The 144,179-nt window shown below is 44.3% G+C and overlaps 5 protein-coding genes and 1 pseudogene across 13 annotated transcripts in view; 2 read left to right on the top strand and 4 right to left on the bottom strand.

Moving 5' to 3' along the window:
* Positions 1-25,296: 25,296 nt before the first annotated feature.
* On the top strand, positions 25,297-26,080 carry LOC100286328 (embryonic protein DC-8). Its single transcript, NM_001159215.2, has one exon. The coding sequence runs from the start codon at positions 25,542-25,544 to the stop codon at positions 25,956-25,958; it is 417 nt and encodes a 138-aa protein (NP_001152687.2). The 5' UTR covers positions 25,297-25,541; the 3' UTR covers positions 25,959-26,080.
* A 3,228-nt stretch (positions 26,081-29,308) lies between these two features.
* On the bottom strand, positions 29,309-33,456 carry LOC103636690 (phosphatidylinositol/phosphatidylcholine transfer protein SFH6-like; annotated as a pseudogene).
* A 34,281-nt stretch (positions 33,457-67,737) lies between these two features.
* Positions 67,738-69,502, bottom strand: LOC100282893 (presenilin). Its single transcript, NM_001155799.2, has one exon. The coding sequence runs from the start codon at positions 69,451-69,453 to the stop codon at positions 68,014-68,016; it is 1,440 nt and encodes a 479-aa protein (NP_001149271.1). The 5' UTR covers positions 69,454-69,502; the 3' UTR covers positions 67,738-68,013.
* Positions 69,503-77,143: 7,641 nt separating this feature from the next.
* LOC103634655 (uncharacterized) lies at positions 77,144-78,115 on the bottom strand. Its single transcript, XM_020542498.1, has 4 exons — positions 77,942-78,115; positions 77,488-77,828; positions 77,338-77,409; positions 77,144-77,245 (listed from the first exon to the last, which is right to left on the bottom strand). Exons 2-4 carry the CDS (start codon positions 77,794-77,796, stop codon positions 77,144-77,146), a joined length of 483 nt encoding a protein of 160 aa, XP_020398087.1. The 5' UTR covers positions 77,797-77,828; positions 77,942-78,115.
* A 31,323-nt stretch (positions 78,116-109,438) lies between these two features.
* On the bottom strand, positions 109,439-114,119 carry LOC100284200 (histidine biosynthesis bifunctional protein hisIE). The gene is made up of 5 exons (NM_001157095.2): positions 113,848-114,119; positions 111,837-112,082; positions 111,651-111,746; positions 111,421-111,572; positions 109,439-109,909 (listed from the first exon to the last, which is right to left on the bottom strand). The coding sequence occupies exons 1-5, from the start codon at positions 114,049-114,051 to the stop codon at positions 109,708-109,710; spliced, it is 900 nt and encodes a 299-aa protein (NP_001150567.2). The 5' UTR covers positions 114,052-114,119; the 3' UTR covers positions 109,439-109,707.
* Positions 114,120-143,196: 29,077 nt separating this feature from the next.
* LOC100281612 (protein binding protein) overlaps positions 143,197-144,179 on the top strand; it is a 2,471-nt gene continuing 1,488 nt past the window's right edge. For 2 of the 9 annotated variants that reach the window (XM_020542106.1, XM_035961443.1), the window contains exons 1-2: positions 143,548-143,740; positions 144,136-144,179. The exon at positions 144,136-144,179 is cut by the window's right edge. The gene's annotated coding sequence lies outside the window, so the exon portion shown is untranslated. The other 7 variants (XM_035961442.1, XM_020542104.3, XM_020542105.3 and 4 more) reach the window with 7 other exon arrangements.

Raw genomic sequence — 144,179 nt, 5'->3', positions numbered from 1 at the left:
AGCCTTAGATTAGAGAATGAAAGTTTAATTGCTAAGGCTAAAGATTTTGATGTTTGCAATGCTACTATTTCCGACCTTAGAACTAAGAATGAAATGTTGCATGCTAAGGTTGTAGAACTTAAATCTTGCAAATCCTCTACATCTAATGTTGAGCATGTTTCTATTTGCACTAGATGTAGAGATATTGATGTTAATGCTATTCTTGATCATATGGCTTTAATTAAACAACAAAATGATCATATAGCAAAATTAGATGCTAAAATTGCCGAGCACAACCTAGAGAATGAGAAATTTAAATTTGCTCGTAGCATGCTTTATAATGGGAGACGCCCTGGCATTAAGGATGGCATTGGCTTCCAAAGGGGAGACAATGTCAAACTTAATGCTCCTCCAAAGAACTTATCTAACTTTGTTAAGGGCAAGGCTCCCATGCCTCAGGATAACGAGGGTTACATTTTGTACCCTGCCGGCTATCCTGAGAGCAAAATTAGAAAGATTCATTCTAGGAAGTCTCACTCTGGCCCTAATCATGCTTTTATGTATAAGGGTGAGACATCTAGCTCTAGGCAACCAACCCGTGCCAAGTTGCCTAGAAAGAAAACTCCTATTGCATCAAATGATGATGCCATTTCATTTAAAACGTTTGATGCATCTTATGTGCTTACTAGCAAATCCGGCAAGGTAGTTGCCAAATTTGTTGGGGGCAAACTCAAGGGTTCCAAGACTTGTGTTTGGGTACCCAAAGTTCTTGTATCTAATGCCAAAGGACCCAAAACAGTTTGGGTACCTAAAGTCAAGAACTAAATTTGTTTTGTAGGTTTATGCATCCGGAGGCTCAAGTTGGATACTCGACAGCGGGTGCACAAACCACATGACAGGGGAGAAAAGGATGTTCTCCTCATATGAGAAAAACCAAGATCCCCAACGAGCTATCACATTCGGGGATGGAAATCAAGGTTTGGTCAAAGGATTGGGTAAAATTGCTATATCTCCTGACCATTCTATTTCCAATGTTTTTCTTGTTGATTCCTTAGACTACAACTTGCTTTCTGTTTCTCAATTATGTCAAATGGGCTACAACTGTCTTTTTACTGATACAAGTGTCACTGTCTTTAGAAGAAGTGATGATTCAATAGCATTTAAGGGTGTGTTAGAGGGTCAGCTATACTTAGTGGATTTTGATAGAGCTGAACTCGACACATGCTTAATTGCTAAGACTAACATGGGTTGGCTCTGGCACCGCCGACTAGCCCATGTTGGGATGAAGAATCTTCATAAGCTTCTAAAGGGAGAGCACATTTTAGGATTAACAAATGTTCATTTTGAGAAAGACAGGATTTGTAGCGCATGCCAGGCGGGGAAGCAAGTTGGAGTCCATCATCCACACAAGAACATCATGACGACCGATAGGCCGCTTGAGCTACTCCATATGGATCTATTCGGCCCGATCGCTTACATAAGCATCGGCGGGAGTAAGTATTGTCTTGTAATAGTGGATGATTATTCTCGCTTCACTTGGGTATTCTTTTTACAGGAAAAATCTCAAACCCAAGAGACCTTAAAGGGATTCTTGAGACGGGCTCAAAATGAGTTCGCCTTAAGGATCAAGAAAATAAGAAGCGACAACGGGACGGAGTTCAAGAACTCTCAAATTGAAGGCTTCCTTGAGGAGGAGGGCATCAAGCATGAGTTCTCTTCTCCCTACACTCCACAACAAAATGGTGTAGTGGAGAGGAAGAATCGAACTCTATTGGACATGGCAAGAACCATGCTTGATGAATACAAGACACCGGACCGGTTTTGGGCCGAAGCGGTCAACACCGCCTGCTACGCCATCAACCGGTTATATCTTCACCGAATCCTCAAGAAGACATCATATGAACTCCTAACCGGTAAAAAGCCCAACATTTCATATTTTAGAGTTTTTGGTAGCAAATGCTTCATTCTTATTAAAAGAGGTAGAAAATCTAAATTTGCTCCTAAAACTGTAGAAGGCTTTTTACTTGGTTATGACTCAAACACAAGGGCATATAGGGTCTTTAACAAGTCCACTGGACTAGTTGAAGTCTCTTGTGACGTTGTGTTTGATGAAACTAACGGCTCTCAAGTAGAGCAAGTTGATCTTGATGAGATAGGTGAAGAACAGGCTCCATGCATCGCGCTAAGGAACATGTCCATCGGGGATGTGTGTCCTAAGGAATCCGAAGAGCCTCCAAGTACACAAGATCAACCATCCTCCTCCATGCAAGCATCTCCACCAACTCAAAATGAGGATGAGGCTCAAAATGATGAAGAGCAAAATCAAGAAGACGAGCCACCTCAAGATGATAGCAATGATCAAGGGGGAGATACAAATGATCAAGAAAAGGAGGATGAGGAAGAACCAAGACCGCCACACCCAAGAGTCCACCAAGCAATCCAACGAGATCACCCCGTCGACACCATCCTCGGCGACATTCATAAGGGGGTAACTACTCGATCTCGGGTTGCTCATTTTTGTGAACATTACTCTTTTGTTTCCTCTATTGAGCCACACAGGGTAGAGGAAGCTCTCCAAGATTCGGATTGGGTGGTGGCGATGCAAGAGGAGCTCAACAATTTCACGAGGAATGAGGTCTGGCATTTAGTTCCACGTCCTAACCAAAATGTTGTAGGAACCAAATGGGTCTTCCGCAACAAGCAAGATGAGCATGGTGTGGTGACAAGGAACAAAGCTCGACTCGTGGCCAAAGGGTATTCACAAGTCGAAGGTTTGGATTTTGGTGAAACCTATGCACCCGTAGCTAGGCTTGAGTCAATTCGCATATTATTAGCCTATGCTACTTACCATGGCTTTAAGCTCTATCAAATGGACGTGAAAAGTGCCTTCCTCAACGGACCAATCAAGGAAGAGGTCTATGTTGAGCAACCTCCCGGCTTTGAAGACAGTGAGTATCCTAACCATGTTTATAGGCTCTCTAAGGCGCTTTATGGGCTCAAGCAAGCCCCAAGAGCATGGTATGAATGCCTTAGAGATTTCCTTATTGCAAATGGCTTCAAAGTCGGCAAGGCCGATCCTACACTCTTTACTAAAACTCTTGAAAATGACTTGTTTGTATGCCAAATTTATGTTGATGATATTATATTTGGGTCTACTAACGAGTCTACATGTGAAGAGTTTAGTAGGATCATGACACAGAAATTCGAGATGTCGATGATGGGGGAGTTGAAGTATTTTCTGGGATTCCAAGTCAAGCAACTCCAAGAGGGCACCTTCATTTGCCAAACGAAGTACACTCAAGACATTCTAACCAAGTTTGGGATGAAGAATGCCAAACCCATCAAGACACCCATGGGAACTAATGGGCATCTCGACCTCGACACGGGAGGTAAGTCCGTGGATCAAAAGGTATACCGGTCGATGATTGGTTCATTGCTTTATTTATGTGCATCTCGACCGGACATTATGCTTTCCGTTTGCATGTGTGCAAGATTCCAATCCGACCCTAAGGAATCACACCTTACGGCCGTAAAACGAATCTTGAGATATTTGGCTTACACACCTAAGTTTGGGCTTTGGTACCCTCGGGGATCCACATTTGATTTGATTGGTTATTCGGATGCCGATTGGGCGGGGTGCAAAATTAATAGGAAGAGCACATCGGGGACTTGCCAGTTCTTGGGAAGATCCTTGGTGTCTTGGGCTTCAAAGAAGCAAAATTCGGTTGCTCTTTCCACCGCCGAAGCCGAGTACATTGCCGCAGGACATTGTTGCGCGCAATTGCTTTGGATGAGGCAAACCCTGCGGGACTACGGTTACAAATTAACCAAAGTCCCTTTGCTATGTGATAATGAGAGTGCAATCAAAATGGCCGACAATCCCGTCGAGCACAGCCGCACTAAACACATAGCCATTCGGTATCATTTTCTTAGGGATCACCAACAAAAGGGAGATATCGAGATTTCTTACATTAACACTAAAGATCAATTAGCCGATATCTTTACCAAGCCTCTTGATGAACAATCTTTTACCAGACTTAGGCATGAGCTCAATATTCTTGATTCTAGAAATTTCTTTTGCTAGCTTGCACACATAGCTCTTTTGAATACCTTTGATCATATCTCTTTTATATGCTATGACTAATGTGTTTTCAAGTTTATTTCAAACCAAGTCATAGGTATATTGAAAGGGAATTGGAGTCTTCGGCGAAGACAAAGGCTTCCACTCCGTAACTCATGCTTCGCCATCACTCCGAGCAACTCTCTATTCCTTGGGGAGAAATGAGCATCAAAGAAAAGGACTTCATCCTTGAGGAGAGAATAAAAGCTCAAAAGCAAAAGGACCGGATTTCGTCTTTGGTATAATCTTAACTCATTCATTTATGACCAAAGAGGAAGAACTTACTTCAAGGGCTCTAATGATTCCGTTTTTGGCGATTCATGCCAAAAAGGGGGAGAAATGAGCCCAAAGCAAAAGGACCGCACCACCACCAATTTCAAAAACTTAGTATTTTCAAAGAAGTATCTATCAATTGGTATCCTATTGTGTTCAAAGGGGGAGCAAGTAGCATTTCAAAATGATATATCAAAACCCTCTTGAACACTAAGAGGTGGATCTCTTTTAGGGGGAGTTTTGTTTAGTCAAAGGAAAAGCATTTGATTCAGGGGGAGAAAATTTCAAATCTTAAAAATGCTTTGCAAACTCTTATTCATTTACCTTTGACTATTTGCAAAAGATCTTTGAAATGGATTTACAAAAGGACTTGCAAAAACAAAACATGTGGTGCAAACGTGGTCCAAAATGCTAAATAGGAAAGAAACATTCCATGCATATCTTGTAAGTAGTTATATTGGCTTAATTCCAAGCAACCTTTACACTTACATTATGCAAACTAGTTCAATTATGCACTTCTATATTTGCTTTGGTTTGTGTTGGCATCAATCACCAAAAAGGGGGAGATTGAAAGGGAATTAGGCTTACACCTAGTTCCTAAATAATTTTGGTGGTTGAATTGCCCAACACAAATCTTTGGACTAACTTGTTTGCCCAAGTGTATAGATTATACAGGTGTAAAAGGTTCACACTCAGCCAATAAAAAGACCAAGTTTTGGATTCAATAAAGGAGCAAAGGGGCAACCGAAGGCACCCCTGGTCTGGCGCACCGGACTGTCCGGTGTGCCACCGGACAGTGCACAGTACCTGTCCGGTGCACCAGGGGACTCAGACTCAAACTCTTCACCTTCGGGAATTCCAGGGGCGACTCGGCTAAAATTCACCGGACTGTCCGGTGTACACCGGACAGTGTCCGGTGCGCCAAAGGAGGTCGGCCTCAGGAACTCGCCAGCTTCGGGAAAAGCCAACGGCTCGTCCGCTATAAATCACCGGACTGTCCGGTGTGCACCGGACTGTCCGGTGCAACTCCGGGACAACGGTCGTCTCCGCGCCAACGGCTCTCTGCCGCGCATTCAATGCGCCGTCTGCGCGCGCAGAAGTCAGAATCGCCCATGCTGGCACACCGGACATCAAACAGTACCTGTCCGGTGTGCACCGGACACCCAGGCGGGCCCACATGTCAGGAGCTCCAACGGCTAGAATCCAACGGCAGTGATGACGTGGCAGGGGGCACCGGACTGTCCGGTGTGCACCGGACTGTCCGGTGCGCCATCGCGCAGAAGCCTCCAGCCAACGGTCAAGTTTGGTGGTTGGGGCTATAAATACCCCAACCACCCCTCCATTCATAGCATCCAAGTTTTCTACTTCTCAACCACTTACAAGAGCTAGGCATTCAATTCTAGACACACCCAAAGAGATCAAATCCTCTCCAATTCCACACAAACCCTAAGTGACTAGTGAGAGTGATTTGCCGTGTTCATTTGAGCTCTTGCGCTTGGATCGCATTCTTTCTTTCTCTTTTGCTCTTGTGATCAACACTCAATTGTAACCGAGGCAAGAGGCACCGATTGTGTGGTGGCCCTTGCGGGGAAGTTTTGTTCCCGGTTGATTGAGAAGAAGGAAAGCTCACTCGGTCCGAGGGACCGTTTGAGAGAGAGAAGGGTTGAAAGAGACCCGGCCTTTGTGGCCTCCTCAACGGGGAGTAGGTTTGCAAGAACCGAACCTCGGTAAAACAAATCCGCGTGTCACTCTCCTTATTTGCTTGCGATTTGTTTTGCCCCCTCTCTCGCGGACTCGTTTATATTTCTAACGCTAACCCGGCTTGTAGTTGTGTTTATATTTGTAAATTTCAGTTTCGCCCTATTCACCCCCCCTCTAGGCGACTATCATGAAGCGTCATGCCGGCAACTTCGAGCCAGCGGAGACGGTTAAGGCCGTCCCACTCGACCCCAGTGGCGACGCCTCCAAGCAGATCCGGATCGGTTCCGGGCTCGACCCCAAATAGGAAGCAGTGCTCGTCGACTTTCTCCGCGCAAACGCCGACGTCTTTGCGTGGAGTCCCTCGGACATGCCCGGCATACCGAGGGATGTCACCGAGCACTCACTGGATATTCGGGCCGGAGCCCGACCCGTCAGGCAGCCTCTGCGCCGATTCGACGAGGAGAAGCGCAGAGTGATTGGCGAAGAGATCCACAAGCTAATGGCAGCAGGGTTCATCAAAGAGGTATTCCATCCCGAATGGCTTGCCAACCCTGTGCTTGTGAGGAAGAAAGGGGGGAAATGGCGGATGTGCGTAGACTACACTGGTCTCAACAAAGCATGTCCGAAGGTTCCCTACCCTCTGCCTCGCATCGATCAAATCGTGGATTCCACTGCTGGGTGCGAAACCCTGTCTTTCCTCGATGCCTACTCAGGGTATCACCAAATCCGGATGAAAGAGTCCGACCAGCTCGCGACTTCTTTCATCACGCCGTTCGGCATGTACTGCTATGTCACCATGCCGTTCGGTTTGAGGAATGCGGGCGCGACGTACCAGCGGTGCATGAACCATGTGTTCGGCGAACACATCGGTCGCACAGTCGAGGCCTACGTCGATGACATCGTAGTCAAGACAAGGAAGGCTTCCGACCTCCTCTCTGACCTTGAAGTGACATTCCGATGTCTCAAGGCGAAAGGAGTCAAGCTCAATCCCGAGAAGTGTGTCTTCGGGGTGCCCCGAGGCATGCTCATGGGGTTCATCGTCTCCGAGCGAGGCATCGAAGCCAACCCGGAGAAGATCGCAGCCATCACCAGCATGGGACCCATCAAGGACTTAAAAGGCGTAAAAAGGGTCATGGGATGCCTCGCGGCCCTGAGCCGCTTCATCTCACGCCTCGGCGAAAGAGGTCTGCCTCTGTACTGCCTCTTAAGGAAGGCCGAGTGTTTCGCTTGGACCCCTGAGGCCGAGGAAGCCCTCGGGAACCTGAAGGCGCTCCTTACGAAGGCGCCTGTCTTGGTGCCCCCAGCTGATGGAGAAGCCCTCTTGGTCTACGTCGCCGCGACCACTCAGGTGGTTAGCGCCGCGATTGTGGTCGAGAGGCAAGAGGAAGGGCATGCATTGCCCGTTCAGAGGCCAGTCTACTTCGTCAGCGAAGTACTGTCCGAGACCAAGATCCGCTACCCACAAGTTCAGAAGCTGTTGTATGCTGTGATCCTGACAAGGCGGAAGTTACGACACTACTTCGAGTCTCATCCGGTAACTGTGGTGTCATCCTTCCCCCTGGGGGAGATCATCCAGTGCCGAGAGGCCTCGGGCAGGATCGCAAAGTGGGCGGTGGAAATCATGGGCGAAACAATCTCGTTCGCCCCTCGGAAGGCCATCAAGTCCCAGGTGTTGGTGGACTTCGTGGCCGAATGGGTCGACACCCAGCTGCCGACGGCTCCGATCCAACCGGAGCTCTGGACCATGTTTTTCGACGGGTCGCTGATGAAGACGGGAGCCGGCGCGGGCCTGCTCTTCATCTCGCCCATCGGGAAGCACCTACGCTACGTGCTACGCCTCCATTTCCCGGCGTCCAACAATGTGGCCGAGTACGAAGCTCTGGTCAACGGGTTGCGGATCGCCATCGAGCTAGGGGTCAGACGCCTCGACGCCCGCGGTGACTCGCAGCTCGTTATCGACCAAGTCATGAAGAACTCCCACTGCCGCGACCCGAAGATGGAGGCCTACTGCGATGAGGTTCGGCGCCTGGAAGACAAGTTCTTCGGGCTCGAGCTCAACCACATCGCTCGGCGCTACAACGAGACTGCAGACGAGCTGGCTAAAATAGCCTCGGGGCGAACGACGGTCCCCCCGGACGTCTTCTCCCGGGATCTGCATCAACCCTCCGTCAAGATCGACGACGCTCCCGAGCCCGAGGCACCCTCGGCACAGCCCGAGGCACCCTCGGCACAGCCCGAGGCACCCTCGGCACAGCCTGAGGCACCCTCGGCTCAGCCCGAGGTACCCTCGGCCCCCGAGGGCGAGGCACTGGACGTCGAGGAAGGGCAGAGCGGGGCCACGCCTGATCGATATTGGCAGGCCCCGTACCTGCAATATCTCCGCCGAGGAGAGCTACCCCTTGACCAAGCCGAGGCTCGGCGGGTAGCGCGACGCGCCAAGTCATTCGTCTTGCTGGGCGATGAGGAGGAGCTCTACCACCGCAGCCCCTTGGGCGTCCTCCAGCGATGCATCTCCATCGCCGAAGGTCAGGAACTCCTGCAAGAAATACACTCGGGGGCTTGCGGCCATCATGCAGCACCCCGAGCCCTTGTCGGGAATGCTTTCCGGCAAGGCTTCTACTGGCCAACTGCGGTGGCGGACGCCACTAGAATTGTCCGCACCTGCGAAGGGTGCCAATTCTATGCGAAGCAGACCCGCCTGCCCGCTCAGGCTCTGCAGACGATACCCATCACCTGGCCCTTTGCTGTATGGGGGCTGGACCTCGTCGGTCCCTTGCAGAAGGCGCCCGGGGGCTACACGCACCTGCTGGTCGCCATCGACAAATTCTCCAAGTGGATCGAGGTCCGACCCCTGAACAGCATCAGGTCCGAGCAAGCGGTGGCATTCTTCACCAACATCATCCATCGCTTCGGGGTCCCAAACTCCATCATCACCGACAACGGTACCCAGTTCACCGGCAAAAAATTCCTGGATTTTTGCGAAGATCACCACATCCGGGTGGACTGGGCTGCCGTGGCTCATCCCATGACGAATGGGCAAGTAGAGCGTGCCAACGGCATGATTCTACAAGGGCTCAAGCCACGGATCTACAACGGCCTCAACAAGTTCGGCAAGCGATGGATGAAGGAACTCCCCTCGGTGGTCTGGAGCCTGAGGACAACGCCAAGCCGAGCCACGGGTTTCACGCCGTTCTTCCTGGTCTATGGGGCCGAGGCCATCTTGCCCACTGACCTGGAATACGGCTCCCCGAGGACGAGGGCCTACAACGATCAAAGCAACCAAGCTAGCCGAGAAGAATCGCTGGACCAGCTGGAGGAGGCTCGGGACAAGGCCTTACTACACTCGGCGCGGTACCAGCAGTCCCTGCGACGCTACCACGCCCGAGGGGTCCGGTCCCGAGACCTCCAGGTGGGCGATCTGGTGCTTCGGCTGCGGCAAGACGCCCGAGGGAGGCACAAACTCACGCCCCCCTGGGAGGGGCCATTCATCATCGCCAAAGTGCTGAAGCCCGGAACATACAAGCTGGCCAACAATCAAGGCGAGGTCTACGGCAACGCTTGGAACATCAAACAGCTACGTCGCTTCTACCCTTAAGATGTTTTCAAGTTGTTCATATACCTCGCACCCACGCAAAAGTTTAGTCATCAAGGAAGGGTCGGCCTCGCCTCGGCAAAGCCCGACCCTCCCTCGGGGGCTAAAAGGGGGGAGACCCCCTCTGCGTCGAATTTTTTCCTCGAAAAAAGATCTCTTTTTAGCAGAATTTCTTTCGTGCTTTTTGACTACTTCGAAAAGCGGATCCTGGAAACGACGGAGTACACGTAAGCAGCCAAGGCTGACCGAGCCGAGGGACTCCTACGCCTCCGGGATACGGATACCTCACTCATCACCTTCTGCGATAAGTAACTCGCGTTCGGATAAAGTGACTCCGTGGACCGGACAAGTCTTTACGTTCGGAAGCTCTTCTGCCGAAGCGGTCCTTCAAGCTTTCTCGACTAAATCGGAGATAGGGCCTCATGGACGGGTGAAAGTACGCGTAAGCGGCAAGGCCGACCGAGCCGAGGGACTCCTACGCCTCCGGGATACGGATACCTCACTCATCACCTTCCGCGAGAAGCAACTCTCGCCCGCACAAACATCCCTGTTACCGACAAAAAAGTCCAGATGCTCGGAATAAGAGGAAAAGAGACGCAGCTTTACAAGCGCGGCGAGGGTGTGTTTTCTGGCCTCAGCGGCCGCAGAAGGAGCACGCTACAAGACAATCTGATCCTGCAGGCTCGGGTCTTCACGCTGAAGGGGGCCGTAGCACCCTCGGCATCGACGACGTCTTCAGCAAGGTCCGACCCAGCCTCGGACGGCGGCGCGGTCTAGGGACTTCTCCGGGAATCCGGCCCGAGCAGGCGGCTCGGCCGGCTACCCCCGGGGCCTCGGCCAACCATCTTCCAAGGGCGCTAGCCCGACCCGAGGCCTCGGCTGATCGACTCCGGCGTCGGGTCCGCTGACGGACAACCCGGCTAGGCTCCAGCCAACCAGGTTCCCATTTTCGAGCCAACTCCGCCTCTGTTCGTACTGATATCGCTACCCCTGGCCTCGGCTCATCGAAGAGCGGCCGAGGGGTCTCTTTAACTAAGCTAGAGGAGCCTCAGACAACAAGGCCGATCGAGCCGAGGGATTCCTACGCCTCCGGGATACGGATACCTCACTCGTCACCTTGACACGGGGCGACTCATGCTTGGTGAAGCGGTACAGATAATCAACAGGCGAGACTTAGTGCTCGAAAATGAGGAAAAAACACGGCTCCGTGCCGAAATTACATACATCTTCAGGCCTCGACAGCCACAATGAACAAAAACACTGGCAATCGAAATGCCATTACAAACGAAACTCTGGTTCCCCCTCCGCAGGTACGAACAACCCCACTCCGAGGGGGAAGGCCTGCGGAGCAACGAAAGGCCGACGAACGGCGCGCCGTCACCTGCTCCAGTAGCGGCGACGACGACGACTTCTGCTCCGGGGGGCCGAACAGCGGCAACGCTGACCTCAGGGTGGATGCCGCTGCCAGGAGGCCCCCGCCCCTGCCAAAACTCGTGAGGCAAGGACGGGCAGAAGGTCGTAGAGTTGGAGGTCAGTCCGTGGCCGGCCCTGGCTATCTCGCCGGCAGAAGAACCTCTTCAAGCTGCCGTGGCGGAAGCCAGCACCGCGAGCGGCTCCGAAGCCACTCGCGCCCGAGAGCCAGGCACGCTGCAGCTGCCAGCGCCACGGACAACACCCGCTCCTCCCCCCATCACTGAGTGAAGGAGCGGGCCGCCGCCCGCGCAGGGGCCGACCCCAACTCGGCACTCTCCCCTCCCCAGCCTTGATGAAAATCCTTGAGGCTGAGGGAGGGGCAGAGGCCGCAGCCCGGCTCGCTTTCCCCCACCATCAAGCCGGAGGTCGCCATCCCGGGTGACCACCGGTGGAGGGGTGCGGCCGGGCTGCGTGATGAAAATCCTTGAAGCCGAACGATGGCTGAAAGGTACCAACTCCCACGGAGCTGCGTTCCTCCAACGAGGAGGCGGAAAGACGGTGGGTACCCCCCATCCGGGGACTTGGAAGACGGAAAGACACAACGCATGAGGGAGGAAGAAGACATGGTTGCCTTCTGAAAGGGGTCTCCCTCCTTTTAAAGGCAACTCTCCCTACGTGCGCCCCCAAACGCCACGGGCTGAGTCTTCTCCAACACGCTCCAAGGCCCTCCCCTGCGACTCGGGGGCTGGGTCCCGCATGTCATGCAGACCGGCTCAGAGCAGAAGAAGCCAAACCGCCGCGCGTGGTGCGCACAACCGCCCAGCGGTTACAAGCGACCCCCCACTTTTGCCCAGACCGACGGGCGAAGGGGCGGGCAGCCATGCAGGCGGCATGCAACCGCGCCAGGTGGACGTGCTTCTCCGACTTCTGACACGCCAGCTTGGAGGCCCAGGCCCACGCGTCACGCAACCAGCGCGCCAGTTGCTGCATGCAAGCAACCGCGCCACCACTTGTGCCACCGTCGCACCTCTTCGGTTGCGGAGCCTATGCCGCGACTCGAGGCGACCCAGCGCATGACCCAGCGGCGCCAGCCTGGCGCGACGGTCAATGCGGCCGAAAGTGGGCCGGCAGTAATGACGGTGGCAGGCGGATGGGAGCAGCAGTCACGTCGTCAGCCAGGCTCACGTCCCATCCAGGGACAGCAAGAGAGCCTCCTCCCACGGCGTGAAGACGGTGCGCCCGTGATCCGTTCCTCGAACGGCTCGCGCACACGCAACGGCCGCCCCGCCAACCACTCGCCCCGTCGCATTAACTTCGCGGCGGGACAGGCGGCGCCTCCGGCAGGAGAAGCACGCGACGCTTCGCCTTCGCCGTAATGACCGCGCCAAAAAAGGTACGCCACGTCGTTCGATTTCGTATCCTTTTCCTTTTTTCCTCTTTCTCCATCTCTTGCAACAGGGACCGGGAAAGGGGGATACCCCGAAAAGGATCCTTCCCTTTGAAGGAACCGGGCTCCGAGCCCCCCTACTGATCAGAGGTTCGAAGGCTGGCCCTCCGAAGGGTTCAACAGTCGCCTCAGATCGCATGGGCCCGACACCCACTACTGGTCAGGGGTTCGAAGGCCAGCCCCCCGAAGGGCTCCATGGCCGCCTCAGGCTACCCGGGCTCCGCGCCCATTACTGATCAGAGGTTCGAAGGCTGGCCCCCGAAGGGTTCACAGTCGCCTCAGACGCCGAGCGAGGGATGACCAGGGGTACGTTCGATACATAACCGAGGCTCGGGCTGCGCTCCCGAGGTACCCTAGGACATTTCCGAGACCAGCGGGAGCGATCTTGTAACGGAATCCCATCGGAGGGAGGCATCGAGCCCTCGGACCCCGTCGCCAGGGGACCGGGTCCGGCAGATCACCCGCAGGTACTTTTGGGCGTGCCTCTGGGCCCCTAGCCGACCCCCAACGAACGGGGCACGGACGTCCACTCGGATTACCCGCTTGCAGCTCACCGGAGACACCATGTTCGGTGCCCATCGAGGGTAACATGGCGCACTCCCCCCCTCCTCCTTGCGGAAAGGCGACGTAGGGGCGTATGCAAAAAGTCGAGTCTGTCCCTGATCGTCCCCTCGCCCTGTGCGGAGGCTCGGGGGCTGCTCTCGCAAACCCGGCTCCGGCCGAACCGTTGACAGCGTCAACATACCAGCCCGAGAACTTGGGCCCCGACCGTGCACCCGGGCTACGGCCAGTTCGCATGAGGGAACAACCAGACCAGCCGAAGCGTTACGCAAGGCATTAAGACCTCGAAGGAGTGAAACCACTCCTCCGAGGCCTCGGGGGCTACACCCGGCGGGTGCGCTCGCGCGCACCCACCGGAACAAAATGCAACCGAGAAAGGCTGGTCCCCTTGCAAAAAAGTGCGACGAAAGCCTCCAAGCGAGTGCTAACACTCCCTTCGAGGCTCGGGGGCTACTGTCGGGGACCATAATTAGGGGTACCCTCAAGACGCCTAATTCTCAGCTGGTAACCCCCATCAGCATAAAGCTGCAGAGGCCTGATGGGTGCGATTAAGTCAGGGATCAGTCCATACGAGTGACTCGATCACGCTTCTCCCGAGCCTAGCCTCGGACTCGGGCAGCCGACCTCGAGGGACTTCCGTCTCGCCCGAGGCCCCCCTTTTAACGGCGGACACATCTCCGGCTCGCCCGAGGCCTTGGCTTCGCTAAGAAGCAACCCTGACTAAATCGCCGCACCGACTGACCGAGTTGCAGGGGCGTTTAACGCAAAGGTGGCCTGACACCTCTATCCTGACGCGCGCCCCCCGGCAGAGCCGAAGTGACCGCCGTCACTCCGCTGCTCCACTGACCGGTCTGACAGAAGGACAGCGCCGCCTGCGCCACTCTGAGAGCACCTAGAGGGGGGGGGTGAATAGGTGATCCTGTAAAACTTGAAAACTTAAGCCACAAAAACTTGTTAAGTGTTAGCACAATAATTGCCAAGTGGCTTAGAGAGGAGTCTCAACAAAACACAATACCACAAGAGATCAAACACAGAGATGACACAGTGGTTTATCCCGTGGTTCGGCCAAGACCAACGCTTGCCTACTCCACGTTGTGGCGTCCCAACGGACGAGGGTTGCAATCAACCCCTCTCAAGCGGTCCAAAGACCCACTTGAATACCACGGTGTTTTGCTTGCTTTTTCTCAATCCCGTTTGCGAGGAATCTCCACAACTTGGAGCCTCTCGCCCTTACAATTGAAGTTCACAAAGAAACACAGAGCAAAGGTGGGAATGAGCACACACACAAGACTTCAAAAGATCAGAGCAACAACACGCACACAAGCAGCAACAAGAGCTCGCAACACAACTCAAGAGTTCACAACTCCACAAGAGCTCTATATGCTATCACAATGAAACGAATGCGTGAGATCGATGTCTTGGTGCTTAGGAATGTTGTAAGAATGCTTGGTGTACTCCTCCCTGCGCCTAGGGGTACCTTTTATAGCCCCAAGGCAGCTAGGAGCCGTTGAGAACAAATCTGGAAGGCCATCCTTGCCTTCTGTCGTCGGGCGCACCGGACAGTCCGGTGCACACCGGACACTGTCTGGTGCCCGATTTCTTTCCTTAAACAGCCCAGTCGACCGTTGCCGACCGTTGCAGATCTGGCGCACCGGACATGTCCGGTGCACACCGGACAGTCCGGTGCCCCTTCCCGACCGTTGGCCAGGCCACGTGTCCTGCGCAGATCGCGCGGCCGACCGTTGGCTCGGCCGACCGTTGGCTCACCGGACAGTCCGGTGCACACCGGACAATCCGGTGAATTATAGCCGTACGCCGTCGGTAATTTTCCGAGAGCGGCGACTTCACGCCGAGTCAGCCTGGCGCACCGGACACTGTCCGGTGCACCACCGGACAGTCCGGTGCCCCAGACCGAAACAGCCTATTGGCTGTACACAGCCAACTCTTCTCTTCTTCCTTCTTTCTGTTTCTAACACTTAGATAAGTATATTAGTACACAAAACCAATGTACTAAGGCTTAGAAACATACTTTTACTCGTGATTTGCACTTTGTTCATCCATGGGCATAGATTCACATTTAGGCACTTGTGTTTGCATCCAATCACCAAAATACTTAGAAATGGCCCAAGGGCACATTTCCCTTTCAATCTCCCCCTTTTTGGTGATTTATGCCAACACAACATAAAGCAACTAGAACAAGTGCAAAATCACTTCAAATAAAATAAATTTGAGTTTTATTCAAATTTTGGCATATATGGATCATCCTTTGCCACCACTTGGTTTGTTTTTGCAAATCGACCTCAAATCTCTATCTCTAAGTCAAGCACACATGTTGAAGCATAAAGAGAGTCATTCCAAAAGAGATTGATCGAAGATTTCAAAAACTCTCCCTTTTTCCCATAATCAACATTTCTCCCCACAAGAAACCAACTTTTGATAAAAGAGACAAGACAAAGAGTTTTGACAAACCAAAGAGCTCTATTCTACTAATTTCAAAATTTCTCAAGTGGTAGCTGATCCATCTATTGCTTTTGCCTTTATTTTCTCCCCCTTTGGCATCAAGCACCAAAACGGGATTAATCTTGGCCCTTTAACCCCATTGCCTCACCAAAATCTACAATTAAGATCAAATGGCAATAAGAGTTCATGAGATGGACTTGGAATAAGTTACCCTCTCATCGGAGTGCAGTGGAAGTCTTTCATGGTCCAAGTCCACCTTTTCCCTTTCAATTCTCCTTCGAGACTAAATCAAGCAAACTCAAGCATATGGTTAGTCTCAAAGGGTCAAGTTGTAACGCATCTCCCCCTAAACATGTGCATCACTTTGCAACGGACTTGTGAGGTCCAGGAAGTGTTTGTACAACTTGAGCACCATAATAAGCAACAAAATGCAGAATGAACATGATCAAAGGCATAAACACATGTATGCTACAATTCATTCCAAGTTCCGCGAATCTAAGACATTTAGCTCACTACGCAGCCTGCAAAAGGTCTTCTCATCTAGAGGCTTGGTAAAGATATCGGCTAGCTGGTTCTCGGTGCTAACATGAAACACTTCGATATCCCCCTTTTGCTGGTGGTCTCTCAAAAAGTGATGCCGGATGTCTATGTGCTTTGTGCGGCTGTGCTCAACAGGATTTTCCACCATGCGGATAGCACTCTCATTATCACATAGGAGTGGGACTTTGCTCAGATTGTAGCCAAAGTCCCTGAGGGTTTGCCTCATCCAAAGTAGTTGCGCGCAACACTGTCCTGCGGCAACATACTCGGCCTCAGCGGTGGATAGGGCAACGGAAGTTTGTTTCTTAGAGTTCCACGACACCAGGGACCTTCCTAAGAATTGGCACGTCCCCGATGTACTCTTCCTATCGACCTTACATCCAGCATAGTCGGAATATGAGTATCCAACTAAGTCAAAGGTAGACCCCTTTGGATACCAGAGCCCGAAGCAAGGCGTAGCAACTAAATATCTCAGAATTCGCTTCACCGCCACTAAGTGACACTCCTTAGGATCAGATTGAAATCTAGCACACATGCATACGCTAAGCATAATATCCGGTCTACTAGCACATAAGTAAAGTAATGACCCTATCATTGACCGGTATGCCTTTTGATCAACGGACTTACCTCCTTTGTTGAGGTCGGTGTGTCCGTCGGTCCCCATCGGAGTCTTTGCGGGCTTGGCGTCCTTCATCCCAAACCGCTTCAGCAGATCTTGCGTGTACTTCATTTGAGAGATGAAGGTGCCGTCCTTGAGTTGCTTCACTTGAAACCCAAGGAAGTAGTTCAACTCGCCCATCATCGACATCTCGAATTTCTGCGTCATCACCCTGCTAAACTCTTCACAAGACTTTTTATTAGTTGAACCAAATATTATGTCATCGACATAAATTTGGCACACAAACAAATCACCATCACATGTCTTTGTAAAAAGAGTTGGATCGGCTTTCCCAACCTTGAAAGCATTAATAATTAGAAAGTCTCTAAGGCATTCATACCATGCTCTTGGTGCTTGCTTAAGTCCATAGAGCGCCTTAGAGAGCTTACACACATGGTCGGGGTACCGGTCATCCTCGAAGCCAGGGGGTTGCTCCACGTACACCTCCTCCTTGATTGGCCCGTTTAGGAAAGCGCTCTTCACATCCATTTGGTACAACCTGAAAGAATGGTGAGCGGCATATGCTAGCAAGATACGAATTGATTCTAGCCTAGCTACTGGAGCAAAAGTCTCCTCGAAATCCAAACCTGCGACTTGGGCATAACCTTTTGCCACAAGTCGAGCCTTGTTTCTCGTCACCACCCCGTGCTCGTCCTGTTTGTTTCGGAACACCCACTTGGTTCCCACAACATTTTGCTTCGGACGAGGCACCAGTGTCCAAACTTCATTCCTCTTGAAGTTGTTGAGCTCCTCCTGCATGGCCAACACCCAGTCCGGATCTAGCAAGGCCTCCTCTACCCTGAAAGGCTCAATAGAAGAGACAAAGGAGTAATGCTCACAAAAATTAACTAATCGAGATCGAGTAGTTACTCCCTTGCTAATGTCACCCAGAATTTGGTCGACGGGATGATCCCTTTGAATCATCGCTCGAACTTGGGTTGGAGGTGCCGGTTCCGCTTCTTCCTCCATCACATGACCATCTTGTGCTCCCCCTTGATCACACGCCTCCGGTTGATGAACCTGTTCATCGTATTGAGTTGGGGGAAACACCATAGTTGAGGAAGAAGGTTGATCTCGTTCATCTTGTTCCTGTGGCCGCACTTCTCCTATCGCCATGGTTCGTATAGCGGCCGTTGGAACATCTTCTTCATCTACATCATCACAATCAAAAACTTGCTCTCTTGGAGAGCCATTAGTCTCATCAAATACAACATCGCTAGAGACTTCAACCAAACCTGATGATTTGTTGAAGACTCTATACGCCTTTGTATTTGAGTCATAACCTAACAAAAACCCTTCTACAGCTTTGGGAGCAAATTTAGAATTTCTACCCTTCTTCACTAGAATGTAGCACTTGCTCCCAAATACACGAAAGTAAGATACATTGGGTTTGTTACCGGTTAGTAGCTCATACGACGTCTTCTTGAGGAGGCGATGAAGGTAGACCCTGTTGATGGCGTGGCAAGCCGTGTTCACGGCTTCCGTCCAAAAGCACTCGGGGGTCTTGAACTCTCCTAGCATCGTCCTCGTCATATCGATGAGCGTCCTGTTCTTCCTCTCTACCACACCATTTTGCTATGGTGTGTAGGGAGCGGAGAACTCATGCTTGATCCCTTCCTCCTCAAGGAACTCCTCCACTTGAAGGTTCTTGAACTCGGACCCGTTGTCGCTCCTTATCTTCTTCACCTTGAGCTCAAACTCATTTTGAGCTCTCCTGAGGAAGCGCTTGAGGGTCCCTTGGGTTTCAGACTTATCCTGTAAAAAGAACACCCAAGTGAAGCGGGAAAAGTCATCAACAATAACTAAACCATACTTACTTCCTCCTATGCTTAGATAGGCGACGGGTCCGAAGAGGTCCATATGCAGCAGCTCCAGAGGTCTTGAAGTGGTCATCACATTCTTGCTGTGATGTGCTCCTCCCACTTGTTTACCTGCTTGACAAGCTGCACAAGGTCTATCTTTTTCGAATTGCACGTTAGTCAAACCTATCACGTGTTCTCCCTTTAGAAGCTTGTGAAGGTTCTTCATCCCCACATGTGCTAAGCGGCGATGCCACAGCCAGCCCATGCTAGTCTTAGCTATTAAGCATGCATCTAGACCGGCTTCTTCTTTTGCAAAATCAACTAAATAAAGTTTGCCGTCTAGTACACCCTTAAATGCTAGTGAACCATCAATTCTTCTAAAGACAGACACATCTACATTTGTAAATAGACAGTTATATCCCATATTGCATAATTGACTAACCGATAGCAAATTATATCCAAGAGACTCTACTAAAAACACATTAGAGATAGAGCGCTCATTAGAAATTGCAATTTTACCTAACCCTTTTACCTTGCCTTGATTCCCATCACCGAATATAATTGAATCTTGGGAATCCTTATTCTTGACGTAGGAGGTGAACATTTTCTTCTCCCCCGTCATATGGTTTGTGCATCCGCTGTCGATAATCCAGCTTGAACCCCCGGATGCATAAACCTGCAAGGCAAATTCAGGCTTGGGACTTAGGTACCCAACTCTTGTTGGGTCCTACAAGGTTAGTCACAATTGTCTTAGGGACCCAAATGCAAGTTTTATCTCCCTTGCATTTTGCCCCTAATTTCCTAGCAATTACCTTTCTATCCTTTCTACAAATTTCAAAGGAAGCATTCAAAGCATGATATATTGTAGAAGGCTCATTAACTTTCCTAGGAATATTAACAATATTTCTCCTAGGCATATTATGAACAACATCCCTTCTACCAACATTTCTATCGTGCACATATGAAGAACTAGAAGAAAACATAGCGTGAGAAAAATCATCGTATGCATTATAACTCCTATAAGCATTTCTAGTTTGTCTCCTATCATGATACAAAAAGGCATGGTTCTTTTTAGCACTAGTAGCCATAGGAGCCTTCCCTTTCTCCTTAGCGGGAATGGGAGCCTTATGGCTTGTTAAGTTCTTGGCTTCCCTCTTGAAGCCAAGTCCATCCTTAATTGAGGGGTGTCTACCAATCGTGTAGGCATCCCTTGCAAATTTTAGTTTATCAAATTCATTCTTGCTAGTCTTAAGTTGGGCATTAAGACTAGCCAATTCCTCAGTTAATTTAGAAATTGAAACTAAATGATCACTACAAGCATCAACATCGAAATCTTTACACCTAGTGCAAATCTCAACATGTTCTACACAAGAATTAGATTTACTAGCTACTTCTAGCTTAGCATTTAAGTCATCATTAACACTCTTTAAAGTAGCAATGGTTTCATGACAAGAAGATAGTTCACTAGAAAGCACTTCATTTCTTTTAACTTCTAAAGTATAAGATTTTTGTGCCTCTACAAATTTGTCATGCTCTTCATACAATAAATCCTCTTGTTTTTCTAAGAGTCTATCTTTTTCATTCAAGGCATCAATCAATTCATTAATTTTATCTACTTTAGTTCTATCCAATCCCTTGAACAAACTAGAGTAATCTATTTCATCATCACTAGACTCATCATCACTGGAAGAATCATAAGTGACATTGTTTTGATTACATACCTTTTTCTCCCTTGCCATAAGGCATGTGTGACGCTCGTTGGGGAAGAGGGATGACTTGTTGAAGGCAGTGGCGGCGAGTCCTTCATTGTCGGAGTCGGAGGAGGAGCAATCCGAATCCCACTCCTTTCCGATATGTGCTTCGCCCTTGGCCTTCTTGTAATGCTTCTTCTTTTCCCTCTTGCTCCCGTGTTCCTGGTCACTATCATTGTCGGGACAGTTAGCAATAAAATGACCAAGCTTACCGCATTTGAAGCATGATCGCTTTCCCTTGGTCTTAGTCTTGCTTGGCCGTCCATTGCGACCCTTTAGTGCCGTCTTGAATCTTTTGATGATGAGGGCCATCTCTTCATCATTAAGACCGGCTGCCTCAATTTGCGCCACCTTGCTGGGTAGCGCCTCCTTGCTCCTTGTTGCCTTGAGAGCAATGGGTTGAGGCTCATGGATTGGGCCATTCAACGCGTCGTCCACGTACCTCGCCTCCTTGATCATCATTCGCCCGCTTACAAATTTTCCAAGAATTTCTTCGGGCGACATCTTGATGTACCTAGGATTTTCACGAATATTGTTCACCAAGTGAGGATCAAGAACGGTAAATGACCTTAGCATTAGGCGGACGACGTCGTGGTCCGTCCATCGCGTGCTTCCGTAGCTCCTTATTTTGTTGATAAGGGTCTTGAGCCGGTTGTATGTTTGGGTTGGCTCCTCGCCCCTTATCATCGCAAACCTTCCAAGCTCGCCCTCCACCAACTCCATTTTAGTGAGCATGGTGATGTCGTTCCCCTCGTGAGAAATCTTGAGGGTGTCCCATATCTGCTTGGCATTGTCCAAGCCGCTCACCTTATTGTACTCGTCCCTGCACAAAGAGGCTAGCAACACAGTAGTAGCTTGTGCATTTTTATGAATCTGTTCATTAATAAACATAGGGCTATCCGAACTATCAAATTTCATTCCATTCTCTACAATCTCCCATATGCTTGGATGGAGAGAGAATAAATGACTACGCATTTTGTGACTCCAAAATCCGTAGTCCTCCCCATCAAAGTGTGGAGGTTTGCCAAGAGGAATGGAAAGCAAATGTGAATTCGAACTATGTGGAATACGAGAATAATCAAATGAAAAGTTCGAATTGACCGTCTTCCTGTAGTCGTTGTCGTCGTCCTTTTGGGAAGAAGAGGATTCGTCGCTGTCGTAGTAGACGATCTCCTTGATGCGCCTTGTCTTCTTCTTCTTCCCATCTTTGCGCTTGTGGCTTGAGCCCAAGTCGGTAGACTTGTCATTCTTCGGCTCGTTGAAGATAGACTCCTTCTCGTTGTTGTCGACCACCATCCCCTTTCCCTTAGGATCCATCTCTTCGGGCGATTAGTCCCTTCTTGAAGAGAACAGCTCCGATACCAATTGAGAGCACCTAGAGGGGGGGGGTGAATAGGTGATCCTGTAAAACTTGAAAACTTAAGCCACAAAAACTTGTTAAGTGTTAGCACAATAACTGCCAAGTGGCTTAGAGAGGAGTCTCAACAAAACACAATACCACAAGAGATCAAACACAGAGATGACAAAGTGGTTTATCCCGTGGTTCGGCCAAGACCAACGCTTGCCTACTCCACGTTGTGGCGTCCCAACGGACGAGGGTTGCAATCAACCCCTCTCAAGCGGTCCAAAGACCCACTTGAATACCACGGTATTTTGCTTGCTTTTTCTCAATCCCGTTTGCGAGGAATCTCCACAACTTGGAGCCTCTCGCCCTTACAATTGAAGTTCACAAAGAAACACAGAGCAAAGGTGGGAATGAGCACACACACAAGACTTCAAAAGATTAGAGCAACAACACGCACACAAGAAGCAACAAGAGCTCGCAACACAACTCAAGAGTTCACAACTCCACAAGAGCTCTATATGCTATCACAATGAAACGAATGCGTGAGATCGATGTCTTGGTGCTTAGGAATGTTGTAAGAATGCTTGGTGTACTCCTCCCTGCGCCTAGGGGTCCCTTTTATAGCCCCAAGACAGCTAGGAGCCGTTGAGAACAAATCTGGAAGGCCATCCTTGCCTTCTGTCGTCGGGCGCACCGGACAGTCCGGTGCACACCGGACACTGTCCGGTGCCCGATTTCTTTCCTTAAACAGCCCAGTCGACCGTTGCCGACCGTTGCAGATCTGGCGCACCGGACATGTCCGGTGCACACCGGACAGTCCGGTGCCCCTTCCCGACCGTTGGCCAGGCCACGTGTCCTGCGCAGATCACGCGGCCGACCGTTGGCTCGGCCGACCGTTGGCTCACCGGACAGTCCGGTGCACACCGGACAGTCCGGTGAATTATAGCCGTACGCCGTCGGCAATTTTCCGAGAGCGGCGACTTCACGCCGAGTCAGCCTGGCGCACCGGACACTGTCCGGTGCACCACCGGACAGTCCGGTGCCCCAGACCGAAACAGCCTATTGGCTGTACACAGCCAACTCTTCTCTTCTTCCTTCTTTCTGTTTCTAACACTTAGATAAGTATATTAGTACACAAAACCAATGTACTAAGGCTTAGAAACATACCTTTACTCGTGATTTGCACTTTGTTCATCCATGGGCATAGATTCACATTTAGGCACTTGTGTTTGCATCCAATCACCAAAATACTTAGAAATGGCCCAAGGGCACATTTCCCTTTCACACTCCGACTGCAGTGCCACTCAACAGAGTGAGTCTGACAGGCAGTCAGGCCTCGCCAGGGGCGCCATAGGGAACTCCGCTCCGCCCGACCCCAGGGCTCGGACTCGGGCTAAGACCCGGAAGACGGCGAACTCCGCTCCGCCCAACCCCAGGGCTCGGACTCGGGCTAAGACCCGGAAGACGGCGAACTCCGCTCCGCCCGACCCCAGGGCTCAGACTCGGGCTTGGCCCCGGAAGACGACGAACTCCGCCTCGCCCGGCCCCAGGGCTCGGACTCCGCCCTGGCCTCTGCCGAATGACTTCCGCCTCGCCCGACACAGGGGCTCGGGCTCGGCCTCGGCAACGGAAGACAGACTCGACCCCAGCTTCGGAGGAGCCCCCACGTCGCCCGGCCTCGGGCGCGGGCCCGCCACGTCAACAGGGAGCGCCATCATCACTCTACCCCGAGCCAACTCGGGCCGCAGAGAACAAGACCGGTGTCCCATCTGACCAGCTCCGCCAGATAGGCAATGATGGCGCCTCCCAAGCTCTATGACGGCGGTGGCTCTCAGCTCTCTTACGGAAGCAGGTGGACGTCAGCAAGGACTCGACCGCTCCGACAGCTGTCCTTCCGCCCAGCTCCGTTGCTCCTCCGACAGCCACGACATCACACTAGCAGGGTGCCAAGATCTCTCCGACTGCCACATTGGCATGTACTTAGGGCGCTAGCTCTCCCTCCGCTAGACACGTAGCACTCTGCTACACCCCCATTGTACACCTGGATCCTCTCCTTACGACTATAAAAGGAAGGACCAGGGCCTTCTTAGAAAAGGTTGGCCGCGCGGGACCGAGGACGGGACAGGCGCTCTCTTGGGGCCGCTCGCTTCCCTCACCCGCGTGGACGCTTGTAACCCCCCTACTGCAAGCGCACCCGACCTGGGCGCGGGACGAACACGAAGGCCGCGGGACTTCCACCTCTCTCACGCCCGTCTCCGGCCACCTCGCCTCTCCCCCCTTCGCGCTCGCCCACGCGCTCGACCCATCTGGGCTGGGGCACGCAGCACACTCACTCGTCGGCTTAGGGACCCCCCGGTCTCGAAACGTCGACACACACGAACGCTTGTAACCCCCTACTGCAAGCGCATCCGCCCTGGGCGCAGGACAACACGAGGCCGCAGTTTCCCCTTACTGTTTTCCCCCTTGTGTTCCGTCTCGCGCCGACCCAACTAGGCTGGGACACGCATCGATAATTTACTCGTTGGTCTAGGGACCCCCGGGGTCGAAACACTGGCAGAGAGAGAAGCGCTCCGCTCGCTAGGGGGCTCTGCAGGGGCAAGCGATGCACGCGTGGGGGGTCTCCTCTAGCCGCAGCCGGCATGCAAGGGGAGAGGGAGCTAGAGCGGTAACCTATGCAGATAATCTTAGATCCGCCACTATGTAGAAACCAATGAACATTCAGCCGAGCTCACGGTTTTTATTTTTGAAAAATCCTTCTGAGACATTTAGTTTTTTAGAAAGATATAAAATTATGTTTTTACCTTTTGTGCATAATTTCTTTAAGGTATATCCCTCCACCTTAATTTATAATTTGTTTACCTTTTTAAATCCTAACATGATCACTCGTTTACTAAAAAAGTTATTAAAAGTTAAAAATCATTGTGTTTTTGTTTATTATCAATATACTCTACATATAACTTAAAATATTTTATTTTCTCATTAAGTTTTTAAATAAGACGAGTGGTTAAATTAAAGTCAAAAAATTCAAACGAATTATATTTTGAAACAGAGTTAGTAGCTTATTACGGAAAGTTCTGATCGTAACCTTTGGCTTGGCTTAGGGCCCCTTTGGCAGGGCTCTGGCTTCTCCAAAAACGGTTTTGGCTCTCGCTCACGAGGTGAAGCCACTTCTTTAGATGAGCCAAAGCCATTTTAAAAAATCATTTGGTAAAACGGCTTATAGGTTGTTTTTCAGAAAGACCCTTGTATAGTTTACTTTTTATAGATACTTTTATACGTGGCTAGGGATTGAGGGCAGGACCAAAAAAAAATAATTTGGACTGGTGGGAGGGCTATTGTGCAAAAATGACGTGAGCTGAAGCCGGGTGAGCCACTTTTTTTGGCTCATGCCCTCTAGTTCATTTTGGAAAAGCACTTTACTGGTGAAGCCATTTGAAAAAAAGATGTTTGACACGACTTTTGCATGAGCTAGAGCCGAAGCTGAAAAATAAGCCCTACGCCTTAATCATGTCCGAACACCTAGGAGTGCCAGTCAAATTTTGGCTTTATCTGATCCAAATATCTCATATTTAAATTTGGCCATCGACAAATTTTTACTTGCCTTTTTTTTTCAGTGAACCAAATATACCCAAATAACGCATGCAGCATGTCTGCATTGTACGTGTCCTACAGTTTCACACGTGGAGCGCAGTGCGACGCGGGCGGGCGGCCGGCACCTGCCACCGCGATACCGTACCCTTTCTGGAGATTTCTCGCCGCCCTTTTTATCACCCACCTCGCGCCGCACTGTGTTCATCCACTGAGCACTCGCACAAGCAGGGACAAGGAAGTGCACCGGCGGCGTCGCCATCGATCGAGTAGATACTAGATAGTGTGTCAGGTTGCTGTCAGCTAGAGCCATGGCGTCCATGCAGAAGAGCCGCGAGCAGCGCGCCCAGGCCGCGGCGCAGAAGGCGGCCGACGAGCTCCACGCGTCGAGGCAGGACAGAGTCCCCGAGGAGGCGCCCGTCAGCCCCCGCGGCGGCGGCGGCATCCTGGGCAGCCTGCAGGAGGGGAAGGCGAACGCCAGGGGCGTGGCGGACGCCGCCATGGGCAAGGCCAGCGAGACGAAGGACGCGGCGGCGGACAAGGCGGGTGGCGTCAGGGACGCGGCGGCGGACAGGACGGGAAATAATAAGGCGGGGGCCGCCGAGTCGGAGGAGGACGTGATGCTAAGGGTGAAGGCGGCGGACCAGATGACGGGGCAGGCGTTCAACGACGTCGGTACGATGGGGGAGGAGGGCACCGGCGTTCCGCGGAGACGACGTTCTGGCTGATGGCCGCTGGATCGGAACTGGCCTGGCTGGCGCTGTGCTTCTCATGTAAAATTAGCATGCAACGACAAATGAATGTTACATAAGAAACTACAATAAATAAAAGGGTGTTTGGTTTGAGAATTCGGGTTGATCGGATCCAGATACAGGGAACGCCTAGGGGGTGGGGGTAATGGATGCGGTGATATGGATAGGATGATAATGAATCGTGATGTAAATATTTCTCCATAATTTCTTAAGACCTTAAGATAATTTTAGTTTAAAAATAAGTATAAGTAATTTTTTAAAATTTTAATTCGAAATTCTATTTCTTTATATTTTCTATTTTTTCATAATTTATACTTTTAGTTTAAAAATATATATAAAAAAGTTCTGATCCTATTCCAGTTTGATCCTTAAATTCTATACTCTAAAATTTAGAGTCATAGTCATCCAAAATTTAGAGTCATAGTCATCCTTAAAAACGCAACGAATCTTCAACCATTCTTCATATTTCTCTCTCTATCGATATTTTCTATTATATTTTACTGCCACTTAAACTATCAGTATTTTTTATTATATTTTACTGTCACTTAAAAGATACTTTTCTCCCCATATAGTACGTTTTTAACCGGTCATTCTATTGCACTTTCTCTTTAATATTTTTATTAGTTTTTAAAATTTAGAAATCATGTGTGTTATTTATACTACAATAATACATATTGTTATTAGGTTACAATAATTAAAAAAAGTTAATGTCAAAAGAAATGAAGTAACTAAAAAAATTAAAAAATAGATAAGATTATAACCTACCCTATATATAGGGGAAGTTTTTTCTCCCCTATATAAGGTGAACCGTGGTAGGGCTATTAAAGCAACTGCTCTCCTATAATACACGCTACGTAGGATGGGGGCGTTGTGGGGGTGCGGTTGGAGTTGACCTTAGTTAAATCCTCTCGTTCATAGGTTAACCTAGTACTGAGCCACCAAGGTACTTACCTGGCACGAATTCAACGGTGTGGTGGATAAGGCTCTAACCCCCACCTCTCTCAAGTCTATGGAGTTCTATTAAAGCCCCTCTCAAATCTCATTATGAATTTTATGGTTTTAATCATCTATTCGATGTTACACTATTTTAAACTATTATATATGTCTATTTTGAGTAATTTCTTAAGCTTATATTGATATAGCGGTTTAATTCGATTTTTTTTAAAAAAATTCTCGCTTTGTCCATTTTTAAATTTCCTCGCTCTGTCCCTGCTCCTGCGTATCTCGAACCACGAACCAGAAAAACATGTACAAATTTGGCCGGATCATCCAAAACAAAACAGAATTTGGCCGGACCATCCAAAACCGGTTCAGTCCATCCAAATACCACCGAAACTGGATACTCAAACTCGGTTTTAAATGGACCGCTTGGCATGATTTGTTACTCGAACCCCGACCTCTCAAAACCGGGTACTTGGCTGACTCATTCAAAAGCGACGTGGATGCTCAAACCAGACGTTCAAACTCGCTTTTGTGGTTTGGTCCATCCAAATACGACCGAGGTGGATGTTCAAACTCAGTTTTAAATGGACCCATTAAGTTTTAGTATCCGTTTTTCTAGTTTTAAGAGTTCTAAGAGCTAAATAACCTACCATGTCAAATTCAAGCACCGCGGATACATTTTAGAGTAGCTTGTAAGAGCATCTACAAAAGACTCATTAATTTTGACTCTCTATTTAACTCTTTATTTATCTTTCCATAAATATTAAACTCTATATATATAACATCTCATCCCAATATATAATATCTCGTTCCAACAGACTCTATAATATGCAAGTTAGCTTGGCTAGCAAGACTTGCTAGCTAAATTTAGCTAGTGAGGGAATTAATTTAGAGAGTATAATAGTCTAGCAAGTTAAATGGCTAGTCTATTGAAGAGCTATTATGCTATTAAATAACTAAAATTTAACTTGACAAATTATTTAGGCAGTCTCTTGAAGATGCTTTAAGGTAGTCCGTGCAAAGGGACTTATACTATCAACTATCATTACAAAGCTCGGAGCACAAAGACGTGAGGGCAAAAGGCCAATAAAAACGTACTCTCCTCCCAAAATATTAGACTTTTTAGCTCTTGATTTTTATGTTTATATTAAAATAAATGATGATAAATTTAGACATATATATAGAACAAATATATTAATCAATTAAAAATGTAAAACATATTTTATTTTGGAATGGATGGAGTATTAAACGGGTAAGGTAATATCTCAGACATTTCACAATCACCTTACGTGCCTGCATCAAGACAGCTTTAGAAACATACTTCAAGTTGCTGTCCAAGGGCCATCATAATCAACCGTACTAGTATCAACTCTGGAACAACAATAGATTATCATCTAATAGTCCACATACAAAGTAACACACATACTATATGACGTTGAATACAATTTGAGAAAACGATACAAGTAATAGCAAGGAAAAATATGAAATAACAACACGTAAGGAAAGAGTTAAACATCTTTAGTAATCTGGAAGTCTCCGTTCAGTAACCTCATTTCTTGCTCCACAATACACCCACATCAATAGCTACCACTCAGAATTTCTTTTCCTACTAGGTGTGTGCCCGTGCGTTGCAACGGGAGTACGCTGAGATGAACATCGACACATATCTGATCGAATCTTATATTTTCTTAGGGCTCTGGAGAAAGTTTGCTCGGAAGCCAAACATGTTAAATCCTGAGCATGTGTTACCTGTGTACCCATCAGCACACTGTTCCTCGCTTGTATGAGTCTTGTTAATTTACATACCTCGTGCATAGTCTCTCATGTCTCGGTAGCAGTATCAGATTTCTTCAACCATGGTCAAACCAACTGAAAGATTACAAAACAGTGGAAAACCAACTCATTATAAGTCGAGAATTTTTTGTTCTACACTTGTCTTTACATGAGCAACATATATATTATCTTATCATCAGTTGTTCGTACCACAGCATGCTATCCAGAGTTCCAGACATCAACTCAAATAGAAATTTCAAATCCAAGAACAACAACCAGTGTAATGAGATATCTGCTCTTGTAAAATTGACAATACAAACTGTTAAGGACAAATCTTCAAGACCTCCAGCTTTAATTCTCAAGAAATTAATAGAGAAAAATATATATTAAATTTACACCAGGACATCCATGAAAATCATGATCAAAACAAACTTACAATTTTGTACAGAGTTGCTACTTGTACAAAACATATCATGCCAAATTGAAATAGGAAGCAAACTGAAATTGCTACTTGTTGCTTAAACCGAAATGCCAAAACTGAAGCAAACCCAAGCTTTGAACAACACACATCTATGAACTTGGACTAAATTAATAAAATAGGATGTGCAATTTCACTGGCATGTCCAACTGAAAACATATCATGAGCAGCAAGCATATCATAGAAACACAGGAATCACAGATTGAATTATTAACCAGAGGCGTATATTGTCCACTGTATACACTTTACAAGTATATTTTTCACAATCTGATAAAACACCAAATAGAGAGGTTTATGATTTTTTTTTGTTTTCTTGAAAAAGCACAAATTAATCAGAAGAGGAGGCTGGCCCAAGCAGCAATAAACACAAAGAAAACTTCCTGTCTTCAAGATAAGCCATGGTGTAGCACCTAACAAAATTGTACATCCTCTAACGATTTTATGACACAATTCCAATGTAAATGAAAGATGTCAGAAGAACAAATTCATTTTTCTAATTCAATGTCTTCTGATAATTTACGTTTTGGTTAGAGGGGGACAAATGCTGACATAGAACAAGGAATGTATGGTAACTGTGACATCACACACGATCTTCAATGCCCTGACTCTTTATGAAATGTTAACAAGCAACCGTAGGTTCAGACTCATTTGACCAAAATGGTAGGAAAAGAATATAACATGCCTTCTATTGGCAGAATATTGGCTGAAATCAGCCATTGGTTTGTGGTGCTCCATTCCAGTAGCTCGTCGCACTCCATGGTAAGATTCAGGAGCCATATCCGGGTGGCTTTGATCATCATAGCTTAAGTATGTCACACGATATGTGCCCTTTACCTTCGGTAGAAATAAATACAACAAATCAATATACTACAAGGTGCCATGTGGACACAAGTAGGGCTGGAAAACAAGATCCCACTGTATTTACAAAGGGAAATGGATAAGCTTACTTCCTCATGAACTGGACAAATGATGCACCAAAATCATCAACATCAGATCCTGATTCAGCATTTGATGTATCACTTAACAAGCCTTGCCACTGAAAGAGGCAAATATAGTAGTAGTTTAGAACAAGAATCCAAAAGGGCAATCAGATTCCTACAATATAACTAATGAAGTTTATATAGTTTTACAATGTTACTTTCATCTGTTCCAACCGAAAGGAGGAGCTGTTTCTTTCTTCCCCCTCAGAAATAGGTTTGATTTCCCTCGCGCATCCAGCTTCCAAATTGTGGATCAACTACAAATGATATTATCTATCAGCACGTAGAGAAACATGGACAACATCCAGATGAACTATTTCTACGTAAACACAAAACGTTAAATGGCACCTTCAATATATAACGATCATTCCACGGCCCTTTGTTTGATCCTAGACAACCACCCTTGTCACTACATGTGCATGAACCGCCAAGGAATTCTGGCAGCTCACTGAGAAAAAACAAGCAATATTAAATGTTGGTATGCTGAAGCTAGGAAACAGCTAAAGGGAACAAGTTCAGGTGAACACAGCTATGAGTACCTCGAATCTATTACTTCAAGAAGCCTGCTCTGGTAGTTCGAACCAAGCACCTACACGGAAGAAAAAAAACTAATGATTGTGCTACCAAACAAGTGTCCACTAAAGGATGGTATACAATTTATGGGCCTTACATGAATCTTGGATGAAGTTTTTGGGTCAAGGAAGCCCTTCACGCTGTTCTAGATCCACTTAAATCCACTGCCAGCGTTCACAACAAACATTTGGTGGAGTGTCTGCATTCATCACATATTACTTAACTGGGTCAACAGAGAAAATACCATAACATATTACCCATTGAAAAGAATAATTACCTCGAGATAATAGTCGCTATCAATCTTCTGCATCCGGTGCACAAGTTCTCTTGCAGTCTTGGAGAAATTCTTAAACCCCTGAAGAAATCAATAACAATCAAACTGAAAAACTACAAACATGGAGCTAAATTAACCAAAGACTAAGTATGACATGCACATTACTTCAATAATGGCTATGAGCTTTAGTAGCATCTGATATAATTAAATATATTGTAATTACCTCTGCTTCATGGGCCGCCTAGCATTATAAACTGAAATCCATTGAGCCGCTGGGCTTAACCTTCTTTTTAGGTTGTTCATCTTCTTCTAGATCTGCAAGCAATCTTCCACGTTTCTGTCCAACCTATAGTACATAAACAAATAAAGATAAGCACAGAGAAATCTAACTATATATGAAGAGAGAGCATCCTTTTTTTGAATCTGAATTTAATTATAATACAGTCTAAAAGCATGCTGCTACAATGGATGGTACATTCTGTTTACTGTGGGTTTATTTTTTTTCTTCCGAGACAGCATCCATGTGATTGATCCTTTTTTTAATCTGAATTTAATTATATTACAATCTAAAAGCATGCTGCTACAATAGATGATGTGCTTGTGATTGATCCTTTTTGAAACTGAGTTTAATTATATTACAGCCTAAAATCATACTGCTACAGTGGATACTAAACAAATTCTAAGGAATACTCACAGTTCTAGGAATATGTTTCTATTTACCTTCAATATGTAAGATAAAGCCTAAAAACATGCTGCGGCAATGGGTCCTAAATAGCTAAGAAAAAAATTAAAGGCAATCCATGAGTTGTCCTTATATTCAGTTATTTATGCTTTGCCTCTAGCAACTCTAGCACACCATGATTTCAGGTTATGAAAACAACAAGTTGTAAATTTCAGGGTATAAATACATTGTTTGTTTCATCAAGTAGCAAAAAGGACAAGCCTACACGTGCATACTTGGGAAAACAAAGGCAACAATATTGCAAGCAAAACATCCCCGATTGATTTTATAGCTGAGTTAAACCTTGTATAAATGTCACTGGTATAAGGAATACAACCATGAAAACTATAGAACACATAAGTGTGACTATGTGCTGAATCCAGAGTTGCTTGTATGGTAACCAAAGATTAGACCAATATATGTCATCAGGCTAAGGAGCCAAAGTAGTAGTCAGCTGGAGGTATTTGCATGAAAAAAGTAACTGATTGAGCAGTAAAATTCTAACCTTTCATCACTACACATACCTGCAAGCAAAAAAATATGGATCAACTGCAACATTAAAGTAGCTATATGCAACAAGTTAGCTACTTGAAACCATTACTTTGAAAATGAGACTGCCAATATCAGCAAGCGAGCGATTTGTGTTTTACCTCGCGCGTGGAGCAATCCATTTCCATCAACCATGAGCAACTGCAGCAGGGCAGAATGGCAAAACCTTAGAAAGGGCATGGGTAAATACATAGAAGATGCTGGTGATTATGCAAGACATCTCATAAACTAAAATGATTCATAGTCAAGAAAAGCAATTGATTGAGCAGTAAAATTCTTCAAACGTGTAGCTCCAGTGGTCATTAAGTGTATTTACATGTTAAGAAATCAGAAATCAGATCCGAACACATAAAGCAGGGCAGAGAATGGGTGCAGGGGCGTACATGGTTGGTGCTCGTCGCTGGCGAAGGACCTCGGCCTGGGCACCTCCTGTCGTAGGGAGCGCGGCGGAATCAAGTGGTCTCGATGGAGATGGCCTATCAATCTTCTACATCATCCAGCTCCTCGAAAACAAAATCCTGAACGCATGGAGCAACAGAAGATTATTAGTATATACCAAACAGAGATTAGTATCTCCCAAGTTTTGCTTGCTGTCCAGAATTGGCTGGCAGTGACCACCTCGAGGATGGTGTCAGTTCCGAACTCCTTCATCCATTTCAGCATCTCCGACCACATCAGCATCGCCTTATCGGCTTCGAACTTCCTGGCCTTGAGGAACCTGAACCAAACCGTGAGTTTCAAGCACTGGCATAGTGGCATTAAATGAACCGCGTCCAAATGCAGCGCAAGCAAGGAAACAGAGGGGTGGGCTTTAATGTGACCTAAGCATCATGTGGTAGTCACCGTGCTTGTCGGGGAGGAGGTCGTGCGCGGCGAGGCGGTCCCGGAAGGAGGCGACAGTGCGCTCCTCCTCGGCGTCGCGGACGTCCTCGATGGAGATGGCCACCGGCGGGAAGCGGAAGTCGACGCAGCGCCTCCCTCGGCATAGTGGCGGGAAGCTGTAGCCGCCGCGGCGGGATTGCGGCGTGCGGGCGGTTCGCGACGGTCGCGGCGGCTACAGCGGCCGCGGTGAGATTGCGGCGTGCGGGCGGGATGGCGGCACGCGTGCGGGCTGTTGTTTGGCGGGGGTCGCGGCGTACGAGTCGCGGCGGGCGGATTGATCGGGCGGGCGTGGGGCTGGGCATTCGGGTTTTTTTGAAATTTCGGTTCGGTTTTTCGGTTTTAAAAAACTTCGGTTTTCTAAACATTAGAAACCAATCGGTTTTCTAGAAAATGAAAACCGAGAACTTCGGTTTCGGTTTTTTACTTCGGTTTTTCGGTAAAAACCGAATACCAAACTTATACTCAAAACAACACACACAACAAGTTTATATGATAGATTACACATAATTTTAAAAAGTAAAAATTATATAGGTACAGATATTTAGAGATACATCATACATCACATATAAATAAGTGAATAACAATTTACTTGCTTCACACATTTATTTCACATAATCGAAAAATCAAGTTTTAGAATTGATAAAGTTTGGTATTCGGTTTTTTTGGTATTTCGGTTTGGTATACGGTGAAAACCGATTACGATACCGAAAACCGAACCTCTGAGATAAAAAAACCGAAACCGAACCGAACTACCGAAAAAACCGAAATTTCGGTTCGGTACGATTCGGTTCGGTTTTCGGTTTATGGTAAAAAAGTGCCCACCCCTAGGCGGGCGGTTGTTTGGCGGGGCAGTCTACAGTATCATCTTAATAGTTAGTATAGATTATCTGCTGCCCACGCTCGCGTGCATCCCGGTTGTCCAACTATTGCGAGCAACTCTAGCTAGCTCTCGCTACTCCCTTCGCATCTACCGCCACCCACTCCCCTCATATGCGCGAGCCGCAACCGCCCCCTCCTCCCTCGCACGACTCCCTCGCTGCCCGACTCCCACACGGGTACTGACAAAACAAGCCATGCTTGCACGTGTCGCCGAGCACGCAGCGGGGGAGAGGGCGTGACCGCGGGCAGTCGATAGCACCCTGCGAGCCGACTTGGCATTTTTGCCAAGCAGTTGGCGTGCAAAAAAATAGTGGTGCGCTGCCAAGGCTGCTCGGCGCGAGGCGAAGGACAAGAGTGGGGTTCAGCGACGCTGTCATTGACATGGTGTTTCTCTTGGACATTATGTCGAACAGTTTGAGGGCATTGCGGAGAACAGCGAGGAGCGCTGACTATGGGCTGCAGAAAATGGTGGTGTTCGCCGCGGGGGACCTGTGTAGGCGGATGGTGAGGATGACGAGAGAAGTTGGCGCTATCTTTCCAGAACGATGACGAGGGAAGAGGGGGCGTTCGGACTTGACGCAGGCGAGCTGTAGCTGGGCCGTCGAAGGGAGCTGGCCATAGCACGTCGGCTAAGGGCGAGCTCCCTGGCATTGAGGTGGGAGCAGAGGCACGGCTCTCTGGTGACCTAGCCCAGCCCCGACTCGCTATGGCTGTGACGGCTTGAGGAGAGATGGCCGACCGTGTATGGAGGACGACGGGCACGGTTAGCACAGTCGCCGTCGGAGGGGGTGGCACATGGGGAAAGTGCCATGGATGGGGGACGGCGTCGGCGTCCACGGCCAACAGGGAAGGGCGTGACGCCTGCCATGGAGGGGGAGTCGTGAGAGCTTCGGCAGGGGGAGAAAGAGGGCCTGCTCGCCGGCCTAGGGAAGAAGGGTGCCGCCAAGCAGGGCCAGAGGGACGGCGATAGAGGGAGAACCGAGACGGAGGGTTGTCGCGTGGAGCGGAAGGCCAGGGAGTGGCGTGGGTGGACAGAGTCACGAACGAACGGTAGAGATTCACAGGGGCTAATAGACGATCCAGATCTATAGAAGGCAGAACGCAATTAGACAGGCTACCCTTGTAGCCTTAATAAGTAGTATAGATTAATTTTCAAGAACATCCTTACCAACCCACACTGCAGCAGCTTAAGTCTAACATTTTCCATAGATCAACTCTCCACTTAATAAAAGAGAGCATGCCATATCCAATCAATCTCCAAATCAACGGAAAAATACTTGGAATTAGATACAGTTACCAGGCAACTAAGCTGTTAGAGCATATGATTGACTAGTAGCTATAACCCAATTGTCTCGTAACAACATGTGGTTCTCTTGTATGGTCATATATTTCGTATCTACAAAGAAGATGTTGGGGACTTGTTCTCAAATGCTATGAATCAAGAACAAGGCAACATAAAATGTTAAATATCAAATCCCTTCGTCCTTCGGATCATTATTTCCCTTCGGATATAATGAATCTAGGATGAAGGTCATGAAGGACATACCTTCATGATCATGCTAAAAGATGGAGAACATTCATACAAAGTACATAAAGTAACATAACTTTTGTAAGCATTATTATTAATCTATTTTCATTTATATTACTTGTGTAAACAATAGTAAATTACAAATGTACCTTCGGCTTGAAGGAATGAAAATACAGGCGTGACACAAATGTGAATGCCAAGTCAGCGTGAACAGTACGGGAACACTGTTCACCTATTTATAGGCACGGGTCGCAGCCCATGTAAAATTACATTAATGCCCTTTACATTTATCAATAACTCTATAGTAATTCTTCGAGGTCTAATTTGGCTTTTTATCTTTAAGTCGGTTTCCCCTTTCCCGCCGTTATGCCGAAGCTCTTCTGTACATAGCTTCGTGATCGTCTTATCCTTCGTCGTGATCGCCGTCCCAGTCAAGCTTCGTCTTAACCATGCTCTTGTATACTCGCAATCTAACTTCGAAGGTACCTGTTCACATCTTTCTCTTGGAAAACATAGTCAAATTACGTTTTTGAGGACCTTCGGAAGCCGAAGGCCCCCAACAGTAGCCCCTCGCAATATTAATTTGCTGTAAAGATAAGTTTATATTGCGATATGGACGAAGGCTATGGGCCGAAGGTCCGAAAAACACCTTCCTTTTGCTAGAATAGCAACAGTCATTGACAAGCGGGACCCTCCAGTTTTCGACATACTGGGTGTATAAATAAGGGCTCACCACAAGTTATTTGTCACGCTTTCTTGTCATCTGTTTTACCTGCTTCAAATAGCTTTCTACCCACAAATATTTGACTGCCTCCCTAGTTTTAAGCTTCGGAGCCGAGAGGCAGGATTTCCGAAGGGATGTCTCAGGAAAAGAAAGTTGCTGCCGGAGTGAAGCTGAGCCTTTCCGAGGAGAAAAATCTGGGCTTTATTGAATCAATAGCAAAAACAAATACAGAGAAAATTACTAGGGAGATTTTGGAAGGCTTATCTGAAGATACTGGTGAAAGTGATAGTTATGATGCAGACAGCGGGGGTGAGGATTCCGAAGATCGACCATGGCGACCAAGCCATTCAGTCTTCGGAAAATCAACTATTGGGCGAAGTCACCTTGAAAACATGAGGGGAAGATATTTTCGAGATATGTCCATCGTTAGGGCAGATGACGGAGAGAGGACTGTGCCGACTCCCGAAGATAATGAAGTCGTGATCTTCCGAAGCTTTTTTAAAGCTGGGCTACGATTCCCTATAAGCAGGTTTGTGGTAGAAGTTCTGAAAATATATCAGGTTTACCTTCATCAACTTACCCCTGAAGCAATAATAAGAATGGGAGTCTTCGTCTGGGCTGTGAAGAGCCAGGTGAAAGTCGCCTAGAGGGGGGGTGAATAGGGCGAAACTGAAATTCTCAAAAATAATCACAACTACAAGCCGGGTTAGCGTTAGAAATATAATAGAGTCCGCGAGAGAGAGGGCGCAAAACAAATCGCAAGCGAATAATGAAGTGAGACACGCGGATTTGTTTTACCGAGGTTCGGTTCTCTCAAACCTACTCCCCGTTGAGGAGGCCACAAAGGCCGGGTCTCTTTCAACCCTTCCCTCTCTCAAACGGTCCCTCCGACCGAATGAGCTTCTCTTCTCAAATCAAAGCCGGGAACAAAACTTCCCCGCAAGGGCCACCACACAATTGGTGCCTCTTGCCTTGATTACAATTGAGTGTTGATCACAAGAACAAGTGAGAAAGAAAAGAAGCAATCCAAGCGCAAGAGCTCAAAAGAACACGACAAATCTCTCTCGCTAATCACTAAAGCCTTATGTGGAATTGGAGAGGATTTGATCTCTTTGGTGTGTCTAGAATTGAATGCCTAGCTCTTGTAAGTGGTTGAGAAGTGGAAAACTTGGATGCAATGAATGTGGGGGTGGTTGGGGTATTTATAGCCCCAACCACCAAACTTGACCGTTGGTGGAGGCTGACTGTTCGATGGCGCACCGGACAGTCCGGTGTACCAGCCATGTCACCAATGCCGTTGGATTCTGACCGTTGGAGCTTCTGACTTCTGGGCCCGCCTGGATGTCCGGTGCACACCGGACATGTACTGTTGGATGTCCGGTGCGCCAGTATGGGCGTGCCTGACATCTGCGCGCGCTGCGCGCGCATTTAATGCGACGCAGGTAGCCGTTGGCGCCGAAATAGCCGTTGCTCCGCTATTACACCGGACAGTCCGGTGTACACCGGACAGTCCGGTGAATTATAGCGGAGCGGCTGAAGTGAATTCCCGAGGCTGGCGAGTTCCTGGGGCGGCTCTCCCTTGGAGCACCGGACACTGTCCGGTGTACACCGGACAGTCCGGTGAATTATAGCGGAGTCGCCTCTGGAAATTCCCGAAGGTGGCGAGTTCGAGTTGGAGTCCTCTGGTGCACCGGACAGTCCGGTGCCCCCAGACCAGAGGTGCCTTCGGTTGCTGTTGGGAACTTGTTATCAAATGCTATGAATTAAGAACAAGGCAACATAAAATGTTAAATGCTAACGTCCTTCGTCCATGAAACATTATTCCCATGAGGATAATGAACCATGGACGAAGGTTGATGAGAACATAATTACGAAGGTTAAGTCTTCGTAATTAAATTCTAATAGATGATATAAGATAACATAAAATAAAGGGTATTAAAAGATAAATGAATCATAAACGAGTTAAATTATATTTTCTTAATATATTGAATTATTGAATACAATTATACCTCTGCCTTGGCAAAGATAGATTCCCGAAAGATGCGATTACAATTGCCAGAATCTGTGAACAGTAAAGGAATACTGTTCACTATTTATAGGCACAGGGCACAGCCTGTGAGGAATTACAATTATGCCCCTCATAAAAGTTTACAACATTGACTCAGACTTTTATGGACTAAAAGGTCATTCTATCTTCATGTCGGTTTGTAATACCGAAGCTTCATGAAGAGGAACCTTCGGCCATCTCATACAAACAGCTTCAGCCGAAAGCCGCTTCTTCCTAGAAGACCTTCGGCGACGAAGCATAGACCCAACAGTAGCCCCTTTCGCGGTGCTAGATCGTTTTTCGTAACGAGCTTGATCCGTGAAAAAAGTCTCTTAAGCTTCGGGGAGCCGAAGGTCCAAAAAACACCTTCCCTGAGCTCGTTGTCGAGAAACGATTCAGTTTCCCAGCGCGTAGTGGTCCCACCTTGCAGAGTTACTGTTTGTCCCTGCGGTCCACCGTGCAGCGAGTGCAAGCGGGTGTCCGCCTGGTGTAAAAATCCTGGCGCTTCGCCTTCTTACCTGCAGTACTATATAAACAGACGAGTAGGTGTGAAGTTACCACAGCATTCATTGCTATTTGCACTGTTCTGCTGCCAAAATTTTTAACCATCGCCGAAGCTTGACTCTCGGAATCGACGAAGCTCCAACTTGAAGCCTGCTTCATCAAAAGGAAAAACTTCGGGAGAAAAGAGTATTTAATTTCCACAAACTCAAATTTAAATGGCCAGAGTACGTTCTACCGCTAGGGTTGAGCATGAGGGGGGCGAAGGTGAAGGTTCGGAGACTGTTCCCATCTCCGAAGCGATGCAGAGATCCGGACTGGTAACTTCGGAAAAGATCCCCAGTGATGATGCGGAACAAGCAGAACAAGCAATTGCCGAAGCAGAAGAAGAAGATATTGAGGAAACTGATCCCGAAGATGATTATCGCATTGCCATGCCAAGCAAGCCCAGCCACTTGGACTTCGGAAAGTCTACTGTTTCGAAGGCTGATCTCTCCAAGATGGTAAAGTCGGGCTTTTTAATGAAAATCAGAAGAAGCTATTACGCTTCGGGGGAGAAGAGACTACCCCAAAGCCGGAGAAGGATGAAATTGTTATTTTCAAAAGCTTTCTAAAGGCTGGATTAAGATTCCCCCTACATGGGATTATTGCAGAGGTACTGAAGAGGTTCGGTATCTATTTTCACCAGCTGACTCCTAACGCTATCATTAGGCTTAGTGTTTATATCTGGGCACTCCGAAGCCAAGCAGTGGAGCCATTTGCGGACAGCTTTTGCCGAGTTCACGAACTGCACTATCAGACGAAGGCTAGAAAAGATGGATTGCATGACAATTTTGGTTGCTATAATTTCGCCTATCGGAAAACCACAAAGTTTCCTGTAATCAGCTACCGGAGCAAATGGGCAGCAGGCTGGAAGTCGGAGTGGTTCTATGTCAAGGTTGATGACGACAAGGAGAAGCTTGTGCAAAGTCCACTCGAACTAATCTTCGGAGAAACCCGACCTCGCTGCAACATGACACCCGAAGGTCCAACACAACAAGCAATGAATGAATTCAGAATTATTGCAGAGCATATCAGTACAAGGGACCTGGTTCAGGAGTTTTTGGCTTTCAAAGTTTTTCCCAGTTTGAAAGAATGGGAAATGCCGAAACTAAAGGGGGAGAAAAAAGAAGGTGAACTTGTACGTTTACCTTACTATTTCAAGTTTAAGAAATACTTTAAAACGCCTTGCCAAGAGTGGCTAGACACAATTGAAGTAATGTGCAACGAAATACTTGGCAATTATTCCAAAAAAGAAGATCAATTGATGACTGCGGCCTTCGGCACCCGTCCGAAGCGAAGACTGAACCGAGTGCTGGACGCCTTGGGTTTTGAATACCCTGACTATGAAAATCTGAACAAAGGTGCCGGAGGCCAGAAAAGGAAAAGGATAACCGAAGCCTCAAATGAGGATGAAAAAGAGACACCAAAGAAGAAAATTCCAAAGAAGAGGAAAACGTCTTCTCCGAAACGAAAAATATCCGACGAAGAAGAATCCCCCGCATCACCCTCTGCCACTGATGTGGATGCAATTTTGAAGGTAATGACTGAATCCCTGCCTGCGAAGCTAAGTCCATTGGGGCCTCAACTGACAAAGTTTTTTCAGAAGGAAAAGGAGCCCGAAAAAATGAAGAAAACGACTAAAGTAAAGATACAGAGGATCATCGGTGTGACAGAGGTAATTGACAAGACACCGCCAAGAGCTTCAGCTCAGAAGACACCAGCGGCTGAGGAAGGGACAGATATTGAAATCACACCTTCGGAGATCGCGGCTGCTGAAGCTGCCTCAGCTGAAGATTTGAACCTAGAGAGCACAATCGAACACATTGACAAAATACTGCTAGACATGGCTGCAGAAGAAGCTACCACCGGCGCCGAAGAGGCCGCGACCGCAGCGTCGGGGAAAGGGAAGGAAATTGCTGATGAAGCTTCAGAAAACGAAGCCTTCATGTTCCAGAATTTAGTTGGAGAAAAAATGTCAAAAGCTGAAATAGAAGAGCTTAGAGAGTATGCCAAATCCTGCGGATACAAACCTGGAGCACTCCTCTTCGGAGGCATTGATGATGAAAAATTAGATTGTATTCGAGATCAAACTGGAGCCGAAGTTATCGGTACTCTGTCAAAGAGTATCGGTTTTCCGAAGCTAGAAACAGACATCAGCCGCTACCGACGACAACATATCGTTGGTAGTTTATTTTATTCCAATTTCAAGGTGAACTACTCTTCCCTTAACTTTTATTGTTTCTAATAATGAAAACATGTCTGACGAAGGTTGTTTTCGTGCAGAGTATGCTGTTGAGCAAAGCCTTGAAAATGCAGCAAGATTTTGAAGACAAGAAGCACGAAGTTATAATTGAAAATTTGGAAAGCAGAATAAAGGAGCAATCAGATGCTATCGAAAAAAGAACTTTGAGCTCCAGGCAACCGAAGGTTTATTGGCGGAAGCCGAAGCAAAAATAACAGAACTGAACACGAGACTTCTCCGCCAATCTGAGCAGTTCGAACGAGAAAAGCAAGATCTTAATGCAAAACTTGAAGCCGAAGCTCAACAAAATTCAGATTTGAGAAAACTATTGACAAGCCTTCAAGAAAAATGTTTGGAATTTAGCAACAAATGCATTCAACGATTAAGAAAAATTTTCCACTCAATTGGAGCCAGCAGTGAGAAATTCACCCCCTCAACTGAAGATCTACCGAAGACCTTCGAACATATTGAGGGTGAGATTGACGAGCTCGACGAAGTCATAGCTGGGCACGGTGACTTCTGTGCCTGGGTAGCTTCTCGGGGCACTGCTGCAGCTTTCCTAAAAGCTGGTTGCGATCATGGAAAGATTGTCAATAGGCCAAATTTCACTTTATCACCATCAATCCTAGATGACATTCCTGATCTCGCCCGAAGTATCTCTAATAGATTTGTAAAAATGATATGGACAAAAGGTGGGCGAGAAAAGGCTGGAGATGAAGCTCGGAGTCATCTTGAACCAGTAAGAATTTATACCTTGTGCTTACCTCTTCCTTCAAGCTCGATTTTGACTTACAACAACCTTATTCATGTAGGATGACGAAGCCGAAGCCGATGATTAAAAAATGACGCCGAAGCTGAAGCTCCTTGGAGATTAAATAGTAGACTGTAGACAGTACTTGAGAAACTTTTAAGATAACTTTTGTAAATGTAACTAAAACTTGTCTTTAATGAATTCTGTTCATACCTTGTAATATATTCTTATCCTTCCATTGATGTATGAGAAGTGCTTTGATGTGGACGAAATTTTCTTTTTTGAGCCGAAGGCGAAAAAACACCTTCACTTCTTTTCGTACGCAGCGAAGCATAGAAAACAACATTTCCCTTCTTTCCGAAGCTCTCCTTTTTGTACACGAAGCTCTTTCTTTCCTTTTTTTTTCTTTTTGCCGAAGCAACCACTTATGCCATGATGATGATTATCCTACATATGCCTGGATGAATGTTTATGAATGCAAATGCTATGATGTAATGTGATGTGCAAATGAATGTCCAAACGCGTATCCGAAGCCATACTCATAGCCATTATTTCCTTAAAAACAATCACACCTCAGCTCTGCATTCCCTTAGGAACGACTTTGGAGCTTCTTCGCCTTTACTTTTGGCGGAATCAGCGTTGACTTTTCGCTGTAAGCTCTGCATTCCCTTAGGAACGACTTTGGAGCTTCTTCGCCTTTACTTTTGGCGGAATCAGCGTTGACTTTTCGCTGTAAGCTCTGCATTCCCTTAGGAACGACTTTGGAGCTTCTTCGCCTTTACTTTTGGCGGAATCAGCGTTGACTTTTCGCTGTAAGCTCTGCATTCCCTTAGGAACGACTTTGGAGCTTCTTCGCCTTTACTTTTTGGCACTCGATGGTGCGTTCTCAGCTTTTACATTTACAACCTTGGGGGATTTTGCTCTTATAGAACTAAAAAAGGAAATTACATGTGATGGCCCCATTAAAAACCTTTCTCCCCCTTCAGAAAGGAAAATGGTGCCATGAAAGAAAAATAAAAAATATGAAAAATTACATCGTGCTATACATAATATCGCCGAAGCTCATCCGCATTCCAAGATCTAGGAATGTCGTTGCCGTCCATATCCTTCAATCTGTATGAACCGGGTCTTGACGAAGATGCTACTAAGAAAGGTCCATCCCATTTCAACTGCAACTTGCCCACTGTTTCTGGGTTGGCCACTCTCCGAAGCACCAAGTGTCCTGGCTCAATATTTTTTAGCCGAACCTTTCTATCTCGCCATTTGATTGTTTCGGCTTGATATTTATTGATGTTCTCCACGGCTTGCAGCCTGATCCCTTCTAAAGCATCTTTTTCCACAGAATAAGCAGCTTCGGAACCTGATTCTGCCGAAGCTACTACTCTTATTGATCCGGTTTTAGCTTCCTCCGGAGTTATTGCTTCGTCACCGAATAATAACTTGAATGGAGTAAAGCCTGTAGACCTTGATGTTGTTGTATTGTGGCTCCACACCACTTTGGTTAACTGATCTGGCCACTTTCCCCTGGGTTGATTGAAGATTAACTTCATTATTCCTGTCATTATAATGCCATTGGCTCTTTCAACGAGTCCGTTTGACTCCGGATGCCTGACTGATGCAAAATGGATCTTCGTACCAATTTGATCACAGAAATCCCTGAAAGCTTCGGAGTCAAACTGTGTTCCATTATCCACAGTGATAGCCTTTGGTACCCCGAAACGACAAACAATATTCTGCCAGAAAAACTTTTGGACGGTGGCCGAAGTTATTGTGGCTAAAGGCTTTGCCTCAATCCACTTAGAAAAATATTCCACCACCACTACAACATATCTTAGGTTCCCTTGGGCCGGTGGTAACGGACCTAACAAGTCAAGGCCCCACCTTTGCAATGGCCAGATGGGTTGTATGAGCTGTGTTAAGGACGAAGGTTGTTTTTGATCTCTTGCACATTTCTGACAACCTTCGCACTTTTGAACTAATTCCGCCGCATCCGAAGCTGCCTTCGGCCAATAAAACCCCTGACGGAAAACTTTTCCAAGTAACGACCTAGATCCAATGTGAGATCCACACAGGCCTGCATGTATTTCTTTCATCAACTCTATGCCTTCGGTTCTAGATAAACACTTGAGCAGCGGAGCACAAACTCCATGCTTGTACAACTCCCCTTCTATTATGACATATGGACGAGCTCTTGCCTCTATCCTCCTGTTATAAGCTTCGTCATCTGAAAGGAATTTACCCTGTAGGTAAGAGATTATCTCAGTTCTCCAATCTTCGCTATAAACAGGAGATATATTGAGGACCGCTCTTTCAAGAAGTTCCACCGAAGGTGCTTTTATTGTTTCGAAGAACACATCCGAAGGTAAGGGCAGCCCCTGTGCTGCTGACTTAGCTAGCAAATCAGCATGCTCATTTTGTCCTCGAGGGATATTTTTGACAGAAAATCCTTCGAAGGAAACTTCAACTCTTCGAACCATATCCAGATATTTTTCAAGCTTCGGATCTTTAGCCTTGCAACTCTTGTCAATATGACCCGAAACAACCTGGGAATCAGTTTTAAGTATGGCCCTTCTGATTCCCATTGCTTTTAGCTTCCGAAGACCCAGAAGCAGGGCTTCGTACTCGACAATGTTCCTCCTGAGCCCCTGGCGTCCAGTCAGCAATGAAGTCTGCTAACGCCTGGGATTGAATCGAAGATCTATGGACATATTCAATACAAAATTCGTTGAGCTCTGCAGCCCATTTTCCAATCCTTCCAGTAGCTTCTCTATTTCTCATAATATCCTTCAACGGCTGTGAAGAAGGAACAACAATATTGTATGCTTGAAAGTAATGCCGAAGCTTCCTGGATGCCATCAAAACAGCATATAACACCTTCTCTAATTCTGTATAGTTTTTCTTTGATATACTAAGAACTTCAGATACAAAATACACTGGGACCTGCTTCTTGACTTGGCCATCAAGCTTCTCCTGGACAAGTGCTGCACTCACCGCTGAGTGCGAAGCTGCCACATATAATAACAAAGGAGCCCCTGGCGTTGGTGGAGTTAATGTTGTTAAATCTATCAGATATTGCTTCAACTCCTCGAAGGCTTTTTGTTGGCTTGGTCCCCATTGAAAGACTTCGGCTGATTTCAGCACTTCGAAGAATGGTAGATTCCTTTCTGCTGATCTGGATATAAATCTATTAAGAGATGCCAACCTCCCTGTTAATCTTTGGGCCCCCTTTTTTGTGGATGGTGGCTCCATTCGAAGTATAGCTTCAATTTTACTTGGATTAGCTTCGATTCCCTTTGTTGAAACCAAGCATCCAAGAAATTTCCCCTTCTTTACTCCGAAGACACATTTTTCTGGATTCAACTTTAAGCCAGCCTGTCTGAAACTGGCGAAGGTCTCCTGCAAATTAGCAATATGATTTTCCTGTTTCGTGCTTTTTACAATGATGTCATCAACATAAGTTAGCACATTTCTGCCTATCTGAGACTGGAGAACCTTCGCAGTCATTCTGCTGAAACTTCCTCCGGCGTTTTTGAGCCCCTCAGGCATCCGAAGATAGCAATATGTGCCACTTGGGGTTATGAAGCTAGTCTTCGGCTCATCTTCCTTCTTCATCCAGATTTGGTGATAGCCTGAGTAACAGTCTAGCAGACTCATGAGCTCTGAAGAAGCTGCTGCATCAACTAAAGAGTCTATCCTTGGCAATGGGAATTCGTCCTTTGGACAAGCCTTGTTGAGATCTGTAAAATCGATACACATTCGCCACTTGCCATTGGCCTTTTTTACCATGACAGTGTTAGCTAGCCATTCTGGGTACTTTACTTCTCTGATAACTCCTGCACTGAGGAGTCTTTTAACTTCGTTACGAGCACCTTCGGCCTTATCATCTGACATTTTCCGAAGCCTCTGCTTTCTGGGTCTGAAGGATGGATCAACATTGAGCGAGTGCTCAATAACATCCCTATTAACTCCGCAGAGATCATTGGCTGACCATGCAAAAACATCTTTGTTGTTGAACAAAAACCTTATCAAGGTTTTCTCTTGTTCTTCGGATAATTGAGAGCCCAACAGCACCTTCTGCTCTGCTATATCCTCACATAAGAGCATGGGCTTCGGCTGATCTGCTGAAGCTGCTTTCTCCCTTCTGAATTTGTATTGTTCACAAGCTTCAGCTCCATCTATGTTATGGATTGCTTTTGAGTCAGTCCAGTTTCCTTCGGCCCTTCTGGCAGCTTCCTGACTTCCATGAATAGCGATGGGTCCTTGATCCGAAGGTATCTTCATGCAGAGATAAGCAGGATGAAGAATTGCTTCGAAAGCATTGAGGGTGCCACGACCAATAATTGCATTGTAAGGGTATTCCATGTCAACAATGTCAAACACAACTTGCTCAGTTCTGGTGTTGTTGATGAACCCGAAGGTCACTGACATGGTGATCTTGCCCAGTGCTACAATCTGTCTTCCTCCGAAGCCACAGAGAGGATGTGTAGCATCATGAATCTTATCTTCTGACTCTTGCATTTGTCTGAAGGCCTTAGCAAATATGATATCAGCTGCACTACCTGTGTCAACCAAGACATTGTGGACCAGAAATCCTTTGATAACACAAGAAATAACCATGACATCGTTGTGTGGGTAATCCTTGAGCTGAAGGTCCTCTTGGGAGAAGGTAATAGGAATGTGAGACCATCTTGACTTGATGAAGGGTCCTTGCACCCTAACATGCTGTACCCTTCTCTGTGCTTCTTTCTTCTGTTTCTTGTTGGCTGGCTCTGAGGACGAACCACCTATAATCGGGAGCACCAGCTTTGGGTCCGAAGCAGCTCCAGCTTGATCATTGAACGAAGTCATCAGCTCAAAAAGTGGAAGTGAGTTCACCGGAGGTGGGCGCCAATGTTGGGGACTTGTTCTCAAATGCTATGAATTAAGAACAAGGCAACATAAAATGTTAAATGCTAACGTCCTTCGTCCATGAAACATTATTCCCATGAGGATAATGAACCATGGACGAAGGTTGATGAGAACATAATTACGAAGGTTAAGTCTTCGTAATTAAATTCTAATAGATGATATAAGATAACATAAAATAAAGGGTATTAAAAGATAAATGAATCATAAACGAGTTAAATTATATTTTCTTAATATATTGAATTATGGAATACAATTATACCTCTGCCTTGGCAAAGATAGATTCCCGAAAGATGCGATTACAATTGCCAGAATCCGTGAACAGTAAAGGAATACTGTTCACTATTTATAGGCACAGGGCACAGCCTGTGAGGAATTACAATTATGCCCCTCATAAAAGTTTACAACATTGACTCAGACTTTTATGGACTAAAAGGTCATTCTATCTTCATGTCGGTTTGTAATACCGAAGCTTCATGAAGAGGAACCTTCGGCCATCTCATACAAACAGCTTCAGCCGAAAGCCGCTTCTTCCTAGAAGACCTTCGGCGACGAAGCATAGACCCAACAGTTGCCTCTTTGCTCCTTTGTTGAATCCAAAACTTGATCTTTTTATTGGCTGAGTGTGAACCTTTTACACCTGTATAAACTATACACTTGGGCAAACTAGTTAGTTCAATTATTTGTGTTGGGCAATTCAACCACCAAAATTAATTAGGGACTAGGTGTAAGCCTAATTCCCTTTCAATCTCCCCCTTTTTGGTGATTGATGCCAACACAAACCAAAGCAAATATAGAAGTGCATAATTGAACTAGTTTGCATAATGTAAGTGCAAAGGTTGCTTGGAATTGAGCCAATACTTACAAGATATGCATGGATTGTTTCTTTCTTATTTAACATTTTGGACCACGCTTGCACCACATGTTTTGTTTTTGCAAACTCTTTTGTAAATCCTTTTCAAAGTTCTTTTGCAAATAGTCAAAGGCAAATGAATAAAATTTTGAGAAGCATTTTCAAGATTTGAAATTTTCTCCCCCTGTTTCAAATGCTTTTCCTTTGACTTAAACAAAACTCCCCCTAAATGAGATCCTCCTCTTAGTGTTCAAGAGGGTTTTGATATATCATTTTTTGAAAACTGCTTTCTCCCCCTTTAGAATACAATAGGATACCAAATGAAAATACTTTTTGAAAAACTAGGTTTTTGAATTTGGTGGTGGTGCGGTCCTTTTGCTTTGGGCTCATATTTTCTCCCCCTTTGGCATGAATCGCCAAAACCGGAATCATTAGAGCCTGACGAAGTACTTTTCTCCTCCTTTGGTCATAAAACAAATGAGTGAAGATTATACCAAAGTTGGAGAGATGCTTGGAGTGACGTCAAAGAATGAGTAGTAGAGTGGAGTGGAAGCCTTTGTCTTCGCCGAAGACTCCAATTCCCTTTCAATATACCTATGACTTGGTTTGAAATACACTTGAAAACACATTAGTCATAGCATATATAAAAGAGATATGATCAAAGGTATACTTGTGTGCTATGTGTGCAAATTAGCAAAAGAAATTCCTAGAATCAAGAATATTGAGCTCATGCCTAAGTCTGGTAAAAGATTGTTCATGAAGTGGCTTGGTAAAAATATCGGCTAATTGATCTTTAGTGTTAATATATGAAATCTCGATATCCCCCTTTTGTTGGTGATCCCTAAGAAAATGATACCGAATGGCTATGTGCTTAGTGCGGCTATGCTCGACGGGATTGTCGGCCATTTTGATCGCACTCTCATTATCACATAGCAAAGGGACTTTGGTTAATTTGTAACCGTAGTCCCGCAGGGTTTGCCTCATCCAAAGCAATTGCGCGCAACAATGACCTGCGGCAATGTACTCGGCTTCGGCGGTTGAGAGAGCGATCGAATTTTGCTTCTTTGAAGCCCATGACACCAAGGATCTTCCCAAGAACTGGCAAGTCCCCGATGTGCTCTTTCTATTAATCTTACACCCTGCCCAATCGGCATCCGAATAACCAATCAAATCAAATGTGGATCCCCGAGGGTACCAAAGGCTAAACTTAGGAGTATAAGCCAAATATCTCAAGATTCGTTTTACGGCCGTAAGGTGAGATTCCTTAGGGTCGGATTGGAACCTTGCACACATGCAAACGGAAAGCATAATGTCCGGTCGAGATGCACATAAATAGAGTAGTGACCCTATCATCGACCGGTATACCTTTTGATCGACGGATTTACCTCCCGTGTCGAGGTCGAGATGCCCATTAGTTCCCATGGGTGTCTTGATGGGCTTGGCATCCTTCATTCCAAACTTGGTTAGAATGTCTTGAGTATACTTCGTTTGACTAATGAAGGTGCCTTCTTGGAGTTGCTTGACTTGGAATCCTAGAAAATACTTCAACTCCCCCATCATAGACATCTCGAATTTTTGAGTCATGATCCTACTAAATTCTTCACATGTAGATTCGTTAGTAGACCCAAATATGATATCATCAACATAAATTTGGCATACAAACAAATCATTGTCAAGAGTTTTAGTGAATAAAGTAGGATCAGCCTTTCCGACTTTGAAGCCATTTGCAATAAGGAAATCTCTAAGGCATTCATACCATGCTCTTGGGGCTTGCTTGAGCCCATAAAGCGCCTTAGAGAGCCTATAGACATGGTTAGGGTACTCACTATCTTCAAAGCCGGGAGGTTGCTCAACATAGACCTCTTCCTTGATTGGTCCATTGAGGAAGGCACTTTTCACGTCCATTTGATAAAGCTTAAAGCCATGGTAAGTAGCATAGACCAATAATATACGAATTGACTCAAGCCTAGCTACGGGTGCATAGGTTTCACCGAAATCCAAACCTTCGACTTGTGAATACCCCTTGGCCACGAGTCGAGCTTTGTTCCTTGTCACCACACCATGCTCGTCTTGTTTGTTGTGGAAGACCCATTTGGTTCCTACAACATTTTGGTTAGGACGTGGAACTAAATGCCATACCTCATTCCTAGTGAAGTTGTTGAGCTCCTCTTGCATCGCCATCACCCAATCCGAATCTTGTAGTGCTTCCTCTACCCTGTGTGGCTCAATAGAGGAAACAAACGAGTAATGTTCACAAAAATGTGCAACACGAGATCTAGTAGTTACCCCCTTATGAATGTCGCCGAGGATGGTGTCGACGGGGTGATCTCGTTGTATTGCTTGGTGGACTCTTGGGTGTGGCGGCCTGAGTTGTTCATCCTCCTTGTCTTCATCATTTGCATCTCCCCTTTGATCATTGCCGTCATCTTGAGGTGGCTCATCTCTTTGATCTTTACCTTTATCAACTTGAGCCTCGTCCTCATTTTGGGTTGGTGGAGATGCTTGTGTTGAGGAGGATGGTTGATCTTGTGTATGTGGAGGCTCTTTGGATTCCTTAGGACACACATTCCCAATGGACATGTTCCTTAGCGCTATGCACGGAGCCTGTTCTTCACCTATCTCATCGAGATCAACTTGCTCTACTTGAGAGCCGTTAGTCTCATCAAACACAACGTCACAAGAAACTTCAACAAGTCCTGAGGACTTGTTAAAGACTCTATATGCCCTTGTGTTTGAGTCATATCCTAGTAAAAAGCCTTCTACGGTTTTAGGAGCAAATTTAGATTTTCTACCTTTCTTAACAAGAATGAAGCATTTGCTACCAAAAACTCTAAAATATGAAATATTGGGCTTTTTACCGGTTAGGAGTTCATAGGATGTCTTCTTGAGGATTCGGTGTAGATATAACCGGTTGATGGCGTAGCAGGCGGTGTTGACCGCCTCGGCCCAAAACCGATCCGGTGTCTTGTACTCATCAAGCATGGTTCTTGCCATGTCTAATAGAGTTCGATTCTTCCTCTCCACTACACCATTTTGTTGTGGAGTGTAGGGAGAAGAAAACTCATGCTTGATGCCTTCTTCCTCAAGAAAGTCTTCTATTTGTGAGTTCTTGAACTCCGTCCCATTGTCGCTTCGAATTTTCTTGATCCTTAAGTCGAACTCATTTTGAGCCCGTCTCAAGAACCCCTTTAAGGTCTCTTGGGTATGGGATTTTTCCTGCAAAAAGAACACCCAAGTGAAGCGAGAATAATCATCCACAATAACTAGACAGTACTTACTCCCGCCGATGCTTATGTAAGCGATCGGGCCGAATAGGTCCATGTGTAGGAGCTCCAGTGGCCTGTCACTAGTCATGATGTTCTTGTGTGGATGATGAGTGCCAATTTGCTTCCCGGCTTGGCATGCGCTACAAATCCTGTCTTTCTCAAAATAAACATTGGTTAGTCCTAAAATGTGTTCTCCCTTTAGAAGCTTATGAAGATTCTTCATTCCAACATGGGCTAGTCGGCGGTGCCAGAGCCAACCCAAGTTAGTCTTAGCAACCAAGCAAGTGTCGAGTTCAGCTCTATCAAAATCTACCAAGTATAGCTGACCCTCTAACACTCCCTTAAGTGCTATTGAATCATCACTTCTTCTAAAGACAGTAACACCTACATCAGTAAATAGACAGTTGTAGCCCATTTGACATAATTGGGATACGGAAAGCAAATTGTAATCTAAAGAATCTACAAGAAAAACATTGGAAATAGTATGGTCAGGTGATATAGCAATTTTACCCAATCCTTTGACCAAACCTTGATTTCCATCCCCGAATGTGATAGCTCGTTGGGGATCTTGATTTTTCTCATATGAGGAGAACATCTTCTTCTCCCCTGTCATGTGGTTTGTGCACCCGCTGTCGAGTATCCAACTTGAGCCCCCAGATGCATAAACCTACAAAACAATTTTAGTTCTTGACTTTAGGTACCCAAATGGTTTTGGGTCCTTTGGCATTAGAAACAAGAACTTTGGGTACCCAAACACAAGTCTTGGAGCCCTTGTGTTTGCCCCCAACAAACTTGGCAACTACTTTGCCGGATTTGTTAGTCAACACATAAGATGCATCAAAAGTTTTAAATGAAATGCTATGATCATTTGATGCAGTAGGAGTTTTCTTTCTAGGCAACTTGGCACGGGTTGGTTGCCTAGAGCTAGATGTCTCACCCTTATACATAAAAGCATGGTTAGGGCCAGAGTGAGACTTCCTAGAATGAGTTCTCCTAATTTTGCTCTCGGGATAACCGGCAGGGTACAAAATGTAACCTTCGTTATCCTGAGGCATGGGAGCCTTGCCCTTAACAAAGTTAGACAAGTTTTTAGGAGGGGCATTAAGTTTGACATTGTCTCCCCTTTGGAAGCCAATGCCATCCTTGATGCCAGGGCGTCTCCCATTATAGAGCATACTTCTAGCAAATTTAAATTTTTCATTTTCTAAGTTATGCTCGGCAATTTTAGCATCTAATAATGCTATATGATCATTTTGTTGTTTAATTAAAGCCATGTGATCATGAATAGCATTGATATCAACATCTCTACATCTAGTACAAATAGAAGTGTGCTCAACGGTAGATGTAGAGGGTTTGCAAGATTTAATTCTACAACCTTAGCATGCAACATATCATTCTTAGTTCTAAGGTCGGAAATAATAGTATTGCAAACATCAAAATCTTTAGCCTTAGCAATCAAATTTTTATTTTCTACTCTAAGGCTAGCAAGAGAATCATTCAATTCCTTAATCTTAGCAAGCCAATCATCATTATTATTTCTAAGATTGGGAATTGAAGCATCACAAACATGAGAATCAACCTTAGCAATTAATCTAGCATTTTCATTTCTAAGGTTGTCTATAGTCTCATGGCAAGTGCTTAGCTCACTAGACAATTTTTCACATTTTTCAACTTGTAGAGCATAAGCATTTTTTACTTTAACATGCCTTTTGTTTTCCTTAATAAGGAAGTCCTCTTGAGAGTCCAAGAGATCATCCTTCTCATGAATAGCACTAATCAATTCATTTAATTTTTCCTTTTGTTGCATGTTTAGGTCGGCAAAAAGGGTACGCAAATTATTTTCCTCATCACTAGCATTATCGTCACTAGAGGATTCATATTTAGTGGAGGATTTAGATTTAACCTTCTTCCTTTTGCCGTCCTTTGCCATGAGGCACTTGTGGCCGACGTTGGGGAAGAGGAGTCCCTTGGTGACGGCGATGTTGGCGGCGTCCTCGTCGGAGGAGGAGTCGGTGGAGCTCTCGTCGGAGTCCCACTCGCGGCACACGTGGGCATCGCCGCCCCTCTTCTTGTGGTACCTCTTCTTTTCTTTCCTCTTTCCCTTCTTGTCGTTATCCCTGTCACTGTCACTTAATAATGGACATTTAGCAATAAAGTGACCGGGCTTACCACACTTGTAGCAAACCTTCTTGGAACGGGATTTGTAATCCTTCCCCTTCCGTTGCTTGAGGATTTGGCGAAAGCTTTTGATGATTAAAGCCATCTCCTCATTGTCGAGCTTGGAGGCGTCAATTGGTTGTCTACTCGGTGTAGACTCCTCCTTCTTCTCCTCCGTCGCCTTAAATGCCACCGGTTGTGCTTCGGACGTGGAGGGTTCATCAAGCTCGTTGATCTTCTTGGAGCCCTTGATCATACATTCAAAGCTCACAAAATTCCCGATAACTTCCTCGGGGGTCATTTGAGTATATCTAGGATTACCACGAATTAATTGAACTTGAGTGGGGTTAAGGAAAATGAGTGATCTAAGAATAACCTTAACCACCTCGTGGTCATCCCACTTCTTGCTCCCGAGGTTGCGCACTTGGTTCACCAAAGTCTTGAGCCGGTTGTACATGTCTTGTGGCTCTTCCCCTTGGCGAAGTCGAAAGCGACCGAGCTCCCCCTCGATCGTTTCCCGCTTGGTGATCTTTGTTAGTTCATCACCCTCGTGCGCGGTCTTGAGGAGGTCCCAAATTTCCTTTGCATTCTTCAATCCTTGCACCCTGTTGTATTCCTCTCTATTTAGAGAGGCCAAGAGTATGGTTGCGGCTTGGGAGTTGAAGTGCTCGATTTGGGCCACCTCGTCCTCATCATAATCCTTATCCCCTACATATGGTACCTGTGCTCCAAACTCAACAACATTCCATATACTTTTGTGGAGTGAGGTTAGATGAAATTTCATTAAATCACTCCACCTAGCATAATCTTCACCGTCAAAGGTTGGCGGTTTGCCTAATGGAACGAAAAGTAATGGAGTATGTCTAGATGTACGAGGATAGTGTAAGGGGATCTTACTAAACTTCTTACGCTCGTGGCGTTTAGAAGTTACGGAGGGCGCATCGGAGCCGGAGGTCGATGTTGATGAAGTGTCGGTCTCGTAGTAGACCACTTTCCTCATCCTCTTGTGCTTGTCCCCACTCCGATGTGGCTTGTGAGAGGAAGATCTCTCCTTCTTCTCTTTGTGGTGAGAAGAAGATTTCTTCTCCTTCCCTTTGTTGGAGGAGCTCTTCTTATTCTCCTTCCTCTTGGTGCGGGACTCTTCCGATGAAGTGCTCCCGTGGCTTGTAGTGGGCTTTTCGCCGGTCTCCATTTCCCTCTTGGCGTGATCTCCCGACATCACTTCGAGCGGTTAGGCTCTAATAAAGTACCGGGCTCTGATACCAATTGAAAGTCGCCTAGAGGGGGGGTGAATAGGGCAAAACTAAAATTCTCAAAAATAATCACAACTACAAGCCGGGTTAGCGTTAGAAATATAATAGAGTCCGCGAGAGAGAGGGCGCAAAACAAATCGCAAGCGAATAATGAAGTGAGACACGCGGATTTGTTTTACCGAGGTTTGGTTCTCTAAAAACCTACTCCCCGTTGAGGAGGCCACAAAGGCCGGGTCTCTTTCAACCCTTCCCTCTCTCAAACGGTCCCTCCGACCGAATGAGCTTCTCTTCTCAAATCAAAGCCGGGAACAAAACTTCCCCGCAAGGGCCACCACACAATTGGTGCCTCTTGCCTTGATTACAATTGAGTGTTGATCACAAGAACAAGTGAGAAAGAAAAGAAGCAATCCAAGCGCAAGAGCTCAAAAGAACACGGCAAATCTCTCTCGCTAATCACTAAAGCCTTATGTGGAATTGGAGAGGATTTGATCTCTTTGGTGTGTCTAGAATTGAATGCCTAGCTCTTGTAAGTGGTTGAGAAGTGGAAAACTTGGATGCAATGAATGTGGGGGTGGTTGGGGTATTTATAGCCCCAACCACCAAACTTGACCGTTGGTGGAGGCTGACTGTTCGATGGCGCACCGGACAGTCCGGTGTACACCGGACATGTCCGGTGCCCCAGCCATGTCACAAATGCCGTTGGATTCTGACCGTTGGAGCTTCTGACTTCTGGGCCCGCCTGGATGTCCGGTGCACACCGGACATGTACTGTTGGATGTCCGGTGCGCCAGTATGGGCGTGCCTGACATCTGTGCGTGCTGCGCGCGCATTTAATGCGACGCAGGTAGCCGTTGGCGCCGAAATAGCCGTTGCTCCGCTATTACACCGGACAGTCCGGTGAATTATAGCGGAGCGGCTGAAGTGAATTCCCGAGGCTGGCGAGTTCCTGGGGTGGCTCTCCCTTGGAGCACCGGACACTGTCCGGTGTACACCGGACAGTCCGGTGAATTATAGCGGAGTCGCCTCTGGAAATTCCCGAAGGTGGCGAGTTCGAGTTGGAGTCCTCTGGTGCACCGGACACTGTTCGGTGGTGCACCGGACACTGTCCGGTGTACACCGGACAGTCCGGTGCCCCCAGACCAGAGGTGCCTTCGGTTGCCTCTTTGCTCCTTTGTTGAATCCAAAACTTGATCTTTTTATTGGCTGAGTGTGAACCTTTTACACCTGTATAAACTATACACTTGGGCAAACTAGTTAGTTCAATTATTTGTGTTGGGCAATTCAACCACCAAAATTAATTAGGGACTAGGTGTAAGCCTAATTCCCTTTCACCAGGGCCTAGAGCCAAGTGCGAAAAGCTTTTGCAATATACATGAGTTATTATATGAGACGAAGCCCTGGGGTAAAGAGCAATATCATAACAACTTTGGTTGTTACAGCTTCGGTGCTCGCTCTGGATCAAGCTGTCTCGTGCCAACCTTTCGGAAGAGATGGCCCGGGGAATGGATGAAGGAATGGTTCTATGTAAAAAATGATTTGAAGGTTCGAGAAGATATTAAGGATATCATCATGTGCCCTATCTGGCAGCGCTTCGGACTCCGGAAACCGAAGGTAGAAATGGATGAAGTAGCCGAAGAATGCCAACAGGCCTTTGGCGTAGTCTGCTCTTTTATTGGGACAAGAGATTTAATACAAGAACACATTGCCTTCAGAGTGTGGCCACTTGCAGATAACTGGGAAATGCCGAAAGAAACTGTTAAAGAAACTGACGAAGGTGGGCTAGTCAGGCTGAAGTATACATTCAAGTACGGAGACAAGTTCGTTGAACCAGATGATGATTGGTTAAAGAGCATTGAGACTGTAAGTGATGAATTGCTTGGGGTATATTCGAAGGCCGAAGACACTGCATTGTCAGCGGCCTTCAGAGGCCGAAAAAAGAAAAGACTCAACCGAGTATTTGATGCAATTGGTTTTGTCTACCCCGACTACCGCTATCCAGCGCAGGGCCAAAAAAGAAAAGGCACAACTTCTACGAAAGAAACAGCTTCAGCCGCTCCTAGCGAGCCAGCGCCGAAGAGAAAAAGGGTAAAGGTTCTCACACACCGGCCACGCTATATTGAACCAGCCACGGTGCCTGAGTTCGCCGGTGAAACCTCTTCGGCCACCGAAGCTAAAGATTCAACTCTGCTGCCAGAAATCAAAGAGTTGGCCGAAGTGCCAGTAACAGAAAAGATGGAAGAACCAAAGACTGAAGAAGCAAAAACATCAGCTGAGGGAGTAAAAATATCAGAAATTTTAAGTCCTTCAGGAGAAATTGAAGTAGCAAAAATTTAAAAGGGGCCAACAGTGACCCCGAAAAGAAAAAGAATGGTTAATGTGTTAGATGTTTTGGAGACAATTAAATCTTCAAGCGTAACTCCAAAGAAAACTGCTGAAACTTCTGAAGCGTCTGCTGAAGCATCTGTTGCTGAAGCTTCGAAGCAACAGACTGGAACAGAAGCCGGGCCTTCAGAGCCAACCAAGGTAAAACCTTTGGAAACAGAAGAAGCGAAAATTGCAAAGGCAACCGAAACAAATGAAAATGTCAGAGCCAATTTTGGTTGAAGAAATTGATACTGCTGCCCCCGAAGCACCTTCCAAAATATACGATTATATTGTGCGACACGCTTCGGGGAAAAAATTATCCGAAGAAGAAGTTTTTGAAGCTAATCACTATGCCAAAGAATTGAAATATCCGAATGGGGCACTAGTGTTCAATGGGACAAACGAAGATGACTTCCTTTACTGCCTCCCAGGCAACAAAGAATTATCCGTCTGTCGGGAGATGGCTAGAAGTATGGGGTTTCCGAAGCTTGAAGCTGGACTCTGTGCTATGACGAAGGACGATCTTGCAGATAGTCTTGCATATAATAGCCTGAAGGTATGAGAACTGCGTGTTTGGAAATTTTATAATTTGCAAATCATTCTTTTATTCTTATACCAACTCTTTTACATATAGGGTTTAATACTAAGCAACGCGTTGAGAGCGCAAAAGAATGCCGAAGATGAGAGCTATGATATTGCTTTCAACAACCTACGATCAGAGGTTATTAAGCTGAGAAACGAAGCTCTGGAAAAAGATAAAATTCTGCTTACATTGGTGGACAAAATAAAAGAGGACGAAGCTGCCTCAAAGGCCCAAGCTGAAGCTCAAAGACACGAAATTAAAGATCTTCAGAAACAGCTAGCTAGAGCTAAAGAAGAACGTATTCTTGAAGAGACAAAACGAGAGCTTAGTGATCAATGGGCCATTTATTTAGAAATAAATGTTAAAGAGCTTCGTGCATCCCAGAGAAGATGCTATGTTAAATCCATAGAATGTGTTAAGAAGATAAAATCCAGCTTCGCCAACGTTGGCGCATTCTCTAGTGAAGAGAATTTCTCAAGGGGCAATCCTGAAGGTCCGATTGAATGGATCAGTCACAAAGCTGAAGCCTTCGAGGAAATTTTGGATAGCCGCGGAGACATATGTGCTTTTTCGGGTGCTAGAGGAATTGCTACTGTTTTGGAGAGGAAAGGTTGCGAGCATGTAAAATCTTTAGCGCAGACCGAAGCTACTTTGTCCTTGGAAGACATTAAAGACCCCTCAGCCGAAGCAAGCATGGTCGGCTGAAAAATTTTCACCGATATTTGGGACAACGGCGGACGAGAAATGGCTCAAGAAATTATTCAAAAGAGCGAAAAAGGCATCCACGATGCTAGAAAAATAGCAGAGGCTGCTGAGAAAAGTACAGAGCCCGAAGGGCAGATAGGTACTAATTAGTGATAATTGGCTCTTCGCTGTAATCTTTTGATTTTGAACTTGTTCACGGCTTGTAATAATATATACGTACCTTTTCTTTTCTCAGAACCTGCTGAGCTAGTTCCAGGCCCTCAGACAAAGGGGGATGACGAAATTAGACAAATGGCAGAAGCCATCATGGATAGAGTTGTTGATCAACTTTTAAATGAAGCTGCAGAAGTAGTCTTAAAAGAAGATTAAATGCTACTGTAAAAACATTTAGTTTGTAATGTTTGTCAAAAATCGTGTAACATTATGTAACATATTAGCTGTTTATAATTTCATTTTTGACGATGCATGAAACATCATACACATACCATTTTTGAGCCTTCGGCGAAAAAACACCTTCCCTTCTTTTCATGCTTCGTAAAAATCAATAATCAATCCTTGTAAAATCAATAACCAATAGATCCTTTCATTTCAGTAATTGACGAAGGTATAACTCTTCAGCGGCTATTTCTTATGCCTTGTCAGTAATTCTTTAAAACAATCTTCGGCCATCAATATCAAAACCCTCCCTTCTTGCATTGTTGATGCACTATGATGTATGATGTTATGCTATGCGAATGATGTAATGTTGTGCAAAAATGATATTTGCCGAAGATTGATGAAATTAGCGTTTATTTTTCGCTGTAAGCCTCCCTTAGGAGCTTCTTCGCCTTTTACTTCAGCGGAATCAGCGTTTATTTTTCGCTGTAAGCCTCCCTTAGGAGCTTCTTCGCCTTTTACTTTCAGCGGAATCAGCGTTTATTTTTCGCTGTAAGCCTCCCTTAGGAGCTTCTTCGCCTTTTACTTTCAACGGAATCAGCGCTTATTTTTCGTTGTAGGCTCAGAAAACTTACACTGCGCTCCCTTAGGAACGACTTTTTGTTGCTTCGAATAAATTGTACTTTGTTCCTTAGAACAAGTTTTTGATAACTTTGAAAATCCTCCTTGCCAACATAAATTCTCATGCTTCAGCAGCTTAGGCCTATGGAGAAGATATGTTTTTATTACAGAAAAAAGCGAAACTATTACAAAAAATTGAAAGGCGATAAAAGACATTAAAAGTACCCTTAATTGTTCCTTATTAAAAAGAAAGTAATAGTGAATATGAAAATGCGAAAGAGCTGCTGCTGAGGTAGGATATTTGTCAGTAAATGTGCTTCGACTCTGGCACAATGCAATTGACTGTGCGAGCTTCGGACTCCTCTCTGAAGTCCCGCTGAAGGTTATTGCGCTGACTCCCTTCTGGCTGCTGACCTCTTTGTGTTGGTGGTGGTGGTGGAGGCTGCTGCCAAGATGCTTGGGGTTGGCTTGCCGAAGCAACAGAAGCTGCGGGGTGGTTGCCTACATATTCTGGAATATAAGGCGAATGATACGAAGCGGTATGCATGACCTGCTTCGGCTGACTTTGTTGCGCTGCTGCTTCTGCTATCTCCTTCTGCTTCTGGATGGTAACATGGCACATCCTGGTGGTATGACCCTTGTCTTCACCACAGAATAGGCAGTAAATTTTTCTTGGCTGATCTCCAAACCTTCCCCCGAAGCCCCTGGCGCCTCTGCCCCTTGGCGCTGACGGTCGAAAAGAACTTTGCTGCTGCCCCGAAGCTTGTGAAGAGTATTGTGGCCTTTGCTGCTGGCTCCCTCGATCATCACTTTGAGTAGAGTTATGAATTGACCTAACGTGCCTCGGATGAAATCTTCCTCCAAAGCCCCTGGTCATTTCAGAGAACCTGAATGCTTCCTCCCTTCTTTGGCGGAAGTCATTGTCAGCTCGGATATACTCGTCCATCTTCTGGAGCAGCTTCTCCAAAGTTTATGGTGGCTTCCTGGCAAAGTATTGCGCTGAAGGTCCCAGCCGAAGCCCCTTAATCATGGCTTCAATGACAATTTCATTGGGCACTGTTGGCGCCTGTGCCCTCAGACACAGAAACCTTCGGACATACGCCTGAAGGTATTCTTCGTGGTCCTGGGTACACTGGAATAGAGCCTGAGCGGTGACTGGCTTTGTCTGAAATCCTTGGAAGCTAGTTATCAACATATCCTTCAGCTTTTGCCATGAGGTGATTGTCCCTGGCCGAAGAGAAGAGTACCAAGTCTGAGCGACACTCTTGACGGCCATGACAAAAGACTTTGCCATGACTGTCGTATTGCCACCATACGAAGATATGGTTGCCTCATAGCTCATCAAGAATTGCTTCGGGTCTGAATGACCGTCATACATGGGGAGCTGAGGTGGCTTGTAAGACTGGGGCCATGGTGTAGCCTGTAATTCTGTTGACAAAGGAGAAGCATCATCAAAAGCAAAATTTCCATGATGGAAATCTTCATACCAGTCCTCCTCATTGTAGAAACCCTCCTGATGGAGCTCTCTGCGTTGAGGCCTTCGGTTCTGGTCATCTTGAACAAGATGACGAACCTCTTCCGACGCTTCATCTATCTGCCTCTGAAGGTCAGCTAGACGAGGCATCTTCTCCTTCTTCCGTTGAACCTGTTGCTGAAGCATTTCCATGTTTTGGATTTCCTGGTCCAAGTCGTCCTCCGGAGGCGTTGGACTAGTAGCCTTCCTCTTTTGACTTCGGGCCTCCCTGAGAGAAAGGACGTCCTGATTGGGATCCAGCGGCTGTAGAGTACCAGCCCCTGTCGCTGAAGCTTTTTTCGGCGCCATGACGAAGGTGATGCTTCCCGAAGGTGTTTAAGGCTCAAAGAATGGAAGTGAGTTCACCGGAGGTGGGCGCCAATGTTGGGGACTTGTTCTCAAATGCTATGAATCAAGAACAAGGCAACATAAAATGTTAAATATCAAAGCCCTTCGTCCTTCGGATCATTATTTCCCTTCGGATATAATGAATCTAGGACGAAGGTCATGAAGGACATACCTTCATGATCATGCTAAAAGATGGAGAACATTCATACAAAGTACATAAAGTAACATAACTTTTGTAAGTATTATTATTAATCTATTTTCATTTATATTACTTGTGTAAACAATAGTAAATTACAAATGTACCTTCGGCTTGAAGGAATGAAAATACAGGCGTGACGCAAAAGTGAATGCCAAGTCAGCGTGAACAGTACGGGAATACTGTTCACCTATTTATAGGCACGGGTCGCAGCCCATGCAAAATTACATTAATGCCCTTTACATTTATCAATAACTCTATAGTAATTCTTCGAGGTCTAATTTGGCTTTTCATCTTTAAGTCGGTTTCCCCTTTCCCGCCGTTATGCCAAAGCTCTTCTGCACATAGCTTCGTGATCGTCTTATCCTTCGTCGTGATCGCCGTCCCAGTCAAGCTTCGTCTTAACCATGCTCTTGTATACTCGCAATCTAACTTCGAAGGTACCTGTTCACATCTTTCTCTTGGAAAACATAGTCACAAGCTTCGGGGCAGCAGCAAAGTTCTTTTCGACCGTCAGCGCCAAGGGGCAGAGGCGCCAGGGGCTTCGGGGGAAGGTTTGGAGATCAGCCAAGAAACATTTACTGCCTATTCTGTGGTGAAGACAAGGGCCATACCACCAGGATGTGTCATGTTACCATCCAGAAGCAGAAGGAGATAGCAGAAGCAGCAGCGCAACAAAGTCAGCCGAAGCAGGTCATGCATACCGCTTCGTATCATTCGCCTTATATTCCAGAATATGTAGGCAACCACCCCGCAGCTTCTGTTGCTTCGGCAAGCCAACCCCAAGCATCTTGGCAGCAGCCTCCACCACCACCACCAACACAAAGAGGTCAGCAGCCAGAAGGGAGTCAGCGCAATAACCTTCAGCAGGACTTCAGAGAGGAGTCCGAAGCTCGCACAGTCAATTGCATTGTGCCAGAGTCGAAGCACATTTACTGACAAATATCCTACCTCAGCAGCATCTCTTTCGCATTTTCATATTCACTATTACTTTCTTTTTAATAAGGAACAATTAAGGGTACTTTTAATGTCTTTTATCGCCTTTCAATTTTTTGTAATAGTTTCGCTTTTTTCTGTAATAAAAACATATCTTCTCCATAGGCCTAAGCTGCTGAAGCATGAGAATTTATGTTGGCAAGGAGGATTTTCAAAGTTATCAAAAACTTGTTCTAAGGAACAAAGTACAATTTATTCGAAGCAACAAAAAGTCGTTCCTAAGGGAGCGCAGTGTAAGTTTTCTGAGCCTACAACGAAAAATAAGCGCTGATTCCGCTGAAAGTAAAAGGCGAAGAAGCTCCTAAGGGAGGCTTACAACGAAAAATAAACACTGATTCCGCTGAAAGTAAAAGGCGAAGAAGCTCCTAAGGGAGGCTTACAGCGAAAAATAAACGCTGATTCCGCTGAAGTAAAAGGCGAAGAAGCTCCTAAGGGAGGCTTACAGCGAAAAATAAACGCTAATTTCATCAATCTTCGGCAAATATCATTTTTGCACAACATTACATCATTCGCATAGCATAACATCATACATCATAGTGCATCAACAATGCAAGAAGGGAGGGTTTTGATATTGATGGCCGAAGATTGTTTTAAAGAATTACTGACAAGGCATAAGAAATAGCCGCTGAAGAGTTATACCTTCGTCAATTACTGAAATGAAAGGATCTATTGGTTATTGATTTTACAAGGATTGATTATTGATTTTTACGAAGCATGAAAAGAAGGGAAGGTGTTTTTTCGCCGAAGGCTCAAAAATGGTATGTGTATGATGTTTCATGCATCGTCAAAAATGAAATTATAAACAGCTAATATGTTACATAATGTTACACGATTTTTGACAAACATTACAAACTAAATGTTTTTACAGTAGCATTTAATCTTCTTTTAAGACTACTTCTGCAGCTTCATTTAAAAGTTGATCAACAACTCTATCCATGATGGCTTCTGCCATTTGTCTAATTTCGTCATCCCCTTTGTCTGAGGGCCTGGAACTAGCTCAGCAGGTTCTGAGAAAAGAAAAGGTACGGATATATTATTACAAGCCGTGAACAAGTTCAAAATCAAAAGATTACAGCGAAGAGCCAATTATCACTAATTAGTACCTATCTACCCTTCGGGCTCTGTACTTTTCTCAGCAGCCTCTGCTATTTTTCTAGCATCGTGGATGCCTTTTTCGCTCTTTTGAATAATTTCTTGAGCCATTTCTCGTCCGCCGTTGTCCCAAATATCGGTGAAAAATTTTCCGCCGACCATGCTTGCTTCGGCTGAGGGGTCTTTAATGTCTTCCAAGGACAAAGTAGCTTCGGTCTGCGCTAAAGATTTTACATGCTCGCAACCTTTCCTCTCCAAAACAGTAGCAATTCCTCTAGCACCCGAAAAAGCACATATGTCTCCGCGGCTATCCAAAATTTCCTTGAAGGCTTCAGCTTCGTGACTGATCCATTCAATCGGACCTTCAGGATTGCCCCTTGAGAAATTCTCTTCACTATAGAATGCGCCAACGTTGGCGAAGCTGGATTTTATCTTCTTAACACATTCTATGGATTTAACATAGCATCTTCTCTGGGATGCACGAAGCTCTTTAACATTTATTTCTAAATAATTGGCCCATTGATCACTAAGCTCTCGTTTTGTCTCTTCAAGAATACGTTCTTCTTTAGCTCTAGCTAGCTGTTTCTAAAGATCTTTAATTTCGCGTCTTTGAGCTTCAGCTTGGGCCTTTGAGGCAGCTTCGTCCTCTTTTATTTTGTCCACCAATGTAAGCAGAATTTTATCTTTTTCCAGAGCTTCGTTTCTCAGCTTAATAACCTCTGATCGTAGGTTGTTAAAAGCAATATCATAGCTCTCATCTTCGGCATTCATTTGCGCTCTCAACGCGTTGCTTAGTATTAAACCCTATATGTAAAAGAGTTGGTATAAGAATAAAAGAATGATTTGCAAATTATAAAATTTCCAAACACGCAGTTCCCATACCTTCAGGCTATTATATGCAAGACTATCTGCAAGATCGTCCTTCGTCATAGCATAGAGTCCAGCTTCAAGCTTCGGAAACCCCATACTTCTAGCCATCTCCCGACAGACAGATAATTCTTTGTTGCCTGGGAGGCAGTAAAGGAAGTCATCTTCGTTTGTCCCATTGAACACTAGTGCCCCCTTCGGATATTTCAATTCTTTGGCATAGTGATTAGCTTCAAAAACTTCTTCTTCGGATAATTTTTTCCCCGAAGCGTGTCGCACAATATAATCGTATATTTTGGAAGGTGCTTCGGGGGCAGCAGTATCAATTTCTTCAACCAAAATTGGCTCTGACATTTTCATTTTTTCGGTTGCCTTTGCAATTTTTGCTTCTTCTGTTTCCAAAGGTTTTACCTTGGTTGGCTCTGAAGGCCCGGCTTCTGTTCCAGTCTGTTGCTTCGAAGCTTCAGCAACAGATGCTTCAGCAGACGCTTCAGAAGTTTCAGCAGTTTTCTTTGGAGTTATGCTTGAAGATTTAATTGTCTACAAAACATCTAACACATTAACCATTCTTTTTCTTTTCGGGGTCACTATTGGCCCCTTTTAAATTTTTGCTACTTCAATTTCTCCTAAAGGACTTAAAATTTCTAATATTTTTACTCCCTCAGCTGATGTTTTTGCTTCTTCAGTCTTTGGTTCTTCCATCTTTTCTGTTACTGGCACTTCGGCCAACTCTTTGATTTCTGGCAGCAGAGTTGAATCTTTAGCTTCGGTGGCCGAAGATGTTTCACCGGCGAACTCAGGCACCGTGGCTGGTTCAATATAGCGTGGCCGGTGTGTGAGAACCTTTACCCTTTTTCTCTTCGGCGCTGGCTCGCTAGGAGCAGCTGAAGCGGTTTCTTTCGTAGAAGTTGGGCCTTTTCTTTTTTGGCATCGCGCTGGATAGCGGTAGTCGGGGTAGACAAAACCAATTGCATCAAATACTCGGTTGAGTCTTTTCTTTTTTTCGGCCTCCGAAGGCCGCTGACAATGCAGTGTCTTCGGCCTTCGAATATACCCCAAGCAATTCATCACTTACAGTCTCAATGCTCTTTAACCAATCATCATCTGGTTCAACGAACTTGTCTCCGTACTTGAATGTATACTTCAGCCTGACTAGCCCACCTTCGTCAGTTTCTTTAACAGTTTCTTTCGGCATTTCCCAGTTATCTGCAAGTGGCCACACTCTGAAGGCAATGTGTTCTTGTATTAAATCCTTTGTCCCAATAAAAGAGCAGACTACGCCAAAGGCTCGTTGGCATTCTTCGGCTACTTCATCCATTTCTACCTTCGGTTTCCGGAGTCCGAAGCGCTGCCAGATAGGGCACATGATGATATCCTTAATATCTTCTCGAACCTTCAAATCATTTTTACATAGAACCATTCCTTCATCAATTCCCCGGGCCATCTCTTCTGAAAGGTTGGCACGGGACAGCTTGATCCAGAGCGAGCACCGAAGCTGTAACAACCAAAGTTGTTATGATATTGCTCTTTACCCCAGGGCTTCGTCTCATATAATAACTCATGTATATTGCAAAAGCTTTTCGCACTTGGCTCTAGGCCCTGGCTCTTCACAGCCCAGACGAAGACTCCCATTCTTATTATTGCTTCAGGGGTAAGTTGATGAAGGTAAACCTGATATATTTTCAGAACTTCTACCACAAACCTGCTTATAGGGAATCGTAGCCCAGCTTTAAAAAAGCTTCGGAAGATCACGACTTCATTATCTTCGGAGTCGGCACAGTCCTCTCTCCGTCATCTGCCCTAACGATGGACATATCTCGAAAATATCTTCCCCTCATGTTTTCAAGGTGACTTCGCCCAATAGTTGATTTTCCGAAGACTGAATGGCTTGGTCGCCATGGTCGATCTTTGGAATCCTCACCCCCGCTGTCTGCATCATAACTATCACTTTCACCAGTATCTTCAGATAAGCCTTCCAAAATCTCCCTAGTAATTTTCTCTGTATTTGTTTTTGCTATTGATTCAATAAAGCCCAGATTTTTCTCCTCGGAAAGGCTCAGCTTCACTCCGGCAGCAACTTTCTTTTCCTGAGACATCCCTTCGGAAATCCTGCCTCTCGGCTCCGAAGCTTAAAACTAGGGAGACAGTCAAATATTTGTGGGTAGAAAGCTATTTGAAGCAGGTAAAACAGATGGCAAGAAAGCGTGACAAATAACTTGTGGTGAACCCTTATTTATACACCCAGTATGTCGAAAACTGGAGGGTCCCGCTTGTCAATGACTGTTGCTATTCTAGCAAAAGGAAGGTGTTTTTTCAGACCTTCGGCCCATAGCCTTCGTCCATATCGCAATATAAACTTATCTTTACAGCAAATTAATATTGCGAGGGGCTACTGTTGGGGCCTTCGGCTTCCGAAGGTCTAAAAAACGTAATTTGACTATGTTTTCCAAGAGAAAGATGTGAACAGGTACCTTCGAAGTTAGATTGCGAGTATACAAGAGCATGGTTAAGACGAAGCTTGACTGAGACGGTGATCACGACGAAGGATAAGACGATCACGAAGCTATGTGCAGAAGAGCTTCGGTATAATGGCGGTAAAGGGGAAACCGACTTAAAGATGAAAAGCCAAATTAGACCTCGAAGAATTACTGAGTTATTGATAAATGTAAAGGACATTAATGTAATTTTGCATGGGCTGTGACCCGTGCCTATAAATAGGTGAACAGTATTCTCGTACTGTTCACGCTGACTTGGCATTCACTTTTGCGTCACGCCTGTATTTTCATTCCTTCAAGCCGAAGGTACATTTGTAATTTACTATTGTTTACACAAGTAATATAAATGAAAATAGATTAATAATAATGCTTACAAAAGTTATGTTACTTTATGTACTTTGTATGAATGTTCTCTATCTTTTAGCATGATGATGAAGGTATGTCCTTCATGACTTTCGTCCTAGATTCATTATATCCGAAGGGAAATAATGATCCGAATGACGAAGGGCTTTGATATTTAACATTTTATGTTGCCTTGTTCTTGATTCATAGCATTTGAGAACAAGTCCCCAACACCCCTCAATCCCTTCACAACCGAACATGCCTAAATGATTTACCAGAGCTTAAAATAACCAAAGTGCTGACATGCCAAAGAAAAACGAACTAAACTGAAAACAAGAGAGACTGCAGAACTAATTTTTCTAGCAGAATTTTCAGGCGAAATAAGAAGTGGCTGGAATTGACAAGGGTGTAAATATGTTTTCCTTCTCAGTATATCATGCTGGATAGCTTACGATAGAAAAGAACTTGAGCTAATGATAATTAATAAAAACTTTGACGGAAACAAATATTTTAGATGCTTAGCCTCATCTACATATGTATTGTCAATGCTAAAATCAGTTAAAACATAAAAGAATAATTCAAGTTCGTACAAATTCTTTCAGTTACCACTGCTCAATTAAAACAGTACATAAGCATTAGCTACAGATTCCAAAATAGAACACTTGACTTACTGAATCTATCGAATATTGGAAAAGCCTTGAAACAAAGTAAGAGGGCGAACTTCCTATTGAAAAACTTTCTATAGGTGAAAAAATGAGTGGTTAATTAAGTATAGAATAGTTAGCAACATAAGGCTTTATTTATGTACTCTAGTATTGACCCCAATCCACATGTGTTGAGGTGGATTGGGGTGTAAATTAGTTTAAGTTACATCCCAATCCACCTCAATACATGTGGATTGAGGTCAATACTAGAATACCCAAACTAGGCCTAATGGATGATCAATTACTTGATTATTCAGAATGTAGAATAGCTCTTCTCGAATACCATGTTAGGTTGATGGAACTACAAGACATGAGCTAAATCTATCTATGATGCTACCACGGAGTCTATGGTCTTGAGCACTCCTAGCAATAAATACAAATGACAGTTTACGATAAGTAACCAACAAAATATTAGTCACTCTCACATAGAATGCTGAGTTGCTGACCAACAACTTTCTTTTGGTTGAGGGCTTCATCCACATGTAAATGCAACAGCAGATCAGTGAAAAGTCAGAACATCACCAAATTTGTTGAAGCACCAACCACAAATGGCTCCATCAGCAACCGTGTCAAGAAGTAGAATGTCACTCCCAGCATAATAGAGATTGGGAGTGCAGGAAGTGCGTGCCGGCATATGGAAAGCAAGATAAGGGTGCAACCAAGCCCAGCAATGATGGCAAGGTAGCATGCATACACGGTCATCAGATCATACATGGCAGCTCTCCCAACAAGAACACTGTAGAAAACAAAATCACCAAGGCCCAGCTTGATGCCCCTGGTAGACTCAAACATCTCAAAATCCAGAGGCTCTGACGATGAACTTTGTCTATGCTCCTCCACATCCAATGCTGCAGTGTTGGTAGAGGGTGCAGACACCAAAGGTGATGTCTCTTCTTCGTCAGGTTGTTCAATTTGAATGATGGCATGCTGTGAACCCCCACCTTGATTTGCCGTCAGCTCTGCTGAAGTCGCTGGTACCTCCCTTTCAAGGTTCTCCATTTGAAGCACAGGACCTCTCGGTCGGTTCATCTCACCAACGCTTGATCGGCCTCTTCCAAGATCCCTCATTTCCAAGGAGGCGTGGCTGGCATATTCCTCCTGCTCCACCCGGTCATATCGATTGCCACAGATCTGACCAGAATCTGACATGGTTTGCATCTCCACAGACCCCATGACTGAAGCATAAGAGGAAGAACTAGTGGCTGGACCGACAGTAGGCCGAGATTCGTAGACGAGTGCCGGTAGCTCATCATCCCTGGAGGAGGCTAGCTCCACAAGCATCCTGAGCGGTCCCCGGGGTGCAAGCACGGCGACGAGGTCGTACAGGGCGAGCGCGACGAGCATGATCCACGTGGTCCACTCAGGGAGCCTGGAGAGCCAGGCGGCGACGATGGCGGCGAGCGCAACCATGTACCCCTGGCGGACGAGGATGGGAACGGCGGAGGCGAAGACAGAGAGGACCCCGACAGCGGCGCCGTTGAAGAGGAGCAGGAGCACGGTGGCCGCATCGAGCGGGGCCCCGAGGCGGCGGAGCACGGCGGCTACGATGGCGCCTCCCATGGAGAAGATGACGAAGAAGGCGGAGAAGCGCATGTAGTTCTTGAGGAAGCCCGTGCAGCGGTAGTAATAGAGCGCGACGAGGACGAAGGTGACAGCGGCGACGAGGGCAACGAAGACGGCGGCGTCGAGAAGCGCCCCGAGGAGCTTCTGGCCCGGGGAGTCGTTAGGGGACTCGAGGTAGACGAGTGTGGCAGCGGTGACTGGCGGGGGCGAACCCGCCGCGGACCCGGAGGACGGCGGCGAGAGGAGGGAGATGAGGAGCACGACGAGGGCCATGCAGATGGAGACCGGGGACATGACCGCCAGCACCTCCGCGCCGAGGCTGTCGAGAACGGAGGTGGCCCTGACGGGTTCCTCCACGGCGGGCGGCGATGCGGCGGCGCGATCCATGCCCCAAGAGAGGGAGGAGAGAGGAGACCGAGATCGATGGGGAATTTCTCTCTCCTCGGCGTGACACCGACCAGGGTCGAAGCTTTGGGGTTTTCGATTTGGTCCACGCGTTTGCGCGAAATTGTGCCCAAAACCATAAATTTCTCCGTTGAAAGTTTACCAATCAAGAAAACAGCAAAAAATTGTTTTGATTTTTATACTGGGCTAAAACGCAGATACTCAAACACAAATATATGCACGTACATTCACAAAAAAACGTTTTGCTTTTTCTCTACTGTATATACAGTAGGTTCCACGGTCATCTTGTGTCACTTTTCTGTAAGAATTATACGGTCATTATGTGTCACTCTTCTGCAAAAATAAAAATAAAATTATGTATAAGTGAGAGTTTGAATCTTAATTGTTGGTTCACAATCACATGTGTTTTATTAAAACAAAGTATATATATATATATATAGTTTATATATTAAGAGCCCTGAGCTTCCAATAATAGAGGAAGCCCAGGCTAGTCAATATGGGCATTTTGGTTGAACCACACCGAGTCAACAGGTCCTAGTCACGACACCGTTACCTCCGTCAGCCAGCCACCTCTCCCACGTTTCCTGTTTCTAAAACCGTAGTCGCGCATTCAACGGAGACAAACCAGCGCCGATTTGAAGAAAACCCCAGCCGCGCAGATTTTCCTTTCGTCAGGCGACTCCCCAGGCGATTTCCGCGCCAGCGCAACGCCAATCCACCGCCGCTCCAATCCAGCGCCCTTCCATTCCACCTTACATCCTTCAATCTCCTAGCATTGGAGCGCGATTCAAGAAGTTCCAGGTAATCCAACATTGAAATACACCGAGTTTGCCGTCGATTTTTTGAAGCCTATCGGTCGATTGAAGTGGATTTGATTGTAACCCTTATTCTCCAGCTAAATGTGTGATTTGTATCCTCTTAGACATCACTATAATCGGGTCATTGCATCGCGCATTGCATCTCTTTTTTGTTTAGGAGCCCCGATATTAGGGCATGTGTATTTATTCTATATTCCCACTATCGCCCGACATTCATAGATTTAGACAAAGACTGTGGATTAGGTATTTACTGATGAGTTAGCAGAGAGTACTCTTATACAACCCAAGGAACACATATATGTTTTTTGTATGTAATATATATGCATATCTTCAGTACTGTTTATGCACATTCACCTGAGTCATTTGTTTACACATTTGTTTTTATTATATATGCATATAGTCAGTACTCTTTATGCACATTTACTTTAATGATTTGTTTTCACATCTATTTTATTATCAAATATGCTTATTTGTATTTGATATATATGCATATCCTCAGTACTGTTTATGCACATTCACTTGAGTCATTTGTTTACACATTTGTTTTATTATACATGCATATAGTCAGTATTTTTTATGCACATTTACTCTAATGATTTGTTTTCACATCTATTTAATTATCTAATATGCTTATTGTATTTCATTTATATGCATATCCTTAGTACTTTTTTATGCCCATTCAATTAAATCATTTGTGTACACATTGGATTTGATATATATGCATATTGGCAGTAATGTGTATGCTCATTCATACACAAGTTTATGAACATTTCGCAATATATTAAGCATATTTGAATTGTTCTATTTACTTGCATAATTAGTTTACACTCCTGTTCATTATATATAAATACATACAGATACTGTTATTTAAGCAAATGTTATTTAAATATTCATGTTATTTGAGCTAAATGTTTTTATTACTATGAACCAGTTATTAAAATATGTTGTATAGTTAGTTGATGCAAAAAGGCTCTTATTTTATCCTGCTCCATTTACAATTATATGAAATATTAAATCAATCTTTATGCTTGTATATAACCATTGTTCATTAAATGCTATTGCATAAATGTACAAGGTAGTTTAAGTTATGTACAAGGTAGCATTATATAGTATGCATTTCAGATAGTTATAGTAAAAATTAGTTCTTTTTTTGGCATATATTCATGCATAAATCAATGTATTTAAAAACAACTTCTTTTTTCTACAGATCTATTCAGTATTTAATCATGAAGTCTGTTGATCGCCCGCCCAGTAATCCAAAAAGATTAACCATTGAATCCAGTCAGGAGGTTTTTTCAATTGACATTTCCAGACGTACAAGATCCAGCAGCTCAGCTCACCAAGATGATATTCCCCAAAATCAGGAGCAGAATGAGCCACAGCCAGCCCCAATCCATCGTTTTCGCAGAAAGGCGTTAGCTTGTCGTTTAAAAAGAAAACCTCCTACTTCATCCACACTGCCCGACGACGATTTCATGGATGCTCCATCGTTGAAGCGCCAATTCAGATCTGCCTCACCTTCTCCTTCAGAACAAATCAGTGCAAAGAAGTTAAAAGTACCTTCTCCTCAAGTTCCTGATGTGAAAAGAAGTCCAAAGTCTAATATCATTACAAAAAAAACTCTCCTAAACAGAAGACTCCTAGAAAATCACAGGTAACATGTATATATTTATGTTTATTCATGTGTTAATTTTGGTGTCCAATCAAGTTTGTATTTTCCCCCACTTTAAATTTATGTATATTATTATCAACAAATATGGTGTTTACTTTTTTTATTGTTGTAGACTAGTTATTTACAAGCATGTAATAATTATCCCATGTTTGTAAATATTGTATCATTAGTTCTAACCATATATATACTTTGTGTATTAATGCATATTCATTTATGCTTCCAGAAACTGAATATCCGCTGCATTCCCTATGATGTTATTGTATCATCTTGGATAATGAGCGATCGGCAGCGCGATGCTGTCGCTAGATTGGGATTTTCAAGCATATTTGATTTGCGAACTGATGCTTTAGAGAGCAGATCACTCATCAGGTGGTTGATGGATAAATTGGATCCACATGACATGACCATACGCCCAGGGGCTAGCAAGGAACTGAAGATAACAAAAGATACAGTTCATCTGATTTTGGGTTTGCCATGTGCTGGAGGAGGCAGGGAGTTTACTGATTGGTATGGTGAAGTGGATGCTGCTGCAAAACTGAGACGTGATCTCAATGTTGGTAAAGAAGAATTTGATGTTGTCAAGCTTCAAGACAAGATAGTGCTTGGCAACGATGATGAGCTATCAATTAGATGCTTTTTCTGATTTTATTCAATCGGCTTCTTTTTCCTTCTGCTTCTTGGGGCATTACAAACAATGAGGTACTCATGACTTCAAACATGGCCCGAATGTCTGATATTGACTGGTGTCAACTAGTTTACACGGATTTGTGTGATGCTGCCGCACGTTGGCATAAAAGGAACAAAACAAACATCACAGCAACAATATATGGATGCTCACTCATTGTTCTTGTAAGTATTTTTTTGTTTAATGTGCATATATATATGATATGCAAATAGTTGTTATGTACTAATTTTATATATTTGTGCATTCCTTTTTTCAGATTTACTATCTTGATCACCTACATCACCCTGCATCTCCTGTTAACAAATATGGTACTCCACGCATTAAGTTTTTTGACAATGAGACCATAAAAGAGTTGGCTCGTGGTGACAGACGCCCCCCCGTAAAACTGGTGAACCATTCGGATATGCAGAGGTTAGACATAAACAACTTTTTGTCCTGTTATGCAGATGTTAAAATATTATTACTGCTAACTGTTCTATATTACTTTATACAGTTTCGTAGCCGTTCAGAAATGTGTTACGTCATTGCTCCAGAACGGCCTGTTTCTGCCGTTTTCAACATATATGTGCCACGTATCAAGAATTTGATTGGCAACAAGTTACAATGTTTGCCCTCCCAGCAGCGGCCAATGTTTCAATCATTGTTTGATGCTCATGACAAAGAGGTTGATAAATACTGTGATTCCCTTCAGCTGAGCCATCAGATGATTGTTTCGAAGTAGATTGAACTCTCTGAAACATTTGGTGAAATGATCGATGAAGTTCTGAGAGCTGCAACGCAGCGCGATTCACAGCCAGAAGGTTTTAGTATTTATGTTTATTTTTTTAAACTAATCAAGTTCACGAATTATTTCCTGGAAAATAATATATACTTATACGATCTCAAATAATTTATTATATGCAGTTTTGTATATACAAATTATATATTAATTTATACACATACAAGCAGCAACATATTTTTTCAGTGTATTTCATTGTTTGAAAACTGTATTTTATTTATGCATCCTGATAGTATACTGATGTAGTTTGCAAATGTGTATGTTTAACCATTTTTTATAACGATATATTTATATTGCAGTTATATTTCAGTAACAACTACTATATTATTATATGTTCCAAATGTAGATAACCCCCCACTACCTCAATGCCTCCAACAAATGATCCAGTATCCACACCAACTGTTCCAACGCCTGATAAACAGCAACATGATCAGGAAAGCCATGTTCCTTCTGATCATATCAAAGTATCAGATGATGTAAGTTTTCTCGTACAAACTATATATACAATGCATATATTCTATTCTGCATACAAGTTACTGTTTACTCAACTCTTAGTTGTTTCCATTATAGATTGTCAGTGGGAACGTCTGCAAAAAAGATGAAGTTATGGATGCCCCTATTTTTGACAAAACTCCAAAATCTAATGTTTGACTTCCTTATATCATAATTATTATTATTTCATTTAAAGTAACATTAATATATATGCATGCTTTATTTTTTTTAAATCCCCAGGCTCCCACAACAGACAAGCCTGCTGCTCCTAAGTTAACACCAGATATAAATAGTGTAAGTATTTACACCTTCATCATATTATGCTAATATTAATTATACCCTATGTTTCATTACGTTTATATTAATAAATTTATTGGTTACAGGAAGGACAAAAATCTGTTACACATGACACTCCTGTATCTGGTGCACCTCTGTTCGATAAAACCCCACTGACAGATGTAAGACATGTTGTCATTTTCATATTTTTCCTATTTATACACTAAGACATACATATTTATGCAACTGTTTACTAACATATATTCATATACTAGGCAACTACTGACCTGGTTGCAAAGGATAGTTCCTGTAAAGCTGCAGTTGCTGAACATCCCCACGTGTCACGTGAGGACTGTGCTCGCAACCTGCTTAAGTTCATTTTGTCAGGAAAACTAGACCCGAGCATGTATGTATTAGTTATTCAAATTCCAATTAAGTATAATTAGAAGAGTTGTAATCAAAGTTTTTTCCCCAGGTCTAAAATTAATTTTGGAGGATTTGGAGGGTCTGTCCTTGATGTTGTCCAGTCGTTTGGTCCCAATAAATGTCTTGAGAATACTTTCATGCAGGGATTTATCGACTGTATTCGTCAGGATGATGTATTATACAATCCAGATTCTGTAATCAACACTCTAATACTGAATGTCAACGTTGGGGTAATTTTTTCTCCACAACTTTGTATCTTATTGCAACACTAACTGTATAAATATATAATAATAATCAATTTATTTTCTTTGCCCAGACCGTTTTGAATATCGAGGAGTTTGAACAACACAGTTCAAATCCACAGCCCTTCACAACATCACTTCTTAAAGAACATCTTGAACCGACCCTTCCTTCAGATGATGTTCTGAACCAGATTAAATTGGTGAGCTCTAATCAGTTTCATTTGTAAAAATGTTAGAATGTTCTTTTGGTCACTAGTTTTATGTTGTATTAGTTTTAATTTTTCATATGCATAGTATAAATCATTCATAAATTTACATATATATTTAACAGATCCTGGTTCCTATGCTACGCCGAAGCCACTGGACCCTTTATGCAATCAATTTTGAACGTCGTCGAATAGACATCTTAGATTCAAATCCTTATGGTCCATTGCTTGGAGGCACTACATGGAAACAAATCCATAATGGTCAAATGATGATAAATGGAACGAAGATACCTTGGTCCAGATTAATAATGAGAAGACTTAGCATTGCCTTACATGAAGCTCGACCTGAGTCAACTGTACCAAAGTTTGGCAACTACAAGATTGGGCTCCTTCCCAATTGTCCAACCATGACACCAGGGTCAAATGATTGTGGTTTTTTTGTCGCAAACTTCCTCCGCTACTACGATTTTGATGATGGCGACTTATCAGAATTTTATACTCCGGTATGTCACTAAATTAGTCTTCTAATCTTGCATATATTACTCCTTCAGATTTTATTCTACCATTAATTTGATATTATGGCTATTTCAGGATGAACCATTGGACCAACGTGCCTTTGTTCTGCATTACCTTACCTTTCATCGCAACAACATGGTTGCCCCCCTTCCTGCAGAACTGCTGCCTTTCAAGTATTCTCCAAGGAGACGCCGCTGTTTGAAAGCCAAGACTTAGATAGCATAGATGAACATGATTCCCTGTGGGATCCACAAAACTGTTTATGTTACTTGTTAAGTCACTTATGTCAGGCCTCTGATCATGTGTTTGATACTCCGTGTGCCACTTATGTTCAATGTGTCTAATGTCTATGCTACTTCGCATCAGTTTTTATTTGAAGTGTGTCAAACATAATTGTTACCAGAATGTCTATTTATGTTATCTGTTAACAGATTCTATGCTGTTTTCATCTCCAGTTTGTGAGTTGGTTAATCGTTTTGCTTCCAATGTTTGGCTTATTTGTATTATCATATTGTTTCAATATTTAAGTTTTATGCATAATATATACTCCCTTATTTTATATACACTAAGTTCATCTTTTATACATTTTTCACGTTAATTATGCTAATTGTAACAAGTGTTTATGCTATATCCTGTTTGTTGTATTTGAAGTGTGAAACCGACGTATGCACTCCCATTTGATTAGTATTGTTAAGTGTATACATTTTTATATACCATTAATGTCCATACCTTCCGATTGCTAAACGTTCAATGCCAATTTGTTGTACATATTCAGTTACATAATTTGTGTAATTGTCTATATTTATGCAACATTTTATAGTTTTATATCAACGCATTACATAACCCTTTCATGCAAACTATTGAATTTCCAACAAAATAAAGCATAAGTCATTGTGATATTACAAGTTTCTACTAAATCGACCACTCTTTAGTCACACTTCAAATTATTCGCCCAAATCCATATGCTCATCGGCTTCTTCATTTTCCACTTCTTCATCAATACGATGTTTTTTTGCAGTCGATGTTTCATTCCACTGTGGAGCAGTTGTTTTATTGTTTAGTCTTGATCCGACTGGCCGTCCTCTCTTTCGATTAGACAGTTTTGCTAGCCTTGCCCTGTTCTCTTCCACAGACAGACATGTTCTGCTGTTATGCCCATCTGCTATTCCACACAAATGGCATCTCCTATTCTTCTTTTTCTCTCCTTTCACACCTAGTCTCATAATCCTATCTTCTGAATTTTTGATTGTCCGGCCTTTTGGTCTTGCACGATCCGGCATACTCAGATTTATAACATCCACATTAAAATTCAACCTCTGCATAATAATATACGTTACTATTTAGTATACGCATATTTACATATATTTATACCAATCAGTAAAATCATTTATCAATGCTCACCTTTTTAGCTTCTGAGGATGCAGCAATATGTTCCATTTGTTCATGTGCTACGTGACACGGAGAACTTGTATCACCAACCTCATGTGAAAATCTCATGTTGTTCTCCTTTAGAGCCCAACCCAAATACATCAACATTTACATGCAGCATAAATATATATTTTCATTTTAGACAAATAAACAATATTATTTTAATATGTACCTGGTTACCAGTTGTTATTATTGTTAACGCATGTTCACATCCAGTCCTGGTGTTATGCGAATCCTACAAAATATTATTTGCTTATTACATTGATATTATATATTCATTATGTACAATACTTCATGCAAGCTTATATATATATATCTTTTACATACCTTATTATGACATGTAATTGTATTGTCATCTTCCATCCCATCGCCAGCATTATTTTTATTCAACTCTTCTTCCTGGTACAAAATAACATGTTACTATGCATAATTTATGTTACAAATAGTATAACACTAAAACATCTGCAATATTATTACCTTGTCTTCCTCATTATCACTAACATCTGTTGACTCATTACATCCAATATCTGGCTCCAATCGGCTTAGAACGACATCGAGCTCATCCAACACATCCATCGCCTTATCGTACCCTGCTTTTGACATACACGCCTGGCGAACTACTTTCATTGTTTTCGTTAACAACATTTTCTGTCTGTATGATTTAGTAACTCCATCCTTCCCCCTGAAGCTCTTATCAATTCTTTCAAACGGAACATCTTTTCTTGATGAGACAGTGTACCTTTGCAATATATACTTTGAAGGTATCTTTTCAACTTGAAGATGCATGAAGGCTCTTAAAAGATGAACACACAATAGACCTGAAAACATGAAAACGAACCATTATTTGAAAAATATACATTAAGTTGTACTACAATCATCAAATTCTCTAGTATGCAAATTTTTTATGCTAACCAACATAATACGTACAAACCTGTATGTTCCCACTGTTTGCACTCGCATGTATACTCCCCAGCTTCTATGTCTGCTGTTATATTGAATTGATGTTGTCCCCACACAATTTTATTAGACCGTTTTGTATGCTGTACGATCCATTCATTATCACATCCGTCTGGGTCCTTTAATATTTTGTATGCAGTGGCGTATTTCATTGATTCCCCAAATCTATTCATAACAGCTCTGGTGTATGCTCTAGAGACTCTCACTTCGAACCTATATAATGTATCTGTTGTCCTTGGTGCCTATAACACATTATTATCATAATTAAACAAATTATTTACATAAATGTATGCAAACCGTTATTGCTAACAAGCACGACATACCTTGCTCACCAATGCCTCCTTTGATTCTTTCATTTTCCTGTTGTGCAACATTTTCATCATTTGTTTAGCGAACTCATGCAGTGGGGTGTTCGCATCTACATGTGATTGCTTCACTAATCTGTTCATGCTCTCACTTCATTGTGTAGATACCATTACCCCACAGAAGTCATTTTTAAAAAATGCAGGTATCCATTCTTTTCTTATTTCATATAATTTGCGTAGAGTCATATCTTCATGAAGATTGAACTCCTCTAGCATCATTTCTCAGGCACATTCAAACTCATGAGGAGTTAATGGATGATGTATAATAGACTGGAATGTTGTTTTAAAATCCTTAACAGCAAACCTGGCATATATCTCATTTAGAAATGGCATAAATCTGTTCTGTACATGCCATAAGCACAGTCTGTGCACTGTTTTTGGAAATACAGTTCTCAGAGCAATTGGCATTGCAGGATCTTGATCTGCAATTGCTCACAGATTATTCAGTTATTTTCACAATAAATTAATTCACTGTTTTGCATAACAAATTTATATATCACATACCTGTAAGCATAACTCTTGGACCCTCGCATCCCATACATGTTTTGAATGAATTGAAAGCCCATTCAAAAGTATGTACAGTTTCATCTCCCAACAAAACAAATCCAAACACTGTACACTGCAGATGGCTGTTAGCTCCAACAAACATGCCCAGTGGTTTATCATATATATTTGTCTTGTGTGTTGTATCAAATGTCACAGCATCACCATAATCTGCGTATTCCCCCTGCATACTTGCGTGTGACCAAAAAATACTAACTATTTTCCCATCATCGTCTAGCTGGAATTCACAAAAAAATTGTGGATTCTGTTTCTTGCATTCTCTAAAGAAAGCCAAAAGTTTGGCTACATCATTTGAGCAATTTTCTCTTCTCCTGGCTGCCCTCCTACATTTGTTTGCACAAAAAATTATTACACACACATTTACTATAGTAATATTCATGGCTATTGATATATACACATGTAACAAAAAAGTATTGCTTACATGTTTTTCAGATCTTGAGCAGTTACCGGTACGTTCTCTGGCCCATCATGCATTTCTGATATAAAATCAACTATGCAATGCTGCGGCACTCGGCTATCATGCATTGCATCCACAAAATTTATGAACTCAACATCCCTAATTTTGTTGCAACGTAAATGTTGTTTCTCTGCTTCGTCGGTTATGAACTCATGGTTATGCTCCAAGTTTACCAGTTCAATTTTTGTAGCTACAACCATTTTGTTTTCATCATCATATATTTTTTTTAATTTTATTCCAGCTTTGCATTGCGTACGCCCTGATGATCTATTCCTCATCCTAGGCGTATCATTTGATTTTGCTGCACTTTTACCTTCACGTGAACAATTTATCCACTTACTGAATGTCTTCTCTCTGTATTTCTTCAGTGGAAATCCAACTTCATATGCATACCTTTTATAGAATTTATATGCATCATCAACATCCTTGAAAGTCATCCCTACCGTTGGCACTATAGTTGGATCAATGTCTTTTGCCTGCTATTTCATTGTCATTGTTGTTTGCACCATGGAATATGTTCACAACAATATAATCAATCAATAATCAAATACAGCGATTGGACTTACATGTGAACGCAGTATCTGTGGCGTATCCATCTCCCTGGAGCTAATATTGGACATAGGAGGTCAAACCCTTTGTTCTCCTTCTTCCCCTATTGAAAGTTGCCTAGAGGGGGGGTGAATAGGCAAGTTAAAACTTTTTCAACAAAAACTAGAAGCATATTGGGTAAAACTGAATTGATCTTGAAATTCACTCAGTTAACTTTGGAAATGAGATGTTCTAAATGATCCACAGGGTTCAAAGTAGTAGATCTGAGAAGGGCACTTCTCAAAATCCACACACCAAAAAGATATAAACAATCTTTCATGGAATGGTGAGAGAACGAAGAACACAAACAAACACAATGAGCAAGAACACAAGAGACACAAGATTTATCCCGAGGTTCGGTCACACCACCAAGGTGCCCTACTTCCTCGTTGAGGCGCCCACAAAGAGTCGGGTCTCTTTCAACCCTAATCCTCCCTTTGCCGACCACAAAGGTCAAGCCCACACAATAATCTTTGCTCAAACGAGCGGGTAATACAAACTTTCTTGTGGTCTTCCACAAGATTTGGAGACTCACAAGCGACACCTAGTCGTCTAGGAGCTAGAAGCTCCAAGAGTAATGAATCCACAAAGAACTCGATGTAGTACCAAAGCTCGAATGAAGAAGAGTAAGAGAGATTTGGAGATGAAGCACAAAAAACGCAACTCTCAAACTCACTCAAAGATTTCTTCTCCAAAGATTTGAAATGGGAGAGGCAAGAGGTGTGTGAGAGAGAGTGGGAGGTGTTTCTCAGGTTGGGAATGAAGTTTTGTGCGTGCTCTGTTGTGGGGAGAGAGGTAGGAGTGAGTATATATAGGTGGGGCTCCAAAACTAGCCGTTTTTGACTTTTCTGCCCAAAAACCGGTTGAACCGGTCCCAAAACCGGTTGAACCGGTTTTCAAAAAGCTGCGTACAGCTTTTTGGCTGACACAGCAGACTGGCAGAAAAAGTGAACAGTGCAAAAACCGGTTGAACCGGTTTCCACCAGACAAAAACCGGTTGAGTGTCCGGTTGAGTGTCCGGCTGAACCAGTATTTTGAAAAAAGGTGAACAGTGCAAAAACCGGTTGAACCTGTTTTTCCAAAAAGCAATTTTGGCCAAGATAGACTTTAAAAGGTTGTACTACATACTTTCACTAAGGATTAACAAGGGTAAAATGGAAGTTTTGGATCAAGGATTTTTGAGCTTTAGTACCAACACCAACCTTCTTTTTGGATCCCCCTTGATAGTACGACGATTCCTATACTCAAGTTAAATAAAATATAATTAAGTAAACTCCTTGAGTCATTGGTGTCTCAAGTGTGATTTCTCCATGATGTTGCTTCATAAGGATCACAAACATCTTTGTCTCACCTTTTGAAGCAAACACAAATCGAGCCTATGACTTGTGCCATTTCACCATATATGAGTTCAAATCATGGCTTCAAGTCACCTTACTGATGCATCAACATGTTGTAACTCTTCATAGCTGATTAGTTCATCGACTTAGTGCAAGTACTCTCTTCTTCACCTTAGCCATGGTACCTTGGTCTACGAGCCGTCGCTTGGCCTTCACCTTCGCTTAGTTCCTCGAAGCCCTTTCCTTGCTATCTTCACCCTATCAAGCCATTCTTGAGTCACATCCTATTGAGCAACCATTGAGAGAATCATTTCTTCAATATTGTGAACCTTGCTTGAATGTCATCTAGATATAACTGCTAAGATCAATCAAGCTCTAGTTTGATTCTCATATATTCATATATGGACTAATAGTAATATGGTCAAGCCAATTCACGATTCCTCATATCTTGTTCACTTTGACTTGACCAATCCTCTTAATCACTTCAACCTCTATTATGATCATATTTATGCATAGTGATTTCTCAGGACTTGTCCATATATTCAAACCAATATAGAGACCATATTATATCCATTTGCATTGTCTCACTGGTTATTTGACCTTGTGTTGAACTTTGTTCACTGATCATTATACACTATTCAAGTATGTTCATCATACTGAATTCCCTGTTCAACACTTAGCAAACTTGTTAGACCTTTAAATGTGTTGTTATCCAAATCACCAAAACTCACAAAAGGGATGAATGCACTTTCAATCTCCCCCTTTTTGGTGATTGATGACAACACATTTAAAGCTTACATAAGATTTGATAAATAAGATTTTGAATCCTATGATATAGTTTCCTCCCCCTAAATATGTGCATTTCAGAAAATACCAATTTTGTACTCAAATGCCAAAAGCACATATTTGGGTCAAAGTATGGAGACAACTTATATCATACTATTCATAGGGTGCAGTGCGTCATAAAATAAACGTGATGCTCATGACATAGTATGCACTCATCAACTTTCTACATCTTATGTTTTTCTTATGGTTCCCCCTTTTTGTTAATTATTTCTCTCCTTTTCAAAAGTCTTCTTACACTTAGTTACATAAGACTAAAGGTAAGCTTTAATGCACAATTTCTCCCCCTTTGTCATAAATCTCCAAAAAGGATACAAAGAATATAAAGGGTAGAAATTATGATTAAGCAAGATGGGAACACACTATTATGAAAAGGGTCCTTATATGGCACAAAGGTAATGGAGAAGTGTCACACCCGGTTTTAGAAGGCAAACCGAATACGAACCATGTACGTGCCAGGATCAGTTATTCACGTACACAGCAGTTACATAACATGGACATCATCACACAGTGCTCAAAATGGTATTAAAAGGGAAATAATAGTCGATTACATCATACGTCTAAGACGTCCATATAGTTCTTACAATAAATAAAAGTGCGAAAACGAAACGTAGATAACCGCGGCCTTCACAGGCAGCCGACTGGGGGTTGCCGCTAACCCACGCCTAGAACTCGTCGTAGTCTTGGAACTCCTGGAAGTCTCCTTCCACAGCTTCATCTTCGCCTGAGCAGTGGTTGCAATGCTGACAACCTGGGGATGGGGGGTTTGGTGTGTAGAGCAAGGGTGAGTACACATCAACATACTCAGCAAGTATCATGTTTGGCTGTAGTGGACTAGCTTTATGTGGGGATAAGTCAAGCAGTTGCTTTTAGTTGGTCAGATTATTATTTACTAATAGAAAGCCAGGTTTTAGCATTAACCCAAGTTATTAGCCCGATGTACCCTTTCCAAACGGAAAGAATACCACTTACCAGTACCATAGTCATAACCAAAACCATCGATCTCATAACCATCTGTAAACCAAAATGTCTCTGATCAAGTACCACTAATCACTGGAGCTCCCTTGGCCGCTCATAACCGCGAGCACGGCTGATATATCAGTTTTCCAAACACTCTGCAGAGGTTGTGCACTTTACCCACAAGCCGTGATTCCCATTCTGCCCGGAGAGAGCTACTCCCCATTGACCACTACCTAGGTGGCCTAGCAGGGCATCACTACGTAGCCTTTACAAAGATTCCCCGGGGCTGTAGCCACCCGTTAGGTTTCCTAAATGCACCGCACTCCTCCCCAAGGGGCGAACCCAAACTTGGCAGAGCGAGCCGCATACACCGAGCCTCATTGACGGCACGACGGCTAAGTGAACTACACCCCGGATCCTCTAATTATTCAGCTAAGGGCATCCCATTCCACCCTCATGGTTGCACTGTTTTCCCGGGTGGTCATCCATAGAACAGGTCCTTACGGAGAGGCACTCGAGAAACCGCTCGAGCCCCCTTAAGGCCACAAGTACAACATCATAATAAGAGAAGGGAAAACAGCGTATCATAGATAATCTCATCATGTTCATTGATTAGAGTTTGAGCAATAGCATAAAGCTAAACAATAATAATCCAACCCAAATAGGTAAGCAAGGACATGGATAACAAAAGCTAGTCAATCCTTAAGTATAAATGTGTAAAGCGGGAGGTGAATTAAATAATGAATAGGACAGAGATAGGTCAAAGGACACTTGCCTCCACCAACCGACTGCTGCTCAGGGGCTTCTCCTGCGAGTTCCTCGGGCTCTTCAACCGGATCGTTCTCTATGCGATTGCAAGCATACATCCATCCATCCATTCAAATTAGGAAACAAACAATACACCATACAAGAGAACAAATAAAGTAAATATGCATAGGATATCACATACGATAATGAATTTACCTTGGTTAGAAAGAAATGGGGGAAGGGTCTCGCGAGAGTTAAAGCTTATGCCTGAGACGCACTATGGGTTGATGAATAACTAGACGTCACGTGTTCTAGTTCCAATTGGTTCTAACAAAAGAATTAGCTACATGCACTAATGTAAGCGCGACCACTTTTAGTAGATTAACATTGAATAATATAGACGATTAGCTATACAAATTAACTAACGTAACCAATTTCCAAATTGAGACTCCTTTCTTATTAATATAAACAACGTGATTAGCGTACATAGGATACGGGGGGTAGACGATCATGTCGCGAGCGCGACAGGGCGCTATGCGTCGCGTCGCGAGCACGATGAGCTATGCCAGAACGCTGTGCGAGCACGCGCACGCGCAAAACCACACGCAACGTGCCGCGAACGAGTCGCGCACGCGTCGGGGCCGTGCACTGGCCGAGCTCGAGGTCGCGCGCCGAAGGCACGCTGGGCCGAGCTCGAGGCCACGCCGAGAGCCGACACGACGCGAGCAAGGCACGGCGGGGCGAGCGGGCAAACACGGCACACGGGCGGGGCGAAGCACGGGTAGGACGGGGGCACGGTCGAGGCCGGGCGCGGGGGTGCAGGCGGCGCGGGCGGCCGAGCCGGGGCCGGGGCGGTTGAACCGGGGGGGGCGGTTGAACCGGAGGGGGAGCTCACCGGAGGGGGCGGGCGGACGAGGGGGGCGGGCTCGCCGGAGAGGGCGGGCGCGGGACGGGGCTCGCCGGAGGGGCCGAGCCGGGGGCGGGGGACGCCGGCGCTAGGTCGAGGCGGGCGGCCGGGGTCGGGGAAGAGGCGGCGCGGCCGGGGCCGAGCCGGACGGGGTCGGGGGCGCGGGCGGCCGGGGTGGCTGGGACCGGGGGAGAGGCGGCGCGGGCGGGGCCGAGTTGGGCAGGGTCGGGGGCGCGGGCGGCCGGGGGAGAGGCGGCGCGGCCGGGGTCGAGCCCGGTGGGGTCGGGGGCGTGGGCGGCCGGGGCCGAGCCGTGCGGGGTCGGGGGCGCGGGCGGTCGGGGTGGCCGGGACCAGGGCCGAGCCGAGCTCGCCGGGGCGGCCGAGCCGGGGGCCGAGGCGGACGAGGGCGCGGGCGGCCGACGGACGGGGGGGAGGAGAGGGAGGAGAGGAGAGAGGAGGGGGGGCCTCACCGGAGGGGGACGGCGCGGCGACGGCGCCGGGGAGGGGTGGCGGCGGCACTAGGGCAGGGGAGAGGCGGCGGCGGCGCTAGGGTTAGGGTGAGGGAGAGAGAGAGGGAGAGGATTTTTGGAAAAAGAAAAAAAAGAGGGGGGGAACGGTTGGGCCGGCTGGGCCCAAAGTGGGGGGGAGAGGGGGTGCGCGGCTGGGCCGGCGCGGGGCCCACGCGGGAAAGGGGGGGGGAGGGGGCGGCTGGGCCGCCAACTGGGCCGGCCGAAGGGGGGGAAGAGAAAAGAAAAAAAGGCTTTTTCTTTTTTCTAATTTCTAATTTCCTCTAGATGAAAGCATTCACATTTTTAATCAATCAAAAAGTATGCATGGTTCGGCATGGTGCATCACACAAAATAAAGTGTTTTAAGGTTTTGCTTTACACGAGGTCTAAAGCCAAAACCCGCTGCGACTTTGGAAAAGATCAAGGTTTAGCGAGAAGAAAAGGGAAAAAGGAAAGAGTAACGCCTGAATTTGGTGAGAGAAAAGAAGAAAAAAATTCTACCCCCAAATTCAGGGCGTTACAAACCTATCCCCCTTAAAAGAATCTCGCCCTAGAGATTCAGGGTTGGCTAGCAAAGAGCTCAGGGTATTTGGCCATCAGATCATCTTCACGCTCCCAGGTTGCTTCTTCCTCTGAATGATGATTCCACCTGACTTTGCACATTCTGATGGTCTTCCTTCGGGTGACTCTGTCTGCAACCTCAAGGATCTGCACTGGCTTCTCAACGTAGGTCAAGTCCTCCTGGACTTCAAGACCTTCCACTGGCAACTGCTCTTCTGGCACACGCAAGCACTTCTTCAACTGAGACACATGATAGACATCATGCACAGCGGACAAATTCTCTGGCAGACTGAGCTGATAGGCCACTTCTCCACGCCTTGAGAGAATTTGGTACGGACCAATGTAGCGGGGTGCTAGCTTGCCTTTGACTCCGAACCTCTTGACTCCTCTGATCGGTGACACTTTCAGATAGACAAAGTCTCCGACTTCGAAACTCAGCTCTCTTCTTCTTGTGTCTGCATAGCTTCGCTGCCTCGATTGCGCTATCTTTAGATTCTCTCGGACCATCTTGATGTTCTCTTCGGCTTCAAGCAAAATGTCTGGTCCAAACACCTGCTTTTCTCCAGGCTGATCCCATTGCAACGGAGTTCTACAACTCCTTCCATAGAGCGCCTGAAATGGTGACATCTTCAAACTGGCCTGGTAACTGTTGTTATAGGAAAACTCTGCATAAGGCAATCGCTTGTCCCATCCGGACTGATCTTGCAACGCACAGGCTCTCAACATGTCTTCAAGAATTTGGTTGGTCCTTTCGGTCTGGCCATCTGTCTGCGGATGATAAGCTGAACTGAAATTCAGATGTGTGCCCAAGGCTTCATGCAACTGCTGCCAGAAATGAGAGGTGAACTGCGTTCCTCTGTCTGACACTATCTTCTTTGGCACACCATGAAGACAAACGATCCGAGACATATACAGTTCTGCCAATACGGCACTGCTATAGTTGGTCTTGACAGGTATGAAGTGGGCTGACTTGGTCAAACGGTCCACTACTACCCAGATGGAATCGTAGCCGGCTCGAGTGCGAGGCAATCCGACTATGAAATCCATACCGATTTCATCCCATTTCCACTAAGGGATCTGCAACGGTTGCAACAATCCAGCTAGTCTCTGGTGCTCTGCCTTAATTCTTCGACAACTATCACACGTAGCCACATGCTCTGCGATTTCCCTCTTCATTCCGTACCACCAGAATTTCTTCTTCAGATCCTGATACATCTTCTCACTGCCAGGGTGAATCGAATAGGCTGTCTCATGAGCTTCCTTGAGGATCAACTCCCGAATGGACTGGACATTGGGAACACACAAGCGGTCTTTGAACCATATCACACCTTCTGCATCTTCTCGAAAATCTTTGCCTCTGCCATCTAGAATCAGTCGCCGGATCTCACTGATCTTCTCATCATTCTTCTGCGCTTCTTTGATTTCGCGCTCTAAGGTAGGTTCCAACTCGACTGTAACTCCTCGCGAATTGTTCAGAAATCCAAGACTCAACCTGTCAAACTCCTTGGCCAACTCATAAGGCATCGGACGAGCGACCATCAGATTGACTTGACTCTTCCTGCTCAAAGCATCTGCCACTACGTTTGCTTTGCCTGGATGGTAATGAATCTCCAACTCATAATCTTTGATCAACTCTAACCATTTTCGTTGCCTCATATTCAACTCTGACTGAGTGAATATGTACTTCAGACTCTTGTGATCTGTGTAAACATCGCATTTCTGTCCATACAGGTAGTGCCTCCATGTCTTCAGTGCGTGAACCACTGCTGCCAACTCTAGGTCATGGATTGGGTAATTCTTCTCATGAACCTTCAACTGTCGGGACGAGTAGGCCACAACGCTTCCCTCTTGCATCAACACGCATCCCAAACCCGTGTAACAAGCATCACAATACACCGAGAAGGGCTTGTGCACATCAGGCAAGACTAGGACAGGCGTTGTAGTCAACTTCTCTTTCAGCGCTTCAAAGGCCTCTTGACATTTCTGGGTCCACTTGAACTCAACCTTGTTGCCTAGCAACGTCGTCATTGGTTTCGCAATCTTCGAAAACCCTTCAATGAATCGCCGATAATATCCGGCCATTCCAATGAAGCTCTTGATTCCTCGAGCATCCGTTGGCGCTTTCCAGTTCAGAATGTCTGTCACTTTCTTCGGATCCACGACCAATCCTTCTTTGTTGATTATGTGACCCAAGAACAGGACTTCACTGATCTAGAATTCACACTTGCTCAACTTTGCATACAACTGGTGCTCTCGCAATCTCTGCAACACCATCTTCAAATGATCTGCATGCTCTTCTTCGCTTTGGGAGTAAATCAGAATGTCATCAATGAATACCACCACAAACTTATCGAAATAATCCATGAATACATTGTTCATCAAGTTCATGAAGAACGCTGGCGCATTGGTCAAACCAAAAGACATCACTGTGAACTCATACAAACCATACTTGGTAATGAATGCCGTCTTCGGAACGTCCGAAGGTCGGATCCTGAGCTGATGATAACCTGACCTCAGATCAATCTTGGAGAACACACTGGCTCCTCTCAGCTGGTCGAACAGATCTTCTATTCTGGGCAAGGGATACTTGTTCTTGATTGTGACTTCATTCAAAGCTCGATAATCAATACACATCCTTTTGGTGCCATCTTTCTTCTCCACAAATAGGACAGGGGCGGCCCAAGGCGAGGTGCTTGGCCGGATGTAACCTTTCTCTGACAGCTCATCAATCTGCTTCTTAAGTTCAACCAACTCTGGTCCAGATATTCTGTAAGCTCTCTTAAAGATAGGGGAGGTTCCAGGAAGAAGCTCTATGGCAAACTCAACTTTCCGCTCTGGTGGCATACCCGGTAAGTCCTTTGGAAACACATCTGGGAACTCAGACACAACCTTGATACTCTCAATTGGGTCTGCTTCACTGCTATCAACAGCTGTCTGATAACAACTTCCTTTCTTTGGCTCAGGCGGGACTAACTCGGTCACCACTTCCTCTCCTAGTGGGGACACCAACTTGATTGTCCTTTTATCACAACTGATAACTGCTTGATACTTATCTAGCCAATTCATCCCTAGGATGACATCTATTCCCTGAGTACCCATTACTATAAGGTTGGCGGGAAACGCTATCCCCCTTATTTCCACACTTATATTCAAACAAATGCTATCGGCTCGAATCCTACCACCGGCTGAGTCAATTTGAATGGGGGTTGACATGGTAGTAATTGGAAGATTATGTGCTTCTACCCATGATGCAGTAATGAAAGAATGTGTTGCTCCAGTATCAAATAACACTTCTGCAATATGGGAGTCGACTGGGAACATACCTACTATCATGCCAGGGGTCTCCTGAGCTGCTTCAGCCTCCAAGTGGTTCAGTCTTCCATGATTGTAACGCGGCTGAGAGCGGTTGCCTGCTCCAGGCTGAGGCACATTTTGCTTTGCTGGGGCATTGGGGTCTGACTGCTGCTGGGCTGCCTTCTTCGGACATTGCATCACCCAGTGGCCTTGCTCTCCACAGTGGAAACATGCCCTGTTTCCAACCTGAGCTGGTGCTGCCTGATTGTTCTGCTGGTTTGCTGGAGCAGGAAGACAATGTGCTTGCTGATTCTGCCTCTGAAACTGACCTCCTGACTGATTGCTCTGACGGTTCTGGTACTGGTGTTGAGGATACTGCCTTTGAAACTGCTGATGCTGCTGAGGTGGACGCTGGTTCTGCCTGAACTGCTGAGGTTGATTGCCTGAGAAACGAGGATGACTGCTGCTTCCAGGCTGGGGTCCACTGATCTTGCGCTTACGATCCTCCATCTCCTTACGCTTCCTCTCTGTCATGATTGCTCTGTCAATCAGGTGCTGGAATGTCGGGAAGGTATGATTCATCAGCTGATACTGAAGAGGGTCAACCAAGCCTCTCAGGAAACGGTACTGCCGCTTGGCGTCGGTGTTGACATCTTCAGGAGCATAGCGAGACAACTGCAGAAACCTGTCCCGGTACTCACTGACAGACAATGGCCCTTGCTTGAGGGCCAGGAACTCCTCCTTCTTCACTGTCATCAGACCTGCAGGTACGTGGTACTGACGAAAGCTACCTCTGAACTCTTCCCAGGTGATGGTGTCGGGGTGGGCATGGGTGGCGAGGTAAGACTCCCACCATGACTGGGCTGCTCCTCTCAACAGACGGGGACCATACAGGACTTTCTCCCTGTCATCGCACTGAGCGGTATGCAACTCCCGCTCCACAGTGCGCAGCCAGTCTTCAACATCCATGGGGTCAGAAGAATGAGCGAACGTTGGTGGATGACCTCTCATGAACTCAGCACGCTTGTCTCTGGGCATCTGAGGCATCTGAGGCTGAGGTGGTGCTTGCTGCTGTTGCTGCTGCTACTGCTGAATGGCAGCCAGAGTCTGACCGATGGCTTGGACTGCCTGAGTTTGCATCAGAAACATCTGCTCGATCGACATCGGGGGCGGGGGCGGCAGGTGCTGTTGCTGGGGTACCTCCTCCTGTTGAGCAGCTCGCTCCTGCTGAGCACGCCTTCCTTCTCTGCGCCTGTTCTCTGACATCTGCAGAATGCAACCACACATCAGAACTGATCTGGCAAATCTTGCAGCATAAGAAAAGAGCATAGAATTCTTCAACAGCACTGAACAGATGAGCCTCTTCACTGATCTCCAACACAGACCACACAGCTTCTCAGATAAAGAGGAAAGTAGAATAAAAGGTTTCCCAACTATATAACTAACTCCATTAACATAATAGGTAAACCAAAATGCAGGGGATACCCACACTCTGGTGACAATCATTACAAAGATCCAAACCAAACATAGTTCATCATGACAAACATAAATGCACAGGATATAACAAACTACCCTGTCTAACTAAGACTAACTAAGAGCGAGACTAACGCTAAGACTGTAGCTTCTATGTATATATTTCGTATTAATTACAAGATCCAACTCTAACGAGCTATGGTTCTAGAGTTATCTTGGTCTTGCAGTCGGGATTGCCATAAGACTGGTGTCCACGCCGAGGTGAGCGGTACGGGTGCTGAGTCCCAACGGGAGCGGGGGAACCATCGTCCAGGTGACGACGTTCCACGCGCTCAACCCGCAGCAGGGCGACCTCAGCACGAGCCCTACTCAGCTCGTCTAATGCATGGTCCAGCTCCGTGTTTAGCACGGCGGCTAGGTTGACTGTGCTGCTCAACCTAGGATTGTCCTCACCGACAGGTGAAACAATCACGCCTCCTGTGCTGCCAGATGGACGACGGGGGTAATACTTCAGGTCAAGACCGTCTGCTACCCCACCGAAAACCGAGCAGTAGTGCGAAAGCACACGCCGTGCAGCATCTTGCATGGCTGCCTCAGCTGAGTCCCGCTCAGAGATAGAATAGTGCTCTGAGCAGACCTCAGCACCCTGGAGACTGTTCTCCGGACGACGCACCAAGCAGGTCGCCTCCCAGCGGTCCGGGTAGACCCCGCGACTATGCTGGTAGACCACACAGCGATACTCGATGGACCAAGTACGCTGGTTAAGTGCCCGACGTAGCAGGGTGTCGAGCGCATCGTGGAAGTGACACCCGTGAGCAGCGTCGCGAGTGATGGGTCGAGCAACCCATCCTTCCGGCTCATGGTTAGCAGAGAAGTCGATGTCGTGGCTCGAGCTGTCGTCGCCACCTCCGTCGTCTGGGTCTCCTCCAGCAGCTACTCCAGAGGCTGGGGCGCCCAGTGATGGTGCAGGGGGCGCCTCCAGGGGAAGCACAGGGGAGCAGCTCCTCACAGACTCTATCTCCTGTTGGAGCGAGAAAGAAGAGCCCTGCTGCTCCTGTCGTCGACGTTCCTGCTCCTCATGCAGGCGGTGGTGTAGTCTCTCCAAGTGGCTGGACTGTCCGGCCACGGGACGGCGAAGCGGACGCTCAGCAAGGCAGGAGGGTAAGAAGGGGATGACGGACTTTCGTGCAGTGTGTCTAAGTCGAGCCATCTACAAAAGACATCGCAAGCAAAAGGGTGAGAACAGAATTAATATGACCAGCAAATAATGAATCATAAGTAAATGAAGGATTAGAATAAAACACAATTTTCAGCAAGGTATATTATATAGTAGAACATAGGTTTGGTCGGTATGACCAACTTTTGAAGGGATATCAAAGTCAAGGCAGGGACAGAGGTCTATAGTCCTTAGAACGACCATTCTATTCTAGGTTAGCGGTCCTACAGTCAGCACGGCTTTGATACCACTTATGTCACACCCGGTTTTAGAAGGCAAACCGAATGCGAACCATGTACGTGCCAGAATCAGTTATTCACGTACACAGCAGTTACATAACATGGACATCATCACACAGTGCTCAAAATGGTATTAAAAGGGAAATAATAGTCGATTACATCATACGTCTGAGACGTCCATATAGTTCTTACAATAAATCAAAGTGCGAAAACGAAACGTAGATAACCACGGCCTTCACAGACAGCCGACTGGGGGTTGCCGCTAACCCACGCCTAGAACTCGTCGTAGTCTTGGAACTCCTGGAAGTCTCCTTCCACAGCTTCATCTTCGCCTGAGCAGTGGTTGCAATGCTGACAACCTGGGGATGGGGGGTTTGGTGTGTAGAGCAAGGGTGAGTACACATCAACATACTCAGCAAGTATCCTGTTTGGCTGTAGTGGACTAGCTTTATGTGGGGATAAGTCAAGCAGTTGCTTTTAGTTGGTCAGATTATTATTTACTAATAGAAAGCCAGGTTTTAGCATTAACCCAAGTTATTAGCCCGATGTACCGTTTCCAAACGGAAAGAATACCACTTACCAGTACCATAGTCATAACCAAAACCATCGATCTCATAACCATCTGTAAACCAAAATGTCTCTGATCAAGTACCACTAATCACTGGAGCTCCCTTGGCCGCTCATAACCGCGAGCACGACTGATATATCAGTTTTCCAAACACTCTACAGAGGTTGTGCACTTTACCCACAAGCCGTGATTCCCATTCTGCCCGGAGAGAGCTACTCCCCATTGACCACTACCTAGGTGGCCTAGCAGGGCATCACTACGTAGCCTTTACAAAGATTCCCCGGGGCTGTAGCCACCCGTTAGGTTTCCTAAATGCACCGCACTCCTCCCCAAGGGGCGAACCCAAACTTGGCAGAGCGAGCCGCATACACCGAGCCCCATTGACGGCACGACGGCTAAGTGAACTACACCCCGGATCCTCTAATTATTCAGCTAAGGGCATCCCATTCCACCCTCATGGTTGCACTGTTTTCCCGGGCGGTCATCCATAGAACAGGTCCTTACGGAGAGGCACTCGAGAAACCGCTCGAGCCCCCTTAAGGCCACAAGTACAACATCATAATAAGAGAAGGGAAAACAGCGTATCATAGATAATCTCATCATGTTCATTGATTAGAGTTTGAGCAATAGCATAAAGCTAAACAATAATAATCCAACCCAAATAGGTAAGCAAGGACATGGATAACAAAAGCTAGTCAATCCTTAAGTATAAATGTGTAAAGCGGGAGGTGAATTAAATAATGAATAGGACAGAGATAGGTCAAAGGACACTTGCCTCCACCAACCGACTGCTGCTCAGGGGCTTCTCCTGCGAGTTCCTCGGGCTCTTCAACCGGATCGTTCTCTATGCGATTGCAAGCATACATACATCCATCCATTCAAATTAGGAAACAAACAATACACCATACAAGAGAACAAATAAAGTAAATATGCATAGGATATCACATACGATAATGAATTTACCTTGGTTAGAAAGAAATGGGGGAAGGGTCTCGCGAGAGTTAAAGCTTATGCCTGAGACGCACTATGGGTTGATGAATAACTAGACGTCACGTGTTCTAGTTCCAATTGGTTCTAACAAAAGAATTAGCTACATGCACTAATGTAAGCGCGACCACTTTTAGTAGATTAACATTGAATAAGATAGACGATTAGCTATACAAATTAACTAACGCAACCAATTTCCAAATTGAGACTCCTTTCTTATTAATATAAACAACGTGATTAGCGTAGATAGGATACGGGGGGTAGACGATCGTGTCGCGAGCGCGACAGGGCGCTATGCGTCGCGTCGCGAGCACGATGAGCTATGCCAGAACGCTGTGCGAGCACGCGCACGCGCAAAACCACACGCAACGTGCCGCGAACGAGTCGCGCACGCGTCGGGGCCGTGCGCTGGCCGAGCTCGAGGCCGCGCGCCGAAGGCACGCTGGGCCGAGCTCGAGGCCACGCCGAGAGCCGACACGACTGGAGCAAGGCACGGCGGGGCGAGCGGGCAAACACGGCACACGGGCGGGGCGACGCACGGGTAGGACGGGGGCACGGCCGAGGCCGGGCGCGGGGGCGCGGGCGGCGCGGGCGGCCGAGCCGGGGCCGGGGCGGTTGAACCGGGGGGGCGGTTGAACCTGAGGGGGAGCTCGCCGGAGGGGGCGGGCGGACGAGGGGGGCGGGCTCGCCGGAGAGGGCGAGCGCGGGACGGGGCTCGCCGGAGGGGCCGAGCTGAACGGCCGGGGGCGGGGCCGAGCGGGCGAGGCGGCCGAGCCGGGGGCGGGGGACGCTGGCGCTAGGCTGAGGCGGGCGGCCGGGGTCGGGGAAGAGGCGGCGCGGCCAGGGCCGAGCCGGGCGGGGTCGGGGGTGCGGGCGGCCGTGGTGGCCGGGACCGGGGGAGAGGCGGCGCGGGCGGGGGCGCGGGCGGCCGGGGGAGAGGCGGCGCGGCCGGGGTCGAGCCGGGCGGGGTCGGGGGCGCGGGCGGCCGGGGTGGCCGGGACCGGGGCCGGGGCCGAGCCGAGCTCGCCGGGGCGGCCGAGCCGGGGGCCGAGGCGGACGAGGGCACGGGCGGCCGGGGTGGCCGGCGGACGGGGGGGAGGAGAGGGAGGAGAGGAGAGAGGAGGAGGGGGGCCTCACCGGAGGGGGACGGCGCGGCGGCGGCACCGGGGAGGGGTGGCGGCGGCACTAGGGCAGGGGAGAGGCGGCGGCGGCGCTAGGGTTAGGGTGAGGGTGAGGGAGAGAGAGAGGGAGAGGATTTTTGGAAAAAGAAAAAAAGAGGGGGGGAACGGTTGGGCCGACTGGGCCCAAAGTGGGGGGGAGAGGGGGCGCGCGGCTGGGCCGGCGCGGGGCCCACGCGGGAAAGGGGGGGGAGGGGGGCGGCTGGGCCGCCAGCTGGGCCGGCCGAAGGGGGGGCGGTTGGGCCGAATAGGGAAGAAGGGGGGAAGAGAAAAGAAAAAAAAGAAAAGGCTTTTTCTTTTTTCTAATTTCTAATTTCCTCTAGATGAAAGCATTCACATTTTTAATCAATCAAAAAGTATGCATGGTTCGGCATGGTGCATCACACAAAATAAAGTGTTTTAAGGTTTTGCTTTACACGAGGTCTAAAGCCAAAACCCGCTGCGACTTTGGAAAAGATCAAGGTTTAGCGAGAAGAAAAGGGAAAAAGGAAAGAGTAACGCCTGAATTTGGTGAGAGAAAAGAAGAAAAAAATTCTACCCCCAAATTCAGGGCGTTACAAGAAGTGACATAAAGTGATGTACCTTTGCATTTTACCTTTTCAAGGGGAGTTCCAAACTTGTGTTGGATTTACAATTCATTTGCAAGCTCTTGTTGGTATAGTTGTGACATAGGTCCAAGATATCAACTGAATATTGTCATACTAATTGAAAGATAAATCTTGATACATGGAGTCTAGATGTCACCTAGCATTTTCTTATCATAACAAGAGGCAACATGAAAATTGCACAAGTATGGATTATACAACTAGTGATCATGTTCGAAAAATATCAATTGAAAACCACCAATTGATACAATTTGATAGATAATCAGATCACTAATTGCATATTACACTAAGTTCTCCTCAAGTTTTAGTGCACACATATTTATGAATTCAATTGATACCTGTTGAGAGTACTTATTTGCAACTTACAGTACCATTGGCATAAAAGGAGTATCAATTGAACATAATCATGCAACATAAGAAACATGTGCACTATTTAATCAATTAAGTTCTAGACAGGAGAATCTATAAGCTATGCTACTTCAGATATTTGTAATCCAAAAAGATGTGATACATATTTACCAATTTTAGATGACGTTGGAGTAGCATATATAAGAGAAACTCATTCTCTTATGAAATGTATAGAAGATACATTTATTGGAGCAAAGAATCTTTGATACCCATCAAAATTTGCAGTGGAAGCGATTGTCTTTGCTTGAAGATTCCTTTCTAATTTGAGACTACACACATAATAGACTTGAAAATGAAGTTAGTCTCAAAGATTCAAATTATAGACCATTCTCCCCCTAAATGTGTGCATAGAAGTGATGAATATTTGTTTAGCTTATGCACTTGGACATGTGAGGCCAGGGGATTAAGTTCTACAATTTGAACCTTGGTACAAATAAAGTATGAAAATATGAAATTGCACCAATTTAAGGAATTATTCATACTCAAAAAGTATACTAATAAACATGATATGCAATATTTAAGCCAAGATTCTTGAGAAGTTAGCATGTTTGATTCATACCTCACTAAGATGACTTAAGACTAACTTATGACATCACCACAAGAGGTATTAATCAAATATATAGAGATTCTTTAATCATCACCACAAGTGCAACCTTATAATGTGACTTAAGATATTGCATATATATGCACACACTAGCATGTAAGAGCCTAGATACACAAATGTTATACAATAGTTCATGGAATGACACACCTTTGTTTTATGCCACATGGTCTCCATTATAATCACGAATTTCCATCTTAGCTTTTGATAGGCTTGACATTTCAAAGAGAAGCTTATCCTCTTCAAACGATCAAAAGAAATTCATTTTCATTTCTATGGAACCATTCATCCTCATTTGATGTTCTCCAAGGTGTGAGACTACACTACATGAACTTGAAAGAAATCATTAGTCTCACAAGATATAGGCTAAACTCTCCCTCAATTTGTGCATGTAAGGGTACACAAAGTACACTCATGCACATCAACAATATGAGGTTAAAGGAGATGTTTGCACTCTATCTTGGTTTAACATAACATGCTTTACATAGATGATGAAAATTATACCAATTAAAAGTTTAAGAACTAAAAGTATATCAATTGAAATCTTGAAGGGTAAAGCATGCTAATATGAACCTCAAACCTCATAATGAAGGATATCATATAAATATGTCACTACATCTTCATTATTTGGTTGACAAAAAAAATATAACTCCCTTCTTGAATCACTGTGATCTCTTTTTTCTTTACGATTTCATCCAACCAAGTGATCATGAACTTCTTTCAACATTTCTTGATTCGATCATATTTGATATGAGATCAATTGAAGCTCAATGATTGAAACAACCAAGACTCTTATATTTGTAGATTTTGAATTCATCTTCAAAGAACTTGGAAGGACCTTGTTGAAACACTTAGAAAATAGAGCATTAGAAACACAAGAGAGGGTTTCACAAATGATGATCCTTATATGTGGATGGCAAATGAATCATCATTATTGAAACCCAAAAGGATAGACTAAATTCCTTTAAATTAGTGCACACATATAGTTGATGTCAAAGTTATATGCACTATTGAACATTTTATATTGCAAGGAATTTAACCTATACTATGGTACATCCCACTAAGGATAGAATACTAAAACAACTGAAGGAGAGGAAGTTTTCATACCTTGGCCTCTTATCAACTTCTTCTTACTTTAGTTGAATAGTATCCTTTAAGCTTGTGATTTATCCAATTTAAAAATAAGCACCATCTCTCAACATAGATTTTATATGGATAAACTCAACACAAGAGATTGCATTAGTAGCACAAGCACTAGTTTCTTATTTAGCAACCCTTTATATGTGAAAGTCAAATGAGTTGCTAAAATAGAGAAACCTCATAATATGGACTAAATTTCCCTTGAGCCCTCATGCACAATATATTTTGAATGACATGGATAATATGCATGGTTGTTCAATGAAGTTTAAAGGGCTGATTTAATCCATATTATGGTGAGTGTCTAGTATAAACACTACAAGAAACTGGTTAAAGAACGTGGGTGAAAAACCGTCGAACTTAATGTAATAGGCCGTCGAACTTACCATAAGAACGTGGGTTTACCCACGAACATAGCCGACGGCGATTTTTGGACGAACTTAAAGAAGTAAGTTCGACGGCCCCCACGTTCTTAAGGTTAAGAACGTGGGTACCGTCGAACTTAAGGTTAAGAACGTGGGTTTTTAAGTTCGACGGGGGCCGTCGAATTTGTCACCATAAGTTCGACGGCACCCACGTTCTTAACCTTAAGTTCGACGGGGCCACGTGGCCGTCGAACTTATTGGTCGTGCCTGGGTCGGTGAGGGCTGCCCACTAAGTTCGACGGTACCCACGTTCTTAACCTTAAGAACGTGGGTACCCACGTTCTTAACCCTTTCCAGAAAAAAATAAAAAATACAGAAATGTAAAATTAGACACTCATAATATCACATGCAACACAATATATCACATACAATACAGATTTCAAACACATTGATATATGTTCATATCACAAATTCACATAAGTCCAAATATATAAGTTCGCAAATTCACATAATTAAGTCCAAATACATAAGTTCACAAATTCACACAGGTTCACATCCATAGTTCACAAGTTCAAACACACAAGTTCAAACAACAAGTTCAAACATTAGCTCCATCGCTCTCGATCAGGACATCAGATTGTTGTTCGTAGCTCCACCACTAGAATTGAGACATCTGTCCGCAAAGTCAACGTGAGGGGGCGGAGTCACTTGATGAGAGCCGGAATCCTACAAAATAAACCAAAATTCTCATAAATACACAACTGGCATTAAATCACATGTACACAAAGATAAAGGAAAACATGATAAACACAAAATGTGGCTTCCATATTTGTGCATGAACAAGAACATGAGAGTGAAAACAAACTTCATTTCAAGACGCATCACCCAATCAGCCACGTGGTAGATTATGCTTATATGCCAGACAACAGACAGCTATGCTACCTACAAAATATGAATATATATGTTGTGCTTTGAGAATACTTCAAGCATCAACCACCTGAACGAATATAATCCAATCAGCTTTAGTAACCCAAAATAAAAGGCTAACTAAAATAAATGCCAACTAAAACTAGATCCCAGCATTACATTCAGGAACGTACCGCTGGTGATGGAAGTGGCTGTGTTGGCCATGGGGGCCGTCCCCAAGGCCCCATTGGATGTGTAGGATATCCCCATGGTGCTGGCGGCCAATATCCCATACCTGGTTGTGGAGGAGGAAGAATCTGTCCTCTAGGGGGCATCGACCACTGTAAGTCCATCTGTGGGTTTCCTTGTCCGGTCTCAGAACCCTATAACCAAATAAAACGATGCATATGATTATAATTGTAAATGAAAGTAAATATACTACAAAACTATACATGTGTTTCATTGGTGTTTGGAGTCTGTCCAGATTGTGACGGACGGGTGAACTGAGGTCCCATTTGAGATCCCATCTGAGCACTGTACATCTGCAAATACAATAGGACATAAGAAAACTGAATTAACATGTCTGCATAAAGTTGTGTTGAAGGCAAGCTAGTTATATTTGTCTAGGGAAAACTGAATTAACATGTCTGCATAACTGGATTGTAGCATAACTACCCTATTCAATATTTATGCGTGCTGCATATTTTGTCTGATTTACTCTTCAGGTACAAGCTTATTGCATGTCACTTGTTAAGAAAATGAAAGACTCGTATGGCTGCCCTGGTGATGTAATGGTTGATTCTCACATTGGAGCATGGCCGGGTTGGACAACTGCCTAACTGCTTCAAGGCAATCAGTTGTGAGGATGCTGCTGCTTCTGGCTCTTTTCAGTATCCTAACACTTTTAGCCAAGAAAATCAATCCGAGCAAGTGCCAGTTAATACTAAGACGTCTCATTTGGAACAAAATGATAGAACCCAGGAATTTTCTCTGCACAATATTGCTAGTTTTCAGGTACCTCGTGTGACTTATAAAAGGGAGTTCTTTTTGCAGTAGATGTCTTTTTTATACTGATTATGTATCTAATGAGTCTAATGTCTATATTCACCACTAAGAATGGGAAAGCAAGAGAATATGACTGAAATTCAGCAAAGCTCAGCTCATAAGGTAACTGAAACTATATGGAATATAACTGAAAGCACTATAGAGAATATGACTTAAACTATAGGGAACTGTCAACCGATGGATATGAAACATTATTTCTCTATAACGAGTGACATTAGCGGGTAATTAATCTCGAACCCCACGTTTGACGTTTACATCTAAAAAATTGTTTTCTAGAACATCCCTTTAGCTGCTCCACCAAAATGTTGGAGTCACTCTCACTCGACGTTTTTTTTAGAGCAGAGTTGCTTGAGTTTAGAGTGTTTGGCAGCTAAATTATGGAGTGAAGACCCAAAACCTGGGGTGGAGCAGTACTAGTCCCAAACACCTCCTTTCCACATTTCCTCCTTATAATTTGCAAAGAACACTCCAACTGCACTCTTCTCTGTTTTCCTCAAAGAATATCCTTTTGCAGTGCATGATTTGCTTTTCTGCACTCTCAACCAACTTTCGAGTATTGGTGCACAAAAATTACATATAACTCAAGGTGGCAGTACTGTTGCAGTGCATGATTTGCTTTTCTGCACTCTCAACCAACTTTCGAGTATTTCCCAAGCATCAAATATTTATTTTATTTGCTTCACTTCACTATGGCAATGTGTTTGTGGTGTCCAAAGGCCTCATCGTTTGTGGATTTCGCAGGGAAGAAGGCTAAGTATGTCAGCCGCTACCGTATTACCGATTCATATTCATTAGATGCTGCAATGGAGGCAACTGACGACCAACGTCAAATCTCTGTTGGTGTGGTGTTTGTGACCGTTGGCATGAATGCTTTGATATAATGTTGCAAGTGGAATCTTCCGTGGCGCTAAGTTTAGTACAATCATGTTGGTTCTCTACAACACATTTTTCGTTCATTTATATGTAAATGCTAACTGCATCATCGCATCAAATTGTGTGAATAGTTAATTAAAATAAAATGTAAACACAAACATTTGGGTATGGCTACATAGATATTTGCAGGAGAGTTCTTGAATTGCAAGTGGAACGGAGGGGAGCCAGGAAGCCTTACCGTGCCGGGGCGTTGGGGCTTCGGGGCGTCCGGGCGTCGGGTCGGCGGCGCGGCCCGCTTGCGGCGGCGTGGCGGCGGCGCGGCCCGGTCCCGGTGACGGCGCGGTGGCGGCGTGGGCTCGCGGTGACGGCGTGGTGAGAGAGGAGCGCGTGCCCCGGAGGGGACCCAGGAAGACCTACCGTCCCGGGGCGTCGGGGCGTAGGGGCGGCGGCGCGGCACGGTCCCGGTGACGGCGTGGGCTCCCGGTGTGTGGCGGCGTGGGCTTCTCGGTGAGAGAGGAGCGCGTGGTGAGAGGAGCGCGTGAGATGAGACAGAGGGTGAGAGAGAGACGCGCGCACGTGGTTTTTTTGATGTAGGTTTAGGGTTAAGTTCGACGGTGTCTATAACCCCGACGAACTTAACTTAAGAACGTGGGTACCCACGTTCCTAACTAGTTAAGTTCGACGGTTTTATCCAGGGCCCACGAACTTAACTTAAGAACGTGGGTACCCACGTTCTTAGTATAACCCATGAACTTAACTCAAGTAAGAACGTGGGTACCCACGTTCTTAATTTTACCCACGAACATTTATCAGTTTCTTGTAGTGAAAAGAATCAAATCCAAATTAACTAGATAGAGAATACGTCACATAATTTTGGATTGTTCACCATATGATAATATTCATTCAACTTCCAATTAGACCTTTATTTCATAATCAACAACTAATGTATATCCTCAAGTGCTTCTTTTTCCTTAGTGGCTACACAAGTCACAAAAAGATAAGATTTGAAAATAATATGCACTTGAGATTCAGTTGTTACCACCCTAGCTACTATCTCCAAAGATGATTTATACATTCATTATCGAGCACCCAACTTGATCCATTGAAGGAGTGATCCTGCAAAACAAGTTTAAGCTTCATATCTTGGTACCCAATTTGAATTGGGTCCTTTGAGATTAGTAGTAAGAGCCTTGAGTACCCACACAATCCTTATTGTGGCCTTTCTCTTTGTGTAGGCAACCACATATACTTGACAACCATCTTACATGGTTTCAAGTCAATATTTAATCACATAGATAAAAAAACTAGAGTTAAGAATAGGAGCCTTTTCTCCTTTTATTAATACATCATTGTGTTGCCTTCTTGATGATGAACCTACCTTGACTTTGGGTGCACCTAGCTTATCAAGGTTAGTCGTACAAGCATTCATATCATAAATACAAGTTATACATGGAATTTACAACTTAGTGATCCAATCCTAGAATGAAGCATATGGATACCGATTGAAGTAGATTCCTAAGATATCAATTTGTAGGTTTCCAAAATTTAGATAGTATGGATCATTAATTGTACCTTTTACAATTTAAAATCATATCCATGTTAGTGCATATGTGTGTGATGAATATCAACAAAAAGGATTCTTATGCACTTTTAGAATTAATGATAAGGAAATTTTAAACTGCATCAAGAGTAGCTATTTAGAAAACAAAGATTACAATCCATATGAATGAGATACAAATTTACCATTTTGGATTGTCTTAGATTAGCTTACTCAAGTGAAACTTATTCTCTATGACACAAGATATATAATGTTCTCCCACTAGATATGTGCATCAAGTATTTGAATGACTTGCCACATGCACTTTCAATTCAGTTAAGAGTCTCAAGAGGAGTATATTACATATCATGGTCAAGGCATGACAAATTTGCAATGAATTAACTTATGCCTAAGAATACTTACCACCATATAGAATGTACCATTTATTATACCAATTTGACAGATCTTACTATCTGTGGTGGTGTCACCTTAGTATTCTTCTTTTCATCATTTATGGAGACTTCCTTCTTTGTTATCTCTTTTCCTTTTAAAACTAGTCGATAAAACACTTTGAAAAGATGTATTAGTAGTACAAGGAAGTATTTAATGAATGATGATATCTATATATGAATGGCAAACAAATCATCATTTATGAGGCGTAAAGGCATAAATTAAATTCCTTTTAAGTTAATGCACATGGAGCAGTGAATTCACAATATGCACTAATTTACAAATTTAAGCCAAAAGGAATTTAACCTTCATATTGACATTCCTTTCCTAGAATATATTAGTACCAATTGAAAGAATGCCACTTGGAAGGAACTACTATTGATCAACTACCAATTGAAGCAATTTGTTCTATACCTTTGCCTTGAGCATTCCTAATCTTTCTTTTAGGTGAAGATTAACCTTTAAAGCTTGTGATTTTATCAATTGAAAGAGCACAATCTCTACTTATGAATTTCCACGAAATATCTTAAAAGAGATTGTATTAGTAACACAAGCAATAGTTTCCTATTTAGCAACCTCTAGTATATGAATGAAAAGAAGATTACTAAAACAAGGAAACCTCATGATATGAACTAAATTACCCTTACAAGCATCATGCATAACATCAATTGTAAACAAGATGAAAGTAGTATGATTATTTAATTAAGTTTTACATGGCAAGTTTAATTCATAGCATGGTGAGTGATTAATGTAGAAGACTCAAAACCAATTTAAACAAGAATGAATACATCACATAGTATTGGTTCGATCTTCTTTGAATGTTGAATGGCACACTCCATTTGGGAAACACATTTTCATGTTGTGAGACTACACAAACACTTAGATAGAAACATTAGTCTCACAACTCTAGTCATATAGAGAATTCCCCATTTGGTAAGTGCTATAAGAATTTGAATTTCTTACTTAGCACTCTATTCATTTAAGAACATGGGATAATACTCTTTATGTCTAGGTCATGACAATAATATGATGATTAACTTGAAATATGCCACAAGATACATACAATCAATTTAAAGCATGTAGATTGTCACAATATAAAAAATATGAACTTGCAATCTACCATATAATTAGATCCTTTCCAAAGCAAGGTAAAATCTTTTAAGTTCATTCTCAAGTGCTTCATTTTTCCTATGTGGCTACAAAAGACACAAAGGAATATACCAATTAAAAGCAATGTGAACTTAAGAATTAATTGTTACCATCCTTTGGATATCACTTGGTTGTAGGCCTTTTGCTTGATTCCCACAAAGGTTAATCCTTATTCCCTACAACACAAGTTCTTGCTAGAGATGAATATGAAGTTAGTGATATAACAACTCAATTCATCTTTGGGTCAATCTTAAAGGATAGATAATGTAAGATTGATAGCTTGAGATAAGAATTGAGTTGAACCGCTCAAGCACCCCAAAGCTTCATATCATCTCTGGGTACCTGCAAAACTTATTAAGTACATTTTGGTACCCATTTTTGGATGGGTCCACCAAGGTTAGCTAATAAATACTTAGGCACCCAAATGGCCTTTGTGCTAGTTTTAGGTGAACTAAATATCTTTCTAGCACAAGTGTCATTTTTGGGTCTCCTAAGTGAATATGAATGAATTGACATGGTAGGCTTAGGATACTTACTCATGGGACAATCCTTGCAAAGGTGTCCCTTTCTTCGGCAAGTGTAGCAAATATGATTTTTAATTTTGCAAGACTCCTTCTTGCCTTGCTTCTTGTTTGCTACATGGTTAGTGAGCCTCTTTCTTTCCAAATTTAAGCCACTATCTTTTATGTAGGGACATGACTTAATCTCATGTCCCTTCTCATGACATTGATAACACTTTCTAGTGCATCTTCTCTTATTTGAAAGAGTGGCTTGTTTGTTACCTTGTGTGGAGCATGTGGAGGCGTGGTTGAGGCACTTGTCATGAGCTTTGTCTTTCTTCTCTTGATGTTTGCTCATGCCTTTCTTGGAAAGCTTGATATTCTTTTGAAGGGGTTTTGTGCATGCTACGGTTGTCCCCTTCTCAAGCTTTTTCACCATATTATCACGGTTATCTTGAGAAGGTTGAGCATGACATTTTCCCTTTAATTGAGTCAAGCTCCTTTTTAGCCTCTCATTTTCTTCCTTGAGCTCATTGTTTTCTTTTGCATAGGAAACATTACTTGTTCCTGAAAATTCTAGCTCAATGAAAGATTGGCTTTCTTGAGAGCAACATTTGTTAGCACATGATAATATAGTTTCTATATGAGTACATGTGCATATATGAGGTTGGTAGGATTTCAAATTAGTTAACACAACCTCATGAGCCATTTCTAACATGATATGTGAATCCATAAATTTATTATGAGAGCACACAAGCTTATCATGTTTTTCTTGCAAAGCTAGATTTTCAATATTTAGCTTTTCTACCGTGTTCTTGAGCATAGCATTTTTATTTTCTAATTGAGCAATATATGATGAATGATTAATAGCTTTAATTTGCTCAATTGAAATGTCTTCATACCTTTGGACCAAATCATCATGAGAGCACTTTAGCTTCTCATTCTCTTTGGTCAACTTCTCCAAGTCTTTGATTTTTTCGATGAGGATATCTTCTTGCTTATGAAGCATTTCCTTTTGTTCTTCCGCTCTTTTCATGAGTTTGAGCAAGCTCATCCGGTTCTTCTTGCTTAGTTGAGCGAAGAACTTTTGAAGATCTTCCTCATCTTCACTATCACTTTCTTGCTCCTCTTCATCCTCACTTTCGCTTTCACTATCACTCCCATTAGCAATAAAGCACATATGAGAAGTGGATTTGAAAGACGAACCTTGTGAAGAGGTGGATTCGTCGTTTGGTCTCCATCGATTATTTTCTTCTTCAATTTTGTTCTTCGCCTCATCTTCCTTCATTTTGAGGAACATCCTTTCGGCGATTCTCATGGCAAGATCTATTGCCCTAGGATCAACATCTGCACCAAAAGATAAAGTCGAGGCAACCTCAACTTTTTCAAGCTTAGAAGCACTTTCGTTTCTTAGTCCCTCCGACATGATCTTTTCCTCACGCGGTTAAGCGTTAGAACGAGGATTAGGCTCTGATACCAATTGAAAGTTGCCTAGAGGGGGGTGAATAGGCAAGTTAAAACTTTTTCAACAAAAACTAGAAGCAAATTGGGTAAAACTGAATTGATCTTGAAATTCACCCAGTTAACTTTGGAAATGAGATGTTCTAAATGATCCACAGGGTTCAAAGTAGTAGATCTGAGAAGGGCACTTCTCAAAATCCACACACCAAAAAGATATAAACAATCTTTCACGGAATGGTGAGAGAACGAAGAACACAAACAAACACAATGAGCAAGAACACAAGAGACACAAGATTTATCCCGAGGTTCGGTCACACCACCAAGGTGCCCTACTTCCTCGTTGAGGCGCCCATAAAGAGCCGGGTCTCTTTCAACCCTAATCCTCCCTTTTGCCGACCACAAAGGTCAAGCCCACACAATAATCTTTGCTCAAACGAGCGGGTAATACAAACTTTCTTGTGGTCTTCCACAAGATTTGGAGACTCACAAGCGACACCTAGTCGTCTAGGAGCTAGAAGCTCCAAGAGTAATGAATCCACAAAGAACTCGATGTAGTACCAAAGCTCGAATGAAGAAGAGTAAGAGAGATTTGGAGATGAAGCACAAAAACCGCAACTCTCAAACTCACTCAAAGATTTCTTCTCCAAAGATTTGAAATGGGAGAGGCAAGAGGTGTGTGAGAGAGAGTGGGAGGTGTTTCTCAGGTTGGGAATGAAGTTTTGTGTGTGCTCTGCTGTGGGGAGAGAGGTAGGAGTGAGTATATATAGGTGGGGCTCCAAAACTAGCCGTTTTTAACTTTTCTGCCCAAAAACCGGTTGAACCGGTCCCAAAACCGGTTGAACCGGTTTTCAAAAAGCTGCGTACAGCTTTTTGGCTGACACAGCAGACTGGCAGAAAAAAGTGAACAGTGCAAAAACCGGTTGAACCGGTTTTAGAACCGGTTGAACCGGTTTCCACCAGACAAAAACCGGTTGAGTGTCCGGTTGAGTGTCCGGCTGAACCAGTATTTTGAAAAAAGGTGAATAGTGCAAAAATCGGTTGAACCTGTTTTTCCAAAAAGCAATTTTGGCCAAGATAGACTTTAAAAGGTTGTACTACATACTTTCACTAAGGATTAACAAGGGTAAAATGGAAGTTTTGGATCAAGGATTTTTGAGCTTTAGTACCAACACCAACCTTCTTTTTGGATCCCCCTTGATAGTACGACGATTCCTATACTCAAGTTAAATAAAATATAATTAAGTAAACTCCTTGAGTCATTGGTGTCTCAAGTGTGATTTCTCCATGATGTTGCTTCATAAGGATCACAACATCTTTGTCTCACCTTTTGAAGCAAACACAAATCGAGCCTATGACTTGTGCCATTTCACCATATATGAGTTCAAATCATGGCTTCAAGTCACCTTACTGATGCATCAACATGTTGTAACTCTTCATAGCTGATTAGTTCATCGACTTAGTGCAAGTACTCTCTTCTTCACCTTAGCCATGGTACCTCGGTCTACGAGCCGTCGCTTGGCCTTCACCTTCGCTTAGTTCCTCGAAGCCCTTTCCTTGCTATCTTCACCCTATCAAGCCATTCTTGAGTCACATCCTATTGAGCAACCATTGAGAGAATCATTTCTTCAATATTGTGAACCTTGCTTGAATGTCATCTAGATATAACTGCTAAGATCAATCAAGTTCTAGTTTGATTCTCATATATTCATATATGGACTAATAGTAATATGGTCAAGCCAATTCACGATTCCTCATATCTTGTTCACTTTGGCTTGACCAATCCTCTTAATCACTTCAACCTCTATTATGATCATATTTATGCATAGTGATTTCTTAGGACTTGTCCATATATTCAAACCAATATAGAGACCATATTATATCCATTTGCATTGTCTCACTGGTTATTTGACCTTGTGTTGAACTTTGTTCACTGATCATTATACACTATTCAAGTATGTTCATCATACTGAATTCCCTGTTCAACACTTAGCAAACTTGTTAGACCTTTAAATGTGTTGTTATCCAAATCACCAAAACTCACAAAAGGGATGAATGCACTTTCACCTATGCTCATCTCGGCGATCTCAGGACCCATTAGAGCAGGCGGTGGTGTCACCAGTGAGTTACCACCAACTCCTCCCTCTGTCTCTGGATCAAGACGAACGACATCTCCTTCCATCGCCGGCGACCCTCCAGAGCCGGCCATCTCCAACTCCGATGAGTTATGCAGGCTTAGTGGTCTTTTTTTCCGAATGAAAGTAAATCTCGGATACTATAAAAGTAACCGCATCCACGTTTACAGGGTCTCCCCATTATTTCCGAAACCGTCCCAATATTATGGCGACGTCTTTGTCAAACTAAAATTCATAATATAAAATTTACGCACAATGACACAACGTTTTACGCCAATCGGTATATACTGTTTATGCATCTATTATGTCGTTTCGGTTTTATGCCATATCTTTCAACATCTTATGCTTCATTTTTGTTAACCTTCCGCACATTACTTACCATGCAAGATCCATAATTTACGCGCCCACGTATCGCGGTAATCACGTTTGCATGTGGCATCTATTCCCTTTAATTCCGCGCAATTCCCTTACCATTCAAACAACCGCGTCACGGCACCGTCTGTCCTGCATGCCGCCTCTCAGCCCCACGTTAAAACACAGGTGCGCCTGTTCCATCGACCAGACCTCGGGAACCAACCTGGGCTTCCTTTAATATCCGAAGCCCAGGGCTACCGTTATACCTGCCCTATATATATATATATATATATATATATATATATATATATATATATATATATATATATATATATATATATATATATATATATATATATATATATATATATATATATATATATATATATATATATATATATATAAACCTTAGCAATACTAATTAATTTTAAGTGGGCAGGCTATTTAGTCAACAAGTTGAAGATAGATGGATAGGTTCTATAACGAAATTTTTAAGGCCCTGTTTGAGAATAAAGTTTTTGAAAACCACAATTTTAAAAATACTATATTATATTTTAATCATGCCGATAACCCAGTTTAAAATACTACAGTTTTAGAAAGTGAGGTCTACACCTAAATTTAGAATATTTTAAAACGACTATAATATTTGCAATACTTTAGTTTTGAAAATAGAGATTTTAACTAGTTTGTTAAATATCTTTTTGTATATAATACTGTAGTATTTAAAAATACTACAATATTTTTTCAAAACTATGAAAAACTTCACTATCAAACACCCCCTAAGTCTTATCCTATGTATCTCCATGACGCCAACCCCGATGCAATTTTATAAAGGTTTAATGGAAATTAAATTCATAAAAGTTTTATAGGGATTAAATATGTTAACATGATACTATACTGATGAAGTAAGACGATAAGAATTGAGAGTAAAAAATTTTAGAGGATTGTTTAAAAAATATCCAATATAGATATGTCTCCCTGAGGAAAGGCCTTGTATTTTGGGTCTTGTATAGACCTCTTGTTCTCTCTCTAATATAATTAAGGACATGTTCGTTTCATTTCAGATTAAAATCAGTTATTCAGACCGCTGAAGCTACAATTTATAGAAATAAAATACTTTAGAAACAGTAGAATTCGATATAGATTAAAGTCAAGCAACCATATTGTAAAAGATATGTTAAAAAGTTGTGCATAAAACACACACGGAGACTAGCCGAGCTCAATGAGTAAACGGTCTGCTGTATGAGATAACTTTATTGACACCTGCCACATATTTCATAGATGTCTTGTCGGAGAAAACAAAAACACAACTGATCCATCAAACACAAAATTCTTCAATAGTGCACATTCCGCACCGATAGCAAATCAGAGTCATCCACCATCAAGGCATTATTAACCAATCACGCTAAGATTTATTGCGACTGGCCTTCTCCTCGATACCAGACTGCGAAAATCTCTTCCTCAGGACCTCAAGGACTTGTTCCATCTTTACATCCTTGACTCTGAGCAGCACCATAGCGTGGTACAGCAGATCAGCCATCTCCGAAGCTGCACGAGATTGGTCCTCGTTCTCAAGCAGCGTTTGAATTAGCTCACCAGCTTCTTCACTGGATTATATGAAAAAAATAGCAGCACTGAGTCCACTGACATTAAGAGACAAATATATTGGCATTCTCATTAATAGAAAAGTAGGGAAAATAGAAGAAAACATGGAGGTAACAAAAGAAAAAGGTATCAAATGTGCTCGAGTCAGATAAATGGATTCTCTCTCACACTTGTTGATGCAAGTCATAAACTCAATAGACAACCATAAATAAACAAAATCCTGACACAGACAAATGAATTTTATCCGTTTTAGTCTCCTGTGCCAATCAAATCTTGTTGCATCAAATTAATCCATCAGTTCTTCAGTCAAATGGAGTACTATGAGTTACAAAAGCATAGATAAACACAACCTGAAGAATCAAGCTAATTGAACATCTAATGAAGATGAAGGAAAATATAACACAATTTCAATATTGGACTCATTCAACATATATTAAATGTAGAATTTCAAAGTCAGAAAACAAAAGGCATACTAAATGTAGAATTTCAAAGTCGAGAAAACGAAAGGCATACGTACTAAGAGCTTGTTTGGTTCCTTTAGTCCAGAGACTAAAGTTTAGTTAGGAGACAAAAGTTTAGTCTCTATACTGTTTGGTTCTAGCGACTAAAATTATTCAAAACACATTAAATGAATCATAAGTGGACCAAAATATCCCTTAGCATTCTCCCGCTATTAGTGCAACTTAAATAAAGGAGGGGCCGAAAGTGAAATTTATATGGTTTAGTCCCCTCTTGAGGGACTAGAGACTAAAAAAGTTTAGTCCATATTTTAGTTCCACAGTTTGGCAATTTAGGGACTAAATGAGACTGAAATGGAGGGACTAATCTTTAGTCTTAGTCCCTCAAACCAAACGGGACCTAAGATAATTCAGAAGTAGAATTCTCTAGTGGGATACCTACTTCTGTCATAAACACTTAAAGCCGAGGGAAATGTCATGTTGAACGGTTGAACCTTTTTAATCCTTGATGAACAATATATTTTTGAACATTTAGACTTAACTCTAATAAAACTTATAAGGACCTATGTATTTTCCTTTAAAATAACTTCCATAATGTGGTCATTTTGTAACCCAAAAATATCATGACCAAAAACACTGGTGGAACTTCATTTCAGCAACCATGAACAGTTAAAATTAATGTCATCCAAATGGTATAAAAGAGCATGCATGTGGCATGCTCACTGCAACTAAAACCCTGTAGGTTACAAAAACCTGCGAAATGTGAACGGTCTGAGAACCTGACAACAAGCATACTCGACACTTCGACAGCAAACAGATGCTGCATCAAAGACCCATAGGACAGCTGATGATGGCAAAGATGACAGATAGCACAAGAGAATAAGGATAGCAGCAAATACAATGATCTATTTTTAAATGCAGAACTTCGTGAACTAGGCTAAGAAAAAAGAGAAAAGACTCATAGCTTTTATAATGGTTGTCTTTCCCATTAATTTTATTAACACTTTTCATAATGCAGTACCGTGATGGCTCAGAAAAACCATAACATCATATACCGTATTTTCGAGCAAAGTAGCTGGTTATCAAGGAGTAGCTTTTTCGTCCATGATGGCTTGCCACCTCCATCAGTAACTTTCTCCTCGTGGCGTCTACTAATTGTATCTTCAAGTGAGTATAGGGTTGTCATAACCTGCCTGCCTTCATTGGGCTGTGAAGGGAAATCATATGTTAATTTTAATTATGAGTCAAAGTCTATTTCAAGAAAGTGTAACTTAATAATGAGTACCTTTGAACTTTGTAGAGCATCATAAACTGAAGTATAATAACACGTTTCTGCTCCTGTATGGCAGGTAGGTCCATCTGGCTTTCCAAGGTATATTATCTAAGTTGCACAAAAAACAAAAGCTCTGTGCAGTTAGTACCCTCAGAAATCGAAGTGAAAGTATTTATTCACAACACATAACATGCTTACAGAGTCATGGTCACAGTCTAGGAAAATGTCATGCACATTAATGAAGTTCATGGATGTCTCCCCTTTCGTCCACAAGGAAGACCGTGAACGGCTAAAGAATGTGGCTTTCCTGGTTGATATAGTTTTTGCAAGGGCTTCTTTATTAGCAAAACCCTGCATAAGAATGGCTCCAGTATCCACATTTTGTGCAATGGCAACAGCCAACCCTTTGCTGTCCCACTTCACACTGTCTAGCAATGTGTCAACCTGATTTTTTATCCAGCACAATAATAAACTTATGTTAGGCTTCAATGATAGTGGGAACAATAAAAAAACATAGTCTTCTTCCATTAAAACAGATGCAAAATTTGTAGCAAAGCTACTGCAAAGATTCAATTAGCCATAGTTCTTACTAATGCCAGAGTCTACACTGGAAAGATACTGACATTCAAAAGGCTAGAAGAATATATCTGCATGTACAAGGAAATACATAGATGAATCCTAAACCCTCTGAACAAGCACAAGATATAACTACCTAAAGCAATTACATACACTTCACCAGTACTCGTATGTTTTAGAAACTGCAGTATAAAAAGGTATATTTTGTGAGAAATTGTATCTTAGTTTTAATTAAGCAAAAAAAGGCAGGTTCAATACTCCGTTATTTTTCTCTAAACTTTGTGGCAAAATTAGCTCCACAACACCCAAAAGTGACACTTTTGTGAAACAATACAGCTATAGGGATATGTCTAAAAAATGGAAGCACTATACACAGTGAAAGAATACAGCTAATTGCACCATTCTTAATGCATTAGGTAGCAGCAACTAGCATACCAACTTACTAAGCCTCCATCACTACCAGATTATAAACAATGGATAGGATAAATCAGGACTAACTCTGCACTTCAACTTCTAATTGAGCATTCTAATTTCTAAGGAATGAAGACCAACACAAATGAAAATGTGTGTGGGGTGGGGACAGACACGCTCTGCTTTCTGGCTAACATTAAGTGCCTACAACCCATATGTAAATCAAAATGTGAGATGTCAAGTTGCAAAATCTGAAGTGCCAAGAAACAAGAGGCAAATCCTCAAAATTCAGACACAAAATGCTGCCAAAAAAGATTCAGGAAAACCAAACCATGTGTTCATGACACAAGTTACTCAATTAGATGCCTCCACAATGAGCAACTCAAGAATGCCTCACTGAATGCTTCGCTGTAATAATTTTATCCGTGATGATACCAGATGTTTATTTTGAGTCTTTGATCAAATAAAGGGAAATACAAACCAAGAAAATACATGTTTTCAACATATACAAAGGGCTATTTAGAGATAATGCAGAAAATGTGAGTATCAGTGACACAAATAAAGACTGATGACTGCCTTCTGCAATGGACCATACAACATTGATGCGGCTAAAATCATTCAATCATATTACAGGAACACTATATAGTATCACCACTAATGGTAATGGACAAGATAAAGTGCTAGCAACATAACAAGTCAAACAAGACCATTTGGTGTTTCATCCATACAAATTACTTATCTGTGTTCCATGATGAAGTCTGCACTTCATTGGCCTAATGTTTAACACTTGATAAAGCATACATAGACATAGATATGCATCTAATTGCACAAGTTTCATGGTGCATCCAGATAGTTGGCTGCAAGCAATGTACTAGCAACATAATTTATTGAAACACTATTATGGCATGCCATTTTAATTAGCATAGACAGAGCAAGGTATGAGGTATGAGCTATCCAAATCGAGAGGCAATAAGAGATGTCTTTGCTGCAACTCCCCTTGAGTGCAAATAAAACCTCACAACACTAATGGTGGATCCTCATCCAGGGCTTGTATCCATCATGTGGCAGTGTGGCACTCCTCGCCCCTAGCAGGGCACTTAAGGCTCGGAACGGATTACCGCCCCAGTGGCTTACAGTCCGCTCCAATCCCCAACAAATTTGGTCCTAAGTAATAAGAAATAAGAGAGAAACAAATTTCGTTAGGAGAAGGAAAACTCCAAACCTCGGTGTCGACGGTTATAGCTCCTGCCACAGACTGCGGGGAGCTCGACACTACGGAGACTGCCGGGTACGGCTCCCTGCGCCGCCACCCAGGGGCCGAAGCCGCTGCCGAGCGAAAATTGGGGAAGGATACACCGCTAGAGGAGAATCCCGCGCGGCACGCTGAGGAGGACACGGGCGCGTGTGTTGGTGCGGCCGCCGCCATCGGAACCCCGAGTGTGTGTGTTCCGCTCCTCGTGACGTGACCTGGTCACTCATGAGTCATGACTTCATGCATCATCAAGACATCGATGATTCATTGCTCTCAACCAGGTGATGGGCCTCCTCGGCCTGGTTGCTTGAGGCCCAGAGAGGCAGGCATCTACTTCCTTAAAACTTGACCCCTTTTGAAGCTCTGCCCGTGTTCCGCGGGTTTCCAGCCATCACCGTGTCGACGTGTGGCCAAGTTGATCGCGGACCCGAAGCATTCATCCAATAGAGTTGTGAGCGCCTGAACGTTTCCGTGTTCTCCACTTCTCTCCCACACCGTCCATCTTCTCCTGCGCTCAGCTGCCATGAGCACGCTCTAGGCCTCCTCCTCCGCCCGCTCCTTTCGCCACTGCCCCTGTCGCCGCCAGCCCCTCTCCTCCACCTCCCTCTATTTCCCCCACGGCCACCGTGAGCCCCGCCTCCATGCATTGGTCCCAGCCACGCCGCGAAGAGGTGGAGCACTGCGAACATGTGGCCGAAACGAAGCCGCCGAGGATGGCCCAGACGCCGCCACGATCCGGGGAGCGAGGATGAGGAGCCCGAGGAGGTGGAGCCGTAGGCGGAGGATCCTCGCGAGGAGGAGAACACAGAGGTGGTGCCCGTAGCTGTAGGGGAACCGGTCAAGAGCACTGGCAAGGGGAAGAAGCAAAAGAAGCACTATGCTTCCTTTGAGTACCACGGCAACAGCTTCGAGCTGGTAAGCCTCCTTCTCCTCTGTTTCTCGCTTCCAGATTTTTGCTCTCTTGGGATTTTTGGGGTTTCGAGAGGCGCCTATTGTTTTCTTTCCAGTGGGTGATTGTTGTGGGTTCAATTGTGTAGGAGAACCCGTGCTTCTCACGTCTGAGGACAACAATCAGAAGCCCTACGTCGCCATCCTCTAGGTCTGTGATCATATCAGGGACCAAACGTTGCCGAATAAACTGCTGATATGTTTAGTTTCATGAAATTTTAATTTTACTTGATTCATTTGTAGGATTGAATAGATTTCGCTGAACTTGAAGGGTTGGTAACTATTGGTGTTCTTTTACCATGAAATATGAGATCAAGCTAGGTTTTGGCTGTAGCATTTTTGTACTGACGTTGTGCTTAGACGTAATTCACCTTTATTTGCATCCATGGATTAGTTGTTGTATTGGTCAATTTGCTCATATCCTCTTTCTTTTTGTTTCGTTTTGGATTTTTGGACTTTGGTTGCTTTAGTGATGAGAGCTGCTACTTGTATTTTAAATTGATCACAAACCGCCTACTGCAATGCAGGCCATACTATTGATTCACATGCCAGCTAAATTAAGGACCTCCCCGATTGAAGGCTCTTCCCACTTAAGTATTTCTTCCTTTTGAATCCATTTTTTAGCTTACTCACTCGGATTATGGCCCATAATTATGTTTTTTGTTTGCTTGAATTCGGTCAAACAAACTGAGAAAGGCATGGATCCTCTAAAGAATGTATGAAAAAATGATACACAAGTCCCTAGATTTACCCCAGTTTCACTTGCTCTATAGATTTATAGTTCTATAATATGTGCTTCCTTGTCAATCTTTGTTACTCAATTTTGCTAGATAATCACTTGTCATTAATCTAAATAACAGTGTTGTCATCATAGATGAAGCTCACAACTTAGTTGATTCCTTGAATAAGATATTCAAGTCAAAGATCACATCTTCTCAGGTTACTCTCACCTTTCATTAACCTTTCCATCACAATCTGGCAAATAGTATTTTGCCTTGTGCCATAGGTCATTATATTTAGTTGCAACTGTATTGCTTTGTGTTTCATTCAATGAACATAAACATCTACATTCCACGCTGTCCATTAATTATGATTTTTGCTGGAACATAAATGGCATATAGCTCTGTATTTTTTGTGCATGATGCTCATTCAATATTATTGTCAAGGTACAAAAGGGGGATTTAGGAATTTATTTGGCATATAAAGGGGCCTAAACAAAGAGGGTCTTTTAGTGGTGGAGTTAGCTTAACTTGCCTATGGGGTGTATGGCACATTATAAGATTATATATATGGTTTCATCTCGTTCAGGTTTAGAATTTTCATTTTGAAAGCAACATTCAATTCATACATGACTTGAGCATGCTTTCTAAATTGACATTTTTGGTGTTTACTTGGGCCAAAAACTAGGATTCTAGCATTTTTCTGTCATGTGTTGTTTACAGGTGAAATTGTGTTGTTCAGGAAACAAACTTTATCATCCATTTCTCATTCTCCTGACTGCATTTACATATATTCATTTTCCTTTTGGATTGTACCTGAAAGCAGTCCTTTCCCACCTAGATGAATACCTTAATATATTTTACAATGTTTTTGGAGCTGGGAATTGATGATACATCCATACCTTGCCAGTTTTAACAAGGTCTTCCGCACGTGTTCTGATCAGCAATCAAGATGGTAGCACTGTGTCTTCTATGACCACAAACCAATTCTTGTTTTCTCTTGACATAAACATAAACATAGTAGAATTTTGGCACTTTGTGAAAGAAAGCAGTATAATCCACAAGGTAAATTGCTTTAAGTGAACTTTAGAAGTTTATATCGTTTCCAAGAAAAGTTAACATTACCTTTTCCAATTAATGTTGACTCAACATATATAAGTCACCACCAAAATTGATTTGGAATAGAAATTGAATATCAACAAATAAAAATATCTTGTACTTAAAATTTGTATACTAATATAACAAAACTGTGACAAACTCAATGATGGGCACAAAAGAGGTCTGCACAATCTCATTCCAGGATCAACGGCTCATAGATGTTTTTATCAACATTGCACACATTGTAAGGAATTACGATAATATTTTCTTGCAGCACATGGATGGTCCATTGTTTTTTTCCTGCCGCATAAAGTTAGCTACATCAATTTTTTATGAGTGCTTCGATGTAGTTCATGCCATTAGAGTTGCTTGCATGTAATGTATCCGTGGACATGTGAGCAACTATTGGTTTAGTTTTTAATTTCCGCCTTCCCATCTCTGGTTGGTCCTCCTTAGGGCCATTGCTGCTGATACAGACAGACTACGTGGGTTGTTGTTATGAGGGTATGTGCTTACCTACATTGCTTGCTAAAATTAGCTCATGTTATTGATGGTGTTTGAAAGATACATTAAAGTTTTACTTTGACAAATGTATTTTGCTCAGGGCTCCTATCTTGGTGTTTCTTGTTTGATGATACCTGTACAAGCAAATTTGGTGACCTGCTGCTCAAAAGGTTCATGTTTGGTTTACTTGCTTGTTGGCACCATTGCAAAATTGCATGTTCCTTGTTTGGTTGTATGAAAACTTACTATATTATGACTTGTTGTATGCATTATTGGCGTATTGTGCAACCGTTTCTGCAAAGAGGTCATCTTGACTGATCGCAACGATGAAGTTCTGGAGGCAAGGTTCAGTTGGTTCGGAATTCATTGACTGATACCTCTTATTATTCAGTTGAAGCGCCACATATATTGACTACTCGAAACTTAAATTGATATCCTTTTCTAGCCCATGGATATTCCATTTGTGCCCCATAAATTGATAGTATTGTCTGTCGGTGAGCTCAGATACTTCCCTCACTCCTTGTTCGGTTCTTCTTTAGTTAGAAAGCTTGCATATGAGTTAAAAATAAGATGAAGAACCACAGACAATGTAGCTTTTGGTCGTTCGTGATTCATATTCGAACCTTAACTCAGTCAGCGCTGAAAGACATTCATGTTTTTTTACTTTTTATTTATAATTTTTAGAGTAAAAAACTACTATTTATCTTTTTACTAGATTTTTCATAGATCATCCCCTAATTGTTGTATCCTTATCGTGTCGTGATGACTTGATTAAGTGATTGATACATGGATTGCTTACGCACCAGTAAAGAGTAATCCTAAAGACGCAGCTAAAGTACAATTCCAAGTTCCAGCTCACTCCGAGATGATTTCCTTATTTTACTTTGTTAGATTTTTACCATTATCGTGAAACACTTATGCTAAGGGCACTGAATTCGAATTGATAGGCCTGTTAATTGTTAGGTATTTAGGTTGGACATTTTCCTATAGAAAAGGTCATATAGTTCCCCCATATTTGTATACACATGTAAATGTTATGTTACAGTGCTCCTGTTACTTTAAAGCACATGTCTCTTTTTTCATAGTTTTGTTTCCTTGTGGTGTTTATATATTCATAAGATTTGATTTGCCTTCTTGCAGGTTCTAGAGGGAAACTCTTATCATATTGCAACGTCCGGAGAGATGTCAATTTACAGGGGAACAACCTTATTTTGAGAAAGGTGATTCCATTTGGATTCATAAAGTGAAAACAAGTAAAATGGCGACCATGTATAATTGATTGATTCTAGCATCATTGAGCCATTTCCAGCATTTTCTTAGAGGAACCACTCATGAACATTTTCTGCCATGGGCTTCAAATCATGCTCCTTAATTCAACAACTTATCATATCCAACAAACTTGTAGGAAACCTTTGGTATGATCGCCTAACAACTAACAACTAGCATGTAATTGTTCCCTTTCCCCCAGTTTGGGCTACTTTATTGACCTATTAACAATGTTGTGAAGTTTGTCGGGGAATTATTTTAGTGTTCTGATGATGGTCTAAATGTTTGTTCGTTTTGAGACTATATATATGTTTGGACGCACGTCCAGGCTTCATACGAGTGGTCGCTTCATACGAGCGGCCGCGTTTGGACGTTGCGACTATTCACCCGATAGGGCGCCCGTATGGGCGCATCATTATCTAGTAGAGATGAACGTGGCCTGACTACTAGACATGTTTGGCAACAATATTTATCAGAACCATATTATTAGAATGTTCTAGCACTTTGGTTTGCTCTTTAACTTAGTATCTAACAAAAAGTGCTTTTGGACTTGTGTTTGAGTTGAAATAGGAAACCTAAAGGGAGATGAGCTAAAAGGTATAAATCTATGACTTAGGCATGTCAAACATACTCTAATTATGTTTATCTAAGTCATAAAAAGCTCTCAAGATTAGTCAATTCTAAAAGAATAAGATTTGGTTGAAAATACTTAGTTTCAGCTCTCTGGTGGTCATCGGACTAGTCCGGTACTACACCGTACCGGTTTACCAGAGAGCCCTACAAAGAAGTATGGGTGGCCTAGCACGCGGGACTAGTCCGGTGGCACGTCGTCCCACTTTACTAGAGAGGCCTGCAAGCTGGCTCAACGACCTAGCGCATAGGACACTAGGTCCGATGCATCGTACCTTGGCTCCAATGGTCGACTACAACGGGGGGCTGACATGTGGCGGTCTGGTGCCAGCTTGAGATGGAAAGGACCAATCAAGATCCTAGAGTCGGGGCTATATGACCCGATCCGTTAGCCCCACAGAAGGCAGTTTCAAGCAACCAAGCAACGACTCTTTTGACCATTTGGGCTATAAATAGAGCCCCTAGCCGCCCTCTACTGGTACCCAAGCATCAAAAGAGCTATTGATCACTCCCATACTCTGCCACAACACATTCATGTCATTGTAGAGAGATCTACGCACCATTCTAAGTAGTTCTAGACATCTTATGAGAGTGTGCTTTTGAGATATGCTCTCTTATGCTGTGTGCGGTGTTTTCGCTCTTGCGTGTGTGTTCTACTCCTCCCTCTTGCTATTCTTTGGAGTTCAAGCTCCCATAAACTGTGTACGGTTGCAAGAGACTCTAATCTATGGAGATCCTTACGAGGAGAAACTATAAGGAAGAATCATGGCCTCAAGTTGATCATTGGATCTTTTGAGAAGGGTTGAGGGAAACCCTCGTCCTTTGGGACACCACAACGTGGGGCAGACAAACATTTGAGGCTTGGCAGAACGACGGTAAAAATTGTTGTGTTCTTATGTGTTCTACTTGGTCTATGATTTGTTCTTCCCTCTCTCACCCAAAGTTCTTGCTTTATTCTTCACCTGTGATATCGCTCTAACTTATATTTCTGCAATCTAAGAGAGCAATCAAGTGTAAGAACTTTGTTCCTTCTTGCCTTAATTTGATCTATGCTTTGTGCTAACATCTAAATTATATCAGTTTTGTTTAGGTTGTGATTTTTAGGCATCACCTATTCACCCCCCCTCTAGATGACTATCAGTTATACCTTTAGGCCTGAGGTGTACTGCGATTGTTGGTGTCACCATGGTATCCAGGGCTAGAGCATCGACATCTAGGTTACGTTCTGCTCTTGCTCCTTGTTGTTTCGAGATCTAGGGCGGAACATCGGTGTCTGGCAGGGTAGTGGTGTTAGGGTCTACCAACGCCATGGGAGTTGGGCGCTAATAGATATCGAGTCCTTTCGAGTACTGTGGTGTCTAGGGTCACATTAGTAGGAATTGTTGACACATGTGACTATCCTTGCCATGGTTGTTATAACGTCTGTGATCGAGATCCTCAACGAATGTATAGGGTTGTGCCCCTAACCAGGGTGTAGTTAGTTAGGATAAGGATCAAATTTGATCTCCTTGACCAAGCTAGAGAACACTCCTGACAAAACCATCATGTCCAACAACGTTGGGTGGGCAGTGAAGGGCGGGAGAGCCCTAAGAAGAAGAGCCATCATGGCAGGGTTGAGCCTAGGGCTAGGTATTCGGTTTAAACTAAAAGTTTGGTTTGAATTTGTTGGTTTTATAAATTTTGGATTTCAGAAATTCTGAACTAGTCGGTGTGTTGCGAAAACAAAAAACTTAGCAATTCGGTGTTTGGTTTTTGGTTCCATCGAAAAACCGAATATCTCGTTGGCTTGTGTGAGCTGCGGGCTTGTGCTTGGTGGGTCGCATATTGGCTAGTTGGATGTGCTCTTGTGCGGGCTGCTCGACTCTTGTGTGGGCTGCTTGGTTGTAGGCTGCTCCTAGTTCATCTACAATGTTTGGTTCGATTATATGTTAACATTGAAGCCGACACCATAGCGAAGTTCACAAAAATCAAAACAAAAACCGAACACTGAAATTCCAAAATTTTGGGTTTAATTTCCAAAGTTTGGTTTGGTTTTTTGGTGTCGGTAAAAAAATGTCCAACCCTAGTTGATCCTTTGTGGTTAGGTGGGAGATTGAACTAGAGGACTCTAACAATACACACTTAAAACAACCCTTTGATGTTATTAATGAAATTTATTCCTATCATAAAAATATAAAAACTAGTTTAGATATACTCCAAGCCAAACAATGTGAGCATGGTATGTGAAGCTACTTTGCGGACATTCATGGATTAGTAGTGGTAGTGCCATTACTATCCATCAGCAAAGGCACGCTCATTGAATTAGTTGTTTAAAGTATGTTTCCATCAATTCATGTAGGAATATTAGTGTAATTTTGAACATGACATTTTTTGTGTGTATACTGTATGTATAATTTGAAAGTTACTCATAAGCGGATGCCCCAGTATGGTCCGATAACTCAAGCAATACTTTGGTCCAGTCCAACAAGAGACCAACAGTAAAAAATCTAATTCCTAACTCTAAAGTTACTGTTCAACTCCGACACAACTCATCCACCGATGCTAGGCCTCCATGCTGTCATGTCGACCCTTCGCTCTGTGCCTCTAACCCTCTAAGTTAGAGATGGAAATGAGGACCCGATCCCCGATTTCTTGCGGGGAATTCCTCTATTAGGGGATAGGGATTGGGAAGTTTCTTCCCCCATGGGGATGTAAACGAGGAAAAATTCTCCTTCGACGGGTAAACGGGGACGGGGATAGGAAAGCATTGCCTATCTCCTTTCCCCGTGGGGACCGTTAAACTTACATGTGACGATGTTTTCATATAATAGTTAATGGTAAAAATAAATAATTATCTTGTCAAGAGATCACCCGTTGTACAAATGTGTTCATTTTAATGTACACATAATGATTTTTACATTTAACAATGTGTATAAGTGACAATCTTTTATATTAATAACAAATGAAGTACGATCTAATTATAATTTAAGCGAGGATAAGGATTCCCGGCGGAGATTTATCCCTGTGGAGAATGAGGATGAGAAAGAAATATTCCCCATGAGCGTTTATGAGGATCATCCCCACGGTAAAATATTTTCGTCACGAGAAATTACCCGTTGCCATCTCTACTCGAGTTGTGTCACCCCCAGGCCACCGACGTTGAGGGGCGTGCTCCCATCCTCCTTCAAGCCTCCTGTTCCAACCGACGACTGGACCTATCCATGGCTCTACACTTAGGCTGAGGCGCTGCCACACGCCGACCCGAGCAACCAAGCTCCTCCCCGTAGGTGCCGAGCAGCCGAGCTCTTCCCCTATGGAAGCCAAATAGGCGCAGCACAGCGAGCTCCTCCTGGTGGGGGCCGAGTAGCCGTAGCTGAGTCCTGAGCTCCTGCCTGTGGAGGCACCTGGCGCGGATCCACCCCTAGCCAAGGCGCTAAGGCTAGCTCCAGTAAGGACCCCTAAAGGGTCCTCTACCGTAAATATAGAGGACCAAATGGTCCTCTATGCTCTCTGAAAGTCGCCTAGAGGGGGGTGAATAGGGCGAATCTGAAATTTATAAACTTAAGCACAACTACAAGCCGGGTTAGCGTTAGAAATATAAACGAGTCCGAGAGAGATGGCGGAAAACAAATCACAAGCAAATAAAGAGTAAGACACAAGGATTTGTTTTACCGAGGTTCGGTTCTTGCAAACCTACTCTTCGTTGAGGTGGTCACAAAGACCGGGTCTCTTTCAACCCTTTCCCTCTCTCAAACGGTCACTTAGACCGAGTGAGCTTCTCTTCTCAATCAAACGGAACACAAAGTTCCCGCAAGGACCACCACACAATTGGTGTCTCTTGCCTCGGTTACAATTGAGTTTGATCACAAGAAAGAATGAGAAAGAAAAGAAAAGAAGCAATCCAAGCGCAAGAGCTCAAATGAACACAAAAGTCGCTCTCTCTAGTCACTATTTGATTTGGAGTGATTCCGGACTTGGGAGAGGATTTGATCTCTTTGGTTGTGTCTAGAATTGAATGCTATAGCTCTTGTATGGTGTAGGAAGTTGGAAAACTTGGATACCATTGAATGTGGGGTGGTTGGGGTATTTATAGCCCCAACCACCAAACTAGCCGTTTGGTGGAGGCTGCTGTCGCATGGCGCACCGGACAGTGTCCGGTGCGCCAGTCACGTCACCCGGCCGTTAGGGTTCGACCGTTGGAGCTCTAACTGGTGGGGCCTCTGGGCTGTCCGGTGGTGCACCGGACAGGTCCTATAGACTGTCCGGTGTGCCAACTGCGCGTGCTCTGACTCTGGCGTGTACTATAGCGCATTGAATGCGGTTGCAGTCGACCGTTGGCGCGAAGTAGCCGTTGCTCTGCTGGCACACCGAACAGTCCGGTGTGACACCGGACACTGTCCGGTGCTTCACCGGACAGTCCAGTGAATTATAGCGGAGCGACCTCCCATTTTCCCGAAGGTGGCAAGTTCAGCTTCGAGTTCCCTGGTGCACCGGACAGTCCGGTGCGCCAGACCAGGGTGCCTTTGGGATGTCTTTAGCTCTCTTTATTTGAACCCATCTTTGGTCTTTTTATTGGCTTGTTGTGAACCTTTGGCACCTGTAGAACTCATAATCTAGAGCAAACTAGTTAGTCCAATTATTTGTGTTGGGCAATTCAACCACCAAAATCTATTTAGGAAAAGGTGTAAGCCTATTTCCCTTTCAATCTCCCCCTTTTTGGTGATTGATGCCAACACAAACCAAAGCAAATATAGAAATGCATAATTGAACTAGTTTGCATAATTGTAAGTGCAAAGATTGCTAAGAATTTGAACCAATAAATTTTTCATAAGATATGCATGGATTGTTTCTTTGATTTTAGTATTTTGGACCACGCTTGCACCATATGTTTTGTTTTTGCAAATTCTTTTGTAAATAGTCAAAGGTAGATGAATAAGATTTTGAGAAGCATTTTCAAGATTTTGAATTTTCTCCCCCTGTTTCAAATGCTTTTCCTTTGACTAAACAAAACTCCCCTTAGTGAAATTCTCCTCTTAGTGTTCAAGAGGGTTTTGCAATTTTCGAAGATACTACTTTCTCTCCCTTTTTGAACACAATAAGATATTAATTTGAAAATCTTTATTTTAAAATTAGGTGGTGGTGCGGTCCTTTTGCTTTGGGCATACTTTCTCCCCCTTTGGCATGAATCGCCAAAAACGGATACTTGAGTGAAATATAAGCCCTTTCAATAACTACTTGCTCCCCCTTTGGCAAACAAAATATGAGTGAAGATTATACCAAAGACGGAGAGCGGTGCGGAGCGACGGCGAAGGATGAGTAACTTGATGGAGTGGAGTGGAAGCCTTTGTCTTTGCCGAAGACTTTGTTTCCCTTTCAATCTATGACTTGGATGGAAATCCACTTGAAAACACATTAGTCATAGTATATAAAAGAGATATGATCAAAGGTATATTTATGAACTATGTGTGCAAAACATCAAAAGAAATTCCGAAAATCAAGAATATTTAGCTCATGCCTAAGTTTGTTAAATGTTTGTTCATCAAGTGGCTCGGTAAAGATATCGGCTAATTGTTCCTTAGTGTTAATATATGCAATCTCGATATCTCCCTTTTGTTGGTGATCCCTTAGAAAATGATACCGAATGGCTATTTGTTTAGTGCGGCTATGCTCAACGGGATTATCTGCCATGCAGATTGCACTCTCATTATCACATAGAAGAGGAACTTTGGTTAATTTGTAACCATAGTCCCTAAGGGTTTGCCTCATCCAAAGCAATTGTGCGCAACAATGGCCTGTGGCAATATACTCGGCTTCGGCGGTAGAAAGAGCTACCGAATTTTGCTTCTTTGAAGCCCAAGACACCAGAGACCTTCCCAAGAACTGGCAAGTCCCTGATGTGCTCTTTCTATTAATTTTACACCCCGCCCAATCGGCATCCGAATAACCAATTAAATCAAATGTGGATCCCTGAGGGTACCAAAGCCCAAACTTAGGAGTATAAACTAAATATCTCAAGATTCGTTTTACGGTCGTAAGGTGAGCTTCCTTAGGGTCGGCTTGGAATCTTGCACACATGCATACAGAAAACATAATGTCCGGTCGTGAAGCACATAAATAGAGTAAAGAACCTATCATCGACCGGTATACCTTTTGATCTACGGATTTACCTCCCATGTCAAGGTCGAGATGCCCTTGGTTCCCATGGGTGTCTTGATGGGCTTGGCATCCTTCATCCCAAACTTGTTTAGTATGTCTTGAATATACTTCGTTTGGCTAATGAAGGTGCCCTCTTGGAGTTGCTTCACTTGAAATCCCAAGAAGTATTTCAACTCCCCCATCATAGACATCTCGAATTTCTGTGTCATGATCCTACTAAATTTCTCACATGTAGATTCGTTAGTAGACCCAAATATAATATCATCAACATAAATTTGGCATACAAACAAATCATTGTCAAGAGTTTTAGTAAATAAAGTAGGATCAGCCTTTCCGACTTTGAAGCCATTAGTGATAAGGAAATCTCTTAGGCATTCATACCATGCTCTTGGGGCTTGTTTGAGCCCATAAAACGCCTTAGAGAGTTTATCTACGTGATTAGGATACTCACTATCTTCAAAGCCGGGAGGTTGCTCAACATAGACCTCCTCCTTGATTGGTCCATTGAGGAAGGCACTTTTCACATCCATTTGATAAAGCTTAAAGCCATGGTAAGTAGCATAGGCAAGTAAAATGCGAATTGATTCTAGCCTAGCTACGGGTGCATAGGTTTCACCGAAATCTAAACCTTCGACTTGTGAATATCCCTTTGCTACAAGTCGGGCTTTGTTCCTTGTCAGCACACCATGCTCATCTTGCTTGTTGCGGAAGACCCACTTGGTTCCTACAACATTTTGGTTAGGACGTGGAACTAAATGACATACCTCATTCCTAGTGAAGTTGTTGAGCTCCTCTTGCATCGCCACCACCCAATCCGAATCTTGAAGTGCTTCCTCTACCCTATGTGGCTCAATAGAGGAAACAAAAGAGTAATGTTCACAAAAAAGAGCAACACGAGATCGAGTAGTTACCCCCTTTTGAATATCGCCGAGGATGGTGTTCATAGGGTGATCTCGTTGGATTGCTTGGTGGACTCTTGGGTGTGGCGGTCTTGGAACTTGTTCATCTTCCTCATCTTGATCATGAGAATCTCCCCCTTTATTATTGATCTCCTCTTGAGGTGGCTTAACTTCTTGATCTTCTCCTTCATCATTTTGAGCCTTATCCTCATCTTGAGTTGGTGGAGATGCTTGTGTGGATGAGGATGGTTGATCTTGTGCATGTGGTGGCTCTTCGGATTCCTTAGGACACACATCCCCAATGGACATGTTCCTTAGTTGAAAGGGAAATGTGCCTTTGGGCCATTTCTAAGTATTTTGGTGATTAAGTGCCAACACAAGTGCTTAAATGTGAATCTATGCCCATGGATTAACAAAGTGCAAATCACAAGTAAAGGTATGTTTCTAAGCCTTAGTACATTGGTTTTGTGTACTAATATATTTGTCTAAGTGTTAGAAACAGAGAGAAGAAGAAAAGGAGAATGTTGGCTGTGTACAGCCAATAGGCTGTTTCGGTCTGGGGCACCGGACTGTCCGGTGGTGCACCGGACAGTGTCCGGTGCGCCAGGCTGCCTCGACCTGAAGACGCCGCTCTCGGGAATTTGCCGACGGCGTACGGCTAAAATTCACCGGACTGTCCGATGTGCACCGGACTGTCCGGTGAGCCAACGGTCGGCCGAGCCAACGGTCGGCCGCGGAATCTGCGCGCGACACGTGGCCTGGCCAACGGTCGGGAGGGGGCACCGGACTGTCCGGTGTGCACCGGACTGTCCGGTGCGCCAGATCTGCAACGGTCGGCAACGATCGACTGGACTGTTTAAGGAAAGAAATCGGGCACCGGACAGTGTCCGGTGTGCACCGGACTGTCCGGTGCGCCCGACGACAGAAGGCAAAGATGGCCTTCCAGATTTGTTCTCAACGGCTCCTAGCTGCCTTGGGGCTATAAAAGGGACCCCTAGGCGCATGGAGGAGGACACCAAGCATTCCTTGAGCACTCTTGATCACTCACACATCAATCTTGCACACTTGTTCGATATTCTAGTGATTTGAGCTCCGTTCTAGTGTGCTAGTCTTTTGAGCTCAAGTCTGGGTCTTGTGTGTGCGTATTCGCTGTGATCTTTGTGTTGTGTGTGAGTTGCTAATCCCTCCCTTGCTCCGTGATTCTCGGTGAACATCTTTTGTAAGGGCGAGAGGCTCCAAGTTGTGGAGATTCCTCGCAAACGGGATTGAGAAAAGAAAAGCAAGAACACCGTGGTATTCAAGTTGATCATTGGATCACTTGAGAGGAGTTGAGTGCAACTCTCGTCCGTTGGGACGCCACAACGTGGAGTAGGCAAGTTTTTGTACTTGGCCGAACCACGGGATAACCACCGTGTCATCTCTGTGATTGATTTCTAGTGGTTATTGTGTTTTGACTCCTCTCTAGCCACTTGGCCATACTTGTGCTAACACTTAACAAGTTTTTGTGGCTTAAGTTTTGAAGTTTTACAGGATCACCTATTCACCCCCCCCCCCCCCTCTAGGTGCTCTCAATTGGTATCGGAGCCGTTCTCTTCAAGAAAGGGACTAACCGCCCGAAGAGATGGATCCTAAGGGGAAGGGAATCGTAATCAACGATAAGGAGAAGGAGTCCTTCATCAACGAGCCCAAAGATGACAAGCCTAACGACTCTGGCTCGGGTCATAGACGGAAGGAAGGAAAGAAGAAGAAGACAAGGCGCATCAAGGAGATCGTCTACTACGACGACAGTGATGAGTCTACTTCTTCCCAAAAGGACGACGACCACAACGACTACGAGCAAAGGAAACCGGTCAATTCTAACTTTTCCTTTGACTACTCTCGCATTCCGCAAAGTTCAAATTCACATTTGCTTTCCATTCCACTCGGTAAGCCCCCACACTTTGATGGGGAGGACTACGGATTTTGGAGCCACAAAATGCGTAGTCACCTATTCTCTCTCCATCCTAGTATATGGGAGATTGTAGATAGTGGAATGCACTTTAATAGTTCGGATAGTCCTATATTCATTAATGAGCAAATCCATAAGAATGCACAAGCTACTACTGTTCTTCTAGCTTCATTGTGCAGGGATGAATATAACAAGGTGAGTGGCTTGGATAACGCCAAGCAAATCTGGGATACCCTCAAGATCTCTCATGAGGGAAATGACGCTACCTTGCTCACCAAAATGGAGTTGGTGGAGGGCGAGCTTGGACGGTTCGCGATGATAAGGGGCGAGGAGCCAACTCAAACATACAACCGGCTCAAGACCCTTATCAACAAAATAAGGAGCTACGGAAGCACGCGATGGACGGACCACGACGTCGTCCGCCTAATGCTAAGGTCCTTTACCGTTCTTGATCCTTATTTGGTGAATAATATTCGTGAGAATCCCAGGTACACCAAAATGTCGCCCGAAGAAATTCTTGGGAAGTTCGTAAGCGGGCGAATGATGATCAAGGAGGCAAGATACGTGGACGACGCGTTGAACGGTCCCATCCATGAGCCTCAACCCATTGCTCTCAAGGCAACAAGGAGCAAAGAAGCGCTACCAAGCAAGGTGGCGCAAGTTGAGGCGGCCGGGCTAAATAATGAGGAGATGGCCCTCATCATTAAGCGCTTCAAGACGGTGCTAAAGGGTCACAAGGGGCAGCCAAGCAAGACCAAGACGAAGGGGAAGCGCTCATGCTTCAAGTGCGGTAAGATTGGTCATTTTATCGCTAACTGCCCCGATAATGATAGTGACCAGGAAAAGGGAAACAAGAGGGAAAAGAAGAAGCATTACAAGAAGGCAAAGGGCGAGGCGCATCTAGGCAAGGAGTGGGACTCGGATTGCTCCTCTTCCGACTCCGACAATGAAGGACTCGCCGCCACCGCCTTCAACAAATCAACCCTCTTCCCCAATGAGCGTCACACATGCCTTATGGCAAGGGAGAAGAAGGTATGTACTCGCAACTCTACCTATGCTTCTTCAAGTGAGGACGAATCTAGTGATGAGGATGAAGTAGATTATTCATGTTTGTTCAAGGGCTTAGATAGATCTAAGATAGACAAAATTAATGAATTAATTGATGCCTTGAATGAAAAGAATATACTTTTAGAAAAGCAAGAGGATTTGTTATATGAAGAACATGATAAGTTTGTAGAGGCTCAAAAATCCCTTGCATTAGAAATTAAGAGAAATGAAATGCTTGCTTGTGAAGTGTCAACATGCCATGATTCTATTTCTAACTTAAAGAGCATAAACGATGATTTAAATGCTAAACTAGTAGAAGCAAATAAATCCAACTCTTGTGTTGAATATGTTGAAATTTGCACTAGGTGTAAGGATATTGATATTAATGCTTGTAGCGAACACTTAGTTTCTATTTCAAAATTGAATGATGAATTAGCTAGTCTTAATGCTCAACTTAAGACTAGCAAGAGTAATTTTGATAAACTAAAATTTGCTAGGGATGCCTACACGGTTGGTAGACACCCCTCAATTAAGGATGGGCTTGGCTTCAAGAGAGAAGTCAAGAACTTGACAAGCCATAAGGCTCCTATCTCCGCCAAGGAGAAAGGGAAGGCTCCTATGGCTAGTAGCACTAAAAAGAACCATGCTTTTTTGTATCATGATAGAAGTGCTTATAGGGGTTATAATGCTTATGATGATTTTGATGCTCATAGTTCTTCCTTTATGCATGGTAGAAATATGTCTAGGAAAAATGCTATGCCTAGAAAGAATGTTATTCATGCTCCTAGGAAAGTAGTGAATGAACCTTCTACAATTTATTGTGCTTTAAATGCTTCCTTTGTTATTTGTAGAAAGGATAAGAAAATTGTTGCTAGGAAGTTAGGGGCAAAATGCAAGGGAGACAAAACTTGCATTTGGGTCCCTAAGGATATTTGCACTAACCTTGTAGGACCCAACATGAGTTGGGTACCTAAGTCCCAAGCCTAAATTTGCCTTGCAGGTTTATGCATCCGGGGGTTCAAGCTGGATTATCGACAGCGGATGCACAAACCATATGACGGGGGAGAAGAAGATGTTCACCTCCTACGTCAAGAATAAGGATTCCCAAGATTCAATCATATTCGGTGATGGGAATCAAGGCAAGGTAAAAGGGTTAGGTAAAATTGCAATCTCTAATGAGCACTCAATTTCTAATGTGTTTTTAGTTGAGTCTTTGGGATATAATTTATTATCTGTAAGTCAATTATGCAATATGGGATATAATTGTCTTTTTACAAATGTAGATGTGTCTGTCTTTAGAAGAAGTGATGGTTCACTAGCTTTTAAGGGTGTATTAGACGGCAAACTTTATTTAGTTGATTTTGCAAAAGAAGAGGCCGGTCTAGATGCATGCTTAATAGCTAAGACTAGCATGGGCTGGCTGTGGCATCGCCGCTTAGCACATGTAGGGATGAAGAACCTTCACAAGCTTCTAAAGGGAGAACATGTGATAGGTTTGACTAACGTGCATTTCGAAAAAGATAGACCTTGTGCAGCTTGTCAAGCAGGTAAACAAGTGGGAGGAGCGCATCACAGCAAGAATGTGATGACCACTTCAAGACCCCTGGAGTTGCTGCATATGGATCTCTTCGGACCCGTCGCCTATCTGAGCATAGGAGGGAGTAAGTATGGTCTAGTTATTGTTGATGACTTTTCCCGCTTCACTTGGGTGTTCTTTTTGCAGGATAAGTCTGAAACCCAAGGGACCCTCAAGCGCTTCCTCAGGAGAGCTCAAAATGAGTTTGAGCTCAAGGTGAAGAAGATAAGGAGCGACAACGGGTCCGAGTTCAAGAACCTTCAAGTGGAGGAGTTCCTTGAAGAGGAAGGGATCAAGCACGAGTTCTCCGCTCCCTACACACCACAGCAAAATGGTGTGGTAGAGAGGAAGAACAGGACGCTCATCGACATGGCGAGGACGATGCTAGGAGAGTTCAAGACCCCCGAGTACTTTTGGACGGAAGCCGTAAACACGGCTTGCCACGCCATCAACAGGGTCTACCTTCATCGCCTCCTCAAGAAGACGTCGTATGAGCTACTAACCGGTAACAAACCCAATGTATCCTACTTTCGTGTATTTGGGAGCAAGTGCTACATTCTAGTGAAGAAGGGTAGAAATTCTAAATTTGCTCCCAAAGCAGTAGAAGGGTTTTTATTAGGTTATGACTCAAATACAAAGGCGTATAGAGTCTTCAACAAATCATCGGGTTTGGTTGAAGTCTCTAGCGACGTTGTATTTGATGAGACTAATGGCTCTCCAAGAGAGCAAGTTGTTGATCTTGATGATGTAGATGAAGAAGATGTTCCAACGGCCGCTATGCGCACCATGGCGATTGGTGATGTGCGACCACAGGAACACTTGGAGCAAGATCAGCCTTCTTCCTCAACCATGGTGCATCCCCCAACCCAAGATGACGAACAGGTACCTCAAGTGGAGGCGTGTGATCAAGGGGGAGCACAAGATGATCATGTGATGGAGGAAGAAGCGCAACCGGCACCTCCAACCCAAGTTCGAGCGATGATTCAAAGGGATCATCCCGTCGACAAATTCTGGGTGACATTAGCAAGGGAGTAACTACTCGATCTCGATTAGTTAATTTTTGTGAGCATTACTCCTTTGTCTCTTCTACTGAGCCTTTCAGGGTAGAGGAGGCCTTGCTAGATCCGGACTGGGTGTTGGCCATGCAGGAGGAGCTCAACAACTTCAAAAGGAATGAAGTTTGGACACTAGTGCCTCGTCCGAAGCAAAATGTTGTGGGAACCAAGTGGGTGTTCCTCAACAAACAGGACGAGCACGGGGTGGTGACGAGAAACAAGGCTCGACTTGTGGCAAAAGGTTATGCCCAAGTCGCAGGTTTGGATTTCGAGGAGACTTTTGCTCCTGTGGCTAGGCTAGAATCAATTCGTATCTTGCTAGCATATGCCGCTCATCATTCTTTCAGGTTGTACCAAATGGATGTGAAGAGCGCTTTCCTCAACGGGCCAATCAAGGAGGAGGTGTACGTGGAGCAACCCCCTAGCTTCGAGGATGAACGGTACCCCGACCATGTGTGTAAGCTCTCTAAGGCGCTCTATGGACTTAAGCAAGCCCCAAGAGCATGGTATGAATGCCTTAGAGACTTTCTAATTGTTAATGCTTTCAAGGTTGGGAAAGCCGATCCAACTCTTTTCACAAAGACATGTGACGGTGATTTGTTTGTGTGCCAAATTTATGTCGATGACATAATATTTGGTTCTACTAACCAAAAGTCTTGTGAAGAGTTTAGCAGGGTGATGACGCAGAAATTCGAGATGTCGATGATGGGCGAGTTGAACTACTTCCTTGGGTTCCAAGTGAAGCAACTCAAAGACGGCACTTTCATCTCCCAAACGAAGTACGCGCAAGACTTGCTAAAGAGGTTTGGGATGAAGGACGCCAAGCCCGCAAAGACGCCGATGGGAACCGACGGACACACAGACCTCAACAAAGGAGGTAAGTCCGTTGATCAAAAAGCATACCGGTCAATGATAGGGTCTTTACTTTATTTATGTGCTAGTAGACCGGACATTATGCTTAGCGTATGCATGTGTGCTAGATTTCAATCTGATCCTAAGGAATGTCACTTAGTGGCGGTGAAGCGAATTCTTAGATATTTAGTTGCTACGCCTTGCTTCGGACTCTGGTATCCAAAAGGGTCTACCTTTGACTTGGTTGGATACTCAGACTCCGACTATGCTGGATGTAAGGTCGATAGGAAGAGTACATCAGGGACGTGCCAATTCTTAGGAAGGTCCCTGGTGTCATGGAACTCTAAGAAACAAACCTCCGTTGCCCTATCCACCGCTGAGGCCGAGTACGTTGCCGCAGGTCAGTGTTGCGCGCAACTACTTTGGATGAGGCAAACCCTCCGGGACTTTGGCTACAATCTGAGCAAAGTCCCACTCCTATGTGATAATGAGAGTGCTATCCGCATGGCGGAAAATCCTGTTGAACACAGCCGCACAAAGCACATAGACATCCGGCATCACTTTTTGAGAGACCACCAGCAAAAGGGAGATATCGAAGTGTTTCATGTTAGCACCGAGAACCAGCTAGCCGATATCTTCACTAAGCCTCTAGATGAGAAGACCTTTTGCAGGTTGCGTAGTGAGCTAAATGTCTTAGATTCGCAGAACTTGGATTGAATTGTAGCATACATGTGTTTATGCATTTGATCAGGTTCATTCTGCATTTTGTTGCTTATTGTGGTGCTCAAGTTGTACAAACACTCCCTGGACCTCACAAGTCCGTTGCAAAGTGATGCACATGTTTAGGGGGAGATGTGTTACAACTTGACCCTTTGAGACTAACCATTTGCTTGAGTTTGCTTGATTTAGTCTCGAAGGAGAATTGAAAGGGAAAAGGTGGACTTGGACCATGAAAGACTTCCACTGCACTCCGATGAGAGGGTAACTTATTCCAAGTCCATCTCTTGAACTCTTATTGCCATTTGATCTTAAATGGAGATTTTGGTGAGGCAATGGGGTTAAAGGGCCAAAGTTGATTCCGTTTTGGTGCTTGATGCCAAAGGGGGAGAAAATAAAGGCCAAAGCAATGGATGGATCAGCTACCACTTGAGAAACTTTGAAAATAGTAGAGTAGAGCTTTTGGTTTGTCAAAAACTCCTTTAGTGTATCTTTTGTCAAAAGTTGGCTTCTTGTGGGGAGAAGTATTGATTATGGGAAAAAGGGGGAGTTTTTTTAAATCCTTGATAAATCTCTTTTGGAATGACTCTCTTTATGCTTCAACATGTGTGCTTGACCTAGAGATAGAGATTTGAGTTTGATTTGCAAAAACAAACCAAGTGGTGGCAAAGGATGATCCATATATGCCAAAATTGAATAGAACTCAAAATTATTCTATTTGAAGTGATTTTGCACTTGTTCTAGTTGCTTTATGTTGTGTTGGCATAAATCACCAAAAAGGGGGAGATTGAAAGGGAAATGTGCCTTTGGGCCATTTCTAAGTATTTTGGTGATTAAGTGCCAACACAAGTGCTTAAATGTGAATCTATGCCCATGGATTAACAAAGTGCAAATCACAAGTAAAGGTATGTTTCTAAGCCTTAGTACATTGGTTTTGTGTACTAATATATTTGTCTAAGTGTTAGAAACAGAGAGAAGAAGAAAAGGAGAATGTTGGCTGTGTACAGCCAACAGGCTGTTTCGGTCTGGGGCACCGGACTGTCCGGTGGTGCACCGGACAGTGTCCGGTGCGCCAGGCTGCCTCGACCTGAAGACGCCGCTCTCGGGAATTTGCCGACGGCGTACGGCTAAAATTCACCGGACTGTCCGGTGTGCACCGGACTGTCCGGTGAGCCAACGGTCGGCCGAGCCAACGGTCGGCCGCGGAATCTGCGCGCGACACGTGGCCTGGCCAACGGTCGGGAGGGGGCACCGGACTGTCCGGTGTGCACCGGACTGTCCGGTGCGCCAGATCTGCAACGGTCGGCAACGGTCGACTGGACTGTTTAAGGAAAGAAATCGGGCACCGGACAGTGTCCGGTGTGCACCGGACTGTCCGGTGCGCCCGACGACAGAAGGCAAAGATGGCCTTCCAGATTTGTTCTCAACGGCTCCTAGCTGCCTTGGGGCTATAAAAGGGACCCCTAGGCGCATGGAGGAGGACACCAAGCATTCCTTGAGCACTCTTGATCACTCACACATCAATCTTGCACACTTGTTCGATATTCTAGTGATTTGAGCTCCGTTCTAGTGTGCTAGTCTTTTGAGCTCAAGTCTGGGTCTTGTGTGTGCGTATTCGCTGTGATCTTTGTGTTGTGTGTGAGTTGCTAATCCCTCCCTTGCTCCGTGATTCTCGGTGAACATCTTTTGTAAGGGCGAGAGGCTCCAAGTTGTGGAGATTCCTCGCAAACGGGATTGAGAAAAGAAAAGCAAGAACATCGTGGTATTCAAGTTGATCATTGGATCACTTGAGAGGAGTTGAGTGCAACTCTCGTCCGTTGGGACGCCACAACGTGGAGTAGGCAAGTTTTTGTACTTGGCCGAACCACGGGATAACCACCGTGTCATCTCTGTGATTGATTTCTAGTGGTTATTGTGTTTTGACTCCTCTCTAGCCACTTGGCCATACTTGTGCTAACACTTAACAAGTTTTTGTGGCTTAAGTTTTGAAGTTTTACAGGATCACCTATTCACCCCCCCCTCTAGGTGCTCTCATTAGTGCGACGCACGGAGCCTCTTCATCACCTATCTCGTCAAGATCAACTTGCTCTATTTGAGAGCCGTTAGTCTCATCAAACATAATGTCACAAGAAATTTCAACTAGTCCAGAGGACTTGTTAAAGACTCTATATGCCCTTGTGTTTGAATCATATCCTAGTAAAAAGCCTTCTACAGCCTTAGGAGCAAATTTAGATTTTCTACTTCTTTTAACAAGAATAAAGCATTTGCTACCAAAGACTCTAAAATATGAAACATTTGGCTTTTTGCCGGTGAGGAGTTCGTAAGATGTATTCTTGAGGATTCGATGTAGATATAACCGGTTGATGGCGTAGCAGGCGGTGTTGACCGCCTCGGCCCAAAACCGATCCGAAGTCTTGTACTCATCAAGCATGGTCCTCGCCATGTCTAATAGAGTTCTATTCTTCCTCTCCACTACACCATTTTGTTGTGGCGTGTAGGGAGAAGAGAACTCATTCTTGATGCCCTCCTCCTCAAGGAAGCCTTCGATTTGAGAGTTCTTGAACTCCGTCCCGTTATCGCTTCTAATCTTTTTGATCCTTAAGCCGAACTCATTTTGAGCTCGTCTCAAGAATCCCTTTAAGGTCTCTTGGGTATGAGATTTTTCCTGCAAAAAGAATACCCAAGTGAAGCGAGAATAGTCATCCACAATAACTAGACAGTACTTACTCCCGCCGATGCTTATGTAAGCTATCGGGCCGAATAGGTCCATGTGTAGGAGCTCGAGTGGCCTGTCAGTCGTCATGATGTTCTTATGTGGATGATGAACACCAACTTGCTTCCCTGCCTGACATACGCTACAAATCATGTCTTTCTCAAAATGAACATTTGTTAGTCCCAAAATGTGTTCTCCCTTTAGAAGCTTGTGAAGATTCTTCATTCCAACATGTGCTAGTCGGCGATGCCAGAGCCAGCCCATGTTAGTCTTAGCAATTAAGCAAGTATCGAGTTCAGCTCTATCAAAATCTACTAAGTATAGCTGACCCTCTAACACTCCCTTAAATGCTATTGAATCATCACTTCTTCTAAAGATAGTAACACATGTATCTGTAAAAAGACAGTTGTAACCCATTTTACATAATTGCGAAACTGAAAGCAAGTTATAATCTAAAGAATCTACGAGAAAAACATTGGAAAAGGAATGGTCAGGGGATATAGCAATTTTACCCAATCCTTTGACCAAACCTTGATTCCCATCCCCGAATGTGATAGCTCATTGGAGATCTTGGTTTTTCTCATAAGAGGAGAACATCTTCTTCTCCCCTGTCATGTGGTTTGTGCACCCGCTGTCGATGATCCAACTTGAGCCCCCGGATGCATAAACCTACAAAACAAATTTAGTTCTTGATTTTAGGTACCCAAACGGTTTTGGGTCCTTTGACATTAGATACAAGAACTTTGGGTACCCAAACACAAGTTTTTGACCCCTTGTGCTTGCCCCCAACATACTTGGCAACTATTTTGCCTGATTTGTTGGTTAACATATAAGATGCATCAAAAGTTTTAAATGAAATGTTATGCTCATTTGATGCAGCAGGAGTTTTCTTTTTAGGCGATCTAGCATGGGTTGATTGCCTAGAACTAGATGTCTCACCCTTATACATAAAAGCATGATTAGGGCCAGAATGAGACTTCCTAGAATGAATTCTCCTAATTTTGCTCTCGGGGTAACCGGCAGGGTACAAAATGTAACCCTCGTTATCCTGAGGCATGGGAGCCTTGCCCTTAACAAAGTTAGACAATCTTTTAGGAGGGGCATTAATTTTGATATTGTCTCCCTTTTGGAAGCCAATGCCATCCTTGATGCCATGGCGTCTCCCACTATAGAGCATGCTTCTAGCAAATTTAAATTTTTCATTTTCCAAGTCATGCTCATTAATTTTGGCATTAAGTTGAGCTATGTGATCATTTTGTTTCTTAATTAAAGCTAGGTGATCATGAATAGCATCAACATTAATGTCTCTACATCTAGTACAAATGGAAACATGCTCAACGGTAGATGTAAAGGGTTTGCAAGATTTTAGTTCAACAATCTTAGCATGTAATATGTCATTTTCACTTCTAATATTGGAAATTGTAACATTGCAAACATCTAAGTCTTTAGCCTTAGCAATTAATTTTTCATTATCATTTCTAAGGCTAGCAATAGAGACATTCAATCTTTCAATCTTAGCAAGTAAATTAACATTATCATCTCTAAGATTGGGAATTGAAATATCACAAACATTTGAATCAACCTTAGCAATTAAACTAGCATGCTCAATTCTAAGGTTGGCAATAATATCATGGCAAGTGCTTAGCTCACTAGATAATTTTTCACATTTTTCTACTTCCAGAGCGTAAGCATTTTTAACCTTAACATGCTTCTTATTTTCCTTAATTAGGAAGTCCTCTTGGGAGTCCAAGAGTTCATCCTTCTCATGAATAGCACTAATTAATTCATTCAATTTTTCTTTTTGTTGCATGTTTAGGTTGGCAAAAAGGGTGCGCAAATTATCCTCCTCATCACTAGCATTATCTTCATCACTAGAGGATGCATATTTAGTGGAGGATTTTGATTTTACCTTCTTCTTTTTGCCGTCCTTTGCCATGAGGCATTTGTGGCCGACGTTGGGGAAGAGGAGGCCCTTGGTGACGGCGATGTTGGCGGCGTCCTCGTCGGAGGAGGAGTCGATGGAGCTCTCGTCGGAGTCCCATTCGCGGCACACATGGGCATCGCCGCCCCTCTTCTTGTGGTACCTCTTCTTTTCTCTCCTCTTACCCTTCTTGTCGTTATCCCTGTCACTGTCACTAGATAGTGGACATTTTGCAATGAAATGACCGGGCTTACCACACTTGTAGCAAACTTTCTTGGAGCGGGGCTTGTAATCCTTCCCCCTCCTTTGCTTGAGGATTTGGCGAAAGCTTTTGATGATGAGCGCCATCTCCTCATTGTCGAGCTTAGAGGCGTCGATGGGTTGTCTACTTGATGTAGACTCCTCCTTCTTCTCCTCCGTCCTTGAATGCGACTGGTTGTGCTTCGGGCGTGGAGGGGCCATCTTGCTCGATGATTTTCTTTGAGCCTTTGATCATCAACTCAAAGCTCACAAATTTGCCTATTACTTCCTCAGGAGACATTAGTGTATATCTAGGATTACCACGAATTAATTGAACTTGCGTAGGATTATGAAAAACGAGGGATCTTAGAATAACCTTGACCATCTCATGGTCATCCCATTTGGTGCTCCCGAGGTTGCGCACTTGGTTCACCAAGGTCTTCAAGCGGTTGTACATGTCTTGTGGCTCCTCCCCTTGGCGAAGCCGGAAGCGACCGAGCTCCCCCTCGATCGTCTCCCGCTTGGTGATTTTGGTCACCTCATCTCCTTCGTGCGCGGTCTTGAGCACGTCCCAAATCTCCTTGGCGCTTTTTAACCCTTGCACCTTGTTATACTCCTCTCGACTTAGAGAGGCGAGGAGTATAGTGGTGGCTTGGGAGTTGAAGTGCTGGATTTGGGCGACCTCGTCTGAATCATAGTCTTCATCCCCCGGTGATGGTACCTGTACTCCAATGTCAACAACATCCCAAATGCTAGTGTGGAGTGAGGTTAGATGATGCCTCATTTTATCACTCCACATATTATAATCTTCACCATCAAACATAGGTGGTTTGCCTAATGGGACGGAAAGTAATGGAGTACGTTTGGAAATGCGAGGGTAGCGTAGGGGAATCTTACTAAACTTCTTGCGCTCATGGCGCTTAGAAGTTACGGACGGCATGTCGGAGCCGGAGGTGGCTGGCGACGAAGAGTCGGTCTCGTAGTAGACCACCTTCCTCATCTTCTTCTTCTTGTCACCGCTCCGACGCGACTTGTTGTGTGAAGGGGATCCCTTCACCTTGTTGGCGGACTCCCCGGATGGAGCCTTCCCATGGCTTGTGGCGGGCTTCTCGCCGGTCCCGATCTCCCTCTTGGCGGATGCTCCCGACATCACTTCGAGCAGTTAGGCTCTAATGAAGCACCGGGCTCCGATACCAATTGAAAGTCGCCTAGAGGGGGGGTGAATAGAGCGAATCTGAAATTTATAAACTTAAGCACAACTACAAGCCGGGTTAGCGTTAGAAATATAAACGAGTCCAAGAGAGAGGGCGGAAAACAAATCGCAAGCAAATAAAGAGTAAGACACAAGGATTTGTTTTACCGAGGTTCGATTCTTGCAAACCTACTCCCCGTTGAGGTGGTCACAAAGACCGAGTCTCTTTCAACCCTTTCTCTCTCTCAAACGGTCACTTAGACCGAGTGAGCTTCTCTTCTCAATCAAACGGAACACAAAGTTCCTGCAAGGACCACCACACAATTGATGACTCTTGCCTCGATTACAATTGAGTTTGATCATAAGAAAGAATGAGAAAGAAAAGAAAAGAAGCAATCCAAGCGCAAGAGCTCAAATGAACACAAAAGTCGCTATCTCTAGTCACTATTTGATTTGGAGTGATTCCGGACTTGGGAGATGATTTGATCTCTTTGGTTGTGTCTAGAATTGAATGTTATAGCTCTGGTATGGTGTAGGAAGTTGGAAAACTTGGATACCATTGAATGTGGGGTGGTTGGGGTATTTATAACCCCAACCACCAAACTAGCCGTTTGGTGGAGGCTGCTGTCGCTTGGCGCACCGGCAGTCCGATGCGCCACCGGACACTGTCCGGTGCGCCAGCCACGTCACCCGGCCGTTAGGGTTCGACCGTTGGAGCTCTGACTGCTGGGGCCTCTGGGCTGTCCAGTGGTGCACCAGACAGGTCCTGTAGACTGTCCGGCGCGCCAACTGCGCGTGCTCTGACTCTGGCGCGTACTGTAGCGCATTGAATGCGGTTGCAGTCGACCGTTGACGCGAAGTAGCCGTTGCTCCGCTGGCACACCGGACAGTCCGGTGTGACAGCTGACACTGTCCGGTGCTTCACCGGACAGTCCGGTGAATTATAGCGGAGCGGCCTCTCATTTTCCTGAAGGTGGCAAGTTCAACTTCGAGTTCCCTGGTGCACCGGACACTGTCCGGTGGCATACCGGACAGTCCGGTGCGCCAGACCAGGGTGCCTTTGGGATGTCTTTAGCTCTCTTTATTTGAACCCATCTTTGGTCTTTTTATTGGCTTGTTGTGAACCTTTGGCACCTGTAGAACTCATAATCTAGAGCAAACTAGTTAGTCCAATTATTTGTGTTGGGCAATTCAACCACCAAAATCTATTTAGGAAAAGGTGTAAGCCTATTTTCCTTTCACTCTCCAGCAGCGTCCTCTAAACGGTCCTCTAAATTTAGAGAACGCTGCTGGATTCTCTATATATAGAGTTTCTCTAAACGGTCCTCTATACATTTGAATACTTTAAATAACCGATTTAGCAAAACTAAAATATGAACAATACATTTGAGAGTTTGACAAATACGTATGTATAAAAAATAAAAATAAAAAATGTCTTTAATATAGGTATTTGAGTATAGAGGACGTAATTTAGAGGACAATGTTGGAGACAAAAGAGATATAGAAGATGAAATCTTTTATAGAAAATTGTAAAGGACGAATATAGAGGATAAATAGGGTGTGTTTGGTTTGACTTTTGGCTTTGGCTTTTGGCCCCCTAAAAGCCAAAAGCCAACCAAAGGGCTGGATTCAGGAAGCAGCTTTTTCTAAAAGTCGACTTTCTTGTAGTGTAAATCTGAAAGCACCTCTGGACCTACTTTTAGTGGCTTTTCGGATGGAACTATGAAAACATATATCGAAGAATTTTTAATGACTTTTAGTGGTTTCCAACAAACGGTTTTTAGCTTTTTAACAGCTTACCATTAAAACAGCTTTTTCCACAGTTCATAGTCCATAACAACTTTTTTCACAGCCACAGCCCAACCAAACACACCCATAGAAAACGTTGCTGCAGACAGCTTAAAACCCGACCCGCGCGGGCGCTCCCCTGCTCAGGCTCAAACGCCTCGGCTCCTGTTCTGGCCATCGACCAATCATGAGCTCGTCGACGCCCAGGCACAGCTCTAGGCTTTCACCCGTGTCCCTGCCTCTGCATAGTGTCCCCGCGCTTAGGAATGACAACAGATTTTTATTTGGATATCAATATTTTGGTCTTTTTTATCGTGAACTAATATGATATACAATCTCCTATGTAAATTTATATTCTTGCTATTAACATTGATATTGTAAAGTTTCATAAAAAATAAACACCAAAATTATCATGTATCTTCTCAAATTATAGAAATTATAGATATAAAATTCAGATACAATTCACATACAAATACAAATAACTTTTCACATTTTTTGTTGTAGAAAGCAAATAATGTATAAAATAATTTATACACAATTTTATTTTTTTATCTATAATAATGTGCTTGATAACGTAAGAAAAGATTAACATCAAATTTCATATATGTCCATTTTAAAATATTATATTTATTGTAACACTTCGGGTACTCATTTTCATCCCTACCCGCGCCTACGTTAAGCTCTACACCGTGATTTTGGTGCTATAAGTGGTGTGTTGTGACTTTTCTTTTTATCGTTAGCAATATCTTGATTTTAGCGTATCTTCCAGGTACTCCATTTATTACGGGCCCACATCAGCAAGGTGGATAAGGGTATGTACAACTTTGAGACGGTCGCTAAGTACATGACATAATTAAGAAACTATCCGCGTGATTGGTTCTCGGATGTGTGGTGCACTTGCATCCACGGAGTATTAGGCTGTCTCCAGCAGCGTTTTCTAAATTTCATACTCTATAGAAATAATATTACTCATTCTTATTTTATACACAACTTTTCATTAACGAGACCATGTACGGCTCCAACCAGCTCTCTCCATTCGTCTGTCCCAGCGCAGAAGAGAGCAGGAGCCAGGCCATAGTGGACGCCCGTACAACCTCTAAGTTTAGAGTGTCCAGCGACGTACACTATTTTTACCGGACGTTTTGCCGTATGCTGCTGAAGGGATAAAGGAGCTTGTTGTCCTCTAAATTTAACGTACAGGACCATATACAGATCCTTTCTGGAGGTAGCCTAAGCAGCACCTGTTTGATTTTCGTACGGGCGAATGCAGGTTCTACATATGCAAAACGAGGGTCTCGTCCATGCTGAGCTCGTACGCTCGTGGCGGGCGTACCTATGCGTGCAGGACCTGTGCATGCAACTGCACGGATTGCGAGAAACATTTTTAATATGTTTTTTCATCATATCTTCTAATTAAAAGATTTAATCATCAAACCGATTTTATATCTGTGTTTCTAAAATTTTTATGAAGAAAACTAGACCACTCATGATGTATAATATTTGAAGATTTATTTATGCACTTCTCGACGCAGACAACCAAACATTAGTTGTATTTGTACTGCATACACTAATGCAAACAACCAAACAAAAGCCTATGCACGGATCTACCCTGTGCACAAAGAGCCCGGTTCCTTACATACGAACCAGGCTACCACCGTACAACAACCAATTACACGGTATATGATACAACCCTGAGATTCTAAACCATAAATACAGTTAAGAGATAATATGTATAGAAACTCGTGTAGAGACGAACTCTTCACGAAGATCCCGTCTCTTATATTTTTTCTAGTTAACTGCTAAAGCCCATCAAAACCCCCTTATTTAATAGGGTTGTACATGCTCTAACTAACAGTGAACTAGCAGTCCACATCAAATGGCAACTCAGTGCACCACAAGTTAAAAAAGGGCTGATATCAGAATTCTGAGAGATATTATTATATGATCCCTTTTTTCCGGAGTAAAGAAAAGAACACATTTTTTGAAAAAAAAAATTAGCTGAGGTGGCACCCGCGTCATGGGCGACACATGCTGTGATGATCAGCGAGACAGCCAGCCCCCTTCTCTTTCCCGTTTTTTCCCCCCCTTCCTTGTCGGAATCATCTATTTCTGGGCTGGCCGGAAAGCGAGCGCTCGAGAGCGAGGGGAAATCAGGTGGAGGAAGCTTAAAATTAGAAGTCCAGCGCAATAATTGAGCAGGCAGGCGGCAGGCCCCTCCTAATCACTGCCCTAAACACATGTGTGCCGGGCCGAGGTCACAATCGATGCACGGAGGAGGATGCCGCCGTAGCTGCGGAGATTGATAATATAAAGCGGGCGGAGACCGCCGGCCCCTCTGGCCTCGCTGCTCCTCCCCCCTTCCTCCCCCCACATGCGCTGCCCCCGCCCGGCCCTGCCCTGCCCTGCTGCGCCCAAGGTGATTGGTTGTTTGGTTGCTTGCTTTGTGCCTTTGTTTCACGCTTTCCCCCCTTCCTTTGCTCCCATCGACCGATCCAATAGCTGAGATTCAGCTTGTGGATCCATCTGTTCATCTATTTACTGGTACGGTATCGCCAGATTAGGAGCTTCTGTGCCTGCTACCTGTGGATCCATCTGTGTGGTAAAAGATCATCGAGGTTGTTTTTTTCTTCTTCTTCATGGTACACGATTGGTTGTGCGTTTTGTTAGGTTTGTTTCTTCTTGTTCACCGTGTTTGGTGCAATATCTGGGACGGCCTAAAATCTGAAATTGTTCCATCCGTTCCTGTTGCTTTGTCCATGTTCTTTTCCTGATTGAATTGCGTGTTGGTTCCCTGGTGCTTGACCTTGCTCCAGCGTAGATGATAGATACTCTTTCAGAGCGCGTCCCTGTCTTTTTTTAATTTACGAGCTTTCAAAGACGTCTGATCTGTCCATCGCACAAGAGCACACGAATGGTTCAATCTGCCGTGCTAAATGATTGCTGCGTTAAGTAGGACGGTGGATTGTAGCGTCATCACTCTGATCTTCCCATCTCGATTTGTTTGTAGCAGCTGAATCTCCGCACAGACAATTAGAGTAGCTGCATTGGCGGGGA

This window comes from Zea mays, chromosome 8 (genome assembly GCF_902167145.1).
Source record: "Zea mays cultivar B73 chromosome 8, Zm-B73-REFERENCE-NAM-5.0, whole genome shotgun sequence".
Taxonomy (NCBI): Eukaryota; Viridiplantae; Streptophyta; class Magnoliopsida; order Poales; family Poaceae; genus Zea; species Zea mays.
The sequence above is the reverse complement of the archived record's forward strand: the minus strand, read 5'-3'. Positions and strand labels throughout refer to the sequence as shown.

Excerpts from the sequence above, each read along its gene's own strand:
- LOC100286328 (NM_001159215.2), top strand. The coding sequence starts at position 25,542 with ATGGCGTCCATGCAGAAGAGCCGCGAGCAGCGCGCCCAGGCCGCGGCG.
- LOC100282893 (NM_001155799.2), bottom strand. The coding sequence starts at position 69,453 with ATGGATCGCGCCGCCGCATCGCCGCCCGCCGTGGAGGAACCCGTCAGG.
- LOC103634655 (XM_020542498.1), bottom strand. The coding sequence starts at position 77,796 with ATGCATCTTCAAGTTGAAAAGATACCTTCAAAGTATATATTGCAAAGG. Across the intron at positions 77,410-77,487 it reads GTGATAATGAGGAAGACAAG|GAAGAAGAGTTGAATAAAAA; the intron begins GTAATAATATTG and ends ATTTTGTACCAG. Across the intron at positions 77,246-77,337 it reads CAATTACATGTCATAATAAG|GATTCGCATAACACCAGGAC; the intron begins GTATGTAAAAGA and ends AATATTTTGTAG.
- LOC100284200 (NM_001157095.2), bottom strand. The coding sequence starts at position 114,051 with ATGGCGGCGGCCGCACCAACACACGCGCCCGTGTCCTCCTCAGCGTGC. Across the intron at positions 111,573-111,650 it reads ATGCTCTACAAAGTTCAAAG|CCCAATGAAGGCAGGCAGGT; the intron begins GTACTCATTATT and ends TTCCCTTCACAG. Across the intron at positions 109,910-111,420 it reads CTACTTTGCTCGAAAATACG|TGAAGAAGCTGGTGAGCTAA; the intron begins GTATATGATGTT and ends CATATAATCCAG.